Genomic DNA, 144,179 nt, shown 5'->3' on the forward strand with positions numbered 1-144,179 from the left:
ACAGCTTCCAATTCTTTTTCGTAGACAGTGTGCCTTGCAGGTCGTAACACATCTTCATCCAGTTTTCCCTGCATAGTTGTTCCGCATACTCGGTCACTTGCTTCTTGAGCGCGTGTATACGTCTGCGAAGCTTCTTTTTATGTCTTTGCCTCTTCCACCTTCGAGTAAGACCGTGCCTGGCCGCCCACATGTGACTAAGCTTTCTGTCTACGAAGGGAATTTGCTTGGTCGTAGTAATCTTCTGCGTCAATTTCTTTACAAATTCGCGTTACTTTTTGGCCCACGCTTCATTCTTCTTGGTATCTTGGTCCTCGTCCTCGCCTACACTGTCTGCGCTTCTACGTAGCCGGTCCCAGTCTGTAATGTTGGCTTGAACCAGTTTCGCCTTGATGTCGGTACCCCCGAGGGTTACACAAATTATATCGTGATCCAAGCCAAGATTTTCCCCCGTGTTACGCCAAGTTACGTCGAGGTTCTCCCGAACTAGCGTCAGATCAGGAGTGGTGTCTCCGACCGTGCTAGTGCCTGTCCTGGTCTATACGCCCGATTCGTTAACCACCTCCATGTCGTGATCCTCTATAGCTTTAACCAATTTCCTTTTTTGGACGAATATTGTAACCCCACACCATGTGGGAGGCGTTGAAATCTCCTAGCACTAAAATCGGTCTTGTTCTTGCTTCTTTAATGCAGTCCGATATGGTGCCTTCAAAGTCAATGACCCTGCTGGACGGTGGGCAATAAGCATTGAGGACGAAAATGTTCTTGCCCCCCCCCCCGCACTCTTTTGCTGTGAATTTGGATGAGCGTATGTTCGCAGCCTCGCTGAGCGGTCACGTGCTGTGTGGCCGCCACGTTGCTGCGGACCAAGTACGCAGTACACTTTTCGCTAGGGTCCGTATACGTTATGTATCTCACGAGCTTGGCCCGGCCGTTGGTCTCTTGTAACGCTATGATATCCGGTTTCTGGTGCAATTTATCAACGTATAGTTGTAACTCCCCTACCTTCTTTGTAATACTCCTATAGTTCCATTGAAATGACGTCGCAGTCTATTTCTGCTTTCCTTTAGTCTTCGTCATTTTCCACTTTTTGAGCGATAGATTAGCGCACGGAACCAACTTTTCGCGGCCTGACCCGTAGAATAGGTCGTGATGACTTCATCTTGGCAACGGTGAGATGCTTATTTTTCCCATCCAACGTGATGACTCTAACGGAGAGTTGGCTGCATTTGGCCTCCACATTATCCATTCTTAGTGTTAGACTGTTCACTTGCGCAGACATTTGAGAAACTTGGCTGGAGATTTGCGTAAGCATGCTCATGACCGACTCCATTGTCGGAGGAACGGCGGCCTTGGTCTTCTTTTCCTCCATGGCCACAAGTGCCGTTTCTGTCTGTGGAGTTTGCGTCACTGACTGCGTCAACGCCGGTGACGTGATCCGCGCCGGTGGCGTGATCAGCTTCGTCACCACTAGAGCAGCGCTGGTGGTGTCTCTGTTTGGGTACTTTCCTTTTAACTGCGCTGACGTCATTATCGCTGTTCTTTGTTCTACTGAGCGTCTCGATACGGTCCATCATTGCTTTTATCTGATTGCTTTGGCTCTTGATTTGATTGTTCTGCCTCTCTATAATCTCCTTGAGTTCCAAACAGTGTCTACACTCGTTGTCTTTGGAAGGGCGGGAGGAGGGGAGGGAAATTGCTATTGTCAAGAGCGACGGGAGACCCCGCTGCCCAGCCCACCTGTTTCTCGGCGTCGTTGTTCCGCCGGGTCTTCGACTAGGACCTCGAACGAGATTCTCGCCTGCGAGCCCCAGCTGCCGATGGTGACCTAGTATCGCTCGTTCTTCTCCCTCGCCTTGTCTGGGAGCCGCTGCGACGCCCGCTTGGCGCCTGCCACGCTGTCTGCTGCCACGCTGGCCCTTTCGGCTGCTGCCGCTGCTGCTGCAGCTGTTCTCGTTGCTGACGTTCCCAACGCCGTTTACGAACGACGTATGGCGTCTTGAATCTCGCTGTACACTCCTTGTCCGCGGTAAGGTGGTTGCCCCCGCAGAGGCTGCACTTAGGGTTACTGCAAACGTGGCTTTCTTCGGGATTCTTCATGCCGCAACCACGGCATATCTTGTCTTCTGGGTTAGGACAAACGTCCATCCGGTGACCGAGGCGACCACACCGGTAGCACATATCGATCTGCTTGCGATAAAGCGAACACTCGACCAGCAGGTTGCCGTATCTGATGTGCTTCGGGACCTTGTCGCCGCCGAATGCGATGACCACCGTCGTCGTCTTACCGATGCGGTTCGCTTGCATAGCAGTGGGATTATACTCTTGAACGATGTAGTCGTTGATTTCTTGAATAGTGTCCGTCATCGGGACACTCCTAATGACGCCCTTAACGGTGCCGTGGGGGGCGGTCTCGTAGGCGCTGAATTCGTGTGCCGTGCCGTTGATAGTGAGGCTTCTGACTGCCGAGTAGCGGTCTGCGTTCTCTCGTTTAGGCCTACTGAAAACGACTATGTTTTGCTGTTTGTTCGGGCAGACATCATCTCGCGTCGCCTCCTCGCCCCTCACGTGCGCAGCTGCGACGATGGCTTGGCTGATCTCGAATCTAGATACTTTCACAAGGTTCAGACCTCCCCTGGAACGCATGACGACCTTGATATTATTACGATATCATCGAGCGATGCTCAAGAGACGAGCCGAAGCGAGAACGACGAAGAAGGTGGTCGGTGCCCTCGGCGCAAGCGAGTGTAAGCATGGCTGCCTGGCGCCACTGTAAATAGCGTGTAAATAGCATCTTTCCTCTGTGTCTTTCCACACATAATATTTCTGGTGGAGGTCAGCAATCCCCGTCCTCACCACGGAACTCCGAAGTGGTCGGCACACCGAGCTTGTCACCATGCCTCCCGGTGACGAGCCCCCCTGTGCAACGGCTTCGGCTTGACCGACTGCTCCAATCGTCACGGTTGCCCCGCATCGTGACCCAAGTGTGTTCTCTGGCCTGGAGGGACAGGATGTCGACGACTGGATCAAGCTCTATGAACACGCCAGTACTAATAGCAGGCTGGACCCAATGATTATGTTCGCCAATGTCATCTTTTATGTCGGCGGCACCCTACGCGTGTGGCACCAAACGCATGATGACGAAATAACCAGTTCGGGACAGTTTCAAAGAAAAGCTACGGGAACTGTTCGGCGACCCCATTGGGCGCAAGGCTGCCGCGAGAAAGGCTCTTGCGTCTCGTATTCAGTCATCTACGGAGCCATACGTTTCCTACATCCTCGACGTCTTGGCTCTATGCCGTAAAGCTGACGATAACATGTCCGAAGCAGATAAAGTGGCACATGTGCTAAAAGGCATCGCCGATGACGCTTTCAATCTGCTTGTTTTCGGACACGTCTCGACTATCGACGCCATTATAAAAGAATGCCGTCGCCTTGAACAGGCTAAGAGCCGCCGTATCTCGCACCACATTGCACGGCTACCCAACACTACTGCTACGTCGACATGTGAGGGTCGACCGCGTCAGACCACCACCCATGACGACGTCACCCGTATTGTTCGCCGCGAACTTGAGGCCGCCTGTTCGCCAGCCTTCTCCACGACGCCTCCTAATCCGCCAGCAACCACCATTGCGATGATTTAGGCCGTCGTCAGACAGGAATTTGAAAACATGGGTCTGAACACCGTGCGTTCCACGTCTCGACCCACCGTTCCCCAGTTATCTAGCGGCCCTCATCGTCCCCGGCACTCCTTTTCTGCCCCATCTCGCCGCAACCCATCCGAATGGCGTACCCCCGATGACAGGCCGATCTGCTTCCACTGCTGTCGCATCGGCCACGTCGTCACTGCCGCAACCGATGGCCACCACCTCCTCGGACTTACGCCACCACTTATTCCCGCACCTTTGGACCTTCTGTAACCTATGCCACCCGCCATGAACCCACTACCGCTGATGCCCCTGCTCCGAACCTTCGCTACAGCCGCTCGCCCTCACCTCGACGCCACCAGTCTCGTTCGCCCCAACCCCGCCGCTTCTCTTCGCCGCCTATCGCCTCCCGGACCCAGCCAGAAAACTAGGCACTGCAGCTTCGGGAGGTGAAGCTGCGTTGTCGACCCTGCCCTCAAATCCTCTGCTCACGTTACCTACTAACCGAAACCTTCTTGACGTTGACGTTGACGGCTATCCTGTCACGGCACTCATCGATACAGGAGCACACCTTTGTATTATGAGTGCTGCCTTCCGAGCGCGACTGAACAAGCTCGTCACCCCAGCGTCGACACGCGTCGTCCGCGTTGCAGATGGCGGTACTGTGCCTATCACCGGCATGTGTACGGCACGTATCAGCATCGCCGGCCACCACACTCCTGTCCTCTTCACCGTAATTGCTCATTGCCCCCACGACCTCATTCTCGGCCTCGATTTTCTCTCCGCCCATTCTGCTCTTATTGACTGCTCTTCCAGTACCCTTCGCCTTGAGTTGCCGATGCTCGCAGAACCTTCTGACGCACCTCACTGCCGTTTACGCTCCACCGGCTTTCTTCACCTGCCGCCAAAGTCCATAGCCTACATTGAACTGTTGTCTTTCCCACCAGTTCCTGATGGCGAGTACCTCCTCACTCCTCTGCCCGACATCCCAATACAGTATGACGTCACCGCGCCTCCCAGTATACTTACTATTACTGCGAACCAAACTCACATGCCTGTCTGTAGCTTTGGATTGGCAAAGCAAATTCTACCGCAAGGTATTTGCCTTGCCACCATTGATTGTCTCGGCGACCAATACGTGGCAGCGTTATGGACCGATGGTTCTCGCGAGCTTAGCATGCCCCTCGCGCCACCCTCGGGCATCGATCCCAACATAAAGAAAATGGTTGCGACGGACCTGTCCTCTACGCAGGCTGAAGACCTTTGCGAAGTATTATCGTCCTACCACGATATTTTCGACTTCGACGATCGCCCTTTGGGCCAGACGCTCGCGGTCAAGCATCGCATTCTTACTGGCAATTCTGCGCCTATTCACCGATAACCGTATCGAGTTTCTGTGTCGGAACGCCGAGTAATTCAAGATGAAGTGAACAAAATGCTTGATAAAAACATCATTGAGCCTTCATCGAGTCCCTGGGCGTCACCTGTGGTGTTGGTTAAGAAGAAGGACGGCACGTGGCGCTTCTGTGCAGACTACCGTCATCTGAACAACATTACTAAGAAGGACGTCTACCCACTCCCACGTATAGACGATGCCCTTGACTGCCTCCACGGTTCCAGCTATTTCTGTTCTATCGATCTTCATTCTGGATACTGGCAGACTGCTGTTGATGATATGGACAGAGAAAAAACCGCATTCATCACACCTGATGGCCTATACCAATTTAAAGGGAAGCTGAAAGTTTTTCCAGAAAACATGAGTGAACATCTGTACATAATGGTTTTCAACCCTCCGAATTCGAATATCGTATCGAAATTGAGCGAAAGAAAGCGCAAATATATTTTATTTCGACGAAAAGTGCAGCAGCGGACACGCCCAGCTCGCGCGTCTCGTTTCCGCCTGTGATTGGTCGGTGCGCCTCGTGACGTCAACTCTGCCGCTGCCGACCGCTGCTGCTACACATGAAGCGCGGTGCCAGGTAGTTTGGTGCTGTTTTTCTGAGACGGTAATGGAAAATTTAGAGAGACTGCGTTTTTCTGAGGAGTTCGGCGTTACTCCCTACATGTACGAGCCGATTGCGAAGAGCCGGCCTCTCGAAGAAGCAAACGATGCTGGTGCGAGCAGTGCTTTCGACGCGAACGAAAGCAAAGTCTTGAGATCTCCTCGTGTTGGAAATGCTCTTTGGTGAGTATGTTTTTTGCAAAGCAATCTAGTGATCTCGCCGATCTTTCGCCGATCTAGTGAGCTCGTTTCTGGTCAAACAACTGTAGTGTTGTGTTCCTGCGTGCCTCCTCGTGGAACCTAAGCGGGGATGCGATCGTCGGCATTTGTGCGCTGTCCAAAGCTGTCGGCAATCTACAAAGACGGTTTAAACGCGTGAAAAGCTTCCCGGTTCATGCAGTACGTGTAGTGACCTTCATCTGTTGACTACCACTCACGTTGACTCCCACTCACGTTAATTACCACTCACGTTGACTACCACGCACGTTGACTACCACTCTACATACACGCAGACGTACCAACAAAGGAATGCAGGGTCGATCGAAGCAGATTACGATGGCACGCACGCAGAAACAAGCGCGGTCAGGCACGGTAGCGGACGCTGCGAAGGAACGAAGCAGAGTTGACGTCACAACACCGCGGTTTCCGGTCTCCGCTCCGCTCGCTGACTCAAAGGGGGGCGGAGCTACAGCGCAATTTCAACCGACGATTACGTCGCTCCTAATTGAAAAAAAACCCCAAATTTTACCTACATGGTTTATAAGGTTCCCGCATCCGTATATGAGCGTCTTATCGAATTCGACAGACTCTTCAGCTTCCCTTTAAAGTAATGCCGTTTGGATTATGCAACGCCCCTGCCACCTGTGAGCGTATGATGGACTCCTTGCTCCAAGGTTTCAAATGGCCCACATGCCTCTGCCATCTTGACGACGTCATCGTCGTTTCGCCAACGTTCGACACTCCCCTTGAGCGTCTCACAACTATACTTGATGTATTTCGAAAGGCGAAGCTGCAACTTAACTCGTCAAATGTCGTTTTGGCCACCGACAAATTACACTTCTGGGCAATCTCGTTGACGCTTCCGGAGTACAGCCTGATCCCGACAAAACTCGCGCTGTCCGAGACTTTCCGGTTCCGAAAACAGCCGCAGACGTTCGAAGTTTTGTCGGGCTATGCTCGTACTTTCGTCGTCTTGTTCAAGATTTTGCGGCAATTGCTAGACCCCTCACTAATATTTTGAAGAAAGACCTACAATTCTCGTGAGGTACTGCAGAAGCCGCCGCCTTCTCTTGTCTCGTCACTCTTCTAACCTCACCACCCATTCCCGCCCACTTCGACCCTGATGCCCCTACAGAATTACGTACAGATGCCAGAGGTCATGGCGTAGGTGCCGTCTTAGCCCAGCTTCAACGTGGCAAGGATCGCGTTATTGCCTATGCGAACCACCTCCTAGCACCATCGGAGCGCAACTATTCCATTACGGAACGCGAATGCCTTGCTGTTGTCTGGGTGGTTGCGAAGTTCCGTCCTTACCTTTACGGTCGCCCTTTTTCCGTAGTCACTGACCATCATGCTCTCTGCTGGCTCTCATCGCTAAAAGATCCTACAGGCCGGCTTCCTCGATGGGCTTTGAGGCTGCAGGAATTTTCATATTCCGTGGTGTACAAGTCTGGCCGCCTGCACCAAGACGCTGGCAGTTTGTCGCGTTACCCTGTTGACGACTCTGACTCCTCCAATATTTCCAGTACATCTTGCGTATTCTCTGTATCCCAGGTGCTTCATTTCGCCAACGAGCAACGCCGTGACGCCTACATCAGAGCCTACATGGACCGTTTTGAACACTCTCCGGCCGATGCTGCTCTACGCGTCTTCGTCCTCCGCGACGGTACTCTGTACCGTCGTAACCTTCATCCGGGCGGCTCTGAGTTTCTGCTTGTAATACCTAAACACCTCCGCTCCACAGTTCTAGAAGAGCTTCACGACGCACCAACGGCAGGACACCTCGGCGTATCTCGAACCTATGACCGTGTACGTCGCCGGTTTTTCTGGCCGGGCCTTGCCCGTTCCGTACGACGTTACGTCGCCGCTTGTGAACTTTGCCAACGACGCAAGAAGCCTTCCCAGCTCCCCGCTGGTTACCTGCAGCCGCTCGACATCCCCGCCGAGCCCTTCCATCGTGTCGGCTTGGACCTTCTCGGCCCATTTCCGGAATCTACATCAGGAAACAAGTGGGTTGCAGTCGCGGCGGACTACGCGACCCGCTACGCCGTAACCCGTGCTCTTCCGACCAGTTGCGCAAGTGATGTTGCGGACTTCCTCCTAGATGATATCACTTTGATTCATGGTGCTCCGCATCAATTGCTTACAGACCGCGGCCGCACCTTTATGGCCAAAGTCATTGACGACATCATGCGTGCCTGCTCATGCAATACAGCATAAATTTACCACCTCCCACCACCCCCAAACGAACGGCCTCACTGAGCGTTTGAACCGCACCCTTACAGACATGCTATCCTAATACGTTTCAGACGACCACCGTGACTGGGACCTGGCTCTACCTTACATTGCCTTTGCATACAACTCTTGCCGTCTCGAAACTGCTGGCTTTTCCCCGTTTTACCTCTTGTATGGCCGCGAACCGACGCTACCACTGGACACTCTGCTTCCGTCCGCCACAGCTTCAACTAGCGATTATGCCCGTGATGCAATCGCCCATGCTGACCATGCTCGCCAACTTGCGCGCGCTCGTCTACAAGTGTCTCAAGACAAGCAGAAACAACGCTACGACCTCCGTCACCGTGATGTCCATTTTGTGCCCGGCGCCCTCGTGTTGCTTTGGTCACCATCGCGTAAAGTCGGTCTTTGTGAAGAACTGCTTTCCTGTTACACAGGCCCATATCGCGTGATACGCAAAGTGACCGATGTCACCTATGAAATCGTTCTTGCCACGCCCACTCCGTCCTCCGCTGTGGCAACCAGTGACATTGTCCACGTTGCCCAACTCAAGCCCTGCAACTCTCCATGCACCTTGGATATTTAACAGCACCGTGACGGTGCTTTTGACGCCGGGGGGTAATATTACGATATCGAGCGATGCTCAAGAGACGAGCCGAAGCGAGAACGACGAAGAAGTTGGTCGGTGCCCTTGGCACGAGCGAGTGTCAGCCTGGCTGCCTGGCTACAGTGTAAGTAGCGTGTAAATAGCATCTTTCGTCTGTGTCTTTCCACACGTAACATTTCCTTGCCTCGGCAACACAGGCATCCTCGCTGCCTTGAGTAGCTTGCTCTTGAAATTTTTCCGCTGTGGGCGACGATGCCCGGCAGCCGCCGGCCCCACGTTGACCGGCGTTAGACTTAGCTTGCTCTCCTGCTCCTGCGTCTTCTCCCCGGCAACGCACCAGCCAAACTTCTCGGAAACTTCTTCCGGCATTATTTCTTCACCCTCCACTTCTACACGCATAGCGGACGCCATTTTCTTGAAGCACTTCCCCTCTAGGTCCCCGGCAAGGTCGATGGCCCCGCCGAAGCACGCCTAAGCACGGCCGCTAGGCCCTGCTTTCTTCAGGCTTAGCTCCCAGTGACACTGTGCTCGTAGAAAAAATCCTCCTAAATCGGAGAAAAATCGTTTCCCACCTCAAATTTTGGTATCCAAACGGTCCATGTAACTTCACGGATGCCGTTGTGTGAGAACTTGCATGAGCTGGGGTGAAATACCGGGCCTTTAGGCGAAAAATCGAGGAGCACATGTGAGACACATCAGCACATACCATGGCTCATACCCGCCTGGAAAAGGAGCTGGTGCTGACAAATTTTAACTGGAGGAAAGCCGAAGAGAAAATTCCTTAGTGCACAGCCACAGGGCTATACGAGGTTGGCGTTAGGCTGATTAATGAATTAGGACCAAAAAGTAAGGCAGCTCTGATGAAAGCAGTGCAAGAAACCTTAAAAGATAGAAGAATACCAGACATTTGGCGACATAGTAGAATGAATTCAATTTATAAAGGTAAGGGGGAGAAAGATAGAATTCACTCATATAGACCGTTGACCATTACATCGGTAATATACAAGTTAGCAATGCAGGTATTCAAATTAAAGTGCCAGCATGGGCAGAGAATAATGGCATTTTGGGAGAACTTCAGAATGACATCAGAATAGGTAGGCGTTTGGATGATAACTTATTTATTCTTACTCAGTGTATTGCAATATCAGGAGTGGAAAAGAGACCTTTATATGTGGCCTTTTTAGACATTACAGGAGCGCATGACAACGTAGACCGCAACATTTTGTGGGATATTCTGGAAGGTGAAGGCTTAGGCGACGATTGTCGACAGCTTTTGAGATATATTTACCAAGAAAATAACGTTTGCGTTGAATGAGAAGGGATGAGGAGAAAGTTGATATCAAGAAGGGACTGAGGCAGGGGTGCCCTTTATCCCCGCAGCTGTTTATGATGTACACATTGAGGATGTAGAGGGCGCTAAAACGAAGTAATATCGGGTTTAATCTCTCATAGAAACACGCGGGTACAGTAGCAGAGCAGCAGGTCCCAGGTTTATTTGATGCAGAATTCAATGAAAACAGTGAACAGGCAGTGGCAATACAGGGCCGGGAAATACCTCGGGTAACAGAATATAGATGCCTTGGTATATGGATAAACGAAGGCAACAGATATGGAAACACAGGAAGAAGCAATAACAGTAAAGGGGAAGAGAAATGCAGCCATAATGAAGCACAGCGCGCGGTGGTGATACAATAGGTACGAGGTGCTCCGGGGTATGTGGAAAGGTGTGATGGTTTCAGGACTCACTTTTAGAAATGCAGTTGTATGCTTTAAATCAGGGATACAATCAGGACTCGATGGGAACGAAAGGTCAGTGGGACGCCTCGCACTGGGCGTTTACGGGAAGACTACAAATGAAGCTGTGCAGGGTGATATGGGCTGGACTAGTTTTGAAGTGAGGGAAGCTCGCAGTAAAATTGATTATGAAGAACGGCTGGGAAATATGGACGAAAGTAAATGGGCTGGGACAGCGTTCAGGTATCTGTAGAGCAAAAACAGTGATTCACAGTGGAGGTATAGAACGAGGAAGTTTACCAGCAAGTATGCCGCCTGTAGGGTGGGCAACACAGCAACAAAGAATGTCAAGCGGATAGTCAGAGAGGCTGAAATAATCTCATGGGTGGCGGCAATGGAAAAGAAACCAGCCATGAGTAACTACTTAAGAGGAAAAAACGAAATCAATAAAGAAACAATTTATGATAACTCAAAGGGAGCCTCATTACTTTTCGAAGCGAGATCTGGATGCCTTAGAAAACGCACCTATAAAGCGAGATATAGTAAGGAAGAAGCATGTGCTTGCTGCGGTATACCTAGGGAAACTATGCAGCATGTTTTATTTGAATGTGAAGACGTCTGCCCAGCAGTCGATTTAGGCACCACTGGCCTCCTTGAAGCCCTTGGGTTCAGCGAGAGCAGTGGAAAAGTAAACATGTCCGCAAAAGAGATTGTCATAAGAGGCGATTGAAAGACTGGTGGAAGAAAAGCAGGGAAATGACAAAAACCAGAGACGTACAAAAGCAAAGTTCGTAATAGGGGATCAAAAAATTTAGTTGTGGGAGTTCATCGTGTGTCCTTTTTCTTTCTTTCTTTTTATCTAGGTACGACATTAGACAGTATAATAGCAAGAGCTTGGTGGCGCAACCCACCGCCCCGTTCCAAAGGGGATGCTCGTAACATCCATCCATCATCCGCTCCGCTCCGCTACACGTATAACTAAAGCGTGAAAATCGCCCGCCGCTCCGCTGTGGCTTAGCGGGGCAACTAGGAGTGAAGCGTACCGTAAAGACGCTCGACTAAAACACTCTACTGTATGCGGCACTCCACAGCGCACTGCCTTCGTACAAAATGAAAGCGGCCGCGCAGCGTACGGTGAGCAGTGATAACGACTTTTTTATTAAATAGAACTGTTGTTGTTGTTCTGTAACGACGAGTCGTCGACTCCTGGCGACGTCATGAATATATGAACTTTTGTGATATCTGTTGCTTAAGCTCACTGGGACGTTTCCGAGTGACCTGGGGAATTAATCTAACCACCTCATGCATTGGCGATCCCGTTTGCTTTGACCCTCGCAATATCTCTTGCCATATTCCCACTTGACGCGCTTATGTGCCGCCCCTAGGCGATATGCCAGCAGTGATACCCCCACTGGCAGGGGTCTACTACCGTTGGACAGACCCCAGGAACAGGGCGACACCAAGTGGCTTTTTCGGGCTGTAAAGTTGTTCCAGCTGGTGTTCACAAAGGCGTCGCTTTAGCGACTGGACGCCGCGAGCAGGAAAGCAGTGGCAAACTACTGCATCATCAACTGTCAAGAAAACACCATGAGCAAATAGAACTAGCAATAATCAGATGGCAGACGCTTTTTCCGAAAAATACGTGGACTGCGGTTGCCAAACTAAACTACATATTGTACGTTTTTTTCTTACGCAGCAAAGTACAACAGAAATAAAACAAAGAAACAAAAAGTGTTGGAGCAGTAAAAGTAGTAGTATAAGACTTTTATTCAGCCGAAAATTATAGGCCGAGCATATTGACAGCCTGGGTGGCCAGTCGACGCTTTTCTTCTTCACCTTCATCGCCAAGCCAGTCGAGCCAGGTGGTGATGGAAAGGGAAGGGGGAGGATATGAACTTGATTGCTGAGCAGCCGGACAGTAGAATAGGCAATGGGATAGGTATGCATAAGTAGAAGGGCAGTAGGGACAAGAGGACTCGGAGAGATAGCGATAGAGAAAGAGGCGGGAAGGGGTAAGCAGTGCATTCATTTGGATGTGCCGCAGAAGGCGAGCCTCCGGCACAGTGAGTGATGGATGAGGGGAAGGGTAGAGGAGCTTGTCGAGACGGAGATGGAGGTAAACTCACTTGATAGTGCGGCGCAGAGAGAGTCCCCCAGAATCCTCCGAGGGCCTGGCCAAGGGGATCAACGGTGTCCGGTTAAAAACGTCACGGGAGAGCTGATGGGCCAGCTCATTGCCGTCAATCCCCGGATGCCCAGGGACCCAGCGTAGGAAAACGGTGGAAGGTTGAAGTGCGGAGACCGCTCGTTCGACCTCCTGTTGGAGTGAATGGTGTAGGGTGCGGTTTTGTATGTGGGGAATGGCGGCTTGGGAGTTGGTGTATATCGTGTACTCTGGGAGCGAGGGAAGGGAGGGAAATGATTGTAGGGCATGTACAATGGGAAGGACCTCGAGAGAGAGTGCGTCCGGAGGGTGTAGGCACGGCCCACTCGTGTGAGTTTCAGGTGCTGGGAGGTGGGGATGGTAGATTGCGTAGCCGCAGGAACCTCGAGGAGCTATGAAAGAGGCATCCGTGTAGGCTACTGCCTGGGTAGTAAAGAGGGGGGAACGATGGTGCGCGGCCGCGTGACGACGGCCACATGCAGGACAGTGGACATATTGGACGGGAGGGGGAGGATGCGGAGATTGGGAGCAGGGGTGGGTTTTGGAGAGGTAAAGGTGGAAACAGAAATGGGAGAGATACCCGCCTGGGCCAGTAACCACTGACCCTGACGGGTAAGAGAAAGCCGGGCAAGCTGGGAGTCACGGTGGAGAGAGAGAAGATAACGAAGAGGATGGAAGAGTCCTGTGGCAAAGAACTTAGCAGTAGAGGTGGTGATAGGGAGGTTGAGAGCTGCCTTGTACAGGCCCACAAGGGCGGTCTCGGATGTGTTAAGCTGAATGTGGGTGAAGGAAACGTAAGGTACAAAGTACAGGAACTTGTTGAGGGCGAGCGCATGGGCAACTCCGCACGCATGAGCCTCGTGGAGGCCCGAGCGCCGAGTGACCACGCGCCGCAGGAGGTGAGTTGCCGAGTGACAGGTCCTGACAGCGTGGTGGAGGGCTTGCACATTCTTGGCTGCATGCAACGGGAAGCCAACAACTTTGCATTGGGGGACAGTAAGAATGGGAGAGCAGAAAAGATGGAGGGAGATTAGGGCGTTGTGCGAGCGCTCGTATGAGGAGTAGTCAAGAAGAATCTCGGATTTCAGTAGAAGAACACAACTACAACGGCCAAGGTGTTAGCTTAGTTCGGGGTTCCTGTGCAACAGTAAACAAGCCACGCCCGGCCATCTTTAGCTTATTAGAGCGTCACATTTTAACAGCAGCACTGAAATATTTCCGCAGATTCCAGCGCCAGGCGTGTCGACTTTCTGAGCCACCGAGCAGCAACTAGCGCCGACTAGCGGTCCCTTTGCCTGACGCCCACGATGAGATCCTTGGGCTGCAGAATACCGAAGCCAGTCTTGTACTCCACGGGATCCTGCGCAGTTGAGGTAGTACCACAGTTAGCCGTGGCGCAGGGCTGGCAAAGATACTCAGCAACTGTATTATGATACGGTACAAGATACTTGGTCAACGTGTATTTTAGATAGAAATATGAGACACTACCGCAATACTACCGCAATCCAATACGATATTTTCCATTTGTATCTCAAGATACTCCGATACATTTGCAAATTTCTTATTATAGATCTGTGTAATGTAGCAACAAACGCGTAGGCACAATAATGTTTGCTTGGAAATTTCGTAACTCCGAACAACATTGTTTGATTTGAATTAAATGTCTGCTAGTGTCTTAAAATTTGTCTTTCTTGCTCTAAGTATATCAAAGTATAATATACCAATTCCGAAACAATTTATTGGGGTTGCTTTGGGTGCTGAACCTGAAAGTTCTTTATATGCTGCGCTATCGACGGTTTTTGCTTGTCGTTATTGTAATTGATGGGATTCGCTGCTTTGTTTGCCGGCTAGCTAGCGGTGTCGCCATATAATTACAAGACTGTTAGTACCAAGCCTCTGCACCATGACGCAAATACGGCTGTGGAGTTTTACGTTGTCCGGAAGCGTATTACCGTTTACGCAATGCCGGATGCCCGGACAGGCTTACAACAGCAACAACGCAGGTAGCGACATTTCTTCTGACGCATCGTGTATACAGAGAGCACATGAAGCTGCAATGACCGCTCAAATTCTACATACCTACTGGCGTACAGCGTTCTTCAGCGACAGCGACATGTTCATTAAGGTGCAATCCTTTTACGATTTTTTCTACAAGAAAACTTGTGCAGCCCAACGACATTTCGTACGTATTGTAACCTACTTAGTAAGGGGGAAATGAGACGTTTACCCAAACGTAACTAAGTGCTACATACGAAACTCATACGGGTTCCTCGAAAGAAAAGCCTCGCAGTTGAAGAAGAATTCGTCCTGGTCAAACTCTTGCCTTTACTTCGAGTTGTTGACAAATTCGACTTCGCCCTGCCATCTGCTGCTAGCCGCCTGGTTAGCTCGGATGGTAGAGCGGCCGCCCCGGGAAGCGGTAGTCCCGGGTTCGAGTTCCGGAACAGGGCTCTTCAACTGCGAGGCTTTTCTTTTGAGGAGCCCGTATGGGTTTCCTTTGTAACACTTAGCCACGTTTGGATGGACGTATCATTTACCCTTATTACTTCTCTCCACTTCGCGGGTTTCCGCAGAACAATTATATCAAAGTATTGTAACGTAGCCCAAAAAAATTTACTTTGGTGCTTGCGAGCAACAATCACGTATACGCAATATAGCCGCATTATGCACAAGTCTCATAGAAGCAATGCCATACATGCTTTCTTTCACAAGAGTCAAACTTACAGCCACGAGATCCTTCAAATCGCAGATGTGCGAAAGCCACTAGATGCAAGACAACCCCATTCTTGCATTCTTCAGACTTCGTAACAAGACACCACACAAAAGAAAATTCGATAACTGAACTACAGGGGCACCACAATTTGCGAGAAAGGTGCCAAACTCACTGGCATGCGCGGCACAGTGCCTGGGCTGGGAACAAGTGTCGTGGCACCGATGCAACTGAAAACAAAAATCAAGAAAACGAAAGGCCGCTTGCGCGCAGACTTTCGCGCTCTTGTTTTTGTCGAGACGGCGCCAGTGCCACCGCGTGACTGTGCACCGCCAAAAGGGAAGCGCATACCTCATCGCCTGTCCTCGCTGGAGGGTTCTGGCGGAAGGATATAAGTCCCTGCTTTTTTTTTTTTCGGGTGGCTTAGTGGCAGCATTATCAGCTTGAGAAGCGGAGTTCAGCCAACGTTTGCAGTTTCACATGGGGATGCTGCGTTAGCCAGTCTCTTGTATCTTAAGGTACACGATACATTATTTCATGTATCGGAAGTGCAGATACTGATACACGTCTTGCCACACATATGATACAGCTACAAGGTACCTAAAGAGCATCTGAGATAGTCGACAGATTTAGGTTAGGGGACGCAAGCGGCTTGCGTCCCCTAACCTAAAGCTTTCCAGTATCTAAGGTACATGCATCTTCGATACTGCCCAGCACTGCCATGGCGGTACTTGCTGCGTGCTGTATTGCTGTCTTCATGACAACCAAGCGCCTCCCAGTTGGACGACGACAGCGAGAGAGATACAAGCACCAATTGTATGTTGCAGATGTTAGCCTGCCTGATCGTCCGCCACGCTGCTGCTGGTGGTGGACGACATTTATGGTATACGCAGTGATCACATGACCACATAATCAACACTAAAATCACAGGCACAGGGCCACGTGGATAATAAAAATATATTTTTTTTAAATTTTGATAAAGCCTGTGGGCTTCAGAACGCCAGCGGCGCTTTCGTGGCGGGTAAAGCTCGGGGGGTGCTTTGCCGTGGGTCGAGAATGTACCACAGCTCCAAGCTCGAGCAATGCTAGAAGTGTAGTTCTGCTTTCAAGATTGCCCCTCTGGCAAGTAGCGACAGCAATTACACAGAACATGCTGCAAGTCCCACAGGAGCGTTACACGCGGACGAGTCGGACACGCAGGAGCACGCGGACGAGTCTGTTGAATTAGGCATTTAAAGTAATTCGCGTAGGAGACGTTAAGTATGACGTGGTGAACGCACGCTTGGTCTTGCCTACTGGCGACTGCAAATAAGTGCTCGCCCCTTGGTAGCCGGGCCGAGAAATTGCCTATCCAGGTTCAAATACTCAGCCAAAGAGGGCCTCCTATAGCGTCATGAACTGAATAACTCGTAGCTCTCAAAAAGTCGTGATACCGCCATGCACAAGCCCGAAAATAACAAAGAATGCGGATTTCGAAAGACTTGTACCGTTATGCGTGTCATCGTGGTCGAAAGACAGCAATGTTGGATTTCAGCTTTTCGCGGAAAAAGCAGGCGACACGCATCGGAGAGCGACTTGGATAAGGAATCTCGCATTGGGGAAAGGTGACGACTGATACTATGCCGCTTTTTTCGAAACACTTCTCTCGCGACTTCTTTTCTTCCCGGGGAGCAGAACATTCGTTTCATTATCTTTCTGGCGTTTCAAATTGCGGAGTGTGCTTTCCTTAGGCCGGGGCTTTAATAAATTATCGCGATGTACGTTTAAGCTTCCGTTGGTTTTCTTTGTTTATATCTTTCTTGCCCAGAATTAGTGTAACTAATGCTTTGAGCAACAGGAATATTTTCGCTGATGTATTTTTTGCCTGCAGGAACGGTAGCAGGGATGATAACTGCCTCGGAAGGTCCGATGTTGATCATGACGCATGTTATGCCGCGAGGCGACATATCGCTTTTGCAGCATGCTTTAGTTTAGCGGTGCAAGCATAATATACTATTTTCTCATTCAAGGCATCAAGTTGTCAGTTTATTTGCTGGCAAATAAATTATGAAGCAGCGGCAAACAGCGCTCGTTAGAGCTATGGGGCTCGCCCAGCGCCGCTAGTTTGCTTTCCGGCACTGGGCGCATAGCTATTAATTCCATTACAACTAGTTCAGTTGATTTCCGAATCATTCATTTGCACTAATACAAGTGACTTTGCCTGCACGACAACCCCCGCAAATTTTGGAAACCATTTGGAAGCAACTCAACCGATTGGTTGTTATTCCCTTCCGTCCGAGAATTTCTACAGGCGGCCTTTTTCTGCTGTGTTCACAAACCTGAGCCCTACCTCGAACAAGCACCAGTAGTTGGACGTAGAGGACCTTATTACACATATCAGCTAACTACAAAAAGAAGGTGCGGCCGCGACTTACAAACGGAACTGTCATCTGTTTTTTTCTCGAGACACATACACCAGGTAACGTTACAGGTGTGAACCTCAGTGCAGAATATTCATATTCAAGGGGCGTCGCCAGGGGGGGGGGGGAGGCTTATGGGGCTTCAGCCCCTCCCCCCCGAAATCGTTTCGTGCTGTCGCGCGCCGCCGACCAAAACAACCCCCGGCGCCGGAAATCATGCTGGATTTCGTCTAGAATGTCTTTTTCACGCTCGAAAAGACATTTCGGCGCGAACATTGCGAAATTGGGCTGCATTTCGCGGCAACGCCCATGCACCGGGAGTCACATATCGTAACGCAAGGAGCTCAGGCATGAGATCACAGAGTTTCAAGGGCGTTTTGATGGCCAGCGGGCTCGTCTCGGCATCTCGCGAAGGCCACGGAATCTACAGAGCGCACGGATTTCAATTCTGAAACTTTATGGGTATACAAAGTCCTCAGAAACTTTTGATGCGAGAGGTGCACTGACATTTCCAAAGTCGTGTTTTATATTTTCCCCTCTGGAACTTTGCGGGTTTAATGTTGTTATAAACATTTGACGTGAAAGGTTCATTGACTTTCCTAAAGTCGTACATAGGATCAAACGAGACAAGTCAAATCAACACACTATTAGACAAGTTGACAATGCACGCAGTGAGGTCCGATGAAGCGAAGCGTTCTGGTGGTTTATTTGTGCCATTATGTCACAGAAAAGAACATCAACATTTTGTTCACCTGCGCCAAAGCATCCATGTCAAGACACTAAAGCCAGGAAAGGTGACTACGATCTTATTATTCTACTTTTACTTCTCTTCGCGAGGACACATTGAGCCTCTTCAATTTTCTTATTTTTTTCTCGCTAACCGCGGGATGCCGGAACCAGCCAGAGCGCGTGCGTTTATCTCGTGCTGCCCCGACCACTGCGCGGCGCACTTCGATGCGCGTTCGTTTTTCTCTGGCCGAGTGGATTTTGGCCTCGCATAGCTTTGGACGCTTTCTGGCTAGCAGACGAGAAAAAGACACATTGCAAGGTCGCTCGTCGCCATCACTGCGGGGACTCGATGGATTGCAACGCGTTCGCTTGCGTGCAACCTCTCAGCAAAATTTGGGTCTCGCCGGTGTAGAATCCCGAGCAGTATGCTTATGGTTCTCTGTGGACCAAGCGTCTCATGTTTTCTTCGATATTCCTTCGGTGGCCACATTAGGTGCCCAAAGCAGGCATTCGATTATGGCCAACATGGTTTCCTTGCATTCTTCTTTTTTCATTTCCATGCCCCCGCCCCACAAAAGAAAAAAAAAGGCATTGCTGTGGCGCAGCAAATTGTCGCAAGGTGAAAGTTAAATTTTATTACTTCTTCTTTTGCGAAAGGCAATGGGCCACGGCATGCTTCAGTTGCCAGATACTCTCATTATATTATTGCAATAGCAATTATATAGACACTCTAGGCGCATTCCTGCCGCCGACGTCGCCCTCATGTTCCGTATAAAGTCCAAGGGCGATAACATAGTGACCGCGCGCCGACTGCTGTATATGCGAGTGAAAGCGTAAGGGAAAAAAGTCACATATACAGTGACTTTTTTCTTACACACGTAGATTTATTGGAGCCTTATACGTATATCTAAATATCTTTTTGCGAGGTACTGTGTATACGTGCAATGAACTTTGTTTCAGTGGCACTTTTTTGCCCTTTGTCAAGCTTTATCTTCGCATTTGTATATTCCAGTCTATCTTCGCATTTCTCACGTACGAGAGTGAGTCAAATGAAAGTGAGCCTACCCACCCCGCTCAATAATGGTTCGGTTCATAATGTGCGAGGCGTGCGTTTGGTACAGAGCCATCTGTCATTTACAAAAAGTGACACGCAGATGTGAGCATAAAGGTTCTTTAAAGGGCCCCTCACCAGGTCTTGCCATTTTGAGCTGACAAGCGCAGAGCATACATTGCGTGATAACGATCGTGTCTACAAAGTATAACATCGCTACGCACCGCGGAAAGATCTGAAATTTCAAACCGGACGCCGTTTTCCCTTCTCCTCGCGGCCGCCGCGCTCTAAACCGGAGGATGACATACCCGTGTACCTGCGCCTGCGTACTGGTGTCCGCAGCGTGACGTCGCTCGGGGTGACACGTGACTTCAACAATTATTCAAGACAACATCTATTATCAGTGTGATCTGTTGCTCGAATTGACGAATTGAAGTTTAGAGAAATAATAAAACACACAAACGGAATGTCTGCGTGTTTTTTGTTTTACTTCGCATCGAAGCAAGAGAGATGTACTTCCGCTTCGTCTGCTTGTTCCCACGGTCGTGCGGTCACGTGTGCAGGTACTGAAACTATGCCATTTTCTACCGCATTCCAGCGCGTGATCATGTTCTGCGATCCGCTTGTTCTGCCTCAGTATTCGTGTAGCATTGAATTATACCGCTAGTCATGTGTCCTTGTGCACAGCGCGCAAAATCGTGCGCTGTGCGAAACGATACCAGCTCGCGCGCAACGCCGCCAGCGAAAGTGCTCGGCGCAAAAAAAAAGCGAGGAAAAAAAAAGTGAAAAAGCATGACGTATGTGTCATGCGATCTTCGAGGTCCGGCATGGGGGAACGCAGGGAAAGAATTTCGCTTGCGGAGGCTCGATGGGGCGAGTGGAGAGAGAGTCTCACTATGCAGTGGAGCTCGCCACCTGAAATCATGGGTTCGCGGCACTGAAATATTTCTATCTCGGCAATTAATGAGCCGACTTGAAAAATTTTTGTGGCAGAACGCTTCCTAGAGGACACGTAACAACTTCCAGCGTATAACCAAAATTTTCTATGCGGCCTGGTAAGGGGCCCTTTAATGCCCTCGTACACTGGGTTGCACTTCGTTTTGTGGCATAGGGGACACTCCAAAATGTAACAGCCTGCTGTCTGAGGTTTTTGGCAGCTGAAGATGTTTCCCAAAAAGAAATTAGCCACCTTATGGCTGCCATGCACACTGAACATTGCATTTGATTGGCCACTGTGAAGCGGTGGAGGAAACGGCTCAAAGGACGTGAATGTTGCAAAGACGATTCAAGATAGTGCCAAAGCCACCGTGCAATCTCCCCAACACAATTGCAAAGGCTGATTAGACAAGAACGGTGGATAAGCATCGATGAATTGGCAGGGCGTGTAAACATCAGTCACGGTTCGGTCCACAACATAATTCATGAACATCTGGGTTATCGGAGCTTGCATGTGTGCGCAATGGACGTCCAAGATTTTTTTTTTGGGGGGGGGGGGAGGGGGGGTTTTACGTGCCAAAGTCCAAGATTTTGAACCACCACCAGAAAACGGAGAGGCTTGGCGCTGCCTTGACTCATCTAATCCGGTACCACAATGAGAGTGACGACTTTTTGTCTGCAGTTGGACCCGGGGACGAATCATTGTGATACTGCTACGAGCCTGAAACACGACGACAAAGCTTACATTGGAAACATCTGAATTCACCACCCTCAAAGAAAGCAAAGGCAGTCGTTTCGGCCGAAAAGGTTTTCTTGACTTTGTTTTTTGGTTGTCAGCGGCCATTTGCTAAACCTGGAGAGACTATCAATCGTTTCTGATATTGTAAAACGTCGGATCGGCTGCGTGTCCCAATCAAGAACAAACGATGTGGAAAATTGAGGAATGGGGTCATGTTGCTCCACGACAATGCCCGTCCTCACGAGGCTGATGTGGTTAACACAAAACTAGCAAAGTTCAAGTGGGAAACGCTGCAACATCCGCCATACAGCCCAGACCTGTCGCACTGTGACTTCCATATTCTGGAGCATTTGAAACAAACAGCTCAAGGAAACCAGATTCGTGTCGGACGATGACGTGAATGAGTCAGTTACAGACTTTTTGAAGCAACAACGCAAGCAGTTTCATTTCACTCGCCCGCGCATATTTTGCAGAACTCCTGCTTTTTATACGTGCTCTCTGTTGCAAATTTAATTTCGGCGCAATTACTCACAATACACGACTGATGACAGCAGCTCCTGCGCAATAAATTCTAACAAAGGACAGCGTCATCGAGATTTTCCCCTGGTCGTTGCATATGCATAAAAATGTGAACAGGGTTCTTGAAAGACACAGGGAGAAAGATGCAAACGAGCGAAATGCACGGAGGTTAACAAAGTTTCATTAAAATCTTTGTCCTCAGCTTGTTCATTTCATGGCCTTCACACTTTTCACATCAGCGGCATGCACTGCTTCGATGGTTTTAAACTGATATAATTCTAAACTTCGTGTGATATTTTCTTTACGTAATAAATAGAGAGAAAACATGAAAGCGTTTATATAAGTTATTTTGAGCACAATTTTTGAGACATACGAGTATATTCTTTTATGAAGAAATTCATATTTTACTTGACGATGTGTAGCTTTCGAAAAGTAGTTTGCAACATATTTTGCAATGGCAATGCAGTTATCGTTAATATATTTGATACCTCGACAAATTCTATAAAGAAGAGGCCATAAAAGGAGGCCGAGCTGCTGCCTGAGCCCCCTTCCCCCCCCCCTCGAACAAATTTCTGGCTACGCCATTGCCGTATTAAGCTTCTGGAAGGAACAAAGACGTTACTGCCTATGTATCGTGGGATGCTGTGTGTGATAAACTGCAACACGAGTCATAGTACGGAGTTGCCTATAAAGGTCGAAAAAACTCCAGTATCGTACTTATACCAGCGAACAGAGGAGCACGTGTCATTACCATATGTACGCTCTTTAACATCGAAGAAGCTTTCAATGATTTCGCACGTGGGGCCTTACTGAGATATGTTTGTATACGCTTTCATAGTCGCGTTCACAAATATATCTGCCAAGTATAAACAGAATTCATGGTACAACGATGAATAAACTCCATCTAACCTCCTTGTCTTTCATTCCCTCTCTATATCTTCTTTGTGGCAAATATAATCACGGAGACGTCACGGCACACAACGTATTGCGCTGTGTCCCGCAGTTCGGACATACTGTGACATTTGTAGCGACGGTTTTACACGTCCTCGCGCTTTGCAGCAGAGAGCTGCTCCGAAACCCACTTCAAGTGAACGGTGTAGCTACGTTCAGCTGCACTTGAAGCTTGTAGCAGTGTTTATAGTGCTTCGCACGCAGTGAAGACTCTCTTCTGCTTTCGCTGGCAAGCTGAGATCAAGGAAGAGCTAGCTCACAATCGCGGTGTAGTGATGTGTACGTTGTCTGTGTAATCTTATGCTGCACCCTAACCACCTACGGTAGCACTAGGGTGAACCTGTCACCAGGCAAACATCCGCAGCACCACTGCTCAGTGGCTATGGTGTTGGGCTGCTGGGCACGAGGTCGCGGGATCGAATCCCGACCACGGCGGCCGCATTTCGATGGGGGCGAAATGCGAAAACACCCGTGTACTTAGATGTAAATGCACGTTAAAGAACCCCAGGAGGTCCAAATTTCCAGAGTCCCCCACTACGGCGTGACTCGTAATCAGAAAGTGGTTTTGGCACGTAAAACCCCATAATTTAATTTTTTTTCATCCGCAGCGCCACTACAAAACGCGCGCGCGCGCGCGCGCGCGCGCGTGTGTGTGTGTGTGTGTGTGTGTGTGTGTGTGTGTGTGTGTGTGTGTGTGTGTGTGTGTGTGTGTGTGTGTGTGTGTGTGTGTGTGTGTGTGTGTGTGTGTGTGTGTGTGTGTGTGTGTGTGTGTGTGTGTGTGTGTGTGTGTGTGTGTGTGTGTGTGTGTGTGTGTGTGTGTGTGCGTGTGTGTGTGCGTGCGTGTGTGTGTGCGTGTGTGTGTGTGTGTGTCTGTGTGTGTCTGTGTGTGTGTGCGTGTGTGTGTGCGTGTGTGTGTGTGTGTGTGTGTGTGTGTGTGTGTGTGTGTGTGTGTGTGTGTGTGTGTGTGTGCGTGTGTGCGCGCGTGCGCGTGCGTGCGTGCGTGCGTGCGTGCGTGCGTGCGTGAGAGAGAGAGAACACGATAAACATATCCATACCTTCGTCTTGGAGCACTTTACAAACTGCACGTTGTGGACTGCGTGGAGAAGGCAAGTCTTCACGATCTGAATAGCAAACCTCGAGCCGAGGCAGTTTCGTGGACCGGCACCAAAAGGAAGGTACGTATACGGGCGGATCGACTTGATATTTTCCTCGTTGAACCTGTGATGAATGATTTTTCAGTGTCAGTTCAGCTCACTACAAACGTTCTAATTTTGGCGGTTTTTATCTCACTGAAGATAAGTAGTTTTGTTAAAGCAGAAAACGAAATCCCAAACTCATTCCAAGCTTTTGTCCTAGAAAATCAACATTCATCAAATGGCCTGTCATAGGAGGTGATCGCTGAACGTTTTTTTCTGCACTTTTACCTGTATGCACATTACAATTTCTTATTTATCTCATGTACTAGAATTATCTAGTCTTTAGCTACCACGAAGATCTCGGTTGGACCTCTATACCAGAGCAGTTTCTTTGTCAAGCCGACGCGTTAAGCAATAGGCCCACTGTGTACCGCTCAGTATTTATTTTAAATTTACGAACCCTAAAATTAGAGCAACAACACAGCTTGCCTTTCAGGGTTGAAAACTTCAGGGTTTGGGAAGAACTCAGGGTCGTTGTGCATTTGCTGTATTGGTATTAAAATGTTGCAGCCTCGGGGAACCTTTATGCCGGTGTCTCCGACAATGTAATCCTCAGCAACAGACCTCTCGATCCTAAAGAGAAGAAGCAAAGCGCCATTGTGTGAGGCCCGTAGGTAACCGCCGGTACACCAGCTACTCTACCGTGAACCTAGGTACGGTGAACTTAGGAACGTCTTATTTGTCGCTGTAAGCGTCAAGCTTTGCGTGAAAATCAACAATATGTTCTTCAAGTTGCCTACATTCAGTGGTTTCTATTTTAGTAATCTCATATGTAATCAGAGAAGTGAAGCCTGACACTACTCGCAGCGACACCACTTAATGATGTTTCTGAACTATTTTCCAGGTCGCTCGGTAGCAGAATGAGCCACGATATTTAATGCACATTCGTGTTGCACCTGTCCCACTGCGCTGCAAAAAATTAAAAAAAACTAACACAGCAATACCATACGCGAAACACCAATTTACACTCGCCATATTTCGTTGACGCATAATTCAAGTACTTTTCTTTCTAGCATCGAGATTTTTAAATGGTAAACCTGATGACTCGCAAATTTTATTTCAATCTTACCACATGCTTCCGAAAGCCATTATGTAAAGTCCATGAGCAAATTTTTCGTCACATTCGTGTACAGCACACCACTCCTGGCGTTTTCTGATGCAAAAATACAAGCGCACGTCCTGTCATCTTTCATGTCCGTGTCAACATCCAGCGCTATGACTTCAATTGATGCAACGAACCAACTAGCCCAAAAATCTGCACTCCTGAAAAAAATAACTTCTTGTGCCTGCTAAACATCAGGTAGATTACAAAGCTGCTGCGTAGTGGTTGGACATGTGCACATTACCTCGGCGTTGGCGTCATGACTCGCAGCGTTTCCTGCACGATTCCGTCCAAGTATGAAAGTTTTGAAACTTCGTCATACGATGGCGAACTTCCCTGTGGTATTAAAAAGGAATGCGGTGAATGGGAACCGATTAGGGATCTGCGAAGGTTAACTGCCTAAACACATAAGATATTGTCCTTTTCAAGGCAAGAGGTTTATAAGAACGAATGGACGAAATGGCAGTGCTATTTGCTCCTAAGTTTTTGCCATCGGGTGTCCGACGTCCATAACTATATGTCCAGTGTCACGATCAAATGGCATCTACTTAGGCAATATTTCACAGGTTATTTCATAAGCATTATTGAATGACACGACAAAGTATATTTTTTATGTTCATACACAACAACAAGAAAACATATTCATACATCGAGGTCGGAAACATGGCAGTTATCAACATAGAGCCGCGAACGACTCTATAAGCTACCTATAAAAGTGTTATCGGTATTCCGCAGATAATCAGAACTCTGCATCCAGAACCATATTCCGCTGCACAAGGAACCTTGTGTGAACCTCGTACCTTCCGCAGTACTTGGGAGATGGAATATCTGGCATGCACAGTGGCAGTTCTGCTGCGTACTGCCAAAAGACCGACAGAATGACTCACGTGCTTCTCAGAAACACTCTCTGAGTCGGGCTGACTTCCTTGGCCAGTGCAGAGCTTCTCCGGCGCCCTTGACAGCCTATATCCTGCTCCAAGAAAGGGTCTGGCTACGCATATGAATCCACCTTTTTCCATGGCGTGACGGCGCATGCGCCCTGCCCTAGCTGATTAGTCGCGAAACGTTTTGGAAGAGTCGCGCGCGTTGCCGCGCGCAGGGAACTCCTCCGAAAAAAAAAGAAGTAAGCGCTCAGTCGCGCGATGCAGCAAACACTCGTGCGATGTACCGCGTTGAAACTCCACTGGTAGGTCGACGTCGTTGGGGTGCCGAAAACGTGCGTAGCGAAAGACGAAAGTCCACTTTGAAACTGAAAGTGGCCAGGCCTTCGTCCGAATGGTTCGGACTGCACCGTGAGCCAGGTAGTTGCCGCCTTTCATTGATAGCTAGCAAATTTGACGAAAAACCCGTGCGTTACAATTGGGCGACACTTAAAAACCTAACGTTGCTAATGAAGTCTTTTTGCAGCGTCGGCCCTCACTTGCTGATGCTGGCAGCGCGTGCCTGACTTCACGTACTCGTTTAAGGCGCGGTAACACTGGGTCAATACGAGACCGACAAGCGGCTCACGTCAAAGATTGACCGACTATTCAGTACATTACGTCGCTGAAAGCATTTTATCCTACCAGGCCGACAACGACGCAATCGGCGAGCGCGAGTTGTCGCAATGCGACGGGCTTTCTTGTCGACGGCACCTCAAAATCAGTGTGCCGACCATCGTTCGACCGAACCTTGCGCGACCGGCCATCGAACTGACAACGCGATAGCGACAGCGCCTTCGCTTGAATATACAATTAATCTCGCTGACAGTGAGTCAAAACATGCCTACGAAGTAGAAATTCACAAACTTCAATCCTATATAGCCGTGCAAGTCAAGTTTGAGCCAATGTTGATCCTGTTCAGCGAAGGTTAGGCCTAATGCCGTCGTGCTCGTGCACCTGCTATACCGGCGGACTTAAACTGAAATGTCAGCATTTAAGACGAAGGAAACTGCTCTGATAGTTTAGTTCTGTATTTGTCGATTTGAAATGAACTACACTTCACTTCGCACGGTGCATACACAATAAGGGGCAAGTGGCGACACAGCGCTGTGCCAACATCTGTACGTCACCGCACCGGGCTGCCGGTCGCATTCGCTACGTAGACGGTACGTGTACTTATGCTCCCACATTTCTCCATTCCAGAGATGTACTGTTTACTTCTGCGTCAAAGAGGAAACGACGGTACATTCGGTATACAGCAGCATAAACAACTGTCTCGCTCAGTTATACCAACGGTGTCAGTGATGGTATCCACGTTCTCGTGAAAGAAAAACACGGCCTAAAACTGAGCACCCAATTTATGCGAGCACAGTTTTCCCTAATCGAGTTTTATGGCACGCGCAAACTGTAAGTATGATGTAGTTAAAGAAAAGTGAGAATCAGAAATAAATTAACAGCCCGTAGTATGTTATCTGGATCACAGGTGTCATTGTTTAAGTGGCTCGGCCGCTCATGTTGACTCGTCTCAGGGTGGAACAACACATATGCGCAGATGTGTATGTTTTGATACGTTTTGACATTATCTCATATCAGCGATGCACCTTTTCCACAATACCTAACGCTAACAACGATCTGTGTCTGTAGATGCCGACGTAAACAAGTGCACCGCTCTGATAAATCCGGCGCGGAAGGCTAGAGTTGAAGACTTCTTGAATGTGCGAAATGTCTAAATAATGTTTAAAAACAACATAAGCGAGCTCCAAATGCAGAAATCAGCGACAACAAACTCCAAGGCATCAGTGTCGGCAAAGGGAAGTCAGCGTGCCTTTATCGGCCGCACTGTTTGCACAACAGCGCATTCAGGCCTGCTTAACCAGTAGTCATTAATTCAGTGCTTCATGGCTTCCAGGAACGGAAGCCAGGAAGCGCTTGGACGCGCGGCAGCGCACGTCCGAGCGCTTATTATTTCTTTTTTCGAGGCATTTTCCTGCGCGCGGCAACGCGCGACCTTTCCAAAAAGTTTCGCGACTAATCCGCTAGGGCAGGGCGCATGCGCCGTCGCGCCATGGAAACAGGCGGATTCATATTGTTTGGATCGCACCGCTGGTACGATCTGTTGGGAACTCGGCGCTGACGCCCGAGGTTGTACCTGGGTCGCAAGCCCCAAGGGTAGCGTTGGCCTGGCGGCCTGGGGTACAACTGGAAGCATCCGAAGGTCCCGGCAAAGCATGAGTCGACTGGTAACAACAAAACAACTTGTTTATTTTAACATCGCAAAGAGTTGGCGGTCAGGTTGACCGAAGTAGAGAGACGGGAGAGCACTTTACTCAACAGAAGAAATCGGAGCCCTCCTTTTTGGCGTCCGGGGGCAGCTGTTTTTATACTCTCGCAGTTGAGGGCAAGAAGGAACCCCTCAATAGACGAGCACGTGAATGTACAATGGGCTAATGGTGACGCACACTGTCGTAGCGCTGCCGGTCGGGCACAATGACTGGAATGAGAGGATGATCCCTGCTTTCGCATCGCCTGGTTCGGGCACAATGACTGGAATGAGAGGATGATCCCTGCTTTCGCATCGCCTGGTTCGGGCACAATGACTGGAAGGAGAGGGTGCCCCTGCTGTCGCATCGCCTGGTTCAGGCACAATGACTGGAAGGAGAGGGTGCCCCTGCTGTCGCATCGCCTGGTTCAGGCACAATGACTGGAAGGAGAGGGTGATCCTTTGCGGTCGCATCGCCGCAGTCGCGCCTGGAAACACCTGGCGGGGAGCGTTGCGGCGACGACGATCGGGCCAAAATGTCTGCCGCCCCGCCGCAGTCGCGCCGGCAAAACCACGTGTCGCAGGCGAAACGCAACAGACCGCCCCGCCGGGGAAAGGAGATCCCGATGGACAGGGGACTGCATCCGCTGTCCGGAGGGATGTCGCTCGATGATGCTCATAACCGAAGTCGGGCGTCCCTCGACGTTTCTTGAGCGCAGCGCACAGAGAAGGCCTCGTTCTCTCGTTCAGGTTCGCACGGGACACTGCAAAGTGACTTCGGGAGAGTTCACATTTTTGTTCTCGTTCCCGGCAAGCGTTAGAACTACGCTGAAACTCAACCGCTCAGTCAGCAAGCACGGCACAACCCTCACTAAGCCCTGCCAGGCTCTTTCCCCTTTTTATACCACTGCCTAGTTCCTTACAGTAGTCTAGCATCACTCAGAACGCGTCCACAAATTGAAAAATTGCACTAGAAAGCATATCATCACTTTGAAACACTAAACAAAAGCAATATGTTAAAAAAAATCCTGCCTCAGGAAGAAAAACATCAGTAACAAACAATTTTGAGGCTGATTCCTACGTTAGGGGCTTCGACTTAAGCCGTCGGCGTTACCGTTGAGACTCCCCTTTTTGTAACGCACCTCAAAGGAATATTGTTGTAAAGCGAGGCTCCAGCGCAGGAGGCGGCCATTTTTGGGAGAGATGGTCTGCAGCCATTGGAGAGGGCAGTGATCCGTCTCAATGATAAACCTCGAGCCGGCTAGATAGCATGACAATTTCTGAACGGCCCACACGAGACATGCACACTCTTTCTCGGTGGCGCTATACGCCTGCTCACGACTGGTCAGCTTACGACTAGCATACAGGACGGGGTGTTCTACTTCTCCCTTTTCCCGTTGGCACAGTACAACGCCCATGCCTCGCTCACTAGCATCGCACTGAACAATGAACCCTTTTGTATAGTCTGGCGAACGTAGCACAGGCTGGTTTGTTAGGGCACTCTTTAGGGCGCTAAAAGCTCTTTCCTTTGTCTCGTCCCAGACGACTGTTTGAGGCTCTGTCTTTCTTAGAGCATCCGTCAGGGGAGCCGCGATATCAGAGTACCTAGGGATGTACCTCTGATAGTAGCCGGCGACACCTAAGAACGACCGAATATCGGTCTTTGTGCGCGGTTGCGGAAAGTCTCGCACAGCGGCCACTTTTATTTCAGAGGGGCGGCGACGACCCTGACCAATCACGTGACCGAGGTAGACAACCTCGGCCTGTGCTAACTGGCACTTAGGAGCCTTGACTGTCAAGCCCGCTTCGCGCAGGCGGGTTAGCACTGCCCGCAAGTGTGCCATATGCTCAGACCAGGATGCGGAGAATATCGCTACGTCGTCTAGATACGGTAAAGCGAATTCTTGCTGTCCCCGCAACACTTTATCCATGAGGCTTGAAAAACAGTATGGCGCGTTCTTCAAACCAAAACTCAACACTTTAGGATGGAATGTTCCCATTGGTGAAATGAACGCCGCATACCTACTAGCCTCTTCTGTAAGTGGAACCTGCCAATAACCCCTGACAAGATCTAGGGTGGAAATAAACTGAGCGCTACTAACTTTCTCAAGGCGCTCCTCGATGTTAGGGATCGGATAAATTTGATCCTTAGTGATGGAATTAAGCCTGCGGTAGTCGACGCAAGGACGAGGTTCCTTGCCCGGTACCTCAACTAAAATCAAAGGGGAGGTATAATCACTCTCACCTGCCTCAATAACACCGAGCTGTAGCATTTTCTTTACCTCAGCCTCCATAATATCGCTCTGGCGGGGTGACACCCGATACGCCTTGGATCGTACTGGCTCTGGGGAGGTAAGTTCTATATCATGAGTAAGTACAGAAGTCCTACCCGGCCTCTCAGAGAACAGACCTTGAAACTCTTGTAATAGCTGGTGTAGTACGGTTTTCTGCTCGGGCGACAGCGGTGCTTTACTGATAAGGTCACTAATGACTTGACCGGTGTCTTCCCTGTTCGTCACTGAGCCTAGTCCCGGAAGCTCGACCGGAAGCTCTTCAGGAACGTTTACCATCATGCACACCACTGCTTCCCTTTGTCTATAAGGTTTGAGCAGATTACAGTGGTAAACTTGCTGTGCTTTCCGCTTTCCTGGCAGACTTACCACGTAGTTAACGTCCGACAGTTTCTGAACAATTCGTGCTGGGCCCTCCCACTGCACGTCTAGTTTGTTGTTTAGCGATGTGCGCAATTTCATGACCTCATCGCCCACCTCAAAACGACGGGCCCTGGCGGTCCGATCATAATAAACCTTGGCCCTCTGCTGGGCCTTTGTCATTGCTTCACCTGACAACTCCTGTGCCCTTCTTAAGCGTTCGAGGAGCTTAAGTACGTACTCCACCACGACTGGGTCGTCGCCCCTACCTTCCCACGATTCTCGAAGCATGCGAAGCGGAGATCGAAGCGAGCGACCGTACACCAGTTCAGCTGGCGAAAACCCCGTAGCCGCATGCGGCGCGGTCCTTAAAGCAAACATCACCCCAGGCAGACACAGCTCCCAGTCAGTTCGATGTTCAAAACACAACGCTCTCAACACGCGCTTCATGACGGAGTGGAGCTTCTCAACGGAATTCGACTGTGGGTGGTATACTGAGCTGTGTAGCAGCTTTACCCCACACCTTTCGAGAAAAGTTGTCGTCAAAGCGCTAGTAAACACTGTGCCCTGATCTGATTGGATTTCCGCAGGGAAACCAACTCGCGCAAATATGGACAGTAGTGCATTAACTATCTCAACTGAGCTGAGTTCTTTAAGCGGCACTGCTTCAGGGAACTTTGTCGCTGGGCAGATCACAGTCAAAATGTGTCTGTACCCCGTGGCTGTTACCGGCAGAGGTCCCACTGTATCAATAACGAGCCGTCTAAAAGGCTCCGTAATGATAGGTACCAATTTCAACGGCGCCCTCGATTTGTCCCCTGGTTTGCCCACCCGCTGACAGGTGTCACATGACCTCACGAAGTGGTCTGCGTCCCGAAAACACCCTGGCCAATAGTACTCTTGCAAGAGACGGTCCTTAGTTTTCTTAACTCCTAGGTGTCCGGACCACGAACCCCCGTGCGTCAAGCGCAACAGATCCTGACGATAGCATTGAGGTACGATCAGCTGATCGAACTCCACTCCTCTTCGGTCTAAATACTTCCGGTACAGGACTCCACCTCTTTCCACAAAACGCGCATTTTTCCTGGCGATACCTTCCTTGACATTGCAGCGCACGTTTTCCAGGCTGCCATCCTTTTTTTGCTCGGCTATCAAAGCCGACCGGCTGACTTTTAGCAACCTATTAAGTCCGTCTGACGTAGGCACGATGAGCAAATCAGTAGATAGCTCTTCTAACTTTCCCGTGTCGGGCGTTTCCTCTCCAGTATCTGGCGCCTTTAACGTTACAGACTCAAGTTTATTCAGTTCGGGCGTGCTCTGAATATCAGCTTGCTGCGCCTCTGACCCTTTTTCGTTGTTTGATAACGTCGGCCCCGCAACTACCGCCTTTGCAGCGAGCTCCCGAACCTTCGACCTGGTTAAGGCCTGAACACTAGCTTCACCAAACAAAAGCCCCTTCTCCCGCAGGAGGTGATCGGACCTGTTTGAAAATAGGTACGGGTACTGGGGTGGCAGCATAGATGACACTGCCGCCTCTGTCTCAAGCGCTCCGAAAGGTCCTTCAATAAGCACCTTTGCTACTGGCAGACACACGCTATGAGCTTCCACGGCTTGCTTGATCCATGCGCACTCGCCCGTGAACATATGGGGTTCTACGTAAGACGGGTGAACTACATCCATCGTAGCTGCGGAATCGCGAAGCACTCGGCACTCTTTCCCGTTCACGAGGAGGTCTCGCATGTAAGGCTCGAGAAGCTTCATGTTCTCGTCAGTGCTGCCTATTGAAAAAAACACTACTTTTGGTGTTGTTTCCGGACACTGCGCCGAAAAGTGACCCGGCTTCTGGCACGTATAACAAACGCGCGCTTGCCTCATCTCGAACCGCTTTCTGCGTTCGGCTTCGGCTGCCGCCGTCTCCTTAGGTTCGGTCGCACTGCTTCCACTCGCATCCGCACTACGCGTGTTCCCCTTTGCTCTCATGGGTGTGAACTTCGGCCTCTCAAACTTCAAGCCAAATTCACCCTTTTGACCGTCCTTAGCTCCGCGAGCCCGACGCGTCACAAACTCCTCGGCTAGCTCAGCGGCTTTAGCCACCGTACAAACGTCTGGCCTATCCAAGACCCAGTATCGCACGTTCTCCGGTAACCGACTATAAAACTGTTCTAGCCCGAAGCACTGCAGAACTTTATCGTGGTCACCAAACGCTTTCTCTTCTTTGAGCCACTCCTGCATGTTCGACATAAGCCTATACGCAAACTCTGTATATGACTCACTTTTGCCTTTCTCATTTTCCCGAAACTTCCGACGGAACGCCTCCGCAGACAGCCGGTACTTTTTTAGAAGACTCGATTTCACTGTGTCGAAATCCTCTGCCTCCTCTCTATCCAAGCGAGCGACTACGTCGGCCGCCTCGCCGGGTAACAAAGTGAGCAAGCGCTGTGGCCACGTTTCCCGAGAGAACCCCTGCTTCTCGCACGTTCGCTCAAAGTTAACCAGGAACAAACCAATGTCCTCTCCAAGCTTAAACGGCCGCATCAGGTCAGTCATTTTGAACAATACGCGTTCTCCTGCACCGTGTGCCTGACTTCCATTACGAGCGCGTTCCATCTCTACCTCAAGACGCTTCATTTCCAAAGCGTGTTGACGGTCACGCTCTTGTTGCTCTCGCTCTTTCTGTTCTTTACGTTCACGCTCTTCTTTTTCTTTCTGTTCTTTACGTTCACGCTCTTCTTTTTCTTTCTGTTCTTTAAGTTCGCGCTCTTCTTTTTCTTTTTGCTCTTTAAGTTCGCGCTCCTGTCTTTTTGCAGTCTCCCTCTCTTCAATGGTCTCAAGGCATTCCGACAGCTCGTCATCCTCAGCCTCTAACTCAAGAATAGCCTTTATCAGTTCTGGTTTTCTGAGTTTGTCCGAGACCTCCAGACCCAACTCTTTTGCAAGCTCCAACAATTTCGGTTTGCGCAACGACTTCAAATCCATGGCTGCTCTGAATGCTGCTTTCTCTACTGCTTACTATTGTCTTGCCGCCAACTAACCCGGCAGCAACGACAACCACAATTACCAGCTCTGTTTCTGACACTAACAAAAGCCTGGCAAAGCTCAGAAGAAGAAAGTCCCGCACTCACCAAACCTCGCAGGCAGGAATTCCGCGCAGTCGTTCCGCTGCAGGCAACCAGTCATCACACAGGGCTCGTTGCACTGCTCCCGGATCGTCGTTGAGCTGCTCAGCATACAGTCAACTGCATCTCTTCGCTGCTGGCCTCCGTTGTCGCGATCTCACCGCTGGCAGACAGTTGTTTGAAGTCGGAGGCGATCTCACCGCTGGCCAACCAGATGTTTGGATCGCACCGCTGGTACGATCTGTTGGGAACTCGGCGCTGACGCCCGAGGTTGTACCTGGGTCGCAAGCCCCAAGGGTAGCGTTGGCCTGGCGGCCTGGGGTACAACTGGAAGCATCCGAAGGTCCCGGCAAAGCATGAGTCGACTGGTAACAACAAAACAACTTGGTTATTTTAACATCGCAAAGAGTTGGCGGTCAGGTTGACCGAAGTAGAGAGACGGGAGAGCACTTTACTCAACAGAAGAAATCGGAGCCCTCCTTTTTGGCGTCCGGGGGCAGCTGTTTTTATACTCTCGCAGTTGAGGGCAAGAAGGAACCCCTCAATAGACGAGCACGTGAATGTACAATGGGCTAATGGTGACGCACACTGTCGTAGCGCTGCCGGTCGGGCACAATGACTGGAATGAGAGGATGATCCCTGCTTTCGCATCGCCTGGTTCGGGCACAATGACTGGAAGGAGAGGGTGCCCCTGCTGTCGCATCGCCTGGTTCAGGCACAATGACTGGAAGGAGAGGGTGCCCCTGCTGTCGCATCGCCTGGTTCAGGCACAATGACTGGAAGGAGAGGGTGATCCTTTGCGGTCGCATCGCCGCAGTCGCGCCTGGAAACACCTGGCGGGGAGCGTTGCGGCGACGACGATCGGGCCAAAATGTCTGCCGCCCCGCCGCAGTCGCGCCGGCAAAACCACGTGTCGCAGGCGAAACGCAACAATATGCGTAGCCAGACCCTTTCTTGGAGGGCGCCGGAGAAGCTCTGCCCTGGCCGAGGAAGTCAGCCCGACTCAGAGAGTGTTCGGAGAAGCACGCGAGTCATTCTGTCGGTCTTTTGGCAGCACGCAGCAGGAGTCCCACTATGCATGCCAGATATTCCATCTCCCAAGTACTGCGGAAGGTACGAGGTGCACACAAGGTTCCTTGTGAAGCAGCAGAAGCTTGGTGTGGGCGAGTTGGTTTTGCAGACTTGATGAAAAGAGCGCTACGAAGACGCGGACTAAAAGAACAACATGTACGACGACAAGGCATCTTGTCCGTCGTACATGTTGTTCTTTTAGTCCGCGTCTTCGTAACCCTCTTTTCATTAAGGTTCCTTGTGCAGCGGAATATGGATCCGGATGCAAAGTTCTGATTATCTGCTGAATTGACCGATAATACTTTTATAGGTAGCACCAGAGAAGCCATTAATAAGGATTCGCGATCCACTAAACGAAAAACTGACGCGCACTCAACCTGGGCGCAGGTACACAAATCAACCAGCGAAAGCCCCGGCACCCTTCCAAGACGTTTCCGGCGGCGTGCGGCAGAGGGCAGCACATAAAAATGAAAAAGGCGGATTGAATCACATCAGCACGTGTAGGCTTCAAGATATCGCAGCCGATTTTCCAATCAGGACTAAGGGAGAGAGCGAGGACTATATTACACTCACGTGTTTCCGGAAGCACTCGTCGACTTCGGCTCGCAGTCTTTCCTGTATGTGCGGATTGATGGCCAGCTGGTAAGTGGCGAAGGATGCGGTGGTCGAGGCAGTGTCCTGGCCCGCCAGGAAAAAGAAGACGCACTGCGCCAACGCCTCTTCTTCGGTCAGATCTGGCGTTAACGATGCAGCATGGTGAAATTAAGAGTGGCTTGAGCAACTGTACCCCATTAAAGGTAACAGTGTGTCGCGTATCAGGCGAACAGGATTAGGTTTTAGGGAACATTGACGAAATACATTAGGAGGGTCTAGAACAAGGGTCTGGCTGAAAGCTGCAACATCGTTTGTTTGACTCCAATTTCTATTACAAATTCATCTACAACTTTCTTCTTCATAGACACCACTATGTTTTTTCGCCATAAGTTCACAACCAAGATTTTTCACAGGAACCAGGTTACTTATTACACTCCTTTTGAGAGAAACCCTGTGCACGTGTTTTATTTAATTGTTTATGCGTTCTGTTTAGTCGTGTTATTTTTATTCAGCCTGATAAACCACCCTTCCCCCACACAGAAGAACCCATCCTCGCATGCCGTCCTCATCACTGGTCAACCCAATTAAAAGAAGCCTGCGCACTTTGTTGGTAGCACGAGCCATATTGCACCACCGAGAAAATAAGAACTAAGTAATCAATTCGTTCAACCCACTGGCAGTTTCGCAGACTACCTAAACAACTTCGAAACGTGAGATTGTTGCTGCAGTGCTAAATTCCAATGGCAGTTTTGAAAGAACTGAAGCTAGAGCGCGAACTGCCAACGCGGACCCTGAGCGATTCTCCGGCCGAAATCGCCGGCGGGAACAGATGTTTCGGCTAACGACAATGTCGGCGGACTAAACTGAACGCAATGATAAATAATGCTACTCTTTTACCGGCCTTTGACTGGGATCCTCAATGTGACAAGAACCGGCAGCACCCGAGTAGTTCATGATTCGGCGGAAGCAATAGTTGTTGATTCATTGCACCCGCCGGGCTCTGTGGTCAAACACGGCGACCATATTTCGATGTGGCGTAAATGAAGAATTGTGACAGGCTCACACGGGTGGTCAAAATTGAGACGCGCAGCTCCGCTATGGGGTCCCTTATAGCCTTTGTATCACTTTGGGGCGTTCAACCCAATCAATCACAGTGATTGACATAATCTTATCTGCTTTATTCTACTTTAGAAAGTTACGACTCGGAAAGCAGCGTCTCCTATTTTATGGAAGCTGCCTCCAATCTTCGCACGAAATCGGTATCTATTCGTAGGAACCGCACAATGTCCCAGCATTTATTCAACAAATCCGGTGCGCGTACAGTTCTACTTCAAGCTTTTGTAGTAGACCAGGGGAAATATTTTGTAAGTTCCCACCTAGCGGACAAATCTATTTCGTCTGCTGTTCTGAATGGCGCGTCCGCAACAGCCAAGCGCCACAGCCAATCAGCACTTCAACAGCAGACGAAATGTCCACTAGGTGGGCCCTTACAGAATACCGTCCCAGATGTTTACCTAGTTTTGTAGCGTGCCTAAAATTTCTTTTTTCCTGAAAGCAGACAAATAGGTGCAATTTCGCCGTGACGAATGTCGTGTACGTTCGTATACGGTTGTACAATTAAGAGAGCCCCTGCTTTCACCGCGTTACTTTCAAAAGCATACTTAAAGCACGTGCTCTCCGCTGATGCCGCCGTGTGATCAAGCTTGCGGTCTGTTCTATGTCTGTCAAAATTATGCGTTTTGCGGAAGCCTGCGTTTCGAAACACGTATAAGGCAGTGCTATGTAGATCAAGGAACGGGTCTCACTTTTAACGTCTTGAGGCTTCATTGTAGAACTTTCATTCTCGGGATTCTCTTCGCCAGAGGCTGCATTTTCTTTCGAAACTTCTTTGGCATTCATCATCATTTGCAGAAAGTCTTCTTGTCGCTGCAGTTCAGAAGCAAAGCGTTCCAAACATAAACAATTCGCACATTTTGCCTAATGAGATAGGTTTCGGAGATTGAATAACTTCGCTTCAAGCAAGTAAGATAATAAAATGCTTAAAACTTGAAACCCATTGCTGGAAAGCCAGTTGTTTCTGCCTAAGCAGTACACAGCAAGAAAGCACGTAAAATAACATGAACTATCGAATATGCCTTCTTGCGCTCACAAAATATATTAGCATAGAAAATGTCAAAAATGCCAATTTTGAATTCCGTACTGGACATCGATGGGCGCTAACGTTACTTCAAAGTACAGGTGTTGTCCTATTTCATGTCATCTTAGTTAAAGAAGCGTTTACTAAAGTTGCAAGTTTGAGCAACTGGCAACTTTCGAATGCAAAGCATACACCTACTGCCCGGCCAGATGTTTCGAGCACTTATGACATAAGAAACGCTAGTTATAGGCAGTTGCAAGCTTCCGACACAGGCAGTTGTCAAAAATGCCGATTGTAGTATGCATGTTAAGAAATAAACTAAATTATGGGGTTTTACATGCCAAAGCAACTTTCTGAATAAGGGGCACGCCGCAGTGGGGGACTCCGGCAATTTCGACCACCTGGGGTTCCTTAACGTGCCCCTAAATCTAAGTCTGGTCTGCGCTTATCTATCCCACCATTTTGTCTTCATTGCCTATGACACTACGTTTGTTAACTAACTTACAATGCGTTACCCTGACGAACGCCTTCGAAAAATCAATTAATATTGCATAAGGTTGAAGTCGAGAGTTGATCGCCGCCACAATGTCGTGTACTATTTCTAGAAGTTGCGTCACCGTAGAATCTTTTTTTGCGGAACCCGTTTTGTTTGAAGTACATTAAGTTGTGTTCGTCGAAGTAGGTAATAACTGCTTTGTTAATTATAACTTCCATGTGCTTACAGGCAAGAGCTACTTAGTGAAATGAGCCTGTATATGGTAACGCTCAACCTGTTACAACCTTTATGGACAGAGATGACTTTTACAGTTAGCCAGTCTAGGGTAGAGGTTTGCAGAGATGTGGTGAATATTTTGTAAATAGAAGGTGTCAGTTGTTCTCCATAGCGCCTTAAAAACGTATTAGAAATATTGTCCGGTCCTGGAGACTTTTTGACATCCATTTGCACCAGCAAGTTCAAGATTCCTTGTTCAGTGAACTCCGCTGGTGCCATTGAAGACTTTTTTTTTTTGACAGAAGCAGTAGAACGCGTGAAAACCGACTGAATATACGCATTGAAGGCTTTCAGGCCTCGATCATCATCTGCAGCGGCCTATTTTATGTCCATTGCAGGACGAAGGTCTCCCTCTGCGATCTCCAATTACCCCTGTCCTGCGCCAACTGATTCCAACTAGCGCCTGCGAATGTCTTAATTTCATCGCCTCACCTAGTCTTCCGCCGTCCGCGACTGCGCTTCCTCTCTCTTGGCACCCATTCTGTAACCCTCATGGTCCACCGGTTATCTCATCTATGCATTACATGACTTGCCCACCTCCACCTCTTTCTCTTAATGTCAATTAAAATATTGGCTATTCCTGTTTGCTCTCTGATCCACTGGTGGATCAGGCCTGGATAGGTTAGCGTCAAAAATTTTTGTGGGTGTTGCGTCGTGAAAGTTGTCAGCGTAGTAGAAAAAAAGGTGTTACGCGCGGAGGTTATTGCAGCCTTAGAGAGAGAGAGAAAATAATGTAGAGAAAGGCAGAGAGGTTAACCAGAGATAGTTCCGGTTGACTACCCTGCGCAGGGGGAAGGGTTAAGGGGGATAAAAAGTGAAACAGTGTGGAAGGGAGAGATAGAAAGAAAGGGATACAAGCACGAACAAAGCGGGCACACTACAGAGCGGTAGGGGGCGGCCTTCTTAGAGTCCTTCGTGAAGCCCCGTATACCGCAGGAACCTTAATAACGCGAGTAAGGCCTTCAACGCGGATGTTCTTTCGGAGCATTGGCCTAAAGCTTTTAGTTCTGATAGTGGACGATTGTCCAACTGGTCGAGTACTCTGCACATCACGTGTCTCTGGGCACTATATCACGGGCAGACACAGATAATATGTGCGAGCGTCCCGTCGATGTTGCATGTGTCGCAAGTGTGGCTGTTGGCCATTCCAATGAGCAAAGCATATGAGTTCGTAAAGGCAACGCCTAGCCACAGACGGTAGAGCATGGTCTGTTCACGTCGTGGTAACCCAGGCGGGAGGTGCATCCGTATGTCCGGAGACAATGAACGCAACCGACACATGGTGAAAACATTTGAGTCCCACAGGGGCAAAGTACACTCACGGGACATCAATCGCAGTCCAGCCGTAGCGTCTATTCGCGAAAGCGGAATGAAGACTCGTTGACCACTTTCATGTGCAGATCGGGCGGCTTCGTCTGCGTGGTCATTCCCGCTGATATTACTATGTCCTGGAAGCCACTGAAAGATTGTGTTGTGTCCCTTGTCATGGCTTTGATTATATATGTGCCGAATTTCTGAGGCCAGTTGTTCATTGGCTCCGTGGCGCATTGGGCTTCGTGTGCACTGAAGGGCTGCCTTGGAGTCGCTTAAGACTGTCCATTGTTGCGGTGGCTTCTGCTTAATGAAATCAAGTGCAGCACGGAGCGCCGCGAGTTCTACACCCGTCGATGTGGTCACACATGCAGTTCTTAATTTGATTTCCTCAGATTTTGCCGGGATGACGACTGCAGCAGCAGAGCTGTTTAGTTTTACTGAACCATCTGTGTATACATGTTACCGGAATCTGTACTCGTTGTGAATGTGCTCCAAAGTTACTTGTTTCAAAGCTTGCAATGGCGCTCCAGCTTTCTTTCTGATTCCTGGAATTGTCAGTTGCACTTGCGGGCCGGTGCAGTCACCACAATGGAACTGACAATCGTGTAGCCGGAGCAAATTCTGATGGCAAGTAGGACTGACGTGTCACAGTAGTTTTGGTAAAAGTTGAAAGTGGCTTTCTTGCTGGCAAGCAAGCAAGATGATGGGAGGGTATCTAAGTCAGTTGTCGGATGTGTGCTCTCAGGACATCTGTATCAATGTAGACTGTCAAAGGAGCGTCTCTGGCTATGGCCACTGTCGCAATCGATGACGTAGTTTTGGGAGGACCGAGACAAGTCCTGAGTGCTTGGGCTTGCACGCTCTGGAGTTTGCGGATATTCGTAGTGCAAGTATTTCCTAGTACAGATAAGCTGTACCGCAGGGAGCCCGAAAACAGTGCTTTATATAGTTGCAACGTTGATGGCACTGTTGCGTCGCAGGACTTCCGGCCAAGAAACGCAAGAAGGTCCACAATGGCGGTCAAACGCTTCGTCATGTATGGGATGTGAGGGCTCCAAGACAAGTCTCTATCAATGATGACGCCAAGAAATCGGTGCGTTCGTCTATATCGTATAATTTGATCATTAATTCGCAAAGCATACGGGGCCATCGCTTTGCCAGTAAGAGCAATGTGTGCACATTTCTCAGCGGAAAGCTCCAGGCCTTGTCTTCTTAGGTATGTTGACACAGCCGTTGAGGCTTTCTGAAGTCGTGCGAGGACTTGTACACGTGTCACGCCTGAAGCCCCATATGCAAATGTCATCTGCATATACGGAGAGCTGAACGGTTTGCGGCAACGAATCAGCGAGACCGACGAGCACCAGGTTGAAAAGGGTAGGGATGAGTACTCCGCCTTTCGGTACACCACGACTGGTATAGCTAGGCGGCGTTGGTCCATCTTCCGTCAAAATACAGAAAGATCTGCCATTCAAATAGTTGCCTATCCAGCGAAAGGTGTGTCCACCAATACCTACAGCTTCTAAGGCGGCTAGAATTGCATGATGGTCTACATTGTCGTACGCACCTTTAACATCAAGGAATAGGGCCGCAGTGATTCGTTTCAGATGTTTCTGGTGTTTTACATATGTTAGTAGGTCGATAACGCCATCTATTGACGAGCGGCCGCGTCGAAAACCAGCCATTACCTCTGGATATACGTTGTAGAATTCCAAGTACCATTCTAACCGTGTAAGGATCATTCCCTCCGTTACCTTGCCGACATAGCTGGCCAGTGCTATTGGACGGTAAGATGACAATTCCAACGGGGATTTGCCAGCCTTGTGGAGTGGAACGAGCCGACGGGATTTCCACGTTGTAGGGACCAGGCCGTCACGCCATGATGCGTTGTATAGGCCAAGAAGGGCATCTCTGGCCTCTTGACCAAGGTTTGCAAGCGCAGAGTATGTGATGCCATCGTGTCCTGGTGACAAAGATCGACTGCACCCAGCAAGTGCGGACTCCAGTTCTTCGATGGAGAAAGGAGCGTCCATACGAGGATTTCGGGAGCAAGGGGGCACAATGGGAATAGGTGCGCAAGGTGAATACGTGAGCGGCGGACCCGCGATCATTGCGCAGTAATCTTCGGCTACCTCGACTTCTCGGCGTCCTTGATGTAGGGCTAGAGACTTAAATGAACGATGCTGTTGAGGAGCTGTTCGAAGTTCACGGATTGTTTTCCAGACAACCGACAGAGGTTTACGCGGGTCGAGAGACTCACAAAACAACTTCCAACGTTGATTTTGCAGCACAGCAAGGCGACGCTGAATTTTCTTTTGAATGCGTCTGGCCTCTCCAAGGTAGTAGAACGATTTAGTCAGTCTGTACCGTCGTTCCGCTCGCCGGCGGATTGCACGGATGCTCTGTATTTCCGAATCAAAATCTGTGTATTTCTCTAATGGCCGAAATGAGCGCATAGCATCGTGCATAGCCTTGACGATCTCAAATTCTAGTGTGGACGAAGTGCCTTCGTGGCATGCGTCTTCCATAAGTGATTTAAACACGGGCCAATCAATTGTTTGTTTAAAATTTGATGGAGCGGATTTGGTTAGGCCTTTTATCTTCAGGTAGGTAGGAATGTGGTCGCTTCCGTGGGTTTCTATATCTGCAGCCTTAAGTTCACTGGCAAGTCTGCGAATATCGTTTGGATTACCTTGGTTTATGTGTCTACGCTGTACTTCTCATTTGAATAATGTTACGCCTTGAATGAATGTGTGGTTTTTATTGGCACAAGGGCCAGGTGTGGCCAAAGAGCGCCATGCAAGTGTTAATGATTTTGCAGTGAAGTGATGGGTTCTATGGAGTTGTTGTGACGTGGCTGTAAAGGGGCCTAAAATAGAGTCGCTGTAAAGTGCGTAAAATGTACATTATGTACATTATGGCGATGACAAATGACGCGTACTATGAGCATTGAGGTGCATTTCAATATAATGATAAGATATTAAAAATTGCATAAGTTTCTAAAATTCACTAGAGCACCTTGGCCTCGTTAGAGCCCTTGCGACACAAGGGCCTGGAGGCATGTGCTATATAAAACAACTATCACAGCGGCATCCTCTGGAAAGAGGATGCGCTACGAATTTATTGGGCTCATAACATGTAGGACAACCTCATTTAAAAAACTGAGGACTACATTGGTGTTGAAAAATGGTTCCTTGCCAATAAAGATAGCTGGGTGAAGAGGTATGCGATAACGATATGCAAGAGGAAAATGCTTCTTTCTTTCAGGTTCGGCTTTGCGACACTCCAAGAGGACGTGGAGGACGGTCAGCCTCTCACCACATCAACCACAGGTTGGCGGTTCATTTCCAGTAAGCAGAAAATTGTGTGTACCAAATGTGTGCCCTATTCGGAGGCGGCACAATAGGACATCTGTTCGCCGTGATTTTGTTGGGGAGGGCCAAAAACCTAGCTGTGGCTTTATAACATGCAGTTTATTGTTTATTTCTGCATTCCACATGCGTTGCTAGTGTTGACGCAGTTTCTTACTCAAGAAAGGCTTCAGATCTGTGACAGGGACAGCAGTTGTAGAAAAAGTGTTTAGTGACGTGAGTGATGTGGCCCATTTTATCAGCCAGTACATTACCTTCGATACCTCTATGACCAGGTACCCAGCATATTACTACATATATATGTGATATATAAATACTGCATAAGATGGAGTAAAGTTCAATGAATACAGGATTTTTAAGCTTTTGTAATGAAATTAACGCTTTTACGAGACTTAGCGAGTCTGTGTGTACAATTGCTCTGTCGAGTTTTAATTTCTGTATATGTCTTGCTACAGACAGTACTGCATAAGCTTCTGCAGTGAAGATACTTGTTTGCGGGTTCAATAAGTCAGATATAGAAAGAGAGGGACCAACACCAGCATAAGATACACCAGCATGTGATTTTGACGCGTCTGTGTAGAATTCGGAGCAGCTGTACTTCGATTGAAGTTCACGGAAATGCATAGCGATTTCGATGTCAGGTGCGTGTTTTGTGACCTCTACAAAGGATACGTCACAGTCTATCACCTGCCACTCCCACGGCGGTAATGGCTTAGTTGGAGGCATTAGTCGATGTTCGAGAAAAGGGACATCCATTTCCGTGCTAAGTTCTCTTGCACGCAGTGAGAAAGGAAGTCTCATGGAGGGTTTATTATGAAAAAGTGTTTGACACGTTAAGTCGTTAGCAGTTTTGAAACACGGATGTTCTTTATTGGAGCACACATTGAGAAAATAGGTAAAGCTGATGTACGTTCTCTGAAAATGTAGTGACCACTCGTCTGACTCTGCATATAGACTTTCGACGGGGCTTGTTCTAAATGCGCCAGCGGCCAGGCGGATACCCAGATGATGAACGGGGTCTAACATCTTTAGTGCGCTCGGTGCGGCAGAGTGATAAACCACGGCCCCATAGTCAAGTCGTGATCGAACTAGGCTCTGGTAAAGATTCAACAGGCACCTCCTGTCGCTACCCCATGTAGTGTGGGATAGAACTTTAAGCAAGTTCATGGTTTTTAGACATTTCTCTTGAAGACATTTTATGTGTGAAATGAAAGTGAGCCTGGAGTCAAGAATAACACCTAGAAATTTGTGCTCTTTGTTGAAGGGGATTTGTTGTCCACCCAGTTCTACACAGGGATCAGGTACCAGGCCTCTCTTTCTTGTGAAGAGAACACAAGAACTTCTGTGCGGGCTAATTTTAAATGCATTTTGGTCTGCCCACTTGGACACCTTGTTTAAGCCCTGCTGTACCTGTCTTTCACACACTGCAAGGTTGCAGGATTTGAAACCTATCTCTATATCGTCTACGTAGACGGAATAAAAAATGGCTGGGGGCAGTGAAGAACGAAGTGTATTCATCTTAACGGTAAAGAGAGTGCAGCTAAGCATGCCTCCCTGGGGTACACCAGTTTCCTGCGTAAAAGGACGTGACAGTGCATCACCGACTTTTACACGGAAGGTACGATTTGACAAATAGCTTTCAATTATGTTCAGCATATTTCCACGGATGCCCATTTCCGATAGGTCTCGCAAAATCCCGTGACGCCATGCCGTGTCATACGCTTTTTTAATGTCAAGGAATATCGATAGGAAATACTGTTTATGTACAAATGCATCGCGGATATTTCCTTCAATGCGCACAAGGTGATCGGTTGTCGACCGCCCTTCTCTGAAACCACACTGTTAGGGATCGAGCATATGGTTGAGTTCAAGGAAATGTATAAGTCTGCGGTTAACCATTTTTTCAAAAATCTTGCACAGACAGCTTGTTAGAGCTATCGGACGATAACTTGCTGCCAAGGACGGGTCTTTTCCCTGCTTCAGAACAGGAACCACAATCGCTTCTTTCCATGTGGATGGGAGGTATCCCGAAGCCCAAATAGTGATTAATAGTGTAAGTAATGTAACTTGTGTGTCAGTATGTGGGTTTCTGATCATGTCATACATGACTCTGTCAGGTCCCGGTGCAGTGCTTTTGCATGTGTTCAAGGCAGCACTCAACTCGGCAATACTGAAAGGCCGGTTATACGGTTCATTCTGCCTCGATTTTCGTATGATTGGCTTACGTTCTACTATTTCTTTATGTTTATGAAATGATTGGGAATAATTGATTGAGCTCGGCACACGCTCAAAGTGCTCCCCAAGTGAATCTGCCTGGTCTTGCAGGGTTTCGCCTTGTGTGTTTACCAAAGGGAGGGAGTATGTTTGTCGCCCTCTTATCCTACTAACCCTGTTCCAGACTTTGGCCTTATCTGTATACGAGTTGATACCCGATAAAAACTTTTGCCAACTCTCTCTTCTGGCCTGTCGGCGGGTTCACCTGCCTTGGGATTTGACTGTTTTAAAGTTTATAAGATTCTCCGCAGTGGGGGAGGCGCGTAGCAACCCTCACGCTTTGTTTTGTTTCTTACGAGCGATCCTACAATCGTCATTCCACCACGGGACACGCCGTTTACATGCCAAGCCATTTACATGTGATATGCATTTAGATGCGGCATCTATTATCAAGGCTGTAAAATACTCCACAGCAGCATCAATTTCTAACGAGGAGATGTCATGCCCTGAGATACTAGTAAGAGTTCGAAATTTCTCCCAATCAGCTGTCTCAATCTTCCACCTAGGTGCCTGTGGTGGATATTCGTTTCCTTTAGGTGTTCGTAGTAGTATGGGGAAATGGTCGCTTCCGTAAGGGTTCTTTGTAACTTCCCATTCGAGTTCAGGCAGAATAGAAAGAGAGACTATGCTGAGATCGATTGAAGAAAAGGTTCTGTTTGCTAGAGAGTAATATTTGGGTTCCTTCTTATTCAGAAGGCACGCACCAGAAGAAAAAAGGAACTGTTGAACAAGACGACCTCGCGCATCTAAACGAGAGTCGCCCCACAGGGAGCTGTGCGCATTGAAATCGCCAAGAAGAACATAAGGTTCTGGCAATTCGTCTATAAGTGACTGAAATTCATGTTTGTTTAATTTGTAGTGTGGGGTTATATAAAGCGAGCAAATCGTTACGAGTTTATTCAGGAGAACAACTCGAACCGCCACTGCTTCAAGGGGCGTTTGTAGCTGTAAACGCGGACACGAAATGCTTTTATGAATAAAAATGGCAACACGGCCTGATGATACGACAGCATCATCGCGATCTTTGCGAAAAGTGACATACGGTCGGAGAAAGTTTGTGTGTTGTGGTTTTAGGTGTGTTTCCTGTAGACACAGCACTTTTGGATTTCGTTTTTGGATAAGCTCTTGCACATAATCAAGGTTCCGAAGAAGACCTCTGATGTTCCGTTGAATTATTTGCGAATCCATATTTGAAGTAAATCGGTGCTGTGTATACAGAAATACAAGTGATGCATTAGGTTACAGAGCTCTTTCGAGGCCCTGTAACCGGGGTTTTGCTTTTTTGAAGCGTTCGAGGGAGCCTCGCTGCTCCTTAGGCGCTTGGTGCCCTGTGAGGATAGGTGTTGTGTCTATTGCCTCTTATGAGGCGCCGGACACGCGCTCTTGCGAGCGAGAAGTTTTTCGGGAGGGTCTCACCTCGGAAGGCAAGACCCCTGCGCCCACCAGCCCGGAGGTCGATGGGGCTCCCTGTGGAATTTGGCTGCGCCGGCTGTTGCCAGCACTGGGAGGGGCCGGGGAGGTCGAGGCAGCCTCGGCTGCGCCTACCTTTGTAGCCGCTATCGGTCCTGCGGGATCGCTGCGTGTAGCGCAGGTTGCCGCAGATGACTCTTGTGGGGCCGGCAACCCAAGGGTAGCCTGGCCTGGTTGCTGGTTGGATGGAGTAGGCTTACCTACTTCCACCCTGGGGGCAGGAGCCAAAGGTACCTGCTCGCTGCACGCGGGCTGGGTACTTGGCATTGCCGCTGCGACGCTGCCCCCCGACGCGCCGCATCAGCATAAGGTGTGCTGTGGAAAGGTAAGCACCTCTTACGGGCTTCTTTAAACAAAATATTTTCTTTGACTTTAAGGGTGATTATGTCCTTTTCTTTTTTCCAGTTCGGACAGGAGCGTGAGTAGGCTGGATGGTCTCCATTGCAGTTCACACAGTAAGGTGCGCGACTGCAATTGTCGGAAGGGTGGCCCTGGACTCCACACTTTGCACAAGTTATTTGACCACGGCAGCTCTGCGAGACATGGCCAAACCTCTGACATTTGAAACACCGTCTAGGGTTGGGGATATATGGTCGCACAGTTAACATGATATATCCTGTTTCGATGTTTTCTGGTAGTACGCTGGATGCAAATGTTGAGATAAGATCCTTGGTTGGAATTTCCTTATTGTCCCGTCTAATGATAATACGCTTTACATCGGTCACATTTTGATTTTTCCACCCTTCCAGGAGTTCAGCTACTGTCAAATCCTGAAGGTCTGCCTCTGACACGACTCCGAGTAAGCTGTTCATTGATCGGTGTGGTGTAACAGAAACTGGTATGTTACCAAAGGTCACCAGACTGCCTAACTTTTCGTATTGATTTTTCTGTGGGGTCTCAAGAAGATCGCCGCTTGCCATTTTCATCACCTTATAACCTGACCCTAAAGCTTCGGTCAAAGATTTTGAAACTATGAATGGTGAAATGAGTCTGGCCTGTTTTTCAGCGCTCTCACTATGTACAACAAGGTATTTCGGGTAGTTCTCTTTTGTGCGGGTCAAATATGTACTTAAGTCATCGGTGCGTCCCCTCTTCTGAGGGTGACGATCAAGTAGGCGGGGAAATGCGGGTGTTCCCATGGTATTTCGGTTCGTTTTCGGCCGCAATCGCGGCCACCCACCACGGAGCCCAACATGGGGACGCTGCAGAACTTAACGCGTAAGACTGCAGGCGCCAACCGTGCATTGCCACTATAACCTAATATATTATACCCAAGGGAAGGCACATACACAAGTTTAACCCTAGCCGCCCTAGGAAATTAGGAAGTGATGGAAAAGAAGAGATGATATAACAGTAAAAGAAAGATGATAGGAAAGAAAATAGATTGAAGAGGGGGACAGGAAAAGGCGACTGCCGATTTCCCCCGGGCGGGTAAGTCCGGGTGGGTAAGTCCGGGGGTGCCGTCTATGTGAAGCAGAGGCCAAAGAGGCGTGTTGCCTCCGCCGGGGGTCTTAAAGGTCCAAACACCCGGCATCGTCTCAACCTCCAGGATCCCCCTTTCCACAGACACGGCTAAGCCGCGCACGGCTACACACGGGAGGGTCCAACCCTCGTGTGCTCGGGTACGTGGTGTCGCAACACAAATGTTACGCCTTGTCCACATTGATTTACGTTTCATAGGTTTTTTTTAGTTGGGATAAAGGTACTTTCACACAATGCGATGCCTTCCTTAAATTTCTGCCATAGCTTGTCTACAGTTTCCTATCTTTCCTGACTGAAGCCGTATAGTATTGTTTCCAAATAATCGATGACACCGACGTCATCAGCTGTGACATTATTTTTCGCAACCATGCGCTTTCCGTGCGTGGAGCGCCTGATATTCGTGCATCCGACCTTAATCGTTAATGCTAGTAGCACGTGGTCTGATATGCCATATTCTACTGTTAGTCTCGGTAACAAGTTATGCCAGGCAAATGCAAGGTACAGTATTGAACTGCTTTGTCCATGAATGCGTGTAGATACCTTCACCAGCTGATTTAATGAAAAGCTAAAGCCAATGTTTAGAAGTAGTTCGCAGCTTGAGACCTCCTTGTTGGTAATTTCAAATGTGTTCCAGTCAATAAAAGGAAGAATAAAACCGCCAATAAAGACCACTTTGCTTCAATTACTTTACGCATAACATGTTTTGCACGCATACCTGCTGCAGCGGAATAAGGTCTTCTTGCAACTGTCACATGAGTGTTGTGATGCAAGAGTGCTGAGAAATAAGTGTAGCGCCTTGTCAGCAGAAAGAATACCCAAAAAATAGGCAGGATGGCCGGATCAATACCGTAAAATAAAAATAATAAAGGACCCAGAATCGAACCGTGTGGGAGCCCTTTGGTAACAGCTGCATGATGAGAGGTGAAGTTATTAACGTATACTACTTGATAACTGTAGGATAGGAAGTTTTTAGTAGCCTGGGAATTGGACTTGTTACACAATACAACTCTAAATTGCAAAATAGAATGTCATGGTCAATATGGATCAACACCTTTGGAAAAGTAAATAAAAAGTGAGCCAGAAATATTACCATTGTTTATGCAGGATTTAACTTTATCAGCGAAGCAATGAATTTCTAAATCCGTGAGAAGATCAGGTCTAAATCCATACTGATTAGGTGTTGGGCATGTTAATTTTTCAGGTGCCATGAAAGTTTGAAGTCTTACAGTTTTTCCGTTACTTTATCTACGAAAGGAAGTACAACAATCGGTGAACTACCCATGTTATTTGACTCGCCTTTCTTATCTTTGAATACAGGAATCACCTTTGCGGTTTTACATATTTAGGGAATATGCCTGTTTCGAAAGGATTGAACATGTAGCTTAAGACTAGGGCAGTAAAACAGCTAATAATTTTAATGTACTAGGTGTGGATATTATAAAGCCCTGGGCTAATTGAGTTTAAGTTTGAAATAACAGATTGAGTTTCCTCTGAGGAGATATGGAAACGAAAAAAATACGAATGGAAGCTACGAGAAAAAAAGGGGAGAATAAATTGCAATGATAGAGTATCCAGTATTAGAAGCGAAATCACCACTGGAGGCATGTATTGGAACACATTGGAGATGCCATTGCTTAATACAGACTTCACAGTATTGCGAGGGTCAGACGTATTGAGAAATTGATGAAGTAACCACCACTTCTTTATCATGTCCTTATCATGTAATTCCAACTTAAATACATAACAATCACGTTTTGTCTTTTTAGAAGCGAAGATATAATGTCCGAGTATTTTTTCACTTTGAAAAAAAAATAATAAGCCAACATTAATCAATCAGTCTACGAAATACATTTCAGTCAGGATAAAGATGGAGGTTTACGTATACTTTTTATAGAATATATAGTGATGCTACATAGTCACGAAAGAAAATAGACAACGAGAAAAGCATTACTTACAATTTTGCCTTCTTCGCGCTTCTGGATGATATTTATTGTAGCGTTCTTGTAGAATTCGAATGCCTTTTGATTGAACAGGTTCTCGTGGAAAGTTCTGCTGAGTTTCTGTAAAAATGCTGCAAAGAATCATAAAAGCTTAATTCACCTGCGGCACAAATTTTACACTTTTGTGGCAGTTAACTGCACCTAGTGGGCCAATTTGCACCTTACACGACACTTGCTTACGACAGTGCTTCCCCAAATCCGTTGTCAGATCTCCTACACTGATCATAACATAGTAGTGATAGTGCCTCTCACTGACAGGGTTAGTCTGCCATTCACTTTCGCCATGGTGACAGCAATTACACGGACGCTCTAGGCACGAGTGCGCCGTCGGCACCGCCACTGTTGTGCTATCCTGGTATCGCTGGCGCGTGCCCGTTCCAGGTGTGCAGGATTAGAAGGCCTCCGAAAAAAGCGCAGTGCCGCTGGCTGCAAAAGCGACGAGGCCAAATGGATGCACCATCATGCTGCGGCTCAATCGGCTCCGGTGGATCTGTCTACCGCTGCTGGCGTGCGCACGTCCGTGCTGAGAAACCACGTGCACACGTTGGCCTGAACGGAACGCGTACACTCATGACCGTCAAGCTAAATCCACCGAATACTTTCACTGCGCGAGATGTGTCCGTCGTTCACATCTCGTGCACCATCGAGGCGCAACATCAGCAATGCCGCGACCGGCGTTCCTCATCGCGCCAGCGTTGTGAGATGCCTGGTGTGTGCCAGGACGCTGACCCTGCAGCAGTTGCCTGGCGTGCTGCTGTGTCGCTTCCGCGTATTGTTAGAACACCGCGTGAGGAGGCCCAGTCGCGGCATTCCTCATCGCGCCAGCGTTGTGATATGCCAGGTGTGTGCCAGGACGCTGACCCTGCAGCAGTTGCCTGGCGTGCTGCTGTGTCGCTTCCGCGTATTGTTAGAACACCACGTGAGGAGGCCCAGTGCAACGTTAAACCTTACCACATTACCTTTCAATCCTTCACCTTGGTGCGAAAGTGGCCATTTTTCTGTCATATTGAGGTATTTCAGCACAGCCATAACAGACTAAATCGCAGGGGTAAAGTCATTCTGGAGCAAGTGTAACCCAGTCTGACGAACGGAAAAAAAAAGACAGCGACATTATATTACTCCTCACCTTTGAGTACAACCAATGGCGTTACTTCGGCAAAGAAGGCGTTCTTTGCGGACGTAATGAAAGAGGTTTCCTCTTTAGAGCCCTTCGACAGCTTAGCCCCGAAGGAGCAACTTGCGACTGCATCCAGCGTGTAGAGGCCGTAGAACCTTTAATGAACGGAAACGAGGATATCATTGACGGCCCGACTACTAAAATATGTGTTGCAAGGAAACTTCGTTTACATACATCGTTTCGCCAAATCGCACAAACTGAAAGGCCTGTTTCCCACAAAGCTGTTCCGTCAAGAGCAGCGGCTGAATTTCCAGATGACTGGCTGAAAATGTGCTCATCGACAGTTGCTCACTCCAGCAGCCCAGTCGTGCCGGTCATAAGTGCGATGATGAAACAGCAGTGGCAAATGTCCCGTCAAACATGGATTGATATCGGGTGAAAAGCAGAGGCCTCAGCCCGGAGTCCACGTTTCAAACGGCGGAGGGGCATTCGCAAGAACGTCGCTCGAACTAGCGCACACAAGTCGCCGCATCAGCCTTCATTCGCTCGCCAGCTGCGAATCGATTCGAACCCCGACTTTTATGCGACTCGTTTGCCCTCTTCGGATTATAGTCGAATGCAAGTAAATCTAGGAGCAGGCTCTTGGCTGCGGGATTATACGACATATTTCGTTTCTTTTTTTTTATATTTTCCTATCAATGCTTGCGTTCACTAAGAGAAACACGAGCGTTCTAGGAACTTTGCTTTGCACACCTCGATCGCCAAACATAAGTGCGTTGTTAGGTCTGCAAAAGTACTTATGAGCACCCTGACTTCTTGCTGTCATTTCTGTCTCCTAAAGCGTATATTAAGAGGTAAATAACTGTTTACTCATTCAATACGCATAAACATAAATCGAAACAAAAAAAATGCCAATGTTCCAAAAATAACTATTGCGCACAAATTTTAGCTCCGATGGCGTCGCACCACAAATATCTCGACACATTTAGGTTTTTGGTTTACTTTACCGTCGACCTTTTATGTGTCGGGATCTCTTTGAAAATCATGACTCGCTTGCGCGTTCCGTGGAACGTCAGTTAGCGCTTCCTGCCCGCACCGGCAGCGCGCGTCTCAGGAGTCGTGCTCCTGGGCCGTGCGTTTCTGCAATCAGCGAGATCTTGGCGCGTGTTCTGCGCCCCTAGAGTGTACGAGTAGCGCATGTGTCAGCAAAAAAGCTAAAACACTCCCTAGTAAACATTAAAAACAAGCCACCAAAAAAAAAATTCCTAGGCATCATCTACCGCATCCCATGCGCAGGCGGCTATCCACGTTATGTCGGTGAGACACGTACTTTCCAGCAACCAATTGAAGCAGCACATGTACGACGTAAAAAAGTAAGCGAGAGAAAAAAGTGAGGGTGTAAAAGTGGTGTACGCCCAGAAATGAACTGTTGGAAGTTAGCGCCTTTGTGTGCCGGTTTTCCCTTCTACGTCCTCGTGCTTTTTGCGCTAGAAAAAAAGCTGCAAAATGTTGTACCAACAAGGCCCAATATCTACACCGATGTAAAAAAGGAGAACGCGTCTTGAAGTGCTCGCGCCGAACACGCAAACACGACTCGCTGTGTAACAGACTGGGACAACGCAAAGACAATTGAAAAGGAAACGAACTGCACTTCTCGGCTTTTTCTTGAATCCCTGTCAGTCCAGACCACGGAGCACGCACTTAATCACAATGACGGCCACTTTCCCCACGTGTACGCATGTTGCCTACGTCACCCCTTAAAGCATACATAACCGGACCATTTCCGCTGTCAAATTCATTGTGAACAAGGCCCCTGTGCAGGAGCCAAAACGTCTTTCCTTTTATAAACATTCGTGGTTGGTGTCCGCTTTTCACTGTTGTAAAAAAAAAAATGTCCCGAAAATTTGTTGATTTTCAAATAACTAAAAATGAAGTGTGCTTTCCTTTAAAAAAGAAACTAATTAGTCCTCGAAAGAGTAAAAAGAATCCATGTGCCTGGCAGCGGAGCTCATCTGGAATTACTTGGTGGCTCTCCACCACTTTGTCGCTTAGTTATTTTTTTTAAGCTAAACTCTTGTTCCGTTTGAAAGTCAACCATGTGCTATTCCAAGTACGCAGTTGTAGAGAAAATTGTTAAACTGCGCGAACAAATGGACCGCAGAGACAGCATGGGACAAGGACGGGCGCAGATAGAAGCCGAGAAGGACTGCGCCCGTCCTTGTCCCATGCTGTCTCTGTGGTCCGTTTGTTCGCGCACTTTAACGATGCTCGCTAATATGTACCAACTCGCCCAACAACAAGTTCTTCTAAACTACTCAATTACAACCTGCATTATTTTTCAATGCCCCTTAAGGCACAGACATTTTCTGTCAAGGACAATGAGCGGAGGTACGCAACGCCCGAAATTGGCTCTAGGGGAATACTCGTTATAGGCGTGTGCAGACCGGAATACTCTCGGGATTTTTTGGCGGTTGTGCAGTAATGCCGGCAATAATGTAAATTATTAGACCGCATCAGCAACGTGTCATTTAGGAGGCACGCGTCGCCCTTAGGTGCAGCACATCGCGCTCTATTTGCAGATGTCGATATACGTTTCAGATAGACAGCTTGTCTCTATTTGTGGCATCATCTCACCCTTTCAAGTCGATGTCTTCAGACGCAGCCGCGGCTCGTTTCAGACGCTCTGATGTCATTGCGGCACATCCGTCGATGATTGCTTGCATCTGAAGACAAAGAGAATCAGGGACAGCGACATAATTGATAAAAGATATTTGGCAAAAAACTGTATCATATTTCCGAGGTGATATTTAGTTCCCTTACCATAAACTAGTTTTCGTTTTCCAATAAGTCAGTACAACTTGCGACCAATGCAAAAAGAGGCGGCAGAGGTCAAAGATAAAACTAATGTTGTTGGCTTTTTAGTTGAGATTAACAGGAAGAAATGGGGGAGTGGGGCAGGCTGCGTAGAGCAAATAACTGGCGATCTGTTAGGAGTTACAACATTAATATCAAGGGCGAATAAAACGCCAGCAATGACTGCAGAGAATAAGACGGTGTTTTGCATAGGCGCCGAGTTTTCAATCAGCTGGGGGGAGGGGGAATTCGCACACTCTCTTTCTTCGGTCATCCTCTGCCCCCCCCCCTCCGCATGCTCCTCGGCAAGAGATATACAAAGGCGGAGAGGCAATATATGTAAACATCAGTTTATTTGTTTATAAAGTGCAGCCAATATGCTAAAAATAATGATCGCATGGTTCATAAGACACTAATTAAATAAATGACAAATATTGGCAGTGGCTTAGCTCAGCTATGCCTGAATATTCGTAGCGTAAAGGTACGGTTATGCTTGGTTAATCTCTTGCCTTGCTTGCTAAACTTAGCTTATCCGGCTATGGCCTTGTTTGGCCTTGTAATCAGGCGGACAGCGTTGCAACGATGAACACGTGGTATCTTTATTAAATCACATCCCGGTCAACCGTTCAATGTCTGGTTGTTTCTCTATGGCCATAAAGACAGTCTGATGGTTAGAGTAGTAACACGCGGCTGTCTCTATGGATTGTACACAGTGTTTGGAATGTAATGTCTGTCTTTGATATACAAGGTCTATAGTGGTTCCCCATTGCGTTGTCTGTACAGTCGGCGAACTTACCAAATTCAGGTGAAACGAGTCTTTGAGTGGAACACCAAGAGAGTCGGAGACACGATTGAAGTCACCCGCAACTATACACAGTTCCCTTTCCACATGGCTTGGTATTGCCGCAGCAACCACTCGCACAGTGTCATTAACCGTATTGTCCGGCGACATGTACACAGCCTGTATGACCACACCAGTTTCTTCGAGTCGAATGGCACAGGTTTCGCCCTTGGTTACAACGAAAGATGGCAGTTTAGTAGCAGCAATCCCGTTCCTCACGTAGATACAGACCGCAGAACTTTTGGTTGGGTTAAGACGACTGGCGTAAGTAATCATGCTAAACTCGGGGATTCAGACAGTTTGAGATCACGTGGAAACACCAACCTCTGTAAAGAGGATAACATCAGCAATTGTCCAGAGACGGTCACCACAAACGTCAGCCATATGGCAAACCAACGACCTGACGTTAAGTAGAGCAACTGTGAGAACCGTGGCGGGGTTTGTCTTCAGCGCTTTACAGCGAGCGTACGATGTGTCCAGGCCGTGCTTGTCTAGGCGCTCAAACTCTGTCACAAGAGCCCTATCTGCACCTTCCAGATGGTGGTAGAATGCATGGTCTTGCTCTGCGTTGGTAATGTACAAACCCTGAAGGGTAGTAACACGGCTAAGAGCAACGTACACTGACTTCTGAGGATGAGTCTTTGCGTAGTCATAAACCAGTGTCGAAGGTGCCACCTTGCGGCTTGTGTATCGTCATGGCACTTGCCGGTACGAGAGGAAATTGCGTTCTACGGACCGACACATGCTTCAATGTGTCGGTCCCCTTCATGGCAAATTACATACTGGTAGCCTCGATGCGAATCTATTGTGCATACCGCTTGACACCTGAACGGTAGCTGACTTTAGCCTTAGTCAAGGTACCCACTCCCTTTGGACACTGTAGCCAAACTCTCTTGGGTGTATCGTCGACGTTCAGTTCAACTTCCATTAGTGTGCCAACCATCCCATTGACTAAGCCAGCCGTAACGTGAATGTTCTTGAGAAGCATATACGGACGGTTTACGTAGAAGGTCACCAAGGAAGGAAGGTTACCGCTCTCAGTGCGACTCATTTCTTCAACTTTCGTAAGAGCCTCGCGCTCTTCCTGCCTGCCTCGATGGCCAGTGAGCAAATGTATAGCGACATTATCGTGCTTGTATTCACACGACTCGGCTACCATCCTATTAAAGGAATCAACGTCCTTGTTGCCGAAGAGGCGGACTGCCATCGGGCATTGTATAGCTGCCTGTTCACGAGTAACGAATTGAGAAGTAAGCAGCCGAATCTCATCGCCATTCAACTGCTTTCCATCGCCTATCTTGGTGAGTAGAGCGGAGAAGCTCGCGTAACTCTGCCTAACCACCTCGGTTAAGGGGAAGTAAGACAGATGATGCCACGGTAGCACGGACGTATTGTAGACACTCCCGCCGCTTCGCGGTCTTTTGTACACCTCGCTGGCTCGCACGGGAGGGAGCTGCCTGAGGTCCCCGCAGAAGCTTACATCGAAACCCCCGAAAGGCTCAGTCCTCTTCGAAGGTCTAATTTCCCTCAAACGCATGTCCACTTGTCTGAGAAGGTCCGATGACAGCATGCTCACCTCCTCGACAATGATGCACTTCACAACACGGAACAGCATGCGAAAAGTGTTCAAATCACTCGAGGATAGAACTCTGTCTTCTCTCTTGTTAGTCATGACTATCTTGAATGCAGAATGCACAGTCCCTCCATTTAACGCAACTGCTGCCTTTCCAGTTGTTGCACAGGCCACATATGCATTCATCGCACTGCTTTCCTGACCATCACCGTAAGATATGGTACGATTGCGGCAGTAGCGATTGTACACGTCCATGATGAGACGTAAGGTGACGGTCTTGTCACATCCCAGTAAAGAAGATTTGCAACGACTTGGCTGTCGGGTCCGTCATACGATGTATCACCTCTGGTGGCAACATCGCCTGTCGTACGTTAAGCATCCTCATTTGCTCATAGAAGTCGATTAACGCCATAACATCATCTCTTCGGCGAATTCCAGAGCAACTAGCTGCAACCACCTTCTGCTGCGGCTTATTTTCTTCCGGAAGCAAGTCCGAATTGTCGGTGGTCTCGACCAAAGACGGTACCAGAGAAGGACTGTCTCACGATTGTTGTCGCGGCTCTTCTTCACATTCGATACGACCAACGGCTTCACAAGCTGCAATCAATTGAGAAACGCTAACACCAGCACAGTATCGCTGTTTGATTCCCATGATGGCCTCTTTGTTGTCGTCGAAGATTTTCACAAAGGTATTACCATAAAGATATCGGCCTCTCTGCGGAATTACATGTAAAGCATAACGCCTTCCCTCTTATAGTTTTCCACGTCGTCTATGCTGTAACTGCGACACCTAAGTATGGCAGTCTTCTGGCGTTTCTTCAAGGTATGGGCATTGTATTCAACCATAAATTCAGCAAACGGAATTCCCTCCTTCTCAGGCGGTCGTTCTTCGTAACGTTCAACGGGAGACTTATGTCATATGACACAACTCGAGGGCAACACCCCTTGCTCCTCCAACTCGGTCCTTGTCTTGCGACTCCGATCGCGTTCTTCTGGCCAGTGAGTGTTGACATGAATGACATTTATACTGGTTTCACACATCTCAAACCTGAGAAGAAACCAGGCGGCCTTTTGGGCTGACATCTCGATTGCATTCAGCATCTTTACACCTAGCTGCCGCATGGCGGTTTCAAACGAGAGCTGGGCCTCCAGATTCTCCTCGATCAAAGCTTTAATGGCTCGACCCAAGTTGGAGACGCTTCGATTAGCCTTATTAACGTACTCCACGACGTACGACGCACAAGCATAAACATCAAGGATCACCTGCAAATCCATGTTTGATTTGAGCACCGAGGCTATCCATGGGTTGAATGGGTTTACACTCGTTTGATCCATGTCCCTCTTGAGCAGAAGCGTCGGCCTGGACAATCCACTGCGAATCACATCCTCATACTCATCAAAGTCGCGAACGCCGTGATGGTTGAACATTTCGGCGAAGGATTGATATTCAGTAGTGTCAAGAGCATCGTGCATCGCTTCATAAGTCTTCTTTAGGAAGCGATACCGCTTCAAGCTCTCAAGCCTTCAAGAGTAAAGTGCGTAACAGCTGTGTCTTACCAGTACTCACGTACGGGGCAGAAACCTGGTGGCTTACGAAAAGGGTTCTACTTAAATTGAGGACGACGCAACGAGCTATGGAAAGAATAATGATGAGTGTAACGTTAAGGGATAAGAAAAGAGCAGATTGGGCGAGGGAACAAATGCGAGTCAATGACATCTTAGTGGAAATTAAGCAGTGGACATGGGGGCAGTACATGTAATGAGGAGGGAAGATAACCGATGGTCATTAAGGCTTACAGACTGGATTTCAAGGTAAGGGAAGCGTAGCAGGGGGCGGCAGAAAGTTAGGTGGGCGGATGAGATTAAGTAGTTTGCAGAGACAACATGGACACAATTAGTACATGGCCGGGGTAGTTGGAGAAGTATGGGAGAGGCATTTGGCCCTGCAGTGGCTGATGATGATGATGATGATGACCGCTTCAAGCCAGATTCGTCATCGTCAGTCGGTGGCTGTAGTGGAGTAAGCACCTTAGTCTTCGGCATGGGCGAGAAAGGGGCGTTGAACCTGCACTTCTTACGACCACCTTATAGCAAGTATGTGTATGCTGGTGCTGTTGACATCTACGCCGCTCCAAAGCATCATGATCAACAGATAGAAGGTGCTCTCCCATCCGCACATTGTTCGGTATGGAGTCATTCTCTACTTCCTCATCAGGAGTTTAGTTCAGCCACAAGAGCACATGAGCCTGGGGGCTACCTCTATGCTGAAACTCTATGCGCTTGAAACTTTCCACCACGTGGTATGGCCGAAATGGACTAATCCGCGAGTTTCGATGCACCTTCATAATGACCCTTACCATCTGTTCAAAGTAAATCGCGCACACGGCCGGATCACTGTTCACAAAAGTTGCTGCGTACGTCTGATTCATCTCTTCTTCGTCAATGTCCAACTCCCGAGGTTTGAGTCGCAGTCTCGCAAGCAGTTCCAGCAAATTTGGCTAATGCATTTCAGAAGCAGAAAGCGTGAGAAACACTGTAGGCTTCCCGAGCTGTCTAATCATAGCGAAGAGTTTGCTCTTCCTTTTATGCCAGTATTGCACGATATTTGGGACACCTTCCGTGAAGCCCAAATCCTGCTCGATCAAGTGCTTAACCTTTTCCGGCTCCTCGACATCCTGTCTCGTTAAGCCACGTGTCGTGGCGTTGTTACGATACATCATTGTCATCTTTGACGACACACGATGGCGCAACATCTTCATAGCCATGTACAGAACATGCATGGGCAAAGCACCCCATCTGTCTTTCCTGTGAATTTCGCTCGAGGCAATCGAGAATGGAGCTGGTTTGGCTTTCGAGGCTATCACGGGCTTGTCCTAGGTAACTCTGAGGAAACGACAGCTCTTCAGCGTGCGTATCATACAAGATGCTCACAGGTGTATTGCCTTCTCCCGGTGCCATTGTCAACACAACGTCTTCGTCGTACACCAAACTGTGCTGATCTAACGTCAAAGCTGCGGCCATATTCATTGGATTATCCAAATTTTCGAGATCGGGGCAAGGCTCCACGTTACCTTCTTCGCCAGGCGCAACCGCTTCGCGATACAGCTTCTCCAAACGCCCGTCGTCAACGTTTATGCCGTAGTATTTATACAAAGGTGAGTCTCAGCACCTCCACCCACGGTCCAACACATAGCGAGACACCATGTTATAAAGATAGGTACTCCTGGCGAACATCCTTCTCTTTATGTTAATCACTATGCACTTGTCCTCCTCCAAGTTGCGAGGCAACTGTCTAAGTATCTTGTCCGTGTCTACCGGCACGTTTACTACTGGGCCCTTAATGCCAAACTGACCATTCCTCCGGTGTAGCAGACGACGAATCTGAACGAATGGAATTTGCCGTGAAATTAGTCGTTCGGCCACATTGTTTAGAACTGGCAAACCCGGAGGCATAGGTGCATAGCGATACCCACTGGTGACACTAACGAGAGGAATCTTCTGCTTGACGAGGAAATTCCTGCACGTCACACAAATCCTCGCCACGGTTTCGCACAACTCAACTGATGCCAAATTCAACGTTTCACGCATACTGCTACTTACCGGAGTCAAGTCTTTCAAATGCCAGTCTTCCACATACGTCACAAATGTGTCCAAACGGCTTGTTCACAAAGTCCGAGAGGAAGAGTGTAAGACGCACTCGCACTTTCACCGAGTTTCATAGCATGTTCAGTGCACCAACGAGTCTTGGGATCGTCTGTGACACTCTCTTGATCCTGCCGCTGTTGTTGGGAGGCCATAGCACGGCGTTGAGCTTCTTGGCGACGTCTTTTCGCAAGGTGCTCTTCGCGTTGCTCCGGTGTCTCGACCACACGTTTTGCCTTGGCACGCTCGTTCTTTCGACGCTCGATGGCCAACTGCCAAGCGACCACCTCGGGGTCTGAAGAATCTAGGTTTTCCAGTCTTTTACGCCGACTCGCAGCGGCTCCACTCTCCTTAACCTCCATGTCGAGCGCGCTGCATCAATCGTCTCTCCCGCGCATGTATACGCACGGTGCGCCCTCCTAGCGCATGCGCAGTGCCGCACGGCGCCGCAATCGTAAATGTAGCAGCGGGCGCACACGGCGCCGGCGCGTCTGCGGAGACGGCGACATCACACCTATGAAATGCGCCGCAGTCGGTCGCGGTGAGGGCGACGCAGATGCGCCTCTCGTGACGTCACACGGCTCCCGCGCATGCGCAGTATGGCAAGCGCAGAAGCGCGCGAAGCTCGGCTCCAATCCGCGTAATGTAGCTTTATACTACAAAAGAAACTGAAAAACACGTAGACTCATCGTAGACACTCATAACGGCCGAAGTCAAAGTGAGAGTAAACTACGGGCAACCCGAACATTTCGTCAACAAGCTAACAATTAAAATATTACAAACTCACTACAAACCCTTTGTGTGTAAGAACCACTGGACAATAAAAACATTTCCGCACTAAGCTAACAATTCGAAAGTTAAAAAGATATTAAAATCTTTGTGTCTGAGAGATACTGGGCACACAGAAATGTAAATGGCAGACACAGACACAGAAATGTAAATGAACTCTCTAACTCTAAACAAAGCAAAAAGACAACAATGCTCAAACGGCAGGCGTTGTGTTAAGGAAGCAGCAAAATGTACATTTTTATGGGAGGGCATATATTAAGTTCAAGGGCTCTGACAGCTTGAATAAAGCTTCCGCATTATACTGTGATGTAGTTCATTGTCCTTTAAACAAAGGCTGTCGCACAATCGAAAGTTCTACGCATGGTTGATATCTGAATAAACTCGTCTACGATGTCACTGAGATTCCTTTTGTGGGCGAGCTTTGTGCCCAGGAACTGTTATGTGATTTAACCGCGGTTATCCCATTGTTGACCACAGGTATGTTTTGACGCGACAAAAGCACGGAAACTATATTTCAGATGTGCATGACGTGACTGGGATAGTCAAAGCAATATTGAGAAGCTTAGCCACCTCGGGCAAAAGGTTTCGCAGCTGCTCACAGTTATCGCTCCAAAGTATCTCTACACTATCCTGAAACGTCTTCTAAGGTGTATTGCGCTGTCTTGCTATATCTGTGAGCATACTACGGTGAATCTTGAGCCGTTCAGGATCAGGATCTTGCCCTAAGAACTGGTACGTGCTGCCATCATTCCCAGTCAAGAAGTGCTCAGTCCGTGTCATGATCTGCCACATTTCTGGTGGATACCTGTCGTCCAGCGAAAGATCTACAGTGACCAATACCTCGTAGAACCACTGGCCGGCACATATCCTCATGAAGCAAAACTTCCGCAGATTGTAGCTCTCATTTGCTTTCTGAAGTGCCTGCAACACAACATCTGGGTGCTTTGGAAAGCACGCAACGAAGTTTATCATTTCCGGTATCATGCCCGAGAAATCGCGACACGTTTACACTTTCTGTCTCATGTCCTGCAGCACCAGTTTAAGTATGTGCGCTAGACAGCGTACATACAGAACTCGCGGCTCCTGCTCTTGTATGGTGGCTTGCAGCCCACCTTGCTGTCCTCCCGTATTTGCAGCGCCATCATAGTATTGCCCACGGCAATTGTCAATGCTGAGATGGAAACGGCAGAGGACCTTTAGAAGGTAAAAAAGACTGGCCGCTTTGGTGTCCGCAATGTTATAAAATCCACAGAACAGCTCATGTGTTTCGAAGTTTTTTTTTGGACAGTACGAAACCAGATCGACACTTCTTTCTTGGCAGAAATGTCCGCTGTCTCATCCAGTATCACGGTATAGTGACCCTCATCACGAACCTCGTTTGAGAGTGACAGGAAAACATCATGAACTAACATTTCCAACATTTCCTTTAAGATCTCCTGGGGGAGGCACATTTACATGGTAAGAGAAAGTCATGACTGGGGTTCTGAAATGTCATTTGCGCGAAGTACCAGAAGCTGAATTAGATTACTTTCTACATCATCATGACCACGTACTGCCAATCCCTGGCATGCTAAGTACTGCAGTGAAGATAATGTCACGGTGCTTTGCTTGCGTCTTCTATTTTTTTTCCCAATTCAGAAACATTTGTTATATTCGTCCCTCTTTTCACAGTTGCGGTTCCGCCCACGGCCAAACGGTGCAGAATCGAGGCCTCACAACTTCTAACTTTATGAGAGCTTTCCTTCAGCTAGAAAGCCCGTTTTCACAACCGTGAAGCAGGATTCCTCACCCCTTGAAGTATTTGGAAGAAAAATGTTGACCTCACAAGCTACGCGACAGGTCTCACAAAAAGCCTCGTCCACTGATGCGTCATACAGGAGCCATTTGTGAGCATGTTTCCAAGCTGGCTGGAAATGTCTCTGCTGTGTTTTAAGGTTAGAGACTGTATCCTCACCAACAATTCGCACGCGTGCGGAGGCTGTGGCTACAGTGGCAGATGCCAAGCCTATGCCGCTAACACAAACCTCGGTTACTTTCTTAACAAGACGTCGTTTTATGCATTCAGGCACAAAAGTAAATGGAACGCCAATGCATTTCTCTGCAATGTTCGGGAATTACTATCTTAAAACTGGTGTCATCCTGAGAATTCGTTCTGAATGGATCCACCTTGCCAACCCCACGGCTAGAATTTGCAAATATTCAATATGGCTCCTAAGGTAATTAGTTAAAACTTAATCAGTGATTTGTGTTAATTAGGCGATAACGCATTTCAATTTTTTTTTGTAAGAGCAGTGTCCACAGCTTCGAGTAGACCACCTCGTCAACTAGAATTGTGTTATCTGCCACAGGCAACCTTTAAAAATTTTTGAAAGTGTTCGCTGAAACACCCTGTATGTAATATAGTCCGATTATAATATTAATGAGGCCAACAAAGAGATATCTCGCTGCGTCAATATCACGCACCTCAAGGAACATTATAGCAGCTAGCCAATATATAGCCAATATATGGATGCCGTTCGACTGTAGGCAGGATAGGTTGGAAGGAGTAATGGTAATGAAGAATTGGTCCATCGCTTTGGTGCGTTCACACATAGAACAAATGTGAATAGGTGCTGTCGCTGTTATGAGGCCGTTTTCTAGACATTAGAATAGTTTTAACGGGTGGATTAGCTTTCTCAAATGCTAACAAGCTTTTTGAACATTATTTCTGTATCAGGTCGGAGTCAAAACTTAAACCTCCTTTGTTTGCACATTACGATGATAAATATTTTTGCGCCGGTTGTGCCGCAAGGGCGACAACGAAGTGGATGTCCCATAGAACGCTGCTTTTTGTCTCCAGTTTTCAAATTGCAGCCTAAATAATTTCACGAGATACCACTCCCATAACGATCGGTTTGTGTGTGCAGGTACTTACCTAGAAGAATCACGACATGACGTTACGTGCCTTAGAACATGGAAAGTTGGTCAAAGTTGATGCTAATAAGTACAGAAAACTTCTCTGTTCTTTTGTAGTTATAACTTGAAACACACATATCTATGCACTGTGTTTACTTCCAGGCGTATTGCTCTATTTATTTTAAGTTTACCACATGTGCCTTTATGAACTAGAACAACAAAGATAGCAAGTATGTGTTGCGAGAACTTGTGACATGCACAATACAAGAACGTTATGTGGACAGGGATCTGTTAATGCGTTGTTTCTTGAGTGTCATGACCTCTTATTATGCTTATCATAAGATATCATGTTTAATAAGTGTGTGAAACTAGGCACTTGTTATGTAAACGAATAGAAATTAAGCATTGCTGAATAAGTAATCTTGTGATTTTTGTTCTGAGATGCATTATTCGCAGCTTTAGTGAACGCAACAACTGAGAGAATAGTTAAGCAAGTTCGCGATGAGATCAACAAATTAAGAAATGAAATGAATACAACACACCAGCTTGTATAACTTCAGGAATGTCAAACTGTTATGTACACTGAAAAACCTTGCACGCTACATCTCAACACAGGCACATGCTACTTAATGTGCATTACAACATCCACAATACAACACACACACACACACACACACACATATATACATATATATATATATATATATATATATATATGCCAAGCTAAAGTTTTCTCGCTAAAGCACATCGTCAGACACAGCTAAAAGAACTCCATGACATTTATATTACACCTATCGCGCTCATGCAAGCACGCATTTGCAGACAAACCGAGTACCCGCGAGTACTGCCTCGTAAGTAAGAATGGACGCTGCATCAATTCTACATGCAAACAGACTCGAATAACTGAATCTCCTTTTACATGTACGACTTGAGATCATCGTCAACATCAGCCTGGTTACGCCCACTGCAGGCCAAAGGCCTCTCCCATACTTTTTAACTACCCCGGTCGTGTGCTAATTGTGGCCATATTGTCCCTGCAAACTTCTTAATGTCATCCGCCCACCTAACTTTCTGCCGCCCCCTGCTACGCTTCCCTTCTCTTGGAATCCAATCCGTAACACTTAATGACTATCGGTTATCTTCCCTCCTCATTACATGCCCTGCCCATGCCCCCCCCCCCATTTCATTTTCTTTATTTCAACTAAGATGTCATTAACTCGCGTTTGTTACCTCACCCAATCTGCTCTTTTCTTAACCCTTCACGTTACACCCATCATTCTTCTTTCCATAGCTCGTTGCGTCGCCCTCAATTTAGGTAGAACCCTTTTCGTAAGCGTCCAGGTTTCTGCCCCGTATGTGAGTACTGGTAAGACACAGCTGTAATACACTTTTCTCTTGAGGGATAATAACGGTTTGCTATTCATGATCTCAGAATGCCTGCCAAACCCACCCCAGCAGCCCATTCTTATTCCTCTGATAATTTCAGTCTCATGATCCGGATCCACCGTCACTATCTGCCCTAAGTAGATTCCATTACCACTTCCAGTGCCTTCTACCTATCGTAAACTGCTGTTCTCTTCCGAGACTGTTAAACATTACTTTAGTTTTCTGCACACTAATTTTTAGACCCGCCCTTCTGCTTTACCTGTGCAGGTCAGTTAGCATGCATTGCAATTGGTCCCCTAAGCCAATAATTTTTTAGTCGATGTATTCATTGGCAGGCAGAGAGCGGTCTTGAAAGCCACCCTCAAGATCTTGTCGGCCTGTTTCGTCTCGGACGGTCTGAGGTGGTAGTAGGGCAGGCTGTATGTGATTCCGCTCACCACCAAGCTTCTGACATGTCGGAGGGTGTCACTTTCCTTCATGCCTCTGTTCTTGGATGATACGCGGGAGATCATGCGTGATATCGCCTTGACACTGGTTTTGAGGAGCGTAACGGTGTGTGTGACCCACAGGTTGGACTGCATCCACATGCCCAGCACCCTGAGCAATGGCTTCTCTGGTATGAGGTGTACCTCGAATTTTCTTGTTGGGTCTGTGGGGACCGTGTGGCTACCCCAGCATCGCCAGACTCGTAGGAATTCACATTTCTCCGGGGAGCCTTGTAGTCTCCGTTGACTGACGTATTCTTGGATGAGGTGAACTGCAGTTTGCAAACGTTCTTTTTCAATGAGGGCCCTGTTGTGGTCCAGAGTGTTATGTCGTCTCGCCGATGGCGTGCCGAAGACCTACGTCCTGCAGCTTTTTAGAGGCAGATCATAGCGACGTTGAAGAGAGCGGGTGAGTGACAGCTCCTTGTGGTGTGCCCTTGTTGGGACGGTGGTTCGCTAGAGTGTGGATCTTCTTCAGCTCCACCGTGCGGTGGCTCAGGAAGCTCTGAACGTACTTGTACGTTCGCTCGCTGGAGTTGGTGTTGGCGAGCCCTTCTAGGATTCCTTGGTGGCTGTAGTTGTCGACAGCCCCTTTTATGTCGATTGCCAGGAGGGCGTGTTCGCCGCTCCGGGAAACGTGGCTGAGCAGCTCTTCCTTGATTTGGAGTAGTACGTCTTGTACAGACAGGCCTGCGCGGAAACCGAACACGTGTCCAGCAGTTGTTTGTTGTCTTCTATGTATCCCTGTAGTATCGTGTTTACATTCTTCTCGCACACCTTGCCGAGGCAGGACGTGAGAAAAATGGGTTTGAGGTTTTCAGTTGCCAATTTCTTGCCCTGTTTGGGAGGCATTATTATTCGTGCTTGCTTCCACATCGCCGACACCATACTTTGTTCCCAGCCTTGGTTGAAAAAGGCCGTGGTGGGCGCGGAGATGGACATGCCGCAGAGGTGTCTGATCATGGAGTTCGTGATGCGGTCCTTGCCTGCCGCCATGTGTTACGGGTGGTGACTGCGATGGCCAATGTCATTTCATTATCTTTGATAGATTCGTCCATTAGTGGGTTGGGTTGTCCTCTGTAGGGTGTTCTACATGGTTGTGTGGGAGCGGGATCTCCATAGCACTTGGTCTTAATGGCGTCGATGAGGTTTCGTTGGCTACCTCGTAGGCGTGTAGTAACCGCTCCAGAGCTTTGTGTCCTTGTCCTTTGGTTTTGGAGTATGTGCCACATCTGGGCTGCTACATCTTGGCCAGGGTGCCACCGAAGGAGTCGCAGAATCTATACCAGTTCCCCGAGGTGAGTTCCGTGGCATATTGTTTTGCTTCCGCTGTTATTTACACTATGCATGTCTCCATTGTCCTGTTGTTCTTTTGCGTTTTCCAGCGGTGGGTGAGGCCCCGTTTGGCATCCCACAGGTGTTGTAAGTGGGGATCCACCTCTGGGGTCTCTTGCGTTCTGGCGATTTCCTTTGTGTGGTGCTTATATCGATAGAGGTTGTCGCACCGGTCTTTCAGGTTCGTTATTGTGTCTACGTCATGTTCTTGGGCTTCCCAGATTTTTGGTTAGTCAGTCAGTTTGGCTGCGACGATCCGCCTGCGCAGGCGTCTAGTCTGTAGTGTTATGTTCAATATGTAGTGATCGCAGCCTAAGTGTTCGAGTGTGTTGAACCATTCGGTTCGCGTGGTTTGTGTGATGAAGGCGAGGTAGGGAGTGTCGCGTGTTACATCGTTCCCTTCCTTCGTTGGTATTGTTGCTTTCTTTATGGAGGACTACGGTGACTCTGGAGCCGCTATGGATATTTTTCAGTATATTTATATACTGCTCGTGTGCACTCCAATTCCGTAATGCCTGCATGACTGCTGAGGTTTCGACTGAATCAAACGCTTTCTCGTAATCAATGAAAGCTATATATAAGGGTTGGTTATATTCCGCACATTTCTGTATCACCTGATTGATAGCGTGAATAGGGTCTATTGTTGAGTGGCCTTTACGAAATCCTGCCTGGTCTTTTGGTTGACAGTCTAAGGTGTTCACAGTCTAAGGTGTTCCTGATTCTACTTGTGATTACCTTAGTAAATACTTTGTAGGCAACGGGCAGTAAGCTAATCGGTCTATAATTTTTCGAGTCTTTGGCGTCCTCTTTCTTATGGATTAAGATTATGTTGGCGTTCTTCCAAGATTCCGGTACGCTCGAGGTCATGAGGGTTTGCGTATACAGGGTGGCCAGTTTTTCTAGAACAATCCGCCTACCATCATTCAACAAATCTGCTGTTACCTGATTCTCCCCAGCTGCCTTCCCCCTTTGCATAGTTCCCAAGGCTTTTCCATGACTTGAGATAGCAACACACAAATTTGGCTTATTGTCTTGCTTTCTTAGTGGCCCGCGTTGTCGGTCGCGAATTTTGACGCAATTCCACTCCGGTTGCTGAAATCTACAGCAGTGCCTGTAGAATAGTACTAGAGACAAGGAGCAATACACATTCCACGCAGTCTTTTGCTCTACATTCAAAGCAATTTTCAACTGCTCCATAGGAGCTATTGAACGCGGCCCCCACAGTTTTCGAGTTCCCCCACTCACGATTGTATCTTGCAAGCTACGCATGCGTCGCACGTATCAGCTTGAACTCACTGACAGCACGAAGATTACGGCAACACGTGCATGTGAATGCCGACGACTATGTATACCCTTGGTGTTTCCTGAATAAACGTTATTTTCATTCTTTGATTCCGTCCAAACATGAGAGGACATGTTTGCCTTTTCGAGACTGCGATATGCACTCGCGGCCGCATGGAGTTCGGCGATTACCGCTCTTAGCTGGCAGCATTCCGTCCGCGAGCTCATCTTTATTCTGCTCCGCATATCATTTCGTGCACGTCCTTTAAGTTGATCTTACTTAGAACAGTCGAGTTTCCTTCCTTCTATGACGGATTTGAGCCGCCCGATTAACGGACAAGCCACAAAGTCAATTGCAGCACAACAGGCGGTCCTACGGAGATAATCGAAAAAGAATGCATCTGTCATAGAGCGCAGCTAGCACTGTTGAGTCAGAAACCGCAAACGTCTCGGCTCAGGAGCCATGATTTTCTGGCATATACGCCACAACATCTGGGCCGACGCACGGCGACGGAGATCAGGTGGAAAGTCGGCCGATCTGACTGAAAGGAAACCAGATTTGCATAATCTAATGCACTTCTTCCCTTCGCGCCATTCAATTGCTTAGACCGCTTCGTTTCGAACCGGTAACCATTATTTGGTTAACCGGTACGGTTTCACCGGTAACCAAACTCCAATTTGGGTTCACGTTTAAAAAACATCGGCTCGGATTCAGGTTCAGTACCGGCCAAAATTTTCGTTTCGTTACTCATTTCGGTTCAGGTTCACGTTCTGTTAAACACCCTGCTCTACATTATCTGTCCTGTGTGGAAACTGTAGAACAAGCCACCATCCACTGGTGTGGGAAGTTGGAAGTTCTAATCCCACCTGCCTAAAAAATTTTCTGACGAATCCCCCATCCCCAACCACTAATGGAACAGAGAGATTCATTCAGGAGGTGGGCTCCGAAAGAGCGACATGGATGAAAGGGCAAGCTTCAATGTAAAAGCAAGGCGAGGGTCAGTGGCGGTCCAAAAGAAGGGAGAAGTAGAATAGCAGCTTGGGCTTGTTGGTTTTCTATCCTGCTAGTAACAGCGCAAAATATAGACAAGAGACGAGACAGAAGAGTCTCGTCTCTTGTCTACATTTTGCGCTGTTACTAGCAGGAAGGGAGAGGTGTCGTCATGGGGCCGATCCCCTCTCCCATGCACAGAACATTGGAGCCCCACTCATGGCGCGCCAATACCTCGTTCTGGGTCGTGGTAACCATAACTGCTGAGGGGGGATCAGCTCTCAATATTCCAAACACAAATTAAGCTGGGACGAGCGCGTGCATAAAGCATGGGAGCATTGTTGCTCGTTGCCGGGCCTTCGCTTCGTCGAACGGCTCCTCATTTCTGGTGCTTGACCAAATCATCGACCACGCTGCGCGGAAGAAAAGCACTCGAAAAATATTGCAATTTGCCTGTCTTGGTAACGAATAATAAGCGCCCCCCTCCTTTTGTTTCTTGTTTATCTTTTCCTTCTCTCTGACTTTCTTTAACTTAGTAATCTTGAGAAGTCCTTGCTGTTAAGCTAGTTTACCCACTAAGTTAGGAACGAAAACAGCGCAAAAAATAGGACCAGTACGATAGACCTGGAGAACGCTGATTTGCGCACGGTAAACTATAACGAAGACGCGGGTGCTGGGCCAGGGAAGCTAAGAAGCCACCACAGCAAACAAGTGGGAGGGAAGCTGGGTGAATGGTCTCGTAGTCCACGCGGAAACATAAATATAGGATTGATAGAGGCCGCCGCGCAGCTCAACAGTCCGGTGAATGTTGAAGAATGAGACTAACGGAAAAGAACTTTTAAAACGGGAACGGGCTGATGGATACGAGGAGGAGGCGAGGGGGCCGTGGATGAGACGTCCCGAACGAAGTTGGCGGATAATTTTGTACATAACGAGTGCACTTCGTCTCTGCCCGATCGCACAACACAAGACGGCCCTGGACAGTCACCTAGCTGAGGCTCAACTACCCCGTCGTCACACGTGCTTCTAAAAGAGCCCTTCCTAACTAAACCGCCTCTGAAATCTTCAGAGTAGGCTGATGCCAGAAGACACGACACTTTCAAAGTTCTCGGAGCTACTGGCCCTTACTTTACTGCGAACTGCGGATGCCATAATCTTAACATGGGCAGTCCGAAGCAGGAAGCAGCCCTGCTTCGGACTGTCTGCCCCATTAATTCCCGAGCGCGATCAAATAAGAATGTGTGTCGCGTGATGATTACAATACCATGATCGCATTTTTCTTCCAGATGTCTCTGCAAACAAGTCGGAGAGCAGGTCACCGAAAGTGAGTGAAGTTTGCCATCATACGATACCGTCAAAATTCTAGCGCAAAGCTTTGTTCATGTATTTTTAATCTACAATAATATAGCATGCCCACAACGTCGAAAGCATGGCTGAGCGATATCCGACTTGCAAAATAGTACCCGCCCTCTCCCGTACGTAGCCGTGGCCGTACCACTCGCTGGAGGATCTGGCTGGAAAACAGCGGTTATCTGCACTGTTACCTGGGCTGCTAGAACTGTGGCCTGCAAAACAAGGTACACGATAGTGCGCTATCTTCTTTTTGCCTGACCCCGTTTTTAGCGCTGTTCGTTTTTCGGACTGTACCAGCTAGGTCACCGACATACATTACATACATTCATCAATTCGTAAATGAAATTTTAGGTTTTTTAATATCTTAAATTTCATAAATAACATAGAGATGATAGCATAATTTGATGCGAAGTTGCTGCATGCCTTAGCAATGAAAAACCTTTGTCAGAAATTAAGCAGGTGGTTGTTTCGGCGCTCAAGAACGTGCATGCTAGTAGAAGCATTCTTGTCCGGGGAGTGCTAGGAGTTTGCTTGGTGTAAAACCGCCATATATACAGGGTAAACGAGAATAATGAGGGTTAACCGAGGGGCGCGATATTATTAATCATATCATAAGAAGCCCACGAACAAAGACACCAAGGAAAACACAAGGGAAATTACTTGTACTTAGTAACTGAGTTAAAGAAATGATAAATGAACGGCAATTAAAGTGGATCAAAAAACTACTTGCCACAGGTGGGGAACGATCCCACGTCTCCACATTACGTGTGCGATGCTCTACCAATTGAGCTACCACGGCGCCGTCTTCCCATCCACTTACTGGGGTATTTATGTGTTACTACTACAACTAACCCTGGAAGTGTTAGCCAGCGCTATCACATCACTCGCAAACCTTGGCGGTGGATGTGGAACATCCTTTCTGCCGCAGATGTTAAGAGTACGTGATTTTTTTTGGTGAAAGCAACTGGGCAATGAACCCACACGTGTTACCTGTAGGCATCAATGTTGCCGGATTCGTGACCCTCGTTATGTCGTGAACAGAATAAAGGGGTTAACCGAGGGATCCGATTTTATTCCCATTGTCACAATACGCATTATTCTGGCCACTTGAAGGATGCGCATCCGTCACCTCGCCTGGCTTTTATAGCACCATCTCGCCTCCAATTCTGCGGCTAGACCACGTTCGGAGTATCGATATTGTCATTGTTCACCTTAGAACTTTATCATCGAGCGTCAGGCTCACAGAAAAAAGTTCCCCACTGGTTAAAGTGGGTGCAGGTTGGCTCCAAGCCCTACCGAGGATTCCTGGCATCAAAAAAAAAAAAGATGAGGCACTAATTTAAACTCTTTAACAGACCTTGGTATACTGCTCCTTCATTTATGCAGAATGAACACTTTCGCTTTTACGCGGATAAGTGTTTTCTTCATAAGCTCAGCAGCTAAAGCGGTTATTAGCGTAGGATGGGTAATCAACAAAATCAAGGCATCTCAGTGGTAATTTATGTCCGCAGAGCATTGTCGCTGGAATCGGCACCAGGCATGTCTTTAACACTGAGGGCTAGCCAATGTCCTAAGTCGCCGTCTAATCATGAACCTATTAAGAAACTAGTTCGTCAAATGAGACTACTTAATCACCACGCAATCGACAAGGGCCACTATATCGTCTGCAGTGGATATCAGTCAACAGCGGGATGTCCGGGAACGATCGTTTAGATGAGGCCGCCAGATCAACCCGCCATTGTTGTGTTCACTCTGTACCAATGTCACCGTCGCGAACAAGTGCAGCAACAAGGTTTCGCTCACTGCCGCATGAGCTTGCCCTGGCACAGTGAAGCTCGACAGAGTTCAACAGTAGTCTCCATAGCGTACGTTGATCCGCGTCCACAGCGCCGTCTTTCCATAGTGATACCACGAGGTGAAGCCACACTTCTGTTCCACCTATGAGTCGGTGCGGCATTGACACATACATGCACATTCAGCACTGGAATCACCGGAAGTCCTGCGCGCGAGAACTGTGGCTGCAAGGAGGCTACCAGGCATCTTCTCTGTGGATAATCCCGTCATAGCGGTCACAGAAACAAAATTATCGATTGTGCTGTATAGACCTGGCACTTGCCCTGTTGAGGGGAGAAAATCCTCCGACGCTGGTCGAGCCCGTCACCAACACAGAAGGTCTTAAAGGAGCCGCTACGCTCCTTAAGGATATGCAGGTTGTGAGATATACTGAGTTGCATACTGTGAGATATACTGAGTTGTCACGCACTGCGTTACGCTTACCTACACACTTTTATCTCTCTCTTTCTACATATATTTTTTTCATTACTATAATCTTAGCCCTTTATGCCTGCACAGATGGGTATTTACATTTATTTACGTTACCTCATTAATGCAGCACGCGTGTTCAAGACAAATCAATTCAGCCGTGAAGAAAGAGCTCACTTTTCGTAGTTTTCCTGTCGTAAATGCTGGTGACGTCGCTGAGCGAAGTTTTCTCCATTGCTTAGGATCAACATTGACCATCAGATTTCCCAAGATGGGGTCATCAAACTGCGCAACCTGGAAGAAAAAGACACAAGGAAAACTTATTTTTCACTGCCCTTACCGTCGATGGAAGGGGCTAAGGCATGACTTCGAACAATCGGGCAAAGTATGCGCTTACGGACAGGGATCAGCTGCTGTAGTAAAATTAGAAAAACCCGACTTGTACTGCGCCACTCAAGAAAAACTATATAGTACAGTAACTATAGTAATATACATATTTATTGAATCGCATAGTCGTCGTACCGGTTGGCGTCTCTCCTATTTTAAGAATGATGACGTCATCAGAACAGTTGTAGGGCTGACGGATGTGCCTACAGAAGGAAGAGTTGTATGTGATTGCATGTTGATAGAGGTCGCTGACCCCCGTGTTTTTGTCTTATGTTACAGTACATTCCGAAAATGAGGAAGAGAGAGAGAAAGTTGAAGGTTTATAGAGAGAAAGGGCGAAGAGGTTGACCAGAGGATTCGGTAGACGAAGCTGCAGAGGTCTTTTGAGACGGTGCAAGCCACTGCCGTTACCAATGTTCCCTAGTATAAGTTCAAGAACTATCAAAGTAATTCCAATTTTTTTATTTTTTTACCCTCACAGCTATGGGAGATTCCTATGATACACTGGACTACATAAGGCTTACAGGTACCCTCAGGCTACTTCACGCAAAGACGCGATGAAGGGGAAATCTGTATCATATCCACGACTGTCTGTCAAAGGCTACAAACTTCTATCCAAACATAAAGGGACCGCATTTTGCTGATCCCAGTGCAGAAGCGAATAAATCTCCATCCGGCTGATTAGAGGAAGGGGCACTAGCACCGGTGGTTACCGACGCACGAGCCATCTTTCTCAATCGCTCTGTGTGCTTACGTTTCTCATTTGTGTGCATAATACTGCAAAAAAATATATGGAACTCGGTTTCCTTCCGCGCGAGCACATGTCTCAGTTGCAGAGAGAGAGAGAAAGAGAGAGAAAGACAAAGAAAAGACAGGGAGGTTAACCAGAGATTATCTAAGGTTGGCTACCCTGTACTGGGGGAGGGGCAAGAGTACGCGATAGAGGAGAGAAATAAAAGGATAAAAAATGAAAGAAATAATGAAAAAAACATACACACACTTACGCACACACGTACACACGATACACACGAACTGTTTCTGTGGGCACTGTCACGCAGCCTGCAAAGGCGTTCCTAGTTTTACGCAGTGTCACTGTACAATCCTACGTCACACAGTGTGGAGTCCCAATTTGCCAGAAAGTCCCGTGTCTTTTAAGTACAACAGCAGCGCCCTCATAGGGGATGGCGCTGATGTTTGCGTACCCAGTTGCAGAATTTCCAGCTGCGCCTTGTCGGTGCTAGCCATCGAATGGAAGCCATACAGTTCTAATGTGGTGCCTCTTAGCGATTTGACAGAAGGCCTTGTGTTCGGTATAACAGTGCCTCGTGGTTTTAGTTTTTTTCCACTGCTCGCCTCTACCGGATTAGGTATAACTGTTATGAAGTTTTCGCACGATACAAGACGCGTCTACAGTACCTGAAATATTTCCACTGTTATCGTCAATCATACAGCAAAGCGCCGATTCTGATTAGAAAGGACCGCGTCTGATTAGATCGTATACGCGTCGTTAACTGTGTTGTACATTCTCTAATATACGCAGTACCAATGTTCACTCAGCAAGGTATGGTGGGACATTATATGTATAAATACCGGACGCATTTCATCCAATTGATCCATGAGGTCAGATTCGACGACTGATGACTGCGCTAGATCCTAGCGTTTTGATTGGAGTGTTGCTTGTTAGTCTGGTCTCAAGTTGGTGAAAAAGGAGTTACATGTTTGGTTATTAAGTGTCACAACACCGTCGCAATATTAATACCTCCGTTCTGGGACTCTGCTGTTGCATTTCACCCTAGTGTCAGTGACGGGCTCACAAAGTGGCAGAAGGTAGACATTTTCTGAATAGGTGGCATATCGTAAAAGGACGACACATATGTGCGAGGACGCGTCAGAAAGTTCTTGCTCCTATTTTACACTGGCCAACATAAGGTACATAAAGATAATTGCAAATATAACGTACTATTCTAGGTACCTAACATTATTTTTCCACATAATCCCCACACCGCTTGAGACATATTTCGCATCACAACACTAAATTTGAGAAGTCCCTATGGTAGAATTTATCCAGCTGAGTGTGGAGCTGCCATAAGACTGCTGTCTTGGCTTCATCGTTGCCATGATAGTGTGTATAAGCGCGACTGAACGAGGACGCAGAAAGAAGCAGATACACAGAGACAGCGCTTCTCTGTGTATATGTTTCTTTCGACGTCCTCGTTCAGTCGCGCTTATACACTCTATCATGGATTCTAACCAACTGGCCCGCCGACGTGTTTTAACCAAGTTCATGGTTGCACGTGAATCGGTGTCCTGCCAGGAACTTCAGCGGATCGAAAACGTGGAAATCACTAGGTGCGAGGTCCAGACTGTATGCTGGGTGGTCCTGACTCTCCCAGTGAAATTACCAGAGTTCGTCGGAGGTTCTGATTGTAACACGTGGCCTCGTATTGTAGTGGAGGATAACCGCGTTGTCTTCATCGAGAATTCCTCGGCGTTTTCGCCTGATGGCAGCTGGCAGACGTGACAGTGTGGAACAATAAATGTCTTTATTGATGGTTGCACCTTGTGGCATGAAATCCAGCAGGAGCGGTCCTCGGAGATTCCAGAAGACCGTAAACATCACTTTCCCAACAGATGACGCTGAACGTATTCTTTGTATGTATGTGTGTGTCACAGGCGAACCCAGATGTTTCCATTCCCGCGTGAAATGTAGTATCCAAGTTTCATCGCAAGTAACAATGCGGTCCAGGAAATTTTCATCCTTCTCGGCATACCATTGCAGATAACTCAGTGAAGCAATCATTCGCTTCCTTTTCATCATGTCATCCAACTGCTTAGGCACCCACCGAAATTAAACCTTCCGGTAACCCAAGGACCCGTGAACGATGGCGTAAACACTCCCAAACGAAATGCCAAGCTCCCGGGAAATGTCCTTGAGGTGCACACGCCGATCCGCTTTCAGCATTGTATCCATGCAGGAAATGTCAGTCTGCGACGCACGCGGCCTCCGCAAACGATCATTGTCACGCAAGTCTTCACGGCCCTTTTGCGAACTCACAACACCACCACCTCACACTTCTCAAAGCGAGGCGCCTTTCCTCATACGTGGGCTGCATTTTCCAGTGTATTTCGATGGGTGTTCGTCCCTTGTTCCATAGAAAATGAATCGCAGTTCATTGCTTGTACGCCATGGACGTATGAAGCAAAACCGCCATCTTGAACAACTGACACCAGCGCCGTACCGAGGAGCTACCGGCAGATAAGGCCAGGCCGGTCCAAGAAAGGTCCATCGCTGAGCATGAGCATGTCGACTTCAAATTACAGCAGCAATTTAGCTAAAAAAGCGGCGAATATTCTTTCTGATTCACCCTCGTACTATAAGAAACAAAAGTTTGAGGGTCATTGATACCACGAAAAAGCAAAACAAATATTGTCACCACCTAGCGACGCAGTTTGAAATTTAGACGTGAGGTACCTTCTTTATGACTTACAGCTTGCCTCTCTCTATTGTGAGCCATTCAAATATGCAGAACAGTAATATTTATTTTTTTCGCGTTGTAGACTTTCGTCCTCAGTACTACGTGTCCCGCACTTGTGGTAAATTCACCGAGCCACCTCCTCTAGGACATGCTGTTTTCAAGTGTCTGTGACTTCACTGCTAATAGAGTCCTATAACATGCGCCTTGGTATGCCAAATCCATCGATGCTTTTTTTCTAGATTACAGTTTCTTAGTGGCGGGCTACCGCCCATCTCAAAGGAAATGTATCGCTTGAGTCCCAAAATACCACCATCTCGTGCATACTGTGCCGTCGTAGTGACGACGATAAACGCAGTAACAAAACTGAATCACAAACCTTATTATTGGGTGAGCCTGTGCCCACAAACGCAGGGGACACTATAATTGCAATGATAGCGGCGAACACAGTCAGTGATCGTCGAAATCTGATCTGCGGGTCAAGCATGTTGGCTTGACCCACAGATCGAACATTCCAGCTTAATCGCTGGTGCCCGCGTGCCTTCCAGAAAGTACATCACAATTCTTGTCGCGCATGCCGTCTTATTACGCAAAGTTCGGCGAGCACATGCACAACAGATAGAATCAAAGATAACGATCGAGTGAGTTCCAAATCATGCAGGCGTGTCTTGCGCTGAGTGATAACGTTAAGTTGCTAGTGGGTAACATGCAGTCCCGTGAAAAAGGATAAATAAGTGCACGTGTCAACGCCATCGTCTGCGCGAGTCATCACTCGGTGAATATTCCTAGGCAATATTCCGCTCTGAAGTAGCCCTTCCAAAGGGTTCTGCGTGAATCATAGCCAGGCTTCTAATCAGAATTGCAAATGAAACACTTTAGGCTAGCTGTGTTTAATGCGCGCTGCCGCTTTGATATGACACGTTAATTCAATGGACCTGCAATTGGAAGTCAACTGAAGCCTGGAAAGGACACATCACAGTTAAAATCCTATTGCGTTCTCATCGTGTTATCTACTTCCTAGTTGAATGAGAAAATAAAATGCGCAAGGCTGAATTTCTGGGCCGAAACCAAGGACAAAGTACCTTTCCTGTTCCAATACACAGGGCTGCTTTCAATAGACCTATTTAAGCCAGTGGATTTACATACCCGCCGTAGTTGCTTAGTGGCTATGATGTTTGGCTGCTAATCACGTGATCTCGGGATCACGGCGGCCGCATTTTAATGGGGGCGAAATGCGAAAACACCCGTGTACTTAGATTTAGGTGCACGCTAAGGACGCTATCTGGTGCACGCTATCTGGTCAAATTTCCGGGGTCCCCCACTACGGCGTGCCTCGTAATCAGATCGTAGTTTTGTCACGTAAAGCCCCAGAATTTATTTTTTTAATCATAACAGCAATTCTTGATACTAGCAGTGCCTCGATTCGTTGCAAACGTCTTCAGCGAGAGCGCATAATCTCTCCGCTACTACACAATGTAGTGTAGCGGTCTGCTTGAACGTAATTAAATTCTTGCAGCATTGTTAGTAGTTATGCGTGTAAACGCTGACGAAATTGCCTCTTGATGTGCCGATCTCAGCTGCTACGCTATCACAGCAGGCTTACACAGCTATCCAGGACTACCTCGCAACGTCACGCGCTTTATATTGACAGAGACGTTACAGACGCGGAAACCCGCTGCATAATATAGAAGGAGAAGACCACAAGAGCTTCTGGAGGACAAGGCGAGAAAGAAAGGTTTTAGCCATGTGCTGCACGCCTCTGCCAGCGTGTGTAGAGAGTGTAATGCCCCTATAATAACGATGTTTTAGACCCTGTCCTAGCAGTCAGCCGAGCTCCTAATTACGTGCAATCTTTCTTCACGCTATATAGCCATGAAACTTGTGTGAAAACACCATGTAGCTTATCATGAACAGCCGGAAAAGTAGACGATAGCTGTTCCGTCCCGTTACCACGGGGTGCGGTGCGAGCGCTCGAGGCGTGCAGACGTGGTTCGCATCGGCTCTATGATTTTCAATTTTCGAAGCACCCAAAATTTCCTGGCACCAGTGGGATCAGCCGAATATATTCGTAAACATCAAGGGGATTCAACGCAACCAAACTTCGGTGAGCCGCAGTTTTACCCGCCGTGGTTGCTCAGTGGATATGGTGTTGGGCTGCTGAGCACGAAGTCGCGGGATCGAATCCCGGCCACGGCGGCCGCATTTCGATGGGGGCGAAATGCGAAAACACCCGTGTGCTTAGATTTAGGCGCACATTAAAGAACCCCAGGTGGTCAATATTTCCGGAGTCCTCCACTACGGCGTGCCTCATAATCAGAAAGTCGTTTTGGCACGTAAAACCCCAAATATTATTATTATGAGCCGCAGTTTTTACGACCAACGAGAGCCCTACATTCGTTCGGCCACGCCGACATTAGGGTTAGCCCTAACGCCGAACGCTTGCGCGTGGTAGCTCGGAGAGCCGCAAGTAGCCACCGCGTCGACGGTGAGCTGTGGGGGCGACCCAGCCCGAAATGCTACGATCGCATGAAACCCAGGCACCATTGCCCATCGACCCATCGCTACGGAAACCATGGAAATTGCATCCGATAGTCACCCGAGACCCCTGCCTGACGAGCCCTTGCCCGGCCCGTCTTCCGTCCTCTCGTAGTAGCTCCACAATCAAGAATCCTAGTGGCAAACGGTCGTTTCCCTTCATGGCAAACGCCGCCTGCAAAAGCAACAACCGAGTGTTGAGCAAGACCCAGTCGGGCAAACAACGGCATCGAAAACCAGGCCGTTAGGGCTAGCTCTAAGCCAGGCGCCAGCCGCCGCCACGAAAGCCACGTCGTGAGCTGCCTGCGAGGAGCGTGGACCCCGAGCACCTATTTCTGAAGACGCGGCTGCAAGGAGCAGGCCTCGCCGACGTGCGGCTGCAAGGAGCAGGCCTCACCGACGTGCGGCTGAAGCAGGTCTCGCCGACGTGCGGCTGCGCTCCCGCGCACTGACATGAAAATCATCATCCGCCCGACGCCGGGTCTCATAGTTCCAAAACTGCAGGCTCACCATGTGGCCAAGGCTATCGTCTAAGCCACCGGAGGGGCTCCGACCTGCAAGGGGGACGACTTCATCATCCGCCTGTGACACGGCTCGAACATCATCATCGTAAGCACCCCTCACGAGGCCACGGCGGCCACCCTCAAAATTATGAGCGTCACTTTCCAGGGGCTATCACGCCCTGCGAAGGTGTACCTATCAACACCCGCGGGCATACATAAAGGTATCGTACACGACATCGACGCAGGCACCGGCGAAGAAGAGCTTATGGCGAATCTTCGGTTCGGCACCCGCGAAGTCCGCATCGCGCGGGTGCCTCAACGACAGCCCCACCCGGTCACCCAGTCGACCAAGGCGGCTGACCTTCGCTCCGTGGTGGTTCAGCTCCGAGCGGGAGAACTCCGACTTTGATACTCGGAGTCGTCGACCAAATACAGATGCCGGTCTGGTTCCAACCCGACGTCCAGAACCCGCTCCTGCTCGCGCCTCCGGCCTCACTTCCGGTCGCCCAGACGGCGATATCGGTCGACGCCCAATCAACAGCATCAGACAGCACCAACAACCGCGGTAAGTTAAGCTGGTGAGCAGTAGCCTCCCCTCGTAAAAAAAGTCATAGACGCCACCATCTATGAAATTCGAAGAGGAACTCGCGACCACGCGCGCACAGATACAAAGACTCACACAAGAAAACAGACAACTCGAACAAGTGATACAGCTCACGCAAATACCACTAGAGATAGCAGCACACCTGGCCATTATTGACCTAGAAACACGTGTCGATGCCATAAGCACCTAGATGCAAGCCTTCATGGACGCTACACACACCCAGATGGGACAAAGAACACAGGCTGCAATACAACGCACAGAGGCAACAATAAAACACATGGAAGCCGCAGTAGACAGCAAGCTTAAGGACGAGCTTCACTCCATAAAAGATACAACGACATAACCTCTACAAAGCCGTATCTGTGGCAGTACCAAACCAAATACACCAGATCATAACATCACCGACCGCAACATCCAACAATGCCCAGACCAAAAAGGCAAGTCAAAGAAAACTTAGAAATTTGGCAATGGAACTGCCGTGGGTACCGAAGGAAAGAAGGGCTGCTGACACAATCGATTGCTCATTCCTCAAAGCCACCGGGAATCGCAGCCATACAATTAAGAGCCCGGCACGCAACCAACTACCATGGCTACGAGGAATACCCTACAAGTCAAGACGACAAGTAGAAGGTAGCCACACTACTAGACGGAAACATCACAACAATACAACACAAACCCATAGATGACGTAGACGTAGTACACTTACTCCTGGAACTTGTCTACAAAGGCAACCAGAAACAGAGCGCCTTCGTCCTAAGCATCTTTTGCCCCCACAAGCCAAAGCCGGGCCAACATAGCCAAACTCTTTAGGGACACCCCTCCGCCTCGCCAAAGACAGCCCCATGGTAATCATAGGCGAGTTCAACATTAAGAAGACGCTGTGGGGTACCAGAGGCAGGACAGAAAGGGTGCCCAGATAGAAGCACTAGTTGAACCATATCACCTCGCACTCAGGCGATAGAGAAATGTGCGGAATATAACCAACCTTTATATATAGCTTTCATTGATTACGAGAAAGCGTTTGATTCTGTCGAAACCTCAGCAGTCATAGAGGCATTACGGAATCAGGGTGTAGACGAGCCGTATGTAAATATACTTAAAGATATCTATAGCGGCTCCACAGCCACCGTAGTCCTCGATAAAGCAAGCAACAAAATCCCAATAAAGAAAGGCGTCAGGCAGGGAGATACGATATCTCCAATGCTATTCACAGCGTGTTTACAGGAGGTATTCAGAGACCTGGATTGGGAAGAATTGGGGATAAAAGTTAATGGAGAATACCTTAGTAACTTGCGATTCGCTGATGATATTGCCTTGCTTAGTAACTCAGGGGACCAATTGCAATGCATGCTCACTGACCTGGAGAGGCAAAGCAGAAGAGTGGGTCTAAAAATTAATCTGCAGAAAACTAAAGTAATGCTTAACAGTCTCGGAAGAGAACAGCAATTTACAATAGGCAGCGAGGCACTGGAAGTCGTAAGGGAATACATCTACTTAGGGCAGGTAGTGATGGCGGATCCGGATCATGAGACGGAAATAATCAGAAGAATAAGAATGGGCTGGGGTGCGTTTGGCAGGCATTCTCAGATCATGAACAGCAGGTTGCCATTATCCCTCAAGAGAAAAGTATATAATAGCTGTGTCTTACCAGTACTCACCTACGGGGCAGAAACCTGGAGGCTTACGAAAAGGGTTCTACTCAAATTGAGGACGACGCAACGAGCTATGGAAAGAAGAATGATAGGTGTAACGTTAAGGGATAAGAAAAGAGCAGATTGGGTGGGGGAACAAACGCGAGTTAATGACATCTTAGTTGAAATCAAGAAAAAGAAATGGGCATGGGCAGGACATGTATTGAGGAGGGAAGATAACCGATGGTCATTAAGGGTTACGGACTGGATCCCAAGGGAAGGGAAGCGTAGCAGAGGGCGGCAGAAAGTTAGGTGGGCGGATGAGATTAAGAAGTTTGCAGGCATGGCATGGCCACAATTAGTACATGACCGGGGTTGTTGGAGAAGTATGGGAGAGGCCTTTGCCCTGCAGTGGGCGTAACCAGGCTGATGATGATGATGACCTCGCACTCGTCACAGACCCAAATATACATCGACGACGGAAGGGAACGACACTCCCTACCTAGCCTTCATCACACAAACCACGCGAACCGAATGGTTCAACACACTCGAACACTTAGGCTGCGATCACTACATATTGAACACAACAGACTAGAAGCCTGCGCAGGCGGATCGTCGCAGTCAAACTGACTAACTGGCCAAAAATAAGGGAAGCCTAAGAACATGACGTAGACACAATCACGAACCTGAAAGACCAGTGCGACAACCTCTATCGACATAAGCACCACACAAAGGAAATCGCCAGAAGGAAGAGACCCCAGAGGTGGATCCCCAATTACTACACCTGTGGGATGCCAAACGGGGCCTCATCCACCTCTGGAACATGCATATCATAAATAACAGCGGAAGCCAAACAATATGCCATGGAACTCACCTCGGGGAACTGGTATAGATTCTGCGACTCCTTCGGTGGCACCCTGGCCAAGATGTGGCTGCCAAGATGTGGCACATACTCAAAGCCGTCCTGGACCCGGCCAAAACCAAAGGAAAATGACACAAAGCCCTGGAGCGGTTACTACTTACCTACAAGGTAGCCAACGAAACCTAATCGACAACATTAAGACCAAGTGCTATGGAGATCCCGCTCCCACACAACCACGTAGAACATCCTACAGAGGACAACCCAACCCACTAATGGACGAACCTATCAAAGATAATGAAATGACAGCGACAGCGGCCATCGCAGCCACCACCCGTAACACTAGGCGGCGGGCAAGGACCGCATCACGAACTCCATGATCAACCACCTCTGCAGCATGTCCACCTCCGCGCCCACGGCCTTTCTCAACCAAGATTGGGAACAAAGTACGGTGTCGGCGATGTGGAAGCAAGCACGAATAATAACGTCTCCCAAACAGGGCAAGAAATTGGCAACTGAAAACCTCAGAGCCATTTTGCTCACGTCCGGCCTCGGCAAGGTGTACGAGAAAAATGTAAACACGAGACTACAGAGGTACATAGAACACAACAAACAACTGCTGGACACATGTTCGGTTTCCGCGCCGGCCTGTCTGTAAAAGACGTACGACTCCAAATCAAGGAACAGGTGCTCAGCCACGTTCCCCGCAGCTGCGAACACGCCCTCCTAGCAATCGACATCAAAGGGGCTGTCGACAACACCAGCCACCAAGGAATCCTAGAACGGCTCGCCAACACCAACTCCAGCAAGCGAACGCACAAGTACGTTCAGAGCTTCCTGAGCCACCGCACGGTGGAGCTGAAGAAGATCCACACTCTAGCGATCCACCGTTCCAACAAGGGCACACCACAAGGAGCTGTCACTCACCCGCTCTCTTCAACGTCGCTATGATCTGCCTCTAAAAAGCTGCAGGACGTAGGTCTTCGGCACGCCATCGGCGAGACGACATAACACTCTGGACCACAACAGGGCCCTCATTGAAAAAGAACGGTTGCAAACTGCATCTCACCTCACCCAAGAATACGTCAGTCAACGGAGACTACAAGGCTTCCCCGAGAAATCTGAATTCCTACGAGTCTGGCGATGCCGGGGTAACCACACGGTCCCCGCAGGCCCAACAAGAAAGCTCGAGGTACACCTCATACCAGAGAAGCCATTGCTCAGGTTGCTGGGCATGTGGATGCAGTCCAACCTGCAGGCCACACACATCGTTACGCTCCTCAAAACCAGTGTCAAGGTGATATCACGCATGATCTCCCGCGTATCATCCAAGAACAGAGGCATGAAGGAAGGTGACACCCTCCGACAGGTCAGAAGCTTGGTGGTGAGCGGAATCACATACAGCCTACCCTACTACCACCTCACACAGTCCGAGACGAAACAGGCCGACACGCTCTTGAGGGTGGCTTTCAATATAGCTCTCTGCAGGCCGATGAATACGTCGACTGAAAAATTATTGGCTTCAGGGTTACACAACACCCTCAGCGAATTGACAGAAGGCCTTTACGTCTCCCAACAACAAAAACTTGCGCGGACTCGCACGGGCCGGCGGGTCCTACAAACCTTGGGGTTCCAAGCTATATAACAACACGAACAGAACAAACCTGCTCGACAGCTCGGCACGTCTAGAACAGGTATCACGTTGCCCTGATATCACACAACATTAACCCTAGCCTACACTCCGGCAGGAGGAGAGCAAGGGCCCAGCACATGGAGAAAACATTCAGGTTCCATACCACGGCCCGTTTTACGGACGCTGCCATGTGTGGGACGAAGAACAAGGGCGCAGTGGCAGTGGTATGCGACCACCGAGGCCACTTTACCTCCGCTGGATCGACGCTCCCCTGCACGATCACGGAAGCCGAAAATTTGGCCATCGCGTCAGCCATCCGCGAAGGCCAACACGCTAACAAACCACGACGATACCCAGCAGGCCTGCCACAACTTCCTACAAGAAAGAATCGGAAGACCTGCTGCACAAGTCCGAGCCCAAATACCCAAGGAGGACACTGAGGACATCACCCAAACCATCATCTCGATACTGGTCCACACTCTCATTAAGGATAACCTGCAGCCCGACAGAGCAGCTCGTGGATTCGTTCATAACCGAGCACTCATCATGCCTGCTGCAGAGGACCCGGTCAACCTCAAGTTCAGCCACCATGAACTACCACAGAGGGAGTCGCTTGCGATATCCACCACCCCAATGAAATCGAAAGACAGAGGATGCCGCTGCCTGGCGTACGTAGGTTCCCCACAGGCACTTACGCGAACCTACGCATATGCATACACCCCACAATATTGACCACAGCACAGCATTGACCAAGCTCACGTGGGTGCGTGGGGGAGAGGCAAGTGGGAGCTGAAGGACGGAAAGTTAGGAAAAAAATCCAGAATTCGCTGAGCCAAATACATGCAAAGACGAGAGGTTGTTGACACGGAAAAGCCAAAACGTGCACTTAATTTTTTTTCTGTCAGGGGCATTCATACAAGGAGCTTACTACACATGCACGAACAAACAAATATATTGGAATACGAGCATGATGATTATGTCACCGCAACGCGCCATGCATGCTAAACAAACAAACAAAAGTTTCACTAATACATATGCGCTCCATCTCGATGCAATATAAAACGGTTCCATCAGCTCTGTGGCACTGTAATTCTCGATTCTCCTCAGAATCCTGATCCTCCAAAGCCGCGGAGCGTACATGCAAAATATACAATGCGCAGGCGAATACCATTGCTTCTTATGAAAAGCTCATGTTCCCATGCACAATCAATAAAGGAGCGGCTAATTTGCCCGTTATGCGACTTCCCTGCTTGCTACGTTGGGCACTGGCTTTTTCTTTAGGGGGCGCATTTTGGTGAAGGCCAAGTGCTAAAATGCCGGTGTGCCATGCATGGAGTTAACATGGAAGAACCACAGGTGGTTCCACAGGGGGTCGCAGCTTACAAACATATTTCCGTTTCCTGCGCAGTGGGCATGTGGTCAGTGCGTTAGTTTCCAAAACACGTTGTTCAATCTCAGCAAGTCGTAGAGCACTAAAAACCGACAAGGCAAAAATTGGCTTATTACGGGCCAGTGTCCTCCGAAGAAAGCCAACTAGTAACCCATATTGGCAAATCCGTACGAAAGTCGGTCCAATAGTTCTCGCCTTGTTGAACGGCAGTGCAATAGTGTTTACTGACTGTATAATGTGGGCCAACGTTGGATCTCTATCAGAATGGCACAGCCAATATTTACGCCACGCTGTTAACCTTAGGGCATCATTGGGCCAGGAATCAGAATGGCACTGCGAATATTGGAAGCACGCTGTTAATCTTAGGCGACGGTCATTAGGCCAGGGACTGCCAATACGTTTCCAACGTTGGCCCGTCCTGACGTGCCGCCTGGGCCGTGGTGCGGGGCCACACCAACCCTATACTACACTTCGTGGGCGTGCACGCTACACAACATAGAACAGCACGACACGAACACCACGAGGGAGCAATGGGAGGCACTGCTGTCCAGCTCGGCCGTCAACGACCAGCTCAAGCTGATCCAGAGAGCTGAGAAGATGGCAAGAGCCAGCGGAGCCCTGGACTATGCGCCCTACCATTAGGGATTATTCTTATTTCTTTAATAATGTTTCTTTATTCAATTCTTTCCCGCTACCACATTCCCGAGTGCCTGTGACGGTTATGCGATTGGGGGAGTGAACGCACAATTCGGTGCTTAGCATGTTTAGCAGCCGTATTCATAGCAATGACTTATCGATCTCACACACACTATTCCTTTTTGCTTGTTGCCGTTCGTGTTTAATTTTACACTATCGCTGCAAGTATGCGCTCGTACTATACATCACATCCGCCTGATGCCTGTTTTAGTATATATGATGCCTTCTAGCGCCCACTAAGACACTCTGCTTCCAACCTGAATGTATTTCCTTCCGTACTGGAAACGCTGAGCATAACGGTACGGCTCGCGTATCCAGGGCTGAGTTTGAAAGGAAGGTGAACAGTGCGCCCTACGGGAAGGACGGGAGCACAATGACACAACGCTGGATTTCAGTTTGATATATATTTAGGTAAAATATGGAAATTTTTTTATTCAAAATGTTGTATTTGCATTGTATGCTCTCAGTAAGCCAGGGGTGAACTTATAGCGAAGCCGGCCAGCCGACAAGCACATTGTAATGCCATCTTCCATGCTGTATCCTTTAATTCAGAATACCTTACGTTCAATTTACGCTTTACCAAGCTGAAATTAAACATTTCATATCTACGTATCGATAGTCACATTGAATGTGCTATATGTTTTGCATAAACTATAAATGCAGCTCTTGAGCGAGTACGTACTTCAAGCGGCCCAGTCAACTCAGATGCAGTGAAACCGAGCAACACACACCCTGATGAAATGCAAACGCTCACATGCTCACCTTCTTGTGGGTCAGTGCAGCGTCCCTAACTAGAATCAACTTGAGAAGATCAGGTTCAGCGACGAAGAGCACCGGCTTCCCATCTTCGAAGGATCTGTGCAGACGACGAGCAAGTGCGTCCCGAATAACGCTGAGGCTTTGTTCCGTTACAATCACCCTACCTCTCGTGCAAGAGCACGAGGGGAAGGTATCTAAGCAAAGTTACCCGAAGAGACGCCCATGCTTCTTGTATAGTTCTCGGTCAACGAGGTAGAAAGGCTGCAGAAAAAAAATCATTTTAAATCCGCTGTCGATGTCAGACATGAAAGTGTTCTCACCTTGAACAGTTGCTTCATCTGCTGTCCGAAAAAGAGAGAAAACTTTTCGTGCACAACATTCTGGTCTCTCCAATAGTTGCGGTAGCGGGTGGCTCGCCTGCGCATTCGCTGAATTTCAGTCTGATCTTTCTTGGCTTATGACACGTATAAGTATCGGTGTAAACGTATGTACATGTGCGTTCCGCGTGTGCGTGCAGCAGCATTGCGTATTAGAGCTCCTCTATCGCGCTCTTCGCACTTCTAGTATTAAAGATAATGACTTTCACCCAATACTTGAGCATTTGCGTTCAAACGATAAAGCATTATTGCTAGAACATGCGCAATAACTTGTAATGAGCAGAACAAAAGACCGGACTACGGCGTTCGATTAGGTTTCAAGATAAGCGTGATTATTGCATCAACGTACAGCGTCTCTGCCTTATCGTTTATTGCAAAACACTATCGCGAGCACTCTTCAGCGTAGAAGAGTGCTGGCTCTGCTGACTCTCTGGCTCTCTGCTTAGCATCTTTTTACTTTCTTAAGGCGCAACGACTGGCGTCTTCCTAAAAAGCAAAGTGCGACTATGCGAAAATATATATCTTGGAAGCATACGAAGATACCACATTCAAACCATGCCGACTCCAGCTACCAACGAGACGAGCCATATGAGAAGTGGTATTTTCTTTCTGTGATCAAATAGGATCTTCAGCAATGCATTCTAAACTCTTGAGAACCACGCCAAGTATTCATTTTTCAATACTACATTACCATCTCTTCTAACTCCTAACCCTAGGCAATTTTTCAGCGCAGTCAACGAAAGAGACAATTAAGCCATCTCCCTTGAAGACTCAAGCGATCAACTAATCCAACTTGATCAATGCGCCAATGTTTTGAGCTCTGTATTTGTTTCTGCTTTTTTCAAAGCTGTTTGTTCTGTAACCCCTACCTATCCCGATACTGACTTTTTAACGGTGGACCCTATCGTCTTTGATGTTGCTGGCATAGAAAGAATAATAGATAAGTTAAATGTTTCTTCATCATGTGGCACTGATAGTATAAATTCCAAGTTTTTAACCACGACTAAAGTATGCAGCCCTATAATGCTTTCTAATCTATTCCAGCAATATCTTAAGACGGAAGACTGGAAGATCGGGAGGGTGATACTCTTTCTCAAGTCTGGGGATAGCCATTCGCCATATAATTATCAGCCTATTTCACTTACGTGCATTCCTTGTAAAGTTATGAAACACGCCATTTACTCTCACCTTGCATCATTCCTTCAGTCAAATGCCTTTTTTTACAGGTCATCAACATGGATTTCGCAAGTCATTTTGTTGTGAAACTCAACTTCTATCGTTTACTCATGAGCTAAATTCCATACTTGACAGGGGTTCTATTGTTGACTGTATATTCCTAGATTTTTCGAAAGCGTTTGACAAAGTTTTTCATCAACTACTTTTTTAAACTAAGTGAACTTAACCTTGATCTAACGTTCTTCAATGGCTGCACTTTTTTCCCTCCGATCGTTTACAATTTTCACGTCTAATAACACTTCATCCGTCACTTCTACAGTTGACTCAGGTGAGCCACAACGCTCTGTGCTGGGACCTTTGCTTTTTCTCATTTATATTAACAATTTACCTGATAGTTTATGCTCATCAATTACTCTTTCTGCCGACGGCTGGGTCATATAAGCCGAAATTAACAGGGACCCCGATATAGGTCTTCTTCAGTCCGATATAAACCATGCTCTTGACTAGGCGAACACGTGGAACATGTAACTAAACATTAACGAGTGTAAATACATGCGTACTTCTCGTCCTAATACTACACTGCCCTCATATCATCTTAATACTAGTAACCTCGAATCTGTGTCCTGTTACAAATATCTAGGCGTATTTATTTCTTGTACTCTTCCTTGGAAGATGCATGTAGACCATACAAGCAACAATGCTAATCGCATGCTGGGCTACATACGCCGCAGTTTCTCTCGTTCTTCTAGTTCTGGAGAACTAACTCTGTATTAATCGTTAGTTTGTACTAAAGTTCAATATGCTGCATCTGTCTGGGACCCTAGTGAATAGATGCTCATCTATCAACTTGATTCTGTCCAGAATCGCGCCGCTCGCTTCATCCTTTCTAATTATCACCGTTACTCCAGCGTCACTGCTATGAAAGAAAGCTCATTATTACCATTGCTGTCGCAACGTAAGAAAATATTCCGTCTTTGCCTGTTCCATAACATATATTATGACAACCCCATTCTTAAGGATAAATTGATAACGTTCCCTTGTTAAGTTTCAGCTCGCATCGACCATCGTAATAAGGTTGTTGTTCCTTCATGCTATACCAACCATTTTTTCACCTCATCCATCACAAGTACGTCAGCAAGTTGGAATCACCTTCCCCGATCTGTCATCAAAATATCTGATAACTCTAAGTTCAAAACTGCTGTAACTCACCTGCTGTTGACATAAACGTAAATTGTAGCAGTGTGATTCTTTTCATTTTTACCAAGGTCATCTTTTTTTTTCTTTTTCAGCCCACTAAACTTTGTTTGTAGGCATATATTACTGTTTACATCATCATTTCTTTTGTTTTTCTTGTTGATGAAGTCTCTTTATGCTTTGTGTCTTGAGCGGTGTTTGTTTCTTTTTCCTTGTACTGTGCGCTATTTTTGTTATTTTCCTTTATTGCATTGATAAAATATTTCTTTTTCTTTTTAGTTTTATACAAATTTACTGGTGTTTTCTTTGTCTTCCACTTTATCGAATATACCTACTCCCCTCTGTAATGCCCTCAGGCCCTGAGGGTATATAAATCAATAAATAAACAAATAAAAGGGTACTCTCACAATAGATTTTTCAGTTCTAATCTCTCTCTCTCTCTCTTTCTATATATATATATATATATATATATACGAGAAGAAAAGAGGAGCCCGGCCCGGTTTTTTTACTCAAATCCTAAGTCAAGAAACAACGACACTAAGGACAGCATAGAGGTAATTAACTGGAGTTCCTAATTGAAATAAATAAATGATAAATACATGGAAATGTAAGTGGATCAAAAACAATTTGTTGCTGGCGGGATACAAATCCACGTCTTCGCATTACGCGCGCGATGCTCTTTTTCATCCACTTTCATTTCCATATATACTGTCATTTATTCAATTAAGAAATACAAAGAATTTCCGCTATGCCGTCCTTCGTGTCATTGATTGTTGGTTTCTTATGATGATCGGAACATATATATATATATATATATATATATATATATATATATATATATATATATATATATATAAAGAGAGAGAGAGAGAGAGACATCTTGTCCACGATGTTGTGGGTGCATTATAATGCACGAGTGTTATTTAATATCTCGAACTTTATTAAAAAATTGTCTTTCTCTCATTTGCAGGCACGATTTAGGGTTCACAGTGATTACGTAATATCCACCTAAATTATTATGCACTTTTTAACTCGACCGGTTACAAGACACATGCCTTACCCTCGACAAATTCAGTCACTGCCACTGTCGTTAGTAATACCCCTGTCAAGCGGGCAGGTTAAGTGCACTTACGGGAAATGTACTTCGGGAACTAGAATGACACTTCAGGCTACGCGGTGCTAAACAGAAAAACAGAGTGCAATCGCACTAAAAAAATGCCGACAGATTAAAACCGTCTTTTTTAATATGTAGATTAAAATAAAAAAGAACTTCTAAAGAGCGATTGCTTTACTTGTATTATAAATAAAAAAACAATCGTAATCTATATTTACTCAGCAAAAAACGAAAGTATTTTTATCATAAGAGTGTTGCAAGTCAAGACCGGCCGAGACGAATGCCTAGCCAATCCAGAACAGCATAGTGGCGTGCGACGAGGCGACATTTGATCCTGCTAGAACAGAATATCAGCGAGTTATGCTCTGATTATTTTGTTAAAAGCTGTTCAGCAGCTAGAATTAACTTCTGTGTCTTTTTTTATGCATCACATTTTGTACCGTTGAAACCACTGGCGGCGAGGCTACGTACTCGACCAGCAAAGTGCGTTCCGTGAGCGCACTCCGACCGGAGTGTACTCTTCGGCGAGTACACTCAGCTTGCGACGTTTAGATTTGGGAAGATGCATTCAAAACCGAGTGCACTCCCCGTAGGTGCATTTAACTTGCCCGCTTGAAAGGGGTATAAGTTACTGAGTAAAAAGGTTAACCACCGGCTATTCGCGGCTCCAATGCTCGCTACCTGGCGGCCACGCCGAGAAACAGCCTGTCCTGGTTCGACTTGAACCGAAAGACGGCGTCGTATCACAGCATGCGCTGAATGCCTCGTAGTTCTCAAATCATTATGATGCTACTGCGTACAAGCGCAACAGAGAAAAAAAAAGACTGATGTCGAAAGATTTTTGTTGTCTACTTTTATGCGTGTCATCGAGGTGGAAAGACAGCAATGCATCATTTCATGATTTCCAGAAAGGAGAAGACGACGCAGATCAGAGAGCGTCTTATATGAGAAACTTCCGCATCGAAAGAAAAGTAGCTGATACTATACTGGTTCATTCGAAACACCTCATTCAGAATGACTTTTCTTCCCGACGAGTAGAAAACTGCTTTCTCTCTTTTTTTTTACAGCCAAGCTATATATGGCTAGCCGATTCATTCGTCCGTCTGTCCGTCGCCTGTAGGCCGAAAACTTCCTGGCGCAATCCCATGAGCATGCGCGAAAAAAAAGAGAGAAAGAGAGGCGCGCGATTAGCCAACACCACCTAGATAGCACAAGGCATGCTTACTCTGATCCATGACGTCTCACTACCTGGCCCGAAATTTCTGTTGACGATTAAGGCTTGCGTGCTGAAAACGGTAACAACAAGATCGCTGTTGCATACTCGACAGCATCTCCCCATTCAATTCTACGGCAGTCGGGCCAGGTAACGTGAAGTCATGGATCCGAGCGAAAAGGCCTTATGCTATCTTGGCGGTGTTGGATTAGCTACGCCAGTAGTGCACGTTATCGCTCTCCGTCACAGCCGAGCGCACACAGCAGTTCTCTCCGGCTCCGAAATCGGTAGGCCACGCGTCATACCTACTCCTTAGGAGCAGGCATCTTTGGATAGCAGCTTTCGATCAGCAACGCCACGAACAGAACCGGGAACTAGCTAGTCTACGCAGTACCAATGCTGCCGCCCGGTCACAAGGACAGGCTCGTCCAGCCGAGCGCAAGCAGCAGCTGCGTACCGAGGATCTTGCAGCCTACCAAGCCGTCCTTTAATGAACCGTCGGGATTAACACAGTGATAAACACCGGGGCTGCACGGTTGAGCTTCGCTTCTTAACCGTCTGCACGGATTGCTTGGGCGGTGATTTTTGTCATATCTTACCAACACGCCCAAATAGCCGCGTTTTTAATACCTTGCGACCATTTCAAATCGCGCAGCGTAGTTTGTTCAGGTAGACACTTTGATAAATTATGATGACGTACGCTAAAGCTTCAATTGGTTTTGTTATTTATAGTTTTCTGCCTCGGCATGAGTGTTTCTAATGCTTTAAGGAGCAGCAATATTCTGGCTACTGTACCTTTCTTTGCTGGCACGGTGCCATTAATGATAACTACCTCGGAAGGTCTGAAGTTTATCACGACACATTTAGCGGTGCAAGCAGAAGACGTAGTTTCGTCACTCAACTCAGTGATTTGTCAGTGCATTTTCTCGCATGAAATTTATAACTGCTAACAGCGCTGGTTCCAGCTTTCGAGCGTTCGATCTAGGCATAGCGCCGATACTTTGCTTTCCGACACTGTGCACTCAGCTAAAGTCCATTGCAGCTGGTTCAATTCGTTTATAAGTCATGCGTTTACACTGATACAACTGTTACGGGGATGTTGGGAGTACACAAAGAATCTATTTGCAATATATACACAAGTAGAGTCAGTGTAGTTAAAAATTGCTGACCAGCAACAACACGCAAGGTAAGTATACCTGGTAGCGAAGCTTCCATAGGAGCCCATACGCTCAAAATATGGCGGTCCATCGGCGGTTCATGGGGCTTAGCGCCATTTGTATGTGGCCATTTGTATGTGGTGGGAATACTTCCGGCGGAAGAAAAAATAATGTGACGCCATGTCTGTTGAAAACAGAAGTGACGTCATTTTGTTTTCGAAGGCGCGAAATTTGTTTCGTTGGCCTGCTTTTGGAGCTATCTATTCAAATGCCCCGCCATTCGACTTGATGGGTGTTTCGAGCTTTCAGCGCGGAAAGCGATGCAGGAAAAACCAGCCGTACGGCTGTCGAAATCGCACCCCTGCACAGAACATACTTTCTTTGGAGGCCGATGAAAGCTTTAGGTGGTAGAGTGCTGATCCTATCGTCGGACGCCAAGCTCGTCGGCCGGCGCAGTCGCACGAAAACAACTACACAATTATCTGACAGTCGTAACGCACTACTTTTCACTGAACAGATTAAGAAGCGATGAAGCTACCCGCGTCACCAAGTTCAGACAAACTTCGACAAGCAAGAAAGCGCAAACTGTGAGGGGGGCGTATTTCAACCGGTGAACTTTACGAGTGCGCCTTTCTGCCCATTTCAAGACGTGTATCGCATTGCGAGTGATAGTGGCGTCAACGTCCCCTCTAACGATGGGCGATGAAAACAAATGCATTTATTAATAATAATAAATGGAATAAACCTGTATTTTCTTAACTCGTCACGAATATATAAAATTGACCAGTAATTTTATTTTCTTTGAATGAATCTAACTGTGTCTCGCTTGAATTAAAAAAAATGCTTTTTTTCTTTCCCAATGTTTGTTCCCTCCAAACATAGTCGCGCTTCAATCGCTGCTCCCATAACCCCCCTTGCTGATGACGGTGACAATCTGTACTGAACCGCTCTTCGCCCGAAGCTTCGCGACCTATTTGGATCGACCTTGCAATACGCACCAGCCAGCGTCTCGCGATCTGCTTCTTCTTTCCGTAACAGGACCCTCGGGTGCTGAAGCGCCGCCTCGGTGCATGGTAGTCAAAGAATTGCGAGCGAAGTATGGTTTCAGCCGCGTCAAATATTTGAATTTTCCTATTATTGGGTAGTAGAATAGGTACACCATTTTTTTACCGTTTAATAGCGTTGATGCTTTACGACAACTTACAGATACGGTGAGTGAGGCACTGCACAACACTGCAAGTATGAGCGTGCGGCTTGTGTGGCGTCGGTGGGGTGCACTCTAGTTTCGTTGTTACTATGGGGGCCACAACTTTTTTTTTCCTGGATGAGTATTTGCTTTTGCAGAACAAGCTACTATTGAGTGTGCATGTATAAGCAGCTGGCGCAATTTGTAGCGATGAAGAGGTTGACGACGATGGCGATCAAGTGGGTACGTGGCTTATGTGGAAGCGGCGTCCTTCTCCCGACCTGGATAGCGTGCAGCTTCTCCTTTTAAACGAATTGCGTAAGCGGAAGAAGAAAAAAAACGTTTATGAAGCTCATAAGCCTCAAACGCAAGTGGGTACGCCCTATAAAAGTATAAACCCCATGCGAGCGATCTTGCGCGCGACAGCGACAAGCGACGCGATGGAGATGGCTGTCGCGTTCGCTCGTCGCCTACAAGTCGCACCTCATGCGAGCGATGACTTCGAGCGACGTCTTCCCACTGTTGCCAGTGAATGTCACCTAGCCCAGCGTGGCGTCCCAGTCGCAGTGATCGCTGAAGACTTACTACGTCGACAGCATCTCTGTGAGTGTTCGGTTGAGACGTTCCGTAATTACCGTTCGTTTGTGGGTGGTATAGGCGGTATGGACAGCTTGTGCTCAGTGGCACAAGAGCGGAGGAGGTGGTCGACAACTCGAGACAAGAACGAGCGACCACGGTGTGCAAGTAACTGTCGAGGTGCACCGTGGTGGAGAATGACGTCTAAGAGAAAAAAAATCGGCGACGTCCGTTACGCAACTAGTCGGCAACGCCTTTGTGATGGCGTAACGTGTCGCGTAATCAGTAGCGACGGCGATCCACTTATTGCCTCTCGTCGTCGTCGGAAAAGGGCCAAGCAGGTCGAGGCTTGCGCGAAAGAAAGGTTCGAATGAAACCTCAATTGCGACACGTGTACTTGTCTTTATCGGGCGACACGTTTCACCGCCTAACAAATGTTATCGCACAGCGCAGGACGCGCTTGCATGTGTCCGAAGTTTCTGGAACGTTATCGATGGTTCCATCAGCTGTCTGTTGTCGCCGAACCTTGTGTAATCTGATTGCATGTATGCGCGACGCGAATGGCGTAGAACTTTGTGGAAGGCATGCGCGTCCCAGCGATTACTCTGGAACATTCGACGACTGATCTATAAAAGCCGACGCGCTTACCCGCTGATGATTTTGACGACCGTCGATCGTGTTCGCCGCTACCGTTGTTCTTTGAGTGTAGCTTTTTTTTTAGGGCACAAGTTCGCCCAATAAAGCGCTCGTTTCGTTAATCACTGTTTTGCTGCCTTCTTAACCGTCACTACCAGGTGACAATTGGATGGAGTCGTCCGACAGGTGGCAGGGGAGGTTTCTTCCGGCACTGACACAATTCGCAAGTTGCGACATAACGACGCACAGAGCGGTAGAGGCCCGGCCAGAAGGACCGGCGTCGTACGCGGTCGCATCTACGCAAAATTCCAAGGTATCCTGCCGTCGGGGCACCGTGATGTTATTCGAGAGCGAAAGATCGCAGATGACGAGGAAGGAGAAGGAGCAACTCAGGGCCGTCAGGCTTAAAATTTCAGTGGTAGAGGATGCCATCGTGCAGTACGAACATGCGGCACGTGCCGTCGGTGCGGCCAGATTGCACTCCAGTGATTATGGAGCGCAAGGATTCGTCGCGTTGTTGTCCAGCGCGCATGTCGGTCATGTCAGTAAAAGCATTAACGCAGGTCACCAGATCATGCGCCGCAGGATCGGGAGGGTCCACGGGGCGACGATAGAGGCAGTCAGCGTCCTGTGGATGCGTCCAGGCTTGTAATTGACAAGAAATGAAAATTCCTGGAGCCGCAAAGCCCAGCGACCAAGCCGTCCTGCCGGGTCCCAGAGGGAAGACAGCCAGCAGAGTGGGTGGTGGTCTGTAACGACCCAAAACATGCGGCCGTACAAATTTGGCCGGAACTTGGTGACAGCCCAAACTAAAGCCAAGCGCTCCCGCTCGGTGATGGAGTAATTTTTCTTGGCAGGTGACAGCAGGCGGCTGACGTAAGCTATCACGCACTCGGCACCATTCTGATGTTGGGCGAGAACATCGCCGATACCATGGCAGCTTGCGTCAGTGTGGACTTCGGTCGGTACAGATGGTTCAAAGTGCGCAAGTATGGGAGGGGTGGTCAGAAACCCGATGAGAGCAGCGAACGCGTGAGCCTGCTGCGGGCCTCACCAGAATGGCGTGTTCTTCTTTAGAAGATCTGTCAAAGGCCGAGCAACTTCGGCGAAGTTTTTGACGAAACGGCGAAAGTAAAAACACAGGCCGACCAAGCTGCGTAAATCAAAAGCAGAACGTGGCACAGGGAAACTGCGTACGGATCTGGTTTTTCCCGATCCGTACGCAGTTTTTTTCCGCATGGAAAAAAAAACTGCGTACTTTTTTCGGATCTGGTTGGACACCGGACGCGTCAACGATCCCAACACTGTAATCTGACGGCGCCGGAATTGACACTTCGTGGAGTTCAGTTGAATTAAGGCCTATTTTTCGGAAGACCGCAAGAATTGCAGCGAGTCGGGTAAGGTGGCTGCCGAACGTGGGAGAAAAAACAAGGTAACAAAGGTAACAAAGACAGGCGGTTTATTTGTAGCCTCGCAGAAGAGAGTCCATCAAACGTTCAAATGTCTCAGGAGCATTGCATATGTCAAAGGGCATGACTTTGAACTGATTTCAGCCATCCGGCGTGATGAAGGCCGTCTCTTGCGGTTCATTTCATCAACTGAAATCTGCCAGTATCCGGATCGTAGATCGATGGACGAAAAGTATTTAACTCCATGCAAGCAGTTCAAGACATCATCAATGCGTGATAGTGGGTAGACGTCTTTTAGCGTGTTCTTGTTTAAGTGGGGATAATCGACGTAAAAACACCAGGTACCATCTTTTTGTCACAAGGACGACAGACGAAGCCCAAGGGCTAGCTGATGGTTCAATGATCCCTTTGCGGAGCATTTTGTCAACTTCTGGTAGGATGACTCGGCGTTCAGCATGCGATGCATGATTAGGACGCCGACACATAGGATTCGTGTCTCCAGTGTTTATACGGTGGTGAACAACAGATGTTTGCTCTAAAGACCTGTCACCGAAATCAAAGGTGCCACTGTACGATTCGAGCAGGAGACGTATGTCCGTGGCCTGTGCAGAGGTGAGGTCAGGTGCAATAATTTTCGCGAAGTCTTCTGTTAAGGAACCAGAGCTGTGAGCTGCAATTGTCGCTAATAAACCACACTCGGCATTCATACTCTCAAACTCAAAATCGGAACTACTAGAACGCTGGCCAAGAACATGCCGGCCGGAAGCACTTGAGGGCCCAGGCTGAAATTCAGAAGCGGTAGAACGACGTCGTTATTAGTAACCGTGACGAGCGTATGCGGAACAGCAACGTTCTGTTTCAAAAGCACGTCGGCGATGGGGCGAAGCACATATTCAACGTCAGGAACCTGTGGCTGGGCTGTCAAAGTGACGTAATAACTGCCTCGGGTGACAGACGGAGATCGTGGAGCGAGCACAAGTGCGGTGAGGCGGTGCTCGGAGCATCGGCGAGTTGAGGCAGTTCTAACTGAAGAACGCCGGTTACGCAGTCGATGGGAGCAGAATGATTGAATAAAAAGTCCAACCCAAGGATAACGTCGTGAAGGCAGTTGTCAATCGCAGCAAAGAAAACAGAAGTAGGGCGCCCGGCTATACTTAAACGCGCAGTACACATTCCAATAACAACCAGCCGTCGGCCACACGAAGCACTCGGGCAACCTCTTAGGTGAGGACATTTTTAAACGTTTACCCTACGTAAACGTGGGTTACCCTACGTAACCCACTCATCACAGATGTGGGCTCCAGTGTCAGCGAGGGCTTTGGACAGGTACGCTGGACATTTTTAAACGTTTACGTAGGCTAGCACTCATCACAGAAATGTGGGCTCCAGTGTCAACGAGGGCTTTGGACAGGTACGCTGTCTATTTCAACGACAATTACACTTCTCTTTGTGGACACAGACAGATGATTTGCTGCAGTAGTAGGCAATGCAGCACCACCTCCGAGGGCTGCATTTCTTAGTTTTCCGAATAGGTGCAGCCAAAAGCCACAGGGGACGAAAGGCGACGTGGTTGCGGCGAACCGGAAGATGGACGACGTGTTTGCGGTGAAAAAGACTGGTGTCCGTGCGGCGATGGTGGGCGACTGCATCACGTGTTCCTAGCAGAGTTGCCGGCGCGGTTAGTCTCGGTGGTGGGCGAAACATTGCGGGTATTTCCATCAAAACGGCTGAGGTTGGTCGGCGTGCGGGGGTCTTAAGGGCCCCGAGTCGCGACAGTATCGCGGAACATGACCAATGCGGCGACAGGTGAAACATGTTGGCTGGTCATCCGCAGTTCTCCTTTCCGTCGAGTTGCAATAATGCGGAGAGAAGCGTCGGGGTGGAGCGAAAATAGTAGAAGGGCGTTCATTGGTTCTGAGGTTGGCGACAGCACAGACAGAATGTAGACCAATGTTTTCAAGTTCCTGGCGAACGATGACTTGTACGAGGGGAACTGAAAAAGGGGTAGCATCAGGGCTACGCGAATGAAAAACTGCGGGCGCCATCGCATCCAGTTCATGTCGAACAATTCGCACCACGTCCTCTGATGGCGAGACATGCTGCCGTGCGGGTTGATCTTCACACGTCGACGTTGCGGCTGTATTGGGCAGACTGTCGAATGGTTGCAAGACGCCTCGGTTTTTGGCCTGCTCGAATTATCGGCACTCTTTGATGATAGCATCAACGGGCGAGCAGCTTTTGCACGTGAGCAGATTAAAGGCGTCGTCAGCAATGCCCTTCAGCACGTGCCCAACCTTCTCAGCTTCTGTCATTTATTTATTCATTTATTTATTTATTTATTTATTTATTTATACATACTGCAGCCCCATAGGAGGGCTATTGCAGGAGTGGGTAAAAACAGCGTTGAACAAAAATAAAGTAAAATCAACAATGACTCTTACAACATCGTTACAATCGTTTACAAAATCTTACAAATGGTTTTCATCGATTCATAAAAAGCAACAACACAGCAACACGCACACATAAAGTATAAACTAAACCTGATTTAAGTAGTTACCTATACTGGTTTTCATAGACAGCACTTTCGAATTCGCTTATCGGGAGTGAACGAAGGCAGCCAGGCAAGGAATTCCATACTTCTATTGTGCGGGGAAAGAAGCTGTACTTGAAGGTATTTGTACGGGCATAGAGAGGGTTAAGATTAAGCTCGTGGAAATTACGCGTGCAAGAAGGCTTGGTGAAAGATATGCAAGCTGTGTTTGAAGTGTGGTATGACTTGTCAATTATGTTGTGCAAAAATTTTAATGATTCCACATCACGACGTACTGAAAGTAATGTTAGATTCAGTGTAGGGAGGGCAGACGAGGGTGAAAAATAGCGGTCATACCGATGTAAAATGAAACGGACGGCTTTTTTCTGCACTGCTTCTAGTTTGATTATGTTGTTTTGGTTATGTGGTGACCAGACTGTTGCGGCATAATCGATAATGGGGCGAACAAGAGTTTTATACATTAAAAGTTTTGTTGCCTTCGGAGCCTTTTGCATAGTACGACGTAGGTATCCAAGCTGTTTTAGGGCCTTTGAACATGTTTGGTCAATGTGTGTAGTCCATGAGAGATTGTGAGTAAATATTACGCCAAGGTATTTGTATTGTCGAACTCTGGTTAAAGGTGACCCATTCAGTGAATATGTCGCAATTACAGGTGCTGCTCTTTTCGTGAAGGACAAAACAACCGTTTTTTTAAAATTAATGTTCATTTTCCATTTTTCACACCAAGCACTGAAAGAGACAAAGGAATCGTTTAATCGCTGAAAACTATTCGGGGAAGCAATCACGTCGTATAAGACGCAATCGTCAGCATAAAGACGAATATTAGAGGAAACATGTTTTGGGAGGTCATTGACATAAATTAAAAACAATAAAGGACCCCGGACGGATCCTTGAGGAACCCCGGAGCCTACTTCAAGTATGGATGACCTTGCAGAACTAAAATCGACGTATTGGGACCGGTTAGAAAGGAAACTAGCGATCCAATTGACCAGATGGGAATTTTTTAGTATTGCATTTAATTTTTGCAACAGGTGAGAATGAAGTAATTAATCGAAAGCTTTAGAAAAATCAATGAAGATAGCATCAATCTGTTTACCGAGATCCAACTGATAAGCGATGTCATGGGTGAAGTCGGTTAACTGCGTGATAGTACTGAAACCACGTCTAAAGCCGTGCTGAACATTAGTTAGAATGGTGTTGGACTCCAGAAAATCTATTATGTGTTTGTAAATAATATGTTCCAGCATTTTGCACGATTGGGAAGTTAAAGAAATTGGTCTGTAATTCGTTATGTCTGTCTTCCTGCCTGTTTCGTACAAGGGTATTACTCTTGCAAGTTTCCACGATGAAGGAACGATTCCTGTATCTAGAGACTTTTTGAATATAATTTCAAGATAGCGTGATGTCCATTGTGAATAGCGAAGTAAAAAGGAATTAGGAATACCGTCGGAGCCACTAGACTTTTTTGTGTCTAAATTTAAAATCAAATTAAGAACGCCATTAACATCAACGGAAATGTCGGAAATAGAAAAATCTGAATCATTATCGAAAGCAGGGCAGACATGAGAATCATTTGCGTACACCGAATGGAAATATTCATTAAATGCATTGGAGATGTGTGCAGGATCATTTATAGTTTCATCATTGATAGTCAATGAAGATTAAGATTCAGTAGTAGGCATGACAGAGCGCCAGAACTTCCGAGGATTATTTCTTAGTAATCCTGGCAGTTCGATATGAAAGAAATAATCTTTGGCCGTATTCATTTTCAAATTTAGTTCCTCTTTGGCAGAGGTGAATCTAGCAATTGCATCAGGGTCATTACGGCGTTTTGAGCGTCTCAGTCTTCTAACGCGGCGTGATAACTGCAAGATTTCTCTAGTCATCCAAGGGAGGGCACGATTTTTTTTCTTAATTTTTAACGGAACAAAGCGTCGAATACACAGATTTATAATGTTTTCAAATTGGCGAACTAATGTGTTCACGTCACAATCTTTACTAAGTGTGCAAAACGATTCAAAACGTTCTGATAAGACATCAAGAATAGACGTGTCGTCAGAGCGATTAAAGTCGAAAAAAGTTTGAATTTCGGCACGCGGTTTACAAACTGTGCAGTTTAGCGATATAAACACTGCCCTGTGATCTGAAATTCCGTCTGTAATTTCACAGTCAGACACCTTATCAACAAGATCTGAACTAATGAACACTAGGTCAAGAAGTGTGTTTTGTCTTGTGGCGCCAGTGACTACTTGTGTAAGCCCAAAAGATAAAGAAAAGTTAATTAGTTCGCTACCTAAACAACTGTGATGCGATAGTGAGGGCCAGTGAATATCTGGTGTGTTAAAGTCTCCCATTAGAATTAAGCTAGATGCATGAAAACTGTGCGTGTTGATGTAATCAGCGAGAAGAAAAATGTTATCAGGTGAGGAGGCAGGTGGATGGTAGAAAACAAAGACTATGATTGTTTTTTTGCCTAGGTATAATTTACACCAAACAGACTCAAGATCTGCTGGAGGACAGATAACTGAAAACTTTAAATCCGATTTAAAGAAAAGGGCGACACCGCCTCCCCTGCCAGTTTTGCGGTCTGATCGGACAGCTACATAGCCGGGTGGAGTGATTTCAGAGTCATGTATGTGATCGTGAAGCCATGTTTCAGTGACACCAATGAAATGAGGGGAATAGGAGGCTACCAAGGAAAGAAACAGCGGGAACTTATTTACTAGACTTCTTGCATTCAAATTCAAGAAAGTAAGCTTGTAAGAGTCGTGAATTTGTCAAGGTGAAGATGACGTGGCCGGGAGAGTGTTCTCAGAAAGGCTCGAATTATTCCCTACGGTGTTTACAGCGAGACCTGAATCGTCAACTAGGGCATTAGCTGCATCATTCCACCTGTAGCGGACACCGTTTATAAAAACATGGTCATAACGCAACCTCACCACAGAACCATGGTCACGAAAAGAAGTTGCTGCCCATAGCTTTTTGCGAATGGTACGTACATTAGCCGAGTAATCTTCAGTTATGTAAAATTTTGTTCCTTTCAGCTTTGAGACAATTTTCATTATTTCTACTTTGTTCCGAAAGTCTAGTACTCGTAATATAACTGGGCGCGATCTACCTTCACGTTTGGCGCCAATTCTGTGACAACGTTCGATGGGCGGGCATTCAATTTGAAGTTTCTTTGTGAAAAATTGGTGTACATTAGACAAAAGCGTATCTGTGTTTTCAGCATTGTGTTCACCAAGTCCATGCAATATTATATTGTTGCGTCTCGAGCGATTTTCAAGGTCATCATTCTTTTTAATTAGTTCCGAAACAGCCTGAGATAAAGAGCGTACGTCAGAACCAGAATGGTCAAGTGAGACGCTAGGATCAGCGCTAGTTTTTTCGAGAGCGGCCACACGGAATTCCAGAGCGTCAAAACGCTTGTTAACAGTTTGCTGAAAAACCTTGATGTCAGCGATGTCTCGAGCGATCGTTTTTTGCCCAGCCAATAGTTCTGTCAGCATTCCAGAAATATTGTTCAAGTCATTATCAGGTTCAGCAGATGAACACGAAGTTTCGTCTGAATTACCAGTGTTACGAATCGTCTTTCTCGTGGGACCGGGATTTAATTCTATATCACCGCTAAGGACAAGTCGATTTGCGCAGAACAGTGCATGCATAAAACAAGACAAAAAGCTCTGTGGGCAAGAGAGCAGCAGCAAACAACGATCATCTGATCTCAAACAATGACGACCATGCCACGATAGGCTTTACGACAAAGCGCCAGCACGTCTTGGATGTGCGAGATATAGGACTCCGTTGGGGATTGAGCACGGGAGGCCAGTTCTTGATTTGCGTTGCACTGGATTACAGTGGCCCCAACTTTGCATTGCTCCCCGCTGGTTAGCTCCTCTTCGTAGTTTTCGTACCACACCTTTGCCGTGCCTCTTAGGTAGAACAACAGGTTAGCCAGCACAAGCGTAGGGTGCCATCTGTTGATTTCACTCACGCGTTCGTACATAGCCACCTCCACGTCGGTGCCATCGGTCCTGCAGAAAGTTACGGGATCCTTGGGTGGCACAACTACAACCAAAGGGGACAGCGACGTAGCTGGCGATGGTGACCTCGGTAGCGGCAACGACCTGGATTACGCGTGCTCACCGTCATTCATGGTGGGGACGGTGATGCGACGTCTACCGCGGAGCTCCGTTTCAAGCCGTGGTAAAGCACTTCCCACCAATATGTTACGGGGACGTTGGGAGTATAGAAAGACTGTATTTACAATACCTACACAAGCAGAGTCAGTGTAGGTAAAAATGGCTGACTAGCAACAACACGCAGCAGCCAGCGTCTCGCGATCTTCTTCCTTCCTCTTCTTTTATCCTTCCGTAACACAACTGACTATGCCAAAAAAAACATCGCTAAATCTTGGAACCATGTTGGAACAAACACAACTTGGTCCGATCGGTTCTTATTCACTTCTCACGTTTCACTGGGCCTGATAATTTATGCGGGTGGCCGATGCCTGCTGTGTTCCCAAGCTCGGGTCCTACCTCAAACACTGCATACTGCGAGCCCATCGCATGTCGTAGGAAGCCGACGACCTTATCACACGTATTGGCGAACTATAAAAAATGTCGCAGTTTCGCCAGAAAGACGAAGCATCGATTGCGATATCAAATTAGCAAACAGCCATGCGAAGTAAGGATAGCACTTTTATCGGCCGTACGAACTTGTAAACATTCGCTTGCTAACTAAATTAACAAGCATGACGTCAGTGGGCACATCAAACGTGAACACAACACAGTCGATGACCGCGGACACTCGCTGTCGAAGCAATGGCGTGAGCAAGCGCGGCTGCAGCAGCGAGCGAAGTGACCTTCGTGCTGTCTGTCGCTCCAACTCGAGCTGAGCGCCGAGAACACACAGCTGTGACAGCCCACACAAAGATACGAGCTGTCGACGTACCTACATTCTGCCCCCAACGCAAATCGCTCTCAAGATACGGCCGCGCGACCGCGCGCAGCCGCTACATACGCAGTTGCAGTCGGAGTAGAACGCAACCCTCCCTCCCATCCTTCCGGTGGCTCGCGCGCGACGGAAGACGGCGCGCTTCCTCCCCGCTCTCCTACATTTCGCGTGGGCGAGATTCAACCGCAATCGTCGGCTTCCCTCGCACGTTCTCACTCGCACATACAGCGTAGGGCACGCGGCGACGATGTTACCGCCCTTGGACTTTACACGGAACATTACGGCGACGGTGACGGCTGAAATGCGTCCGCAGTCTCCATGTTATTGCTATCGCAATAAAAGAAGGTGCATCCTGACTCCCGAACAGAATTCTCATTTGCTTTTCTCCCAACACACACTGACCAAGTAACCTTACAGTTTTTAGCCACGTTTATCAGTGCATAATATGCGTATTTAGTTTCTGAAAGCACGACAGACGTTATATATTGAGATGGTATATGCGTGATACACTGCAGCACGAGTCGCAGTGCGGGGTTACTTATAAAGGTAGAAAACAGTCAACTGTCCTACCTGTAGCAGTGGAGCAACGCCGCGAACAAGTGAGTGCACCTTTCGGGGCGGCTCACTGCGCACGAACACTTCCTTCTTTTAACCTCCGGCCCGCTTGAAAGGCTCTTTGTCTTTAAGAAAATCTGAAGCAGCTCGCTGGGCAGCCCGAGTGTTTGCACGCGCAGCGCAACTATTTCCGTGATTTCGTCGCTGAAATCCTTGAGACCTATCTATATAAGGTGATCGGCAGTAAGGACCCTTTCGGCTTCCACGAAACAGATGGATTCGACGCCACAAAAAAAAAAAAGAACGTTACCGCAGCACCAAGCAAAAGGGCAGTCGTGAACTTGTATGTCGTAGTCATCAGTCTTTATTAACGCGACAGTGTTAAGGGTTCCATGTCGCCGAAAATCCGGGGCCAGTATCGATACCGGCGTCTGCGGAGTTGTCCGTGAGCAAAAATTTCCGCATATATTTAGGTATATGTATATGGCACGCCTTGCTATATCACATGCGGTATATGCGGTTTATATCGCCACACCCTTCTATCACTGCAATTTTTCATACCTTGTCTTACATTCTTTACAAAGTTATACCTTGGAGTTTTAACAATGACAGCCCACAAACAAGTCATGACTTCTTCCAGACTTCAAAAGAGGCTTCCACGAGCGATCAATTGAGGATAACTCGCGTACTTTTAAAACCAAAATTACAGAACTAACAACCCAATTTACTCCCACCATTACATTTCGTGCCAATAATAATAAACCATGGTTCACAAAGTCCTTCAATACACTCGAGAACAAAAAGAAACGGCTTTTCAGTGCAGCGAAACGAAACGCAAGCGCATGCACATGGAACAACTACTACGAGGCTGAGTCTAGATATTTGCAGTCGATTTGTAATCCCAAGCACGCGTTTTTTTTTTTTTTTACCTGACCTGCCGAATATGTTAACCAATAACCTCAGAAAGTTCTGGCAAGTGCTAAACCCTGATTCCGCCCTGATCATCACATTTACCTGCTCAATTGGAGAAGAAGCGAGCGACGTTGAATGAGCAAATATATTTAACACCCCATTCTCATCCGTCTTCGCAAACAAAACTGATGTACCAGCATTTGTGCCAACTGGCCAACCGAGATCGCTTTTGCAAACAGTCACATTTTCTGCGCATGGCATTACCTCTATCATAGAAATATCAAGGTGTCGTCTTCTGCAGGTACTGACGAAGTCTCCAGCAAACTGTTAAAAATGCTCGCCATGATTCATAAGTGTATCTTTTATTTCTGTTCACACAATCACTTTCCACAGCTAACATACCGAGCGATTTTAAGGTGCGGAAGGTCGTTCCGGTCTTCAAATCAGGTAAGAAAAAATCACTCCTTAATTACTACCCCATGTATTTAACAAGTGTGCCATGCAAGATCATGGAAAATGTTATGTATTCTCACGTAATGAATTTTCTTGATTAATTTCTTTTATCCTTCTCAACATGGATTTCGTAAGAACCTATCCTGTGAAACACAATTAACGATTTTCGTCCATGACTTGCATGTGAGCCTTGATTTTAACCTTCAAACTGACGCAATCTTTCTGGATTTCGCAAAGGCCTTCGACAAGGTTCCTCACAAGCGCTTGCTACTAAAGCTTTCTTGGTTAAACTTACATCCTAACATGTTGCAGTAGCCAAAGGAATTTCTGGCTAACCGTACCCAATTTTTTCACGTTAATAATCAAGCTTCTAGTTCTCTTTCAGTAACATCAGGCGTCCCTCAAGGGCTAGTCTTTGGCCCCCTTCTGTTCTTAATATATATTTACGACCTACCAAGGCATGTCTCCTATGACATCCGTATCTTTGCCAATGAGTGCGACATCTATCTCACAGTCACTAACCCCTCTGATAAACTAACTCTCCAAAGTAACTAAAATTTCGTCCAAGACTGATGTAACCAACAGCTCGTGGAAATAAACCCCGATAAATGCAAACTCGTGTCATTTAATGGAAAACATACTCGTCTCCCGTTCCCTCAGGATAGAATTAATACAATCTTATAAATACCTCGGCGTAACGTTGTCCAATGGTCTAGCCAAGAAAGCGCAAGACACTAATGTCATACCATCTGCTAACAGAAGCCTTGGATTCTTAAAACGCCATCTACGTCACGCGCCACCAAACCTAAAATTGCTTGCCTACAAGTAACGCGTACGCTCTCACCTGGAATATCCCTCTGCCATCTCGAGCCCTAACCAAAAATATTTAACTGCCTGGAATCAGTACAAAATCATGCCACCAAATTCATTCGTTCGTGTTATTCATATAATGCCAGTGTATCATCGTTAAAAGCAGAATCCGGCCTAACAAACCTGCCTTGTAACCGCGTCGTATCACTAGCATGCACTTATTTCATAGCTTTTTTTTTTTTTACAGCTCACGGTCATCATCCACCCTACAACAGTCTTCCGGCACGCATTTCACTTCGCATTGGTCATCCCCTCCAAGGCGCCCGACTACGTGCGCACACTGCCACTTCAGCCTCATCATTCCTTACACGCTCAGCCTCGGACTCGAAGGGCCTTCCACAGGACATCGCCACAATCACCGGTTCATCCATATTCCTGTAGTGTATAACTACCGTATTTAACAGCGAGCAAACGTGTACTTACACGTCGTTTCCTCGTGCATTTAATTTCTTTATATTTTTTTACCCACCGCTTATGTAATACCCCAATCCTGGAGGCTTTTAAGGTAATAAAGTTAAAGTGAGAACACCGACAGCGCATGCCTTTTATGTTAAACAAGACTTCAATAATAAAATTGCGAAAGAAATAACAGAAAGCTGAAAGCGTATTTTTTTGTCGCGGCTGTGCACAACCTCCGGGATCGGTCCACGCGAAAGCTCCAGAAAGCTCGCCTCCGTGCAAAGCGTTCGCCGCCAGCGTTTCCCGGTAAGCGTTGCGGTTACACAAGCTGCAGTGGCCGGAAAGCGTGAGCAGCCCTCCGGTATCCTTGAATGCTATCGCGTTCCACCCTTAAAGGCCAAGCTTAAGCGTGCTCCATGTTTTTAAAGTGCCAACAACTATATTATACGCACTCTTCCTACTAAGTTTTAAAGCCAGTGGCATAAGGAAAATAAGTGAATTGCGAGAAATGGAGAGTCAGTGGGCGTGTAATCGAACTTGTTGACAGACGCAACTGGGAGAAATGTAACAGCGAACAGCTCATAATGGTAGGCATATCTACATTTCTTTACCGCCAAAAAAGTGGGTATGCTCAGCGATTTTTTTTTTTTGAGAGAGAGAGAAAGAAAGAAAGCATGGCAATTTTCTAATATAGCTTTTTCTGTTCTCTTCCGTTAGAGTGTTTTTCTGTGATTTCACCAAACTAGCCAGTTCATTGCGCTTCTGTAATCTTATATATAAAAAAAATGCTAGACAGTCTATCTTATTAAGGGAGTAACTTTTACTTCTTACGTGAATGCCGCTTTCATGGAATACGAGAGTGAAATGTTGGGATGGTGGTTGTAACAAATTATGCAGATAAGCCCGCTGCTTGGAACATATGAGTAGCGACCACCTGATAAGATATCTGGCGCCAGCACGCCCGGCACTGCGCTACGCATCCAAGTATCCACTACAACTGTTTGCATAACCATGCTCTGAGCGGCGTTAACTCACTCCGATTTTAGCTGTATCGTATGCGGAAAGCAAGACCAACCGGCTCGCGTATACGAGGTATATCTGCCTACGCATGCGTGGCCCGTGAAACTGCACGAAAATGTTAAATAAGGACAATAAACAGACGGACCAATCTCATTTCGCTTACAGTATTGATGACGAATTTTTCACTTTACTGTGTGGGGACACATTTCTGTGAAGATCACGAAAAATTTTGCCTTTACCAATAAACAAAAACAAGTCATTTTTTAAAGAAATAATTGATGTTTCTACTATTGAACAAAATTATCAGTCGTGAAAATATAAATTTTTCGTTTTCCCTTTGTTCTTTCCCGTATAGATGTTACAGTGTGGCTTAAAAAATACGCCAGGACACTTTAAATGTTTCTGACTGATTAAAATATCCGGCAGCCATCGCATAAGTACAGTTGCATATTTTGATACAAAGCAGTTAAAGCCAAAAGCACCTCCGAGTTAAGAAAGTTGCCTACTTACAAGTACAGCGCAACTCCAAAAGCGATTATTAGAAACAGCCAGTCGTAGAAAAGGAGAAAGCTCTTGAAGTACATATCGACGGGTTTGCGGCGAACGTCGGCTTATGTTCTGCGGTCGGATCTACCACGCAATGTCCCTGCCGTCTCCTCGGTTGAAGTGATCTGTTCCTTCTTTGCGTGAGCATTTGCCAGCTCGATAAATAGTACTCCGCATCCGCAGCTCTCTTTGCAGCCGCGCACCCTTTCCCTACTTGCGTAATGGCAAGGGCGCTCGGGTTGGCTCGCAGCAAAACGCGCCGCGTATCTCTCCGGCGGTCTTGCTCAATCGCGCGCCATTCATTACTTTCTGCTTCGCCGACCTTGCCGCGGGGCTTTCGTTTCGCAACAGTTCGTCTCCGCGGGTTCTGCTAACATCTTATCGCCTGTGGCGCCGCCCTTCACGCCATCGTGGTTCATTCGGCGCGACAGGCGATAACAACACCCAGGAAGACGAATTGAGTGAATAGGGAAGCAGTGCATAAAGAGAGGAATCGCACTGCACCTGTATTTCTTTTTTCGAGCGAAGCTTGTATTGGGGGGGGGGGGGGGGGCTCACTCGTGTCGGCATCAGTGTTGGCATTGCCGTACGAAAAAAACTCAAGCCGCGCGAAAAATTTAATTTTCTTATCGGGCTGCGGATTCGAGCACCACCGACCTCCGGTTGCGAGACTACCACGCTAAAGGCTCGTTCACACTAGGCCAACACGACACCGATTTCGGTCTGCCGACTGTCGGCGACAGCGTTTTTTTCCTTCGTGTCTCTGTCAACTGTACCGACGCCGAACTCTCCGCCGACCGCGGCAGAAGTTCGAGGGAAAAAAACGCTGACACGAAGGAAAAAGGCTGTCACCGACAGTTGGCAGACCCAAATCGGTGTCGTGTTGGCCTAGTGGGAATGAGCCTTAACCGATTCGGCCAGTGTCCGCTTATCATATGCGCCCTTTAAAGTGGGGTTTTATATGCATGAAGTAGACGGAGCGCAAGGCGCGAACCAATCACAGTTGTCCCCTCCCTCCAGAGAAAGGAAAGGGTGTGATAGCGTGTTCGCTCGCCTCGGGGCACCCGCCATTTCCTTTCAGTTCAGGCCCGGCAGTCACATGTGGAGGCCGCCTTTGTTTCGCTCTGCCGAAGAGCACGCTGCGTTGAAGTCCTTATGTATGCCGACTACACTTGCATTGTGGTTACTGCCGACAATGTTTATGATTTAGAAACTAAAGGGAACGAAGAGTTGAAGGTCTGCGAATGTTTCTAATGAACAAACTTACAATTAACGTTAGAAAGACTAAATATATTGTATTTCGCACACGTAAACGGTCCCTGCTGCCTAAATGCTTGGAGTTAGTGAAAAAATGACAACCTTTCCACTCTGTGAGAATGGAATGCCAGCGAAAGCAGTTTGCATTTCGTTTGAGAGCTTTATTTGACAGCGTTTAAGTCGGCCACATCGCCGGGAACGTGTGGGACAGTCCCTGTAGCGCGCGCTCCCGATTAGTCACGTCTCGTACATTTCCGATCCTCGTCAGGTCGTTCTCGAACCACAGACGGTCGCACACTCTGAACTAAAGATCTGAAATTTTAAACCGAACGCCGTTTTTCCTTTTCCTCGTGGCCGCCGCGCTCCAAGATGGACGGTGACCTAGTCGTGCCATAGCGCCTACGTAGTCGTGTCCGCAGTGTGACGTTGCTCGTGGTGACACGTGACTTTGAAAATTATTCAAGAGAACATCTGTTAGTCGTGTGATCAGTTGCTTTAATTGATGAATTGTGGTTTAGAGAAATAATAAAACATACAGACGGAATGTCTGCGCGTTTTTTGTTTTACTTCGCACCGAAGCAAGAGTGATGCACTTCCGCTTCGTCTGCTTCTTCCCACGGTCGTGCGGTCACGTGCGCATGTACCGAAACTATGCCATTTTCTACCGTGTTCCAGCGCGTTACCATGATCTGCGATCCGCTTGTTCTGCCTCAGTATTCGTTTAGCACTGAATTATACCGCTAGTCATGTGTCCTTGCGCACAGCGCGCAAAATCGTGCGCTGCACGAACGAGACAACAGCTCGCGTGTGAGCTGTCCGCGGAAGTGCGTAGCGCCGAAAAAAAAAAGAAAAGGCGAGGAGCAAAGAAAAAGTGAAGGCGGGGCCTATGACGTATGCGTCACGTGATCCTCGAGGTCCGGTATGGAAGAACACAGGGAAGGAATTTCACCTGCGAAGGCTAGACGGGGCGAGTGGAGAGAGCGTCTTGCTTGGCAGTGGAGCCCGCCTGATAAAATCATAGGTTCGCGGCACTGAAATATTTCTATCTCATCATCATCATCATTTATTATCCCTTAAGGGCCCTGGATTGGGCATTACATAAGGGGGGTGGGGTAACAAGAGAAGTATTCACATGGTCATATAATTATAAAGCGAAATAAAAAGGCAGACAGGCAAAGTAACATTATACATTGTTATGGAACCGTGGTTGAAGGCAAAGACGGAGAGGAAAGGAAAAAGATGAAAATAACACCCTTGCAGTTGGTCTCCGCATATGTTTGCAATTAATTAATCGGCTATTAATGAGCCGATTTGAAACATTTTTGCGGCAGAACGCTCCCTAGAAGACACGTAACGACTTCCAGCGTATAACCAAAATTTGGTATAGGGCCTGGTGAGGGGCCCCTTTAAAGATAAAACCGTCATCCTTCAAGCAGCATCCAAACTTCAAGGCTCCTCTTTTGCGGTTCGCGAGGATTTCTCTACGCGCGTGCGCACAGCCCGGAAAAAATTATATTCGTTTGGGATACAAACAGGCTACCAATTTAATATTCCTTTTCACAGGCTCATCATAGAAGACAAACAGTTTGTCTATGACGCCGAGTCTGATTCAGTCATAAACTAACAAAGTAGCCATCAACTCGAATCGCAAATCTTCCATTTTCCCACTCTACCTACACAGTTATGCGCCGTCAAGGAGCCCCACGTTTCACACGCTGACAGTTATGTTAACTAATGCTCGAAGCTTCATGCCAAAAAAAAAACCCTGGAAACGAACATCACGAATGACGACACTGACGTTGTTGTTATCAAAGAGTCATGGCTAAATTGTGATATCAAGGACCATGGACTTCTGAACCACCCATCGTATACCGTTTATAGGCACGATAGGACAGTCGTTCGGGGAGAAGGGGGGGGGGGGGGTAGTCTTGGTATTTGTAAAAAAATGGCTGGTCTCTTCTCGCTTATCTGCTGAAGGTCACCACGAGATCCTTTGCCTCAAGATAGTACTGCCGACAAGCACGACCATACTGATTTCTCGTTACCGTCCTCCTGATTGCGACATTTCATTTACAAACGAGCTTAATTTCATCATATCGAATCTCCAGTTTTCCTCTTGCTAATCTCGTGTCATGCGGCGACTTCAAATTTCCGGATATTGACTGGGAAAACTGTGTCGCTACAACCCGCGCGTCCAAAGATTTCCTAGAAGCAATCCCTGTGTACAACCTTATCCAAGTAGTTACCAGACCTATTCGCAGTACTAACATTCTTGATTTAGTACTTACTAACAATAATGAACTAATTAATTCTTTACAGTATGTTAAAGGTGTTAGTGATCACAACATTTTGTTTTTAACATAGCTAGGGAGCTTCCTACCCGCCAGCCGTCTACTAAATACATCCGTGATTACAATAAAGCAAACTTTCCTGAAATTAACAGTCCGTTAGAATCGTTCTTTGTAGACTTCCATCAATCAGCCTCTTCCAGTACAGTTTAGAAAAACTGGTTACTCTGTAAACACAAACTTTTGTCTCTTCTTGATGCTCATGTTCCTCTTGTACGTATGCGCGGGGATGCCGGCAGACCCTGGTATTCGAACAGCATTAAAAAACTATCTCGGAAAAAAAGCGCATTTTCCGCGAACTCAGACGACGCAGCAATCCACAAAAATGGGAAAAATACTTTATGGCATTGCAGGAATACACGAGTTTGCTGAGGCAACCTAAACGCAAATATTTCCACCGGGACCTGCTGAGCATTCTGCGTGATAACCCCCGCAAATTCTGGAACTCATTATCACTTAAACGTACTTCATGCCATAGTATCGCGTTGATCAACAAGAATGGGTCTCCTGTTCCAGTGAATCAGCGTCCCGATGTCATGAACTCTTATATTTGCTTGGTTTTCACTAATGAACCTCCTACCGATATTTCACGTTGCCATCTATTCCCTATTCAGAAATGCCGGCTGTTATTTTAACTACTCAAGGAATCGCCAATTTAACCTATAACCTTAAACTTTCCAGTGCACCAGGCCCAGACGGCATAACGGCTAAAACCTTAAAGGGTACCAAATCGCAATCTAGCCGCTTCTTGAAATTGATTTTCACTCAATCTATTGCCTCTTCCACTATTCCGAATGACCGGAAAATTAGCAGTGTTGTACCTATGCACAAATCCGGTAGTCGTTCCTGTCCATGTAATTACCGCCCTACTTCCTTAACCTGAATACCTTGTAAAATTCTAGAGCATGTATTGTACTCCAGCATTGCATTTCATTTAGACAAGAACTCTTTTTTATTTCCCAATAAACATGAATTCAGACGAGGCCACTCATGTGAAACACAACTGTTCGAATTCACCACAGACCTACGCCTACACCTCCACCTTGACTCCCGTCTCCAAACCGACGTTATCTATCTTGACTTTGCAAAGGCGTTTGATCGTGTCGCCCATGTACTTCTTACCGCGAAACATGCTTGCCTTAATCTTGACCCACTTGTATTGCCCTGCATTGAATGTTTTCTCACAAACTGCTCACAACACACTGTCATCGATGACCTCAAGGCGTCAAGCAGTCCAGTCTTGTCAGGTGTACCACAGGGCTCTGTGCTCGGGCCTTTCTTGTTTCTCATTTTTATAAATGACCTCCTCAACAGCATTCTTTCATCAGTCCGCTTATTCGATGATGGCTGCGCCCTGTATCGGCGCATATCCTCCCATAATGACCAACTAATACTCAAGGAAGACTTGTGCAAAATAGCAAATTGATGCTCTCTTTGGCTCATGTCCCTGAACGTTTCCAAGACAAGTACATGTGTGTAACTCGCGAGTGGGAAATCATTAACCAGTACTCTCTTAATTCCACAGCGCTCACTCAAGTTGACTCTTACTGTTATCTAGGCGTTACTGTCACCAATCAGCTTACGTGGTCTACACACATTACTCAACTTATAGACGACTATTCTAAATCACTTGGCCTACTCAAAATATCGATTTCTTTGTCTCGTGCTCCCGTACGCAAGCTCACCTTTGAAACGTTCATTGGGACTGAACTTGAGTATGCCTCAGCAATTTGGAACCCTCACCAGACTTACCTTATGAACTCGCTTGAAGCAGTGAAGAATCGCGCAGCACGTTCTATTGCTTCAAACTATAACTGGCATACAAGTATAAGTGGCATTAAATCATCCCTAGTCCAACACTTCGTAGGAAGATTTCACAACTTTCCGTTTTCCACAAAACTCTATTATAATTTCCCACCACCTCAGGAACACTCTTCTACTTCCACCCGACCGCTCTTCTAAGCGTCTCTTTAACAACCTGAGTCTACAACGTCCTCATGGTTCCTCTAATGCCTTCAACAACTTTCTTACCTAGTGCTATTGAATTGTAGAACGCGCTTCGAGAAGCGCTCTACGGTCGTTTTCACGCGCAAAGCAATGAAACCGTACGTTGTCAGAATTAATGGACAGCAGATTGCCCACTAGAAGACGCACCGCTTTCTAGGAGTGATAATAGATCGTGACCTCTCCTGGAGTCCTCATATCTCCTACCTAAAAAGGAAATTAGTCGTGATAACCCACGTGCTCAGATTTCTTGCGGGAATGTCATGGGGTGCGTCTTTGAGTGCGATGCTCCAACTCTATAACGCACTGTTCCTCAGTCTCCTACGCTATGGCTTACCTGTACTGGGAGGGACCGGTAAGACCAACCTCCGTGCCCTCCACTCTGTACAAGCTCAAGCTCTGCGAATTTGCCTTGGTCTTCCATGATGAGCATCCACGGTAGCAACAAAGCCGTCGCGCATGATGCTTTAAGGATGTATATCAGGCACTTCGCCCGACTTTCATCGCATCATCTCGCCTCCCTTCCTGCCATTCGACCTCGTTCAGCGTTTAGCAGGATTATTGCCACCAACCATGGAACTTTACCGTCAAACTTCACGCCTGCAGCACGACCATCTCTACCGCTGTGAGGCCTCCATCCACTCCAGGCTCTTGTTATTCCCGGTATCAAAAAGTTAACGTAGATGTCATCTTTCGCCCTCAAACAAACCGTGCTTTCATCCGTGCATGAGAAGCACAAAGAACGCATCCACGTTTACACGGACGGCTCTGTCTCCTCTAAAAATTCAGCTGGAGCAGTGGTAATTCCCGCAGAGTCTGTTAACCTCAAGTTCAAGACCTCTCACATTACATCATCGACGGCTGCAGAACTCGCAGCTATCCGTGCTGCTCTGGAGTTTATTGGTCAGAAATCATCACATTTATGGTCCATCTTATGTGACTCGAAGGTAGCTCTCCAGTGTCTGACGTCCCCTTTCAACTACGGGCCAAATGTGCAACTAGTCGCAGACATCCGACTGCTCCACCATCACGCAATCAACAAGGGGCACAACATCACCTACCAATGAATACCGGGTCACTGCGGAATTTCGGGAAATAACAGTGCGGATGACGCCGCCCGATCGGCCCACGAAGATGCCTATGTTATACCAATACCACTGTCAATACCACTGTCACTGTCAGATACAGCCAGAAGTCTTCGCTTCCTCGCCCGCGAGCTTACGCAGAATCTGTGGAACACCAGTGAATTCACGAACGCACGTCTCCACAAATTGGATTCACTTCTGTAACTGCGTCTACCACCAGGGTTACCACGAGCGGAAGCAACACTTCTGTGCCGCCTGTGGCTCGTCGTGGCATTCACGAACTCCTATTCATTCCGCATTGGAATGGCTGACAGCCCTACTTGTGACACCTGCGGCTGCGAGGAGACGATTGAGTACCTCCTTTTATACTGTCCCCGTTACAAAGTGCCAAGAAAAGTGCTCGTGACCGCGCTCGAAAAACTGGACAATCGCCCCTTTACAGAGGAAAAAGCTCTAGGACACTGGTCCAGACGGGCTTCGGTACTCGAAGCCTTAAGGGCTTTGCTGAAGTTTTTAAGCACATGCGAATTGTGTGACCGTCTTTGAGTGTTGTAGCGCGTAGTATCGCGTTACTGCGTGAATTTTCCAATTTCCCTTTTTTTCCTCTTCTTCTTCTTTCTTCTTTTATTCCCTTTACCCTTTCCATAGCATAGGGTAGCCAGCCGGTACTTACACTGGCTAACCTCCCTGTCTTTCCTCTTCTTTGTCTCCCCCCCCCCCCCGTCCCCTGAATATGGGCCTTCGCATCCGAGCATCGCCTGCCACGTTGCAGTTTTCCGCTTTTTCTACTTATGTCTATAGGATGGCCGAGCGAGAATGCCGCAGGAAAAAAAAAAAGAACATATTCGCGAGCAAAGGCGTCCATTTAGACGTTAAACAAAGAAGCGCGGCCGTGACCAATGCCGCACGAGGCGTCGCTTCTCGTACCTTCTCGTTACCTCGACGCCGCCACGGAAACCTGAAAAAAGACGTCCATCCGCCACAAAATCTCATGCTAAATGTGGCGGAGGCGAGCGCCATCTGCAAGTCTTTCAACGAAGCGGCCGCGCTGCTCCGTGGACTCGTATATCTACGCGCCGACCTGCGCAAATGGCGGACGCCGTCTTCGGTCTGCCCATTGTAGAAACGCTGGAAAAAGGGTTTGTTTGAGTTTTCGCGTAACAAATTTATTTTTTCTCGTATATTCAAATTGCAATCAGAGAGCTATCATGTCTGTAGGTTGTATGTAGGTCGTAGTTTACGATTTTTCCACGCATATAATTAGCTTGAGAAATTCAGTTATTTAAGTTAATTTCTTGCGTCACATGGACGGCCTCCGTATTTGTGTTTCGAAAACCTTTTTGCGGATGGGACACCGTACACGGAATTTCTTGCGGCGTGGGCTCCTTAACGCTATTGCTTTAAAACATCGTGATTGAGTTAGTTCCTTATTGCCGCGCTCTGGCCGAAGTAAACGTCACGTTTGGTGCTGGAATCAAGCTGTGATAGCTGTTGCCTTTGCGTAGATAAAGTGCACGAATGTTTCTTTTTTTGCCACCATACCTACCACCACAAAGGAGAATTGATAACGTCAGTGCAAAGGTTTAAAGGGGCGCTTTGCTTCGCCCCAGTCGCCATGTCTTTCTCTAATGAGCAAAAGGTAAACATGATCGTTGTCTTGGGACCTGCAACAAGAGGAAGGCCGCAAATATATATCAGTCATGGAAGTGTGGTGATAGACAAAACACATCATCATCAGAAGTTATGAGAACCTGGGACAAACTGGCAGCTTCATCTTTGAATCCTAGCCTACGCACGGATGTTCTAGCATTTATGGCATCAAACCCTCATGCTAGCGTGCGGGACGTGGCCGCCCAGGTGCCCATTTCCAAAGTCATCATTCGGAGGATTGTAAAGGACGGCCTTTCACCCGTACCACATTAACCAGCACCAATACTTGGAAGATAGGGACCTGTAAATTCGTCTAGATTTCTCGAATGGGGTCCTCAGGAAAGCCGATGAGTTACTGGACTTTTTGAGCAACATTACGTGCACAGATGAAGCCAATTTTCGCAGAAGCGCCTAAGTAAACTTGCATAATGCATACTATTCGAGGGACTCCAATCTAGAGAGGGCAAAGCGCAACCGGCACCAGCACCAGTGGTCATTCAATGTGTGGTTCGGAATTTACGCCGGTGCTATAATCGGTCCCATCATCTTCAATCACACAATGACTGGACAGTGTTACGTGAACGAAATCCTTGAAGGAGTGGTGGATGAGTTTCTCAGCGATGTCCCGATGTCAAGTCTTCCACTTCTTTGGCATCAGCCCGCACACAGAAGCAGCCGAGCTCGAGACTGGCTGGATGTAACTTTTCATGCGCAATAAATTGGAAGGCACGGGCCTGTAAATTGGCCGGTTAGGTCACCTGACCTCTCTCCACTCGATTTATTTCTTTGGAGTCATGTGAAAGATCATCATTACATGATCGAGAGGGACGTCATATTAGTTTAAGGCAAAGATAACGGATGTCTGCCGTAGAATTCCGGCGTCGGTCATCAAGAAAGCTACTGAAGATGTGATAAAGCGGACTCAGTACTGCGTAGCTCTAATAGGAGACCTATTCATACACGTCCTCTAGGCAGTAGCTGGCGATCAATTGAGCTTACGAATTCATAGATAATAAGGGCACGATGGAATCTGATGCTTTCTTTTGCAGACATCCTGATTGCCAATTCGGCTCATTTCGAAGTGGTATATTTACTGTCTTGAACACATAGGTTTCGCCTTTCCTCTACACGCTGGTCGCTTTCCAGTCTGTTTATTTCGCTTTTATGTTTGACACGAACCTGTTTTTGCTGCACAGATACACTTTCATGAAAAATAAAACGGTGACTTTAATTTGGCCTTGGTCCCAGTTTCTCGCGCGAAATATAGCTTCGCGCGCACTCTTCCGATGGGGTGCGAGCAAAGCCGCAATTTTGAAATGCTATGCCCATTACATTGCTTTTCGCATTCCGTGCGTGGTCAGAGCGGCCCCCCGGTCGCGTTATCGAGGGGCTTTTGTTATCAATTTGGTCAGTCGGCCTTGAGAGACGGATAATGGATAGAAAGTTATAGCTCAGCGGGCAAGCATAGATGCCACCGCGCATGTTGCACCGCGCATGTGCACTGGCGTCTACACTGGCCTGCTGGGCCCGCTGGCTCGCTAAGCTATAACTCTTTAATAAGTGTGACGTAGAAATGAGAGGAAGAAATAGATGCGAAGCCGCGAAACCTTCTGTTGGTGCTCCTTCCGTACCATTATCAAGGTGATGTGCTCTCTCCACGGGTTTGCGACAGGCAATGCAGTTGCTTTCACTCAGCTTATTTGAATGCGCTGATTTATGGACGCGCGTGGGAGCGCACTCACGTGGTATTTTTCAAATTTCGTGAGGTTTCTTTGCCAGTCGGAAAAATATTCTACACAAATTGTACGTCGCTGAAAACAACGCAATTATATATCATTTGGGGGTGCCTACAAATGCCTCGTTGACACTTTGAAAATTAGGACAGTACTTCTCGAGTTAGATAATTAATTCCAGTTACCGAATGAAATCTCAGTAACGAAAGAAGTACTGGAGGCTACTCCACTGTGCTAGAAACAATATGCACTAGGTTTTCTTTCAGTAGCGCAACTGCTCTTTTTTTTAAGTCTTGGTGCATGATAATTGGAGAACACTGTATAATCACTCAGTAACCGAAATGAGGCCAAGCCGGATTCACTCGAAATCATAATCAGCAGCAGTTATGCGCAGCACCGCTTATACTCGGGCTCACAGAAAAGGGGAAAATAAAGAAAGAGGGAGAGAGACTACAGTTTCGCCGGAAAGGTGAAGCATCTATTCGTGATAGCCAAGCATACGACAATTACACGAAGGAAGATTGCGCAATTGAAGTGTTGTTTACTATGAGGTCTTGTACATACTCATACGCCGTCACTCCAGCAGTCAATTCTTCGAGGTCACACACGAAGTTTCTTCAAATGCAAGAAATTTATATCATCATCACCATCATCATCATCATCAGCCTGGCGACGCCCACGGCAGGGCAAAGGCCTCTCCCATACTTCTCCAACCACCCCGGTCATGTGCTAATTGTGGCCATGTTGACCCTGCAAGCATCTTAATCTCATCCGCCCACCTAACTTTCTGCCGCCCCCTGCTACGCTTCCCTTCTCCTGGAATCCAGACCGTAACCCTTAATGACCATCGGTTATCTTCCCTCCTCATTACATGCCCTCCCCATGCCAATTTCTTTTTCTTGGTTTCAACTAAGATGGCATTAACTCACGTTTGTTCCCTCACCCAATCTGCTCTCTTCTCTCCCCCCCCCCCTTAACGTTACACCCATCATTCTTCGTTTCCATAGCTCGTTGCGTCGTCCTCAATTTAAGTGTTTAAGAGTTCGGAAAGCTGGTCGGGGACCAGACACCCCCGCCGGAGAAATGAAAACTCTCCGCCTATGCATCCAGTGTTCCAATACGGCGCGAAAGTTTCTTCGAACAGCGGTACGTACGCAGTTTCACATCTACGTATACAGTGAGCCATGATGTCGGCGTGAAAGACGTTCGCTGAAGAGCGACGCGCATGTGCACAGTGGTACATGCTCAGTGACCCGAGTTGGTCCGATGGTTGACTTTTCGATTGGGGTAAAGATGCAAAGACGCCCGTGTACCGTGCGTTGAGGGCACGTTAAAGATCCCCTGGTGGTTAAATTAATCCAGAGCCCCCGCTACGGCGTGCCTCATATTCAAATCGTGGTTTTGACACGCAAAACTCCACAATTTATTCATTCATGGTTGACTTCGAACCTTGTTCCCTCTACACAGCAGCCCGCAATGCGCAACCCATTCGACCACGGACTACCCAGCAGTGACCCAGGCAGGCGAAAAGACGGTTCAACAGACAGACAGACAGACAGACAGACAGACAGACAGACAGACAGACGGACGGACGGACGGACAGACGGACGGACAGACGGACGGACGGCCTACAGACAGATAGATAGATAGATAGATAGATAGATAGATAGATAGATAGATAGATAGATAGATAGATAGATAGATAGATAGATAGATAGATAGATAGATAGATAGATAGATACATAGATAGATAGATAGATAGATAGATAGATAGATAGATAGATAGATAGATAGATAGATAGATAGATAGATAGATAGATAGATAGATAGATAGATAGATAGATGCAAAGGAAAATAAATTTACACATTGTCTCAGGGCTTATACAAGTTCGAATACTAGCACGTCCACCGCACAAGAATACACTTTGCATAGCATGAAAGTAAACTGTTTAAGGCTAGTAGCGCGGCTCAGGACGAGCAAAAAAGGAAAGAGGTAGGGGTAATCAAAGGGAGCGGAAAACAGGGTGAGCGCTAACTTCCAACTGAGGTTTATTTCGGGACACAAGACTACTTATACATTCGCAAACCATGTGACATCAACAAAGAAAACCAAGCAAGAAAACCGATAGCAACCAGGTGGCAACACATTCATACAGCCTGTGGCTGCAGTCGGAGATACGCCAATTCATTAATCCTGTAACTACTAGGGGTAGGAATAGCGTCATCCCTTATATTCACACCGCCTCACATAATCTTAAGAAAATCGCCCAGCGAGCGAATGTTCGTGTATTATTTTCTGCCCCCAATAAGCTCATAAGGATTTGCAAACTCACTAATCCGAATAAGGTAGCTCCTCTTTCCTGCGACAAGAACCACAAAAATAAGTTTGTTAATTGCGCACATTGTGTTGTTTATTCTTTTCCACTCAAGTGCGGACAACGTTACGTTGGTCAAACTGGCCGATGCCTGAATGACAGGCTGCGCGAGCATGATTACAATGCCAAGAATTGTACTACAGCTGGGGGGTTTCTCGCGCAGCACTGCAAAACGTGTGGTTGCGAACCTGTCTTAGAGGAATGCGTCATTCTTGGTCGCAGTCTTAATCAGCTCACAAGAGAAATCATCGAAGCAAAAGCTATCATTGGTCTGGGCCATGCATGTGTAAGCTCACCCTCATTATCATTATCAAGAAATGAATTGGCGTATCTCCGACTGCAGCCACAGGCTGTATGAATGTGTTGCCACCTGGTTGCTATCGGTTTTCTTGCTTGGTTTTCTTTGTTGATGTCACATGGTTTGCGAATGTATAAGTAGTCTTGTGTCACGAAATAAACCTCAGTTGGAAGTTAGCGCTCACCCTGTTTTCCGCTCCCTTTGATTACCCCTACCTCTTTCCTTTTTTGCTCGTCCTGAGCCGCGCTACTAGCCTTAAACAGTTATGACATACCAACTCGCCCAAACTGCCACGCTTATGAAAGTAAACAAAATTGTATGCATCGTCGTTAGTTGCAAAGCAGTTATAAACCCACTTCATTAAAGATTCACTTCACACGCATATCAGCATGTGCGTTGGATCTGCATAATTTTTACAACGAAGCTGTTTATGGCTAGGGTTCCGTGTATTTTTCGTGGCAGTCAACATATCTGCCTGTGAAAAAAAGCTCACGAATTTGATGCAAAATCGCTTCATTCTATGCAAAAGCTTACACGTCTCATCACTTGGATATGCATATTCATCAGATTAGTTATCAATAGACGGCATTTTCAAGACCAATACACTCTCAGGGAGATCAGAGAGAGAGAGAGAGATGTTCAACGTTTATTGTGTCCGGATGGGGTTCGGGAAACGAGCCTCGTCAGGCGGCAGCCCGTTGGCCCTGGAGGCGCCCTGGGCCACCTGTACGACCCGGGCTTGAATGCCTGGGTCAGAGCTGATCAGCGCGGACTGTCACTGGTCCATCGTTTTTATTGCTAATAAAGCCGAGTTCTCTTTCTGCATATATTGATCAGGCAGATAGCTTATTTTACTTGCTTACAGGGGTATGAGCCATTTCCTAATGGGGTGTGAGCCATTCGTTTTCTTACGTGATGGACAAATTTCTCGTTGGGTGGCATATAAATGTTTGCGCATTTAGTAACAGAGCTGATACAACGATGTGGGTGCGTACCTATTGTCACGATGATCACCGATCAGGACAATAAATATGTTCTTACCTTTGTTCAAAATTCTCTCGTCACCCCTGTGTCGTGTGCTGAACAGCTTCGCTGGTCACCCACCTTCACAGAGTGGAATGGCTCATGATATTTTTAAACACTTTTTAGTGGATACATTGCTAGAAAAACGTTTATGATAAGTAGTGCTGTTCACTTATATATAAGGTGACGTGACAGAACTTGTTGGGACCTACCAACCATTCAGTACGAGGAACACTAGCCCCAACGTACAAGGACCACAAAGTGTACATAATATTCGAGCAGTGGTATAGACAGACGTCAGTGAACTCTCCGTTGTGATGCTGTTATCTTTATTAGTTTCATTTCATTTTTATTCACCTGTTTATTTTAGCAATATCATTTATTCCTTTATTTCTTCCTGCATAACATTGAGAAATAGAGTAGCCGAGGTACATTTTACCGTGTCCTCTCAAGATTCTATTGCGCCTATAGCGTTACACTCACGGAACTAATGGACGAACATAAAGCAACGAAACGCGGAAGTACGTGGCGCAAACTACCGACTCCTTTAGTACTACGTATTAAAGGACACGCGAACGTTCTCTAACAGTATAAACGAGTCGGTAGTTCGCGTCACGCAGTAACGTTTTATTCCTTTATGTTCATCCATTAGTTCCGTCAGTATCACGCTAAGTGCAATATAATCATGAACTTGACATGAAAACTGTTTACAGCGCAAACACATGCAACCACAAAGTATAAGGGACAGGACACAAGCGCTGACTGTCAACTAACTTTTATTAACAGAAGACGGGTGCCTTATATAAGGGGAAAGGCAGAAGTGAAGGGGGAAGGGAGTGATACAATCGGGGAAAATGACGATGCGCATCGGTGAACGAACGTGCAAGCAGTCGACGCATTCAGACGCGAAGAAACAAGAAAACGAAAAAAGTAGACAAACACTAACAAAAGGCGAGGGATACTAAGATACAATGAAATCAGTAAGCAGCCGCTTCCAAAAAATGAAGCTCTGCCGCAAAAAGCGATACAGAAGGGGTGCTTACGCACTTGCTGCCATATTTGTGTATGTAGAACGCTTCCAAACTGACGCGCGCCGTCGCGTCGGCACTTTTGCCGAGAATCTTCGTCTCTCCCAAACGAGCCTCGCATCCTGTGCATCCAATTACATGCGCGACCAAATGTGCGTACTTGTCCTTTAAGTTGCTTAAATTTCGGGCATGTTCCCCCAAGCGTTCATTAATGCAGCGGCCGGTTTGGCCGACATAAGCCTTTCCACACTTCAAGGGAATGGCGTAGACCACTCCTGTGGCACACTTGATGAACGACTTCTCATGTTTTAGCTGGCAGCCTCTTTTTTTAGAGTTGCAGATGCGTGGGCATAACTGTGCCAGCTTGTTGGGTGCCGAAAAAACAACGGAAACACCATGCCTGTTGGCTACCTTCTTAAGACTGTGCGAAGTCTTGTGCAGGTACGGCACAACCAAAGGCCTGTCGGTCTTCCGACGGTCATCTTTTACTCGTGTTCCCAGTTTTAGCTTCTGAAAGAGGGTCTCAGCCACCGCAATCAAAACCGAATGGGGGAACCCCGCCGCCACAAGTCGGCTGGCCTGATTCTCAAAACTTGTCTGCATCAGGTGCGGGCACGACTTCTGAAGAGACGATTCCAAACAATGCGACGCTATAGCTCTTTTTACAGTTTTGGAATGCGCTGAATCATATGGCAGCAAGTCCTTTTTTGCGCGAGGGAAGTAGCCCCAGCAAACGTGCTCTTCATCAAAGGTTAGTTTCAGGTCTAAAAACTGTAAGGCGTTTGCGTCAGGTAGTTCGTGGGTAAAAGTTAGCCCAAGTGCATGCTTGTCAAATGCGTTTAAAACTTCACCTACTGTAGAGAGGTAGGTGAAGGCCGTCTGCTTTTTGCACAGGATGCACAGGATGCGAGGCTCGTTTGGGAGAGACGAAGATTCTCGGCAAAAGTGCCGACGCGACGGCGCGCGTCAGTTTGGAAGCGTTCTACATACACAAATATGGCAGCAAGTGCGTAAGCACCCCTTCTGTATCGCTTTTTGCGGCAGAGCTTCATTTTTTGGAAGCGGCTGCTTACTGATTTCATTGTATCTTAGTATCCCTCGCCTTTTGTTAGTGTTTGTCTACTTTTTTCGTTTTCTTGTTTCTTCGCGTCTGAATGCGTCGACTGCTTGCACGTTCGTTCACCGATGCGCATAGTCATTTTCCCCGATTGTATCACTCCCTTCCCCCTTCACTTCTGCCTTTCCCCTTATATAAGGCACCCGTCTTCTGTTAATAAAAGTTAGTTGACAGTCAGCGCTTGTGTCCTGTCCCTTATACTTTGTGGTTGCATGTGTTTGCGCTGTAAACAGTTTTCATGTCAAGTATGCACCAACTCGCCCAGAAAGAAGTTTTAATGAAGAATCATGAACGTCCACCAACTAGCCCCGTTCATTGCTTTACTATACGCAATCTCTCCACAGCAGCACCTGTATAACAGAACAATCCAGAAGCCCAAGGCGTTTCTTTCTTTTTTTTACCTTCCGGGAGTTAATGTGTGCGACCCACCGTACAAGCCCATACACATTTTTCATATGTGTCGACGGGTGTACGCTTCGCAATATGGCCTTCGAATTTCGGCAGCTTTCCTCACTATCTCCGAGACCATGTTACCATGCTCCTGCAATCGTACTTCAGAAGCGGAACGCCTGCGTGCGCTCATTAGCATCGCCCACAGCAACGTGTCCATCCGAACCTGTTTCTGAGTAAGTGTACGTGGCGGCGTTGCTTAACCGATGCATTCATGCTCGGTCTGAGATTATGCAGTGACGTCTTAACTTGTATCCAAGATTTCAGACAAGAACGCATCATCGTACACCGACACCTTCGTAGCTTAGAAGGGCCAGTTTTTCTCATATTTGTTTAAGATGGTGATGACACCTTCGATAATGACAGAACGTAATTCCTGATAACACTTGCGTTTCGTGATAATATTTGTTTTTACTTTCAGCACCATGTAGATTGGGTTTTCCACACTGTTGCACAATTAACTACGCGTGCAGTACATCATTAAACTCATCATCATCATCGCCTATTTTATGTCCGCTGCAGGATGATGTCCAATTACCCCTGTCTTGCGCCAATCGATTCCAGCTAGCACCTGGGAATTTTTTTTCATTTCATCCCCCCACCTAGTCTTCTGCCGTCCTCGACTGCGCTGCCCTTCTCTTGGTTGGTACCCAGTCTGTAACCCTAATGCTGCACGAGTTATCTAACCTACGCATTACATCACCTGCCCAGCTGCATTTATTTCTATTAATGTCTAATAATGGGTCGAGGTGGTGGCGTAGCATTCTTGATAAAGAACGGTGTACCATATGATATTCTCGAGACCGAAAAAGCGATGGAAACGGTCTGGATCAAAACAAAGTTGGGTGAACATCAAGTCCTTATTGGTAGTATTTACAGGGCTCCTAACTCACCCGTAGATGTTATTTTGCATTTAAGAAAATTTATGGAGTCTAACATGCATCAAGGCAATAACATTATACTTTTAGGTGATTTTAACTTGGCCGGCATTGATTGGCCGACACTTTCACCGGGACAGACTGAGGTTTCAAGTTGTGACCAGCTTTCGGAGCTAGCTTTCTGTTTAGGTCTAACCCAGGTAGTGACAGATTATACAAGAATCTGTAAGACGAAGTCATCAATACTTGATTTAATTTTTCTGTCAAATTCTTTAATACCATATCTAGAAATATGTAAAATGGAGGATGGTGTTTCGGACCATAAAATGGTGCAAACATTTCGAAGCTTAGGACCTGTACCATACTCATGCGCTTTTCATAAAACATTTTTGAAGTTTTCCTCTGCCAATGATGTTGGTGTGTTAGACTTCTTAGAGCGTTCTTTCGACCATTTTGTTCATCTCTTTGAGTCAAATACTAGTACAGATGATTTATGGGACTACTACTTTGCAACGGTCATGGATTGTATTAAAAACTACATACCAAAGTGCTATAAAAGAATTAAAAGGAAAAATCCTTGGATTACAAGGGAAGTTTTACATCTAAAGAGAAGATTAAGGGGAAAACGTGGGAACTGTTCGAGGAATCCAACCCCCGATAAGATCTCAATTCAACACATAAGCCATGACCTGAAATGCATTATAAAAGAATCTAAAGACAAGTTTTATAATGTGACGCTTACGAAGTTCCGTAAAGAGGCGCCGCAGAAGTTCTGGCGGTATGTCAACCCATCCACAAAACCGTTATCCTCAGAATCCTGCAGTACTGCTGCAATGCAAGCTGATAATTTTAATGCTTACTTTGCATCCGTTTTTACTGAAGATAATGGTCATACACCTCATGTAGCCTACACAGCTGCTAGACCACCCATTGCAGACATTGAAATCAATGAACACGACGTTTTAAATCTTCTGCTGAATATTGATGTTAAGAAGAGCCCTGGTCCTGACGGCATTCCAAATGAATTTTTACGTAGATATGCAGAATGGAACTCTAAATACCTAACTAAAATTTTTCAGTCCTCTGTTGATAGTGGTTGCTTCCCGGTAGCATGGAAATGCGCAAAAATCATACCTATACACAAAAGTGGTAGTACAGCGGAAGTGGCAAATTACAGACCAATTTCTATTACAAGCGCGTGTTCTAAGCTCCTCGAGCACATTATTAATAAACAATTAGTTTCTTACTTGGACAAATACAACTTGTTTTTTCCTTGACAGCATGGTTTCCGAAAACAGCTCTCAACAGCCACCCACTCATTGAAATTGTACATGACCTCTCTGAAACGTTAAACTCCCGTGGTCAAACAGACATAATCTTCCTCGAATTTGCGAAAGCATTCGACAAAGTGTCCCATCCGAAGTTAATCATAAAAATTAATTCTGTATTTCAGAGCCCCGCAATCACTCAGTGGTTTTCATCTTACCTTTCTTCCAGAGAACAATACGTTGATTTCGGGGGGTGCACATCACGCCCTTCCCGTGTTGTGTCCGGAGTTCCGCAAGGAAGTGTCCCAGGTCCTCTTTTATTTCTGATCTTTATAAATGACTTGCCCAGTAATATTAGTGTCCCTGTCCGACTGTTTGCTGATGATTGTGTGATGTATAATAAAATTCGAGATAGTAATGATCAGGCCAATTTACAGTCTAGTCTGCAAATAATTAGAAAATGGTGTGACGACTGGCAGATGGAACTAAACGCAGCGAAGTCTGTTGTTATGTCCATAACGAGAAAGAAAAAAATTTTGCATTACCCTTACAATATAAATAGTATAACTATTAGCAGAGTCGATAAACATAAGTATCTAGGAGTAACATTCACTTCTGACCTCAGATGGAATCAACACATTGATGCTGTATGTGGTAAGGCCAGCAAAGCGCTCTGGAGCCTAAGACAAAATATAAGTGCATCGACACCTGAGGTCAGAATTTCAGCCTACAAATCCTTAATACGTCCTATCTTGGAGTATGCTAAAGCTGTATGGGATCCCTACACTAAATCCAACCAACAAAAGATTGACAGAATTCAGAGGTTAGCATCAAGGTTCATATTTAACAAGTATCGCTACTGCCAATCCCCCACTGAACTTTGTAAGCTTGCCGACTTACCTACGCTAGACTTACGTACCAGGTATGAGCGACTGAAACTAATTTACCTTATCATTAATGGTCACTTGCTTGTCGACAAACACAACTTCTTCAAAATCTCGACAAATGAAATATCCAGACATCGTCATAGCCAGTACATCACACCCCCTCAAGTCAGAAATGACTGTTTTAAGTACAGCTTTGTCCCGAGAGGTATTACGGAATGGAATGCGCTCCCCGACTCTGTCATGTCGGCCTCATGCGTTGAAGAATTTTTGCAATGTGTACACGTTATTCTTTTTGCCGCTAACTAATATGTATATCATAACTTTGCCAAAGGTGTATCTGTTCATCTTGTTTCTTAGTTTTGGGGGGAAGTTTGTAAGGTGCATATAATATAAACTGATTCGCGTCCCTGCTGAAATGTCTGCAGTTGTTCATTTACTTGCTTTTTGTTGTCATACTGTATCCTTGTATGTGTTTGTATTTTCCACTCCTGTAATGGCCCTTCATGGGCTGACAGTATTATTAAATAAATAAATAAATAAATAATGTCAATGAGAATATCCGCTATACCTGTTAGCTCTCTGATCCACACCGCTCTCTTCCTGTCTCTTAACGTTACGCCTAACATTCTTCGTTCCATCGCTCTTTGCGTGGTCCTTAACTTGTTTGGAGCTTCTTTGTCAGTCTCCAAGTTTCTGTCCCATATGTCAGCCCCGGTAGAATGCACTGATTGTACACCTTTCTTTTTAATGATAATGGTAAGCTTCCAGTCAGGATCTGACAATGTCTGCCGAATGTGCTCCAACGAATGTTTATTCTTCTGCAAATTTCCTTCTCATGTTCAGGGTCCCCTGTGAGTAATTGACCTAGGTAAACGTACTCCTGCGTTATCAGCATGACAAAGCATTCCTGACAGGAAAGTAGCGGTCACGGCGTTTTCAAGAAAGGAAACGCAAGCAAGGCAGATGACAATTATCGTTGTGTGGCAGATATACACCCCAAAGGGTGTAAACTTTTTTTAAAGTGCAGTGTGACGTCGCCCGTGGCGACACGCGACTTCGAGAATTATTCAAGACAACATCTGTGCGATCTGTTGCTTGAATTGACGAATTGAAGTATAGAGAAATAATAAAACACAGAAACGGAATCACCTGCATTTGAAGCTACAGGCATTTTTCTTCATCGTATTGCCCATACTTATGTTTCTGTAGTCGCTTGAGGGTTGCGAGGCTTGCTCGAGCAAGGTTAACAAGCTTTTGCAAGTACTGCACTACACTGTTTGCGGTGCGCATATGATCTTGTATGTGGCTGTTTAACTTTGACTTGATGTTATGCACACCGGGCCGTGCTTTCTTGTCAAGCCGTCTGCTTCTCTGAGAATATATATATATATATATATATATAGCAAGCACTATTAACGTACTTCGCCGTTTTCATTTGTACATAGCCATCATCACCTTCCCTGTTCTTCTACTTCTTCGCGCGTGAGTTGGGAGCGTTGCCTTCTTTGGTATAAACAGCGCTTGACAACTTGATCGGTCTCGGTCTTATAAAGTGGTGGAGGTACGTCAAGACCCCGACGTCCTCTCGCGTTCCCGTCCTCCCTGGAGCTCCGTTCCGGTCGCCGCCTGCACCCAGCTACCCCTACAACAATGGACACTTCCAACCCCGGCCCTTCCGGCGGCTCTAACCCTACCACACAGACGACCCCGCCTGCGGCGCCCTCTTGGACTGTGACGAGCCCTCAGCGCGATCCCCCTGTCTTTGCGGGACTCCGCGGTGATGACGTCGACGATTGGAACGACCACTACGGCTGCGTGAGTTCTTGCAACAAGTGGAACGACACCCAGAAATTGAGGCACGTCGCCTTCTACTTGACCGGTGTTGCAAAGACGTGGTATTTCAACCACCAATCCGACATCGCGGATTGGTCCACGTTTACCTCCAAGCTGCGGCAAATCTTCGCTTCCTCGTCTGGCCGTGCAGAAGTCGCCAAACAGAAGCTGGGAACGCGCCGCCAACTTCCCCAAGAGTCTTACACCTCATACATAGAGGATGTCTTGGCTCTGTGCCGCCGTGCGAATCCTAGCATGACGGAAGCCGAACGCGTTCGCCACATCTTAAAAGGCATTGGGTCTGTCGAGTTCAACGTCTTAATCGTGCAAAATCCGGCTTCTGTCCAAGACATCACTTCAACGTGTCAACGCCTCGACGAGCTGCAGTCTATTCGTCTTCCACATGACAGCCGCGATCCTCAGGATCCCTATTCTCCTTATCTACGTGCTCTTATCCGCACCATCATCCGCGAAGAGCTTCAACTACTAGACCTAAAGCGTCCACCTGCTGCCTGCGCCCCAACCCCCACCTTCGACTTGCGCGAGGTCGTAAAGCAGGAGTTGACAGCGATGACTATACCCACGACGCATCTTGCTCCGGTAGCGCGCTCCACACCGACCTACGCGGATGTTGTTTCGCTACCCACCCCTACCGTGACTTCCGTGCCTACTGGCGTTTCCTACGACCATTTGGCTTCGGTGGGAACCAGAGCACTTGCTGCGCCATCGTACCCTCAGTGGCGTCCACCTCGTCCGGTCTGTTTTTACTGTGGTATACGCGGCCATATATCTCGCTTCTGCCGCCGTCGCCAGCAGGATGAAAGACGAGGCTATGCTGAGCACGAAAGAGACCGCACTCGCCGATCAGACGACTACTATCCCGGATAGTACTCGTTCCCTCAACAGCGTTCTCCGTCGCCTCCAGCTGCTCCCAATCTGCCTCGTAGTTCCCGTTCGGCCAGACGTCGTTCTCCACCACCTTACCGGCGCTCTACATCACCGCTTCGCCCCACTTCCCATTTTGTCGACCAGCACTCGGAAAACTAACTGTTGCAGTTTTTGGAGGGGAAACTGCTTCTTATCGGCCTTCAAAAATTCCTCCTGTTCGCCCGGCCAACATGCTTTCTGTGACTGTCGAAGGTGTTCCCGCGTCAGCTCTCATCGATACCGGTGCCGCCGTTTCTGTTCTTCGGAGTGATCTGTGTTCCCGGCTCCGTAAAGTAAAAACGCCTTATCTTGGACCTATTTTGCGTGGTGCTAATAATGCATTCATTCACCCCGACGGACAGTGCACTGCTCGTGTTCTCATCGACGGCATACGCCACCACATCGAGTTTATCATCCTTCCAACGTGTATCCATGAACTTATACTAGGTTGGGGCTTCCTACATTCTGCTTCAGCTGTCATTTCATGTAGAGAGGAAGTTGTCCACATCACGGATACAGAGCTTGAACCTGTTGCGGACTCTTCACTTTCATGCGTGAACTTGGCCATCGCTGCAGACTACGTCCTGCGTCCTGGTCATGAAGACGTTGTAGCAGTAACATCCAGTCAGATCGCCGACGGAGACGCCCTAGTCGCCCCTTCTTCCCGCTGCACTTCTCGCGGAATTCTCATTGCCACTTGTCTCTTCCGGTTTTCACGTGGCCGCGCACTTCTGTCTGCCTGCAACACGACCCCAGATCCTGTGATGCTGCCCAAAGGGATGACTGTGGCAATCCTCGCCGACACTCAACCTATCTCTATAGTCACGCTTTGCCCTTCTTCATCGCCAGCACCAACCTCCGGTTTGGATGATTCTTTCCCTCCTCCAGCCGTTCTTGGTTCTGACCTAACAGCCGCGCAGCCCGAAGCCTTAATGGTGGACTTGGCAAAACACAAAGCCTGTTTCGATAGTTGTTCCCCTGTGATGAGCCAAACTCCTGCGGCTACACACCGCATCGAAACCGATGGTTCCGCTATAATACGACGACGCCCCTATCGTGTATCGCCGTCTGAACGAAAGGTCATTGAACAACAGGTTTCTGACATGCTTGCGCGGAAGATAATACGACGTTCATCTAGCCCATGGGCTTCTCCCGTGGCCCTGGTAAAGAAAAAAAGATGGATCCGTTCGCTTTTGCGTGGATTATCGAGCGCTCAATAAGATCACACGCAAGGACGTATATCCAATACCTCGAATTGACGACGCTTTGGACACACTACAAGGGGCGGAGTATTTCTCCAGCCTTGATCTTCGATCAGGATATTGGCAAATTCCGATGAACGAGACTGATAAAGAAAAGACCGCATTCGCTACACCGGATGGCCTTTATGAATTTAACGTGATGCCTTTTGGCCTCTGTAATGCTCCTGCCACATTTGAGCGCATGATAGACAACGTACTTCGTGGTCTAACATGGAAGACATGCCTCTGTTATCTGGACGATATTGTCATCTTTTCGTCTGATTTCAGCCAACATCTTCATCGATTAGACGAAGTTCTCAAGTGCCTTGCGAATGCTGGTCTCCAGATCAATACAAAAAAAGCAAATTTGCAAGCAAGATGATCAAAGTATTGGGTCACGTCGTCTCAAAAGATGGCATCCAGCCTGACCCTGAAAAGATTAGTGCCGTTCTCCAGTTTCCTCGCCCCCAGCAACAGGAAGATCTGCGTAGTTTCCTGGGCTTGGCGTCATATTTTCGTAGATTTATACGCAACTTCGCAGCAATAGCAGCTCTTCTACACAAGCTACTGGTTACCGGTGCCTCTTTCACGTGGACTAGCGACTGCGAGTCGGATTTTCAAGCTCTTAAGCGGCATCTTACTTCCGGACCAGTGCTTCGCCACTTCGATAATCGAGCCCCCACCATACTCCATACTGACGCAAGCGCACAAGGTATTGGCGCAGTACTTCTGCAACGTAATACAGCATCTAAAGAGCAAGTCATAGCATATGCCAGCCGAACACTTTCTCCAGCTGAGCGGAACTACACCATTACAGAGTAAGAGTGCCTGGCTATCGTTTGGTCGATTCAGAAATTTCGCCCATACCTTTACGGCCGCCACTTCACCATCGTCACCGACCATCATGCTCTGTGTTGGCTGTCATCAATGAAAAACATGTCAGGACGTTTAGGACGCTGGATACTCCGCTTGCAGGAATATGACTTTACTATAACGTACAAGTCTGGAAAAAGTCATCATGATGCAGACGCATTGTCTCGCTGCCCACTCTCGCTCTCTCCCGGTAACGCGCCGTCCTCTTCCCTAACAAGTCATTCCAATGCTATGCCTGCCTCACATCAGCTCTCGATAACGCCCCTGGACCAAGTTAAGCTTTCATCACGCTCTGATTTCGTCTCGCTTCAGCGGGCCGACTCCTACTGTAGAGCTCTCATGGATCGCCTTAGTGGGTTCACCGAACCACCCAACAGCCGCTTGCGACGCCAACTTCGACAATTCCGCCTTCAAGGTGGCGTGCTACACCGCTACGTTTACCACCCAATAGGTTACCGGTGGGTCCCAGTTCTACCTCGCTACCTTCGCTTGCGGGTATTAGAGGCACTTCACGACGACGTGTCGGCTGGCCACTTAGGCTTCCACAAGACTTACGACCGCATAAAGACCCGCTGCTTCTGGCCTGGCCTATCCACAACGCTGGCCAAATACATTGCCTCTTGTGCGTCATGTCAGCACCGCAAACGCTCGACGTCCCCTCCTGCCGGTACAACCACTCCCTTGCCCGAACGCACCTTTTGAATTTGTTGGCATCGATTTACATGGTCCCTTGCCGTTGACACCCTCCGGTCACCGTTGGATTGTCACTTCGGTCGACCATTTAACAAGATATGCCGAGACTGCCCCTCTGCGATCCGGCGCCGCTTCTGAGGTCGCCGACCTTTTCTTGCGCGCCATCGTCTTGCGCCACGGGGCTCCTCGCGTTCTTCTCAGTGACCGTGGAAAGGCGTTCATTTCACCAGTTCTGGAGGAAGTTCTTCGGGCCACTAATACCGTCCGCAAATCTACTTCTATTTATCATCCGCAAACCAATCGCCTTACTGAGCGCTTCCACCGTACGCTGTCTGACATGATTTCCATGTACATCCGTCCTGACCACACTGACTGGGATAAAATTCTTCCTTTTGTGACATTCGCATATAATACTGCTATTCAACGGACTAACGGCTACAGCCCTTTCTTCCTTGTGTATGGACGATCTCCTTCCACCATATTCGACAGAGAACTCTTTTTCGCACCTTCTTCGCCTAACGCGTCGCTTCCAGAAGATTTTGCTGCCCGAGCTGCACATTGCCGTCAAATCGCCCGGCAAAGCACAGAAGCTACCCAAGCTGAGCGTAAGCGTTACTGCGACAACAAACGCCGCGACCTACGTTTTCACCCTGGAGACCAAGTCCTGCTTTGGACTCCACTCCGCACCCCAGGCCTCTGTGAGAAGTTCCTTCCACGCTACATTGGCTCATACACCGTTGTGCAGCAAACATCTGCAGTGAACTATCTCGTCCGCCCAGTACACTCCGTCACCGACCGGCGCCGCCGGAATGCCGAAATTGTTCACGTCTCGCGGATGAATCCCTTGACTCCCCGTTCAGATAATCTCTAATCTGCGGCCAGGCTGGCCGCTTCCATGACGGGGGGAAGTTAGTGTAAGCACTATTAACGTACTTCGTCGTTTTCATTTGTACATAGCCATCATCACCTTCCCTGCTCTTCTACTTCTTCGCGCGTGAGTTGGGAGCGTTGCCTTCTTTGGTATAAAGAGCGCTTGACAACTCGATCGGTCTCGGTATTATAGTATATATATATATATATACATATATATATATATATATATATATATATATATATATATATATATATATATATATATATATACTCACACTCGAAATAGCATATTGTGGATTTTGTTGTAGCTTTTCATACAGCAAATTAGGTGCGATACTCTTCACGGACAACACTTTCCATAACTCAAAAAGATTCCACCTACGAGCTAGTTGCTGAATAACTAAGTCGTGGAATCGTGCTTTGAACAAGCGTCTATGTTTCCAGCGATGGAATCAATGTATATTTGTTCTCAAGAATTAAAATATCGATCGTAGCCCTCAACATGACGTTCACACACGTCGGACTTATCTGTGGGGCATTCTTTCTTTCGGTGCCAGCATGTGTTTCCATATAAATAACTCTCTGCCGTCGTCGCGGTGCAAGAAAGAAAGGTAGTGACCACAGCATCACGTACGTTGCCTCTGGCCGCTGGAGCAGCCGTGTGCAAAGCAGAACTGCATAGGGAACTTTTTCCTATTATGAGACGCCGAAACGCTTCAGCGCGAAACTTTTCACCGGAAGAAACCGCCGCACATCACACGACGCCAACAACATGACCACAGTAGCAGAAGCTTGATGTGGGCGAGTTGGTTTTGCATACTTGAAGAAAAGAGCGCTAAGAAGACGCGGTCTAAAAGAACAACATATACGACAGACAAGGCGCTACTTCCAACTAAATGTTTTTTTGAAAAAACAGGACTTTAAATAAATACAACTTCGAATGGCCCATCGCGACATCCCGACCTCCCTATCTCATTAGAAAAGCTATCTCTTTTTCGGTAAGCGTCACTGAAGGGCAGCTAATGCACGTGCCCTCAGCCTTTGCAATGTAGAAAGCTTCTAATATCTCCCCTTCTAGTCTGTCTCTAGACCGTGCCAGAAAACTGGTGTCGCGAAGACACGGACGGAAGTTGTGACGTTTACAGTGTTCTGCCAGATGGCCCCGCATTGTTATTTACGGCCCAATTGTGCTCACGCGCCCTTTCATTAAAACACCGTCCGGTTTGACCGATATAAACCTGTTGGCAAGTTAGGGGTATCTCATATACGACAGCCGTGTACTGCGCTGCATGTTTCTTAGAGCATGGTTCGGGTTTTGCTTTTGTCATCATAGGCCATATCTTTTTGGCCAGCTTACACGGTGCACTGAAGAGAAGATTAACACTGTGCCTTTGCGCCACCTTCTTGAGGTTGTGGGACACCCTGTGCCAATAAGGAATCACATGTAATCTCTTCCTGTCAAATAGCTTTTTTGTGTTAGGGCCCTCTCTTGCCTGTTTGATCTTTTGAAGAAGCTTATCGCAAACGCTAGAGATCAAGAGTGAAGGGAAACCGGCTAGGCGTAGCCTTGAAACTTGGTTATTGAAACTGCTTTCTATTTTGTGGTTGCAAGATTTATTTAGCGCTTCTTTTAGACAAGTCATTGCAACTCCTCTTTTTACTAGCTTGGAGTGCGCAGTGTCGTATGAAATTAGCTGCTTGTTCAACCTCGGCTGGTATTCGAAACAGACATACATGTTCATCAGAGTGAGATTGAGGTCAAGAAAGCGAATGCTGTTATCACAAGGCCTTTCGCACATGAAGTTTAGAGCCTCCGATGCATTTCTAAATGTGTTAATTATAGATTCAACATTGTCATCTAGCCTAGACCCTGGAACGTCGTTAACAACCACCAGGTAGTCATCGATGTACCTCATTATGGAAGGACCACATGACTGATTCAGAATGCTATTTACACACTTGTCAAAGGCGCTGAGAAAGATGTCTGAAAGAATGGGAGCGAGCGACAATCCAATGCAAATACCCTTGCGTTGTACATAGTGCTGGTTTTTGAAACTAACGACAGTGCACTGAAGATAAAGGCTTAACAGTTCTAAAAACTGGCCACTATTCACTCCGGTTGCACAACTGAACCTAACTTCACTAAAGTCTTCAATTCTATTCCTAATGGCACTGAACACTCCGTCATGAGGAATCGCATAATACAGGTCTTCAACGTCCAGTGAAAACGCGTACACATTGCTCCAAGTTCCTTGTTCTAAAGCCAGCACGACTTCTCTAGAGCTCCGCACAAGGAAAGGGTCATCTAGGGGTAACTGGCATAAATGGCGCTTCAGGTAGTGCCCTACTTGCATCTGCCATGTCTTCTTCTCAGAGACAATAGCCCTAAAGGGGCAGTCAGGCTTGTGGGTCTTGCCGGAGAAAAATATTTCCAAGACGCCTACCTAAGCCCTGTTCGTCGCCTTCCGAAGAGCCTCAAAGTTGAAGTTTTCAAGCAACTTGATCGCTTTGGCTTTTTGCTTCTTGTGGGTGAAATCCACGGCCTTGAAATTCTTCTTAATCGCGCTGATGGCCTTCTCTCCATAGGCGCCCTTGGAAAGGATGACGAAGCCATCCTCCTTGTCCGCCTGTACCGCGACGAGGTCATTTTGCCGTAGGAAGCCCGTTAACTTCTTGAAGGGTGGGTTAGGGGTGGATTTCGAATGCACGGTACGACGAAAGGTATCCACCGCGTCACTGCTAGCTCGATCCCGCTCTGCCTCGCCAGCGCAGTTTCCTATTCGCCGGGCCGTAGCGAGCAGCTGGTGCTTCTTGGATGGCGGCTCAGAGCTGTATTTCGTTCCTTTTTGAAGTAGACTCCTAACGTCGTCTGGGAGCACAACATCACCGAGTAGTGTCACTTTAGTTGGCTGAATGTTTCGCCGACTTCGCTTTGTTAGGCCTTTGCCAAAGGAATTCTGCACTCACTTGTTTGGCAATCCTCCTGGACTGGGCGAATTCTCGGCCGCCTACAACCTGATCCTTGCTTTCGTTGCACAGGACCCAAAGCCAGTCGTTGTACCTACGTACCTGCCGCCCTTTCTCAGACTTCATTATCCTGTACATCCTTTTGATGTGTCCCCCATGAAGGTTCCAGGCCACCTAGGAAGACTTGAACTTCGGGAGCAACTATTCCCTGTTTGAGGTAGTGTGTCGCTATCCGAGACTGACAGGAGTTGATTGCGATGAGGTTGATGCACGTGGTGATGGGACAACGTTGAACTTGTGAAGACAGGAAAGAGCTCCATGTAGAACAAATCTGAAGCAGCAGAAGCTTGATGTGGGCGAGTTGGTTTTGCATACTTGAAGAAAAGAGTGCTAGGAAGACGCAGACTAAAAGAACAACATGTACGACGGACAAGGCGCTACTTCCAACTAAATGTCTAAAACAAAAAGTCCGTGTCTTCTTAGCGCTCTTTTCTTCAAGTATGACCACAGTAGCAACAGACGAAGCAGCAGCGCCGAAATGAAAGCAGAAATTAAAGTAGGAACAAAACCACAAGTGGTAGAAGTGACGAAAGACGCGATCTAGTGCCACTAATTCGTGTGACCGCCACTTTGGTCACCTCCCGAACGTTGGCCCACGGTCGTGCGGAGGTACGAAACTATGCTATTTTCTACCGTGTTCTAACGGCGTGATCATGCTCTGCGATCCGCTTGTTCTGCCTCAGTATTCGTGTAGCACTGAATTATACCGCTAGTCATGTTTCCTTGTGCACAGCGCGCAAAATCGTGCGCTGCGCGAACAGCTCGCGCGCGACGCCATCAGCGGAAGTACGTAGAAAAAAAAGCGAGGAGAAAAAAAATGAAGGCGGGCCCTATGGCGTATGCGTCACGTGATCCTCGAGGTCCAGTATGGAAGAACGCAGGGAAGGAATCCCGCTTGTGGAGGCTAGACGGGGCGAGTGGAGAGAGCGTCTTGCTTGGTAGTCAAGCCCGCCTGCTAAAACCTGGTTCGCGGCATTGAAATATTTCGATCTCGGTTATTAATCAGCCGATTTGAATTTTTTTGCGGCAGAACGCTCCCTAGAAGACACGTAACAACTTCCAGCGTATAACCAAAATTTGCTATGGGGCCTGGTAAGGGGCCTTTTAAGGTTCTCAATGAGGACATCGGTCGTGCCATCGTATTAATTTTCAATTAATTTCAGTGTAACTGCTTGTGGCGGTCCGTGTTCGTGTCGGATCTATCATACTGCGCAGAATAGCCCACGTTCACTTTGTGCTAAGCGTTTCTTCGTGTGCATCACAAAACTGAAGGCAATTGGTGCCTTCACTTTTGCCTTCACGTACTCACAGGGTTCCTGCGCAAGCTTGTCTATCCTGACCCTGAGTTTTCTCCTGTCACCTGTGGGTTCTTGTTCTTAGTTTCTCCTGGTATGGCTTTGTTTGTGTGGGATTCGTTTCTTTGTTTGAAATGAGCCCGCTTGCTTCGAATTTCTGCAAGACTGTCCCTTAAAATTCTGTTCTCCTCTAAAATCTTTTCATAGGCTGGACTATGAGTTACTGGATCGGCAGTGGAAGACACCACTCGCGCACAACTTACCTGTTTTGTGGCGGTGGCCGCCGCCTGATGTTTAGCCTGCGGAGCCCTCTCCTGTTTGTGAGTTAGAGGCTTGACATTGCGTGCCCAGGATATTGACCTAGACCTCTGACGACCCCGTCGTCTAGTACGCGATCTCGGTTTTGATCATCTTGCTTGCTTGGGTTTGGAGAGGGTCGCCTATTGCCGTTGAGGGAACTCCGGGAAATCACTGAGCTCCAATTCTTCGTCTTCTGCTGCAAACCACAATTGAGGGTCGGTGTTGTTGAGCAACTTAATTTTTTTTTTTTTGTGCGCTCCGCTCCTCGGTCAGTCTTGTGGTCGTGTTTGCTTCAGGCGTTTTTTGCAGCTATACGGTCGCCCGTGAGGTGCTGCCCCTCGCAGGCGGCACATCGCGGCGAGCACTCGTATCCGTCTTCGGGCTCGAACGCCCCAGAAATTCTGCACACTTTTGTGTCCAGTTGCGGGCAAACGTCCGTGTGGTGGCCGACGTGGTGACAAGTCTTTCAAACTTGCACCGAGTTGCGGCATGGATGGCGTGCCATTTCCCTACCGCAATAGTAGATGAACCGCGGTGGGACCGTTCCGAGGAAAGTGATGACTGCGCTCTTCGAGTCCTCTAGCATTCTTGCCTGGATTATCTCGATGCCCTGGGTGCGGACTCGGAGTGTGTCTCTCCGGGCGTGTGCGGGGGGAGTCCATGAATGACACCCCTGACGACGCCTTCTCCTGTGGCAGCGCATGCATTGAACGCCTGCGTCTTGCCATCGACTGTGAGAGCTGTGATCATAGGAGATTAGCTGTCTCTTCCTCAGACGTTGAGAATACTGCGATGTTTGAGCGCTGTTTTATGCGCAATGTAAAATGCTCACCCTTTACTTTGTTGTGGCAGGCCGCGATCACGGCTTCTGCGAGCATCGGGCTGGTCAGAGCTTTCAACGCGTGTCCTTGGTGAGGGCGAAGAATGATCTTGAAGTCATACCGCGGCACGCGGCAGTGGTGGTAGCTTGTTCCGTTGCACTCTGCGTCAGCGGAGAGGGGGTGAGTTCTTCTGAAGGCTCGTTCCGTTTCGCCTGCAGGCGTTCCTTCACTTGCTGTCGTTTTTGACGGAGCGTTAGCACAGTTCGCCATCCCTCTTCGTCGGGTGCTCCCGTAAACCACCGCAGATCCTCAGTATCCGTGAGAAGCGTTGGAGTTGTTTCATCTTTACGAGAAGTTAAGGCTTCGGAAAAATCTACGCCGTCTTCCTTTGTGGGGGGTGGGTGGGTGGGGGGCTTCGGTTGGGACGGCGCGCCATTTGAGGCGCCCGCCGCAACAGAAGCGACTTGTTGAAACGCCATATCGAAAAAAGAAAGAAGAAAACTTAAATACGAATGCCGGCAAAAGAACGCTGGCCGCGATCAGGCCATGCTGTTGCCATCGTGGGGAAGTCGCCGGCCCGTGTGTTGGCCGAACGCGGTCACGATGATTCAAAATTAACCGGCGGTCATGGCGCCGATGCAGTGTCGTGACCGGGCTGGCCACGTGCTAAAAACCAAGTTCGGCCCGACCCAGATGGCCGAGATCGGGTCGTTTACTTATTAACTGGCCATGGGCGTCGGCCCGATCTTCGGCTGAGCTCTACTTTTTTTCTTTTGGCTTGGGATATGTCTTTAGGTTGTGTGCAAGTCGTACCTCACGAATTTTCTGACTCACTTTACTTTGAGAAATGAAATTAGTTCAGTAACGCATGTGTCCCACGCGGAGGGCCTGCGTGGTTTGAGGATGCGCGGTTCGGGATTTTTTTCTCAGCCGCGGACGCCGGCGCCGGATTTTCTGCGACACGCACGAGGCGCTTACGCTATCGCGTTAATAGAGAGCTTTAGAATAGGGGCTCCTATAGTTTGCGGCCCCAAATAGCTTTGCGGGTGTTAGCGTTGGGGCACGCAGGAGTGAAGAGTTTTAGAATAGGGTTTTACGTTTGCGGATATAGCTGGATGGATGGGTGGATGTTATGAGCGTCCCCTTTGGAACGGGGCGGTGGGTTGCGCCACCAAGCTCTTGCTATTATACTGCCCAATGTCCTACCTAGGTTAAACAAGAAAAAAACAAAAAAATGCTATGAACTATGTAGGGATGCGCGACTCTCTCGCGTCCTCTGATATGTTGTTTTCCCGCATAGCTCCCGTCTCCTGTAATCCGGCTTCGCCGCGTGGCTTGATGCCCGCGGCAGTCGGTCTGGTTGAAGCGCAGTACGAGATGGCGCGAGTGTTGCGCTGCTAACGCCGCCTCACGGCGGGGTTACTTGGGCGTGGAAAGGAGAAGGCGCTTCCTCTTTGGTTCGGGATCGGCAAGCTGCACGGACGTTCCGCGACTGCGCCGATCTGTGCTTCTGCGAGACCGTCTGAAGTATGTATGTCTACATCTGTTAGCCCCTTTCTTTTAAGATCGTGGATTATACTATCAATAGCTAGGCACTGACTGCTTTTGGATTGTGAGTCATCTAACAGTTGCTTCAGGAGCTTCCATTTGCCTCCCATACACATCTGTCCGTCAACTGCCGAGCGAACCTCGTTCCATTGCTGCTTGCTAAACTCTAGGCAATGCACTTCGATTTCACGATTTAGCATCGCTACATTCTTACGTGGGCCCCACCCTCGCGAACTTTTACACGCGTAGGCGTGGGTTAACGGCAAATACAATGCCACAGTACCTTTTGGGTGTCGCCACATTACAATTTTTGATTTCGAAGGACCGAAAAATCCCTTACTCGGTTTTCCGAGCTTTCCGGTTCAACGAAATAATTCGAGCGTGGTCATCACTTCGTTAAATCGAGTTTAAACTGTATGTTTAGTGAATTCTTTGGTTTATACTTTATCTAATTTCTTTAATCATTGGGTAATTGCCACATCGCCTTCGTCCTTGTGACATCGTTGCGTAGACTTCTCACACTTTGCACCCACCTAATTTTTAGTTTGCATTTCAGCCCAACTTACGAAAGATGTAGTGCATCAGCAGCTTTAAATCGCATGGACACATCAAAATAACTACAGGACAGACCACACTGAATCACAGCCAATTGCTTTATTTCCATGAGCGGTGTGGAACACCAGGCGGAAGGAGGACGCATGAAAAGGAAAAAAACAACCTTGGCTCTGAGTGGCGCTGGCTAACACTCCAAGGGCTAGATCTAACAAATGTAAACACACAAGTTAGTGGACGGTTCGATAACTGTCGCCATAGCACAATTGGTAGCGCAACGCACACGTAATGCGGAGGTTGTGGGTCCGGCTCCCGCCTGCGACACATCGGAGTGACGCCGCACTTTTTAGAGCGCAGCCCTTAGGCGCCCGTTCCTGAATTGAGCGTCGCTGTGGCTCGGCATCCATCCCACCTGAGGAAATGAGCACAGCGAAGGATGAAAGAAAAATCATTGGGGTTTTATATGTGCCAAAACTACTTTCTGATTATGAGGCACAGTGTAGTGGGGGACTCGCGAAATTTCGACCACCTGCGTTTCTTTGAAGTGCACCTAAATCTAAGTACACGGGTGTTTTCGTCCCATAGAAATGTGGCTGCCATGGCCAGGATTCAATCCCGCGGCCTCGTGCTTAGCAGCCCAACACCATAGCCACTAAGCAACCGAGGCGGGTCGAAGGATGGGAGCGAACGTGGATCGCAGTGGATGATGAAAGACGACGATAGCGAAGAGAGCGTGAGAAGGAAACAAAAGGAGAAGGGTGCAGCGGAACCATGAGGCGGAAAGCGGAGAAGGAGGCTATGGCGAAAGCGCAGTGTGACACAAGACATGTTCTGCGACAACAATCACTACAAGATG

General features: G+C 47.7%; 2 protein-coding genes across 2 annotated transcripts; both read right to left on the minus strand.

The window, feature by feature from the left end:
* Positions 1-12,189: 12,189 nt before the first annotated feature.
* LOC142573170 (cytochrome P450 3A24-like) lies at positions 12,190-110,122 on the minus strand. Its single transcript, XM_075682739.1, has 14 exons — positions 109,904-110,122; positions 87,960-88,056; positions 87,848-87,900; positions 87,643-87,736; positions 73,347-73,463; positions 54,118-54,206; positions 51,493-51,638; positions 50,322-50,437; positions 37,355-37,475; positions 35,529-35,689; positions 25,182-25,273; positions 24,265-24,408; positions 23,695-23,857; positions 12,190-13,965 (listed from the first exon to the last, which is right to left on the minus strand). Exons 1-14 carry the CDS (start codon positions 109,975-109,977, stop codon positions 13,885-13,887), a joined length of 1,548 nt encoding a protein of 515 aa, XP_075538854.1. The 5' UTR covers positions 109,978-110,122; the 3' UTR covers positions 12,190-13,884.
* Positions 103,006-103,901, minus strand: LOC142573364 (uncharacterized). The gene has a single exon (XM_075683009.1). It carries the CDS (start codon positions 103,891-103,893, stop codon positions 103,006-103,008), a length of 888 nt encoding a protein of 295 aa, XP_075539124.1. The 5' UTR covers positions 103,894-103,901.
* Positions 110,123-144,179: the final 34,057 nt, after the last annotated feature.

Source organism: Dermacentor variabilis, chromosome 2, assembly GCF_050947875.1.
Source record: "Dermacentor variabilis isolate Ectoservices chromosome 2, ASM5094787v1, whole genome shotgun sequence".
Taxonomy (NCBI): Eukaryota; Metazoa; Arthropoda; class Arachnida; order Ixodida; family Ixodidae; genus Dermacentor; species Dermacentor variabilis.

Excerpts from the sequence above, each read along its gene's own strand:
- LOC142573364 (XM_075683009.1), bottom strand. The coding sequence starts at position 103,893 with ATGCATGCACTGTTCTGCGCAAATCGACTTGTCCTTAGCGGTGATATA.
- LOC142573170 (XM_075682739.1), bottom strand. The coding sequence starts at position 109,977 with ATGTACTTCAAGAGCTTTCTCCTTTTCTACGACTGGCTGTTTCTAATA. Across the intron at positions 37,476-50,321 it reads AGCGCGAAGAAGGCAAAATT|CGACAAGAAGACTTTCTGCA; the intron begins GTAAGTAATGCT and ends TCTGAACTGCAG. Across the intron at positions 35,690-37,354 it reads GAAGCCTCAAGACGTTAAAA|ATCTGACCGAAGAAGAGGCG; the intron begins GTGAGACCCGTT and ends CGTTAACGCCAG.